Below are 144,179 nucleotides of genomic sequence, written 5' to 3'. Positions count from 1 at the left end.
TGTAGGGGCCCTGTTCTGCATGACTGGGAGTGAAATCCTGAACCCACTGAAGTCACTGGGAGTTTTGTCATTGACTTCAGTGGGGCCAGGATTTCATCCCAGGTATTTGGAGTACAAAAGGAATGCAGGATCAGACACTTCTGGTTTGTCAAAGACCACAATGAAACATTTCCACGTTGTGCAGGTTCCTGTGCATTTCTTGCTCATGTAGTGTCTTGAACTGAAATGTCAGGATGTGGACAAGAAAAGGGTTTATTAACTTCCACATCTCACATTTTGGGTGGTGTGGCTGCTCTCTTACAATTTCCTTCCTGCACAAGTAACGATCACTACTTTTAGACTAATGTGCAGGCTAGAAAAACACTTACGCTTAGAAACAATTTGCAGCTTCTAAAATACCACCACAACCTCCGGGTTAAAAAACTTACCTGGTAATAGAGTACTCTGTAAATTAAGTAGAACAATGACAGATTTTGTGGATCTAACTAGCACACTGCAGATTACTAGGAAGCAGCCACAAATAGTCCACAACTATCTCAGCTCAAAAGCCAAGGACAAGCAATCAGAAAGATCAGTCATCAGTTATTTGAGAAGAGCTTACAGAGCCTCACACCATTTGAAAAAAGCCTATAGAGTACTAGCACAATTGGCTTCGCTGTCCATGACTGGGGCTCTTAGGTGCCATCACAATGAAAAATAAATAGTAGTAATAATTAATATTTAAGTGCCATGTTTCTAGATAGCTTGGTATGGATATTATAATTTATCTAAGACTTAAGATTATTAAAACACTCATACAAAACCAGTATTTGTTTCCTTTTAATATTTTACATTTCAGCTTGGTTGTAGACATTCAGAGGTAACACTTCCTTTTAATATTATTAGCTTCATCATTACACAGGGAGAGAGGGATAGGTCCTACAGTTTGTGTATCCAATTAAGCCATTTATATACAGTATCCTCTATGATTCCAAATACATCAGAGACACCTGTATAAGCTGCTTTGTCACATAGTAAAAAGAATGTGCCCAAGGCTACTATTTAAGTAGAACTAGCCTAACAGGCTTGTACTTCCTATGAATAAAATAAGCTTGCCCAAAATACAACCAAAAGGAACAAATGCATCTTATGTTGACCCCCACCTTCTCCCTCTTATGAAGGTTGAGGACAATGCTTGGTCTTCTGCAGAATTTTATTTTTAGTCAACTAAAGCAACCAACAAATTGTATGAATGTACTCATAAAAGTTGGTGTACAACCAAAGATTTTGGCTCTCACCATTTTATTTTATGAAAATAAGATGGAGCCTTGGGCTCCTGACAAGCTGCTAATGTCACTCGCAGTGTCTTTTGGACATCGTATGGAAGTAATCTAGGTACCTCACAACCCAAACTTGCTCCATTGACATCAACAGGTGTCTTGCCATGCACTTCAACTGGAGCAGGATTGAGCATGTATTTGCAAACAATGTAAACTAGATACTAAAATATCATCAGAGCTGAAAATTATCTTAGAACTTGAGAGAGCCTAAAGATCTCCCCCCACCCCAGATTGTGTAATAGCAGCAAGCCAAAGCCCATAGCCCTTATTCAGACCTTAAATGTAAAGCTTGCACTGAAGGCAATGGGCCTGATTCTCATCACACTCACTTTATAACTCCACTGACTTCTTCATTAGGCTTAATTATGTTTTCATTTCCACTGGGGTAAATTGGGATTAACCCCACTGAGGTTGCACTGGAGTAAACAAGAAGAATCCAGCTCTGTAAGTCTTTTAGTGTCATTGCTTTATGGTAATAATTATAAAGCAACTGCAGTAACTGTACTAGAAAGGGCATGCAAAATTTGTGTTTACATCGAATCGAGTTCAGATTCTGATACTATTACTCAAGCTGAATTGCACATTTGAAAACAATCCAACTACTCATGGGGCAAGGTACTATTCAACCCAAGTAAGGATATCAGAATCTGGATCTTGAGGAAAAAACTGAAATTCAGGCCATGTCTTCACTACAAAAGTAGGCGGATGCAAGTTATGTTGGCATAAAGCAGACACAGTATATTGCTCATGCATGTGCATACTTAGATCCTTGCAACGGCACAGCTCATGAGGTGTCCTTGTGTCAATTCACAGTGAGGTGCAGGGATAGATGTCCCATTGTGCGAGTCACCATTGTCCTGTGCACTGAAATTTGGGCAATGCATAGTAGAATGGAAACAAGCAGCACTGTCATAAACAGATAGTTAAGGGTTAATGTCTCTTCTACCTGTAAAGGGTTAAGAAGCTCAGTAAACCTGGCTGACACCTGACCAGAGGACCAATAAGGGGACAAGATACTTTCCAATCCTTGGTGGGGGGAAGTCTTTGTTTGTGCTCTTTGTTTCAGGGTTGTTTTTCGCTCTTGGGGACCTAAGAGGGACCCAGAACGTCAATCACCAACGGCTCTCCAAATCTTTCTGAATCAGTCTCCTCCATCGTTTCAAACTTGTAAGTACAGGCCAGGAGGCAAGGGCGTGTTAGTCTTATTTTGTTTTCTCGAAACTTGTAAATGTCCCCATACCATTTTGCTGAGAAGATTTAACCTTGTTTGCTGTAACTTTGAAACTACCAGGCTAGAGGGGATTCCTCGCGGCTATATGAATGCTGATTACCCCGTAAAGTATTTTCCATCCTGATTTTTAACAGAAGATGATTTTTACCTTCTTGTCTTCTCCTATAATTAAACCAGCTTAGTCTTTGGTAACACACCCAACCGACGGTCTTGCCCTGTTTTCAAAACAATTACCACACGGCGAAGTTGGATGGCCCGTACTACTCTAGGAATAAGTGAAAGGTGTGAAAGGGGAGGAATGGTTAAATATTCTCATTAGTGTTTAGACCAAGGGGTTGGATCAGTGTTCACCAGGAACTTGATGAAAAAGCCTCTCAAGGCTGCCCAGGGAGGGGAAGGTTTTGGGGGGACAGGAAGTGTTCCAGACACTGAAATTTCTGGATGATGGCAGTGTTACCAGATCTAAGCTAGTAATTAAGCTTAGAAGTGTCCATGCAGGTCCTCACATCTGTGCCCTAAAGTTCAGAGTGGGGGAGGAACCTTGACAAGCACAATGACGACTGGGAGCTAGGGGTCAAGTTCCCAGCATGCAACTTTTGCCATCTCATACTAGCATTCAAATCATATCCCATAATTTTTATGCCTTTTTTAAATATCTCACAAACCCATGTGGTACTATTCAGCGTCAGCATCTCTGACAGAAGCATGGAGTCCACACAGCTCTGTACTATGGTCATGACTGTTGCAAATACAGGACACACGAGTCTCCAGTATTATCAGAGCTGCAAGAAGAAGTGAAACAGGGGACCTTATGATTTCTTCAAGAACAGATTTCTGAGTAGCATAGCAAAATATAATTCAAGGATGTTGGTGTCATTCACAGAAAAACTTCAGATGGTGGAGTGCTGCTTCTGGGCAAGAAACAAGCACTGACTGGTGGGATTGCATCATGACGAGCAGTAGCTGCAGAATTTTCAGATACACAAAGCTATGTTCCTGGATCTGTGTGCACTGGCCAGTCCTCCAGCTCATGGACACCAGAATGATAGTTGTGTTGACTGCTGAGATGCAAGTGGTGATCACATTCTGGAAGCTTGCAACACTGGAGTGCTATTGGTCAGTCTGAAATCATTTTGGATTTGGAAAATCCATGGTTGGGGCTGTTGTCATGTTTCTTGGGTCATTAATTGTGTCTTGATACACAAAACCACGGCTCTTGTCAATGTGCAAGTTACAGTGGATGGATTTGCAACAGTGGGGTTCCCAAACTGCAGTGAGGTGACAAATGTCATGCACATCTTTAGTTTGGCACCAGACAAACCTTGCAACAAAGTACATTAGCAGCACAGGCTATTGTTCTATTGTTTATGTAAGCTGTGGCAGATCACCTGTGCACTGGTCTGGAAAGATACATGATTCTTACACCTTTAAGAACACAGGACTGTTCAGAAAGCTGCTACCAGGGCCATTCTTTCCTGACTGGTCAATTACCATTAGTGATGTTGAAATGCCACTAGTGATCCAGGGAGACCGATCCAACCTGTTGCTTTACACCGGCCACCTCAACAGACCAAGAAAAGATTCAATTACATGCTCAGCAGGTGCAAAATGACTGTTCAATGTACTTATGGATTGGTTCTCGTGAGAAAAATATCCCAGTGGTTATAGCTGCCTGCTGTGTCCTATGTAATATCTGTGAGGCCAAGGAGGAAAAGTTGTTGCCAGGTAGTGGGGGAGTGGCTGTCTGCTGAGTTTGACAAGCCAAACAAAAAGGCCATTAGAAAAGCTCAATGTGGGGCGGTGACCTGAGGTGCCTAGGGCCAGGGCCAATGAGGGAGGGGTGGGGAAGGAGGGCCGTTTTGCCTGGTCCTCAAGCTCAAAGGGGGCCTCAAATTTAGGCACTTGTTAATTCTTTGGAATTTGATAAGTTTTGCAACTTGTTTTTATACACATCCCTATCAGACCAAAATGTGACATGCTGTTTCAGCTTAGAGCTGCAAATTTAAGCAAATAAGAGATGTGATTTGGTAAAAGATGTAATTTTTTTTGTTAACTGATGATATAGATTTTGTCATTACAGAGTTAAAAATATATCAGTTCTGATGGCACAAGCTTAGACTGTGATGAATTGTCCTCTCTGATCAGCTGATTATATAAACAAACCACTACTAGTGGCTGACACTGGATCAAGTGTGTGTTGAAAAGTAGAGAATTGTTACATTTTATTGTCTTTATAGTTTTACATCTAGTTGACTAAGGAATTATTTATGTGTGAAAATTTCTCATTATCTTCATATCCTAGCTAAAAGAGGTGACTGGTAGGTTGGTTGAGCCCTAGCTTGGTAGCTTGGCCATCATCATAGGCTTTTGTAGTCTATAGGTCCAGATTCAAGGTGAAAATCTGTGAGGACAGTCTTGTACAGTGAGCTTCATGCGGATACACATTTGAAATTTTTGCACATTATCTCTCTGTCTGTATCCATGTCTGTGTTACTATATATATGCCATCCCTTTGTCTTCAGCTCAGCCTGTTATATTATACCTTGCGTGCTTGAGTTTTGATTCAATGATAAGGATAATAATCTGTCTGACTGTTTTCTTTTGTGGTCTTAATTAGTATTTCTTCATTTTAGGTCTTTTCAGCATTTGTGTACATGTTTACAGTAGAAGATTTCAAGTGTAGATAAACTACTTATTTACAGCAGAATATTTCAAGTGTGAATAGGCTACATATTGACCAGAGAGATCACTATGAAGAGGAGATTTGAAAGTGGTGCAAGCAACAGATGGTGAAAACAAGTGAGTGAAGCAGTAGCTAAGAGCTCAAAGCCACTAACTTCATTTCTCAAACCACTGGAAAACACGCCTTACCCAACTAACAATGCTACAGATAATGAAAACTCCGCAACTGCAACAAGTGATATTTCAATGCCAATACCTGAACATGAGGACAGTCATCAATAAGGAGATGTGCCAACAGTAACAGATGCAGCAGAAGATCCTTGTACGATCAAGAAACTCAACAGCAACAGGAAGATGTAGATCTTATGCAGCAAGAGCAATTCATGAATACTACAAGGTTGACTGTGGAATTATTGACAAGCAATGCTGCCCAAGTGCAATCTTTTCTTCAGGTTAGTTGTTTTGAAATTCTAAGTAACATTCCATGAGATGCTGATAATCATGCTTTCCCTACTTGTCTGCTGACAAAAACTCTTCCAAATGGTGAGACCTGCACAAGAGATTGTTTTTCCGTACTCCAGCATAACCAATCTCTGTACTGTGCACCCTGCTTCATTTTGAACAAAAGTGCTGCAAATGCATCAGTTCTCTCTGATCAATCAGGATGGAGCATCCACAGAGGTTGGAGGAAGTTGAAAGGCCGAACACCATCACATGAGAGTTCAGTGTCTCACAAAGAAAACTATGTTGCATGGAAATCAGCCAGTAGAGCAGCATCAGCTGAAAGTTCAGTTTTACACAGGGTCCTGGCTGCTGACCCCGCACCCGCCACTAGCTGTGGCCCCAGCCTCGGCCCCCTTACCCGTGTCTGGGTCCCCCCTTCCCAGAGACATAGCCTTGCTCCCGGCCCCAGCTCTGAGGGAAGGGGAGTGGACAGGGGCAAGGAAGCTGGCTTTCATCACTCCCATTATTAAAAATTATTTTCCAGCATCACTGCAAAAAGGTTGAGAAACACTGCCAGAGGATTAGTAGGGTTGACGTAGGTCATGCAATGTCTACACTCACTCTGCATCAACCTCAGTACATCAACCAGGACTCGAGGCTGTCCAGGGAGGTCCTGTTACTGCATCACCAGAATGGGGCACTTATGTCAGTGGGAGACAAATTTTAGTGTAGACACATGCATGAATTGGTTGATGCAAGGCGGCTGTCATCAACCTAACTTTGTAGTGTAGGCCAGGCCTCAGGATAATGTTTTAAAACAACCCCATAGGTGGAGCTAGACATCTCACAAGTAACATGTTTGTAGCAGGATGGTTTAGGATGTGAGTAGCTGGATGGCTAAAAACCTTAATATGACAATGATAAGCCAGCAGTGTATTTAAATATTGGATGATGTTTGTAGGTCCATACCTGGTGCTTAACAAAGACTTTTATTTTAATTACAGGTGTTAAAATATTATTTTATTATTTGTATTGCAATAGCACCTAGGAGCTCTAGTCATGGAGCAGGACCCCATTGTGCGAGGTGCTCTAGAAACACAGAACCAAATGAAGGTCCCTTTGCAGGGCCGTCTTCAGCTTTTTTACCACCCCAAGCGGTGAAGCAGGGAAATAAAAAAAAAAAAAAGCTGGTCAGCAGCACTTCAGCGGCAGCTCATTCATGCTGGTCCAGTCTTCAGCAGTGAGTCCTTCACTCCCTCTCTTCCTCTTCAGTGGCACTTCAGCGGCAGCTCAAAGAAGAAGAGAGGGACTGAGGGACCCGCAGTTGCCAAAGACCCGGATGTGCCGCCTCTTTCCATTGGCCGCCCCAAGCACCTGTTTCCTTCGCTGGTGCCTGGAGCCAGCCCTGTCCCTGTGCCAAAGAGCTGTCAGTGAAAGAAACTATTAGGAAAGCAAACGTTTCTAAGTCAGTTTTTGAATGGGCCGCTGAAAGTTTGATATAAAAATCTGACATATAATTACAAAATTATTTGTAGTTCTGGGGAATTACTCTTTTAAAGAATTTATTTAAACTCCCTTTACTGTCATATCTAGGTCTCTAAAACACATGCCATTTAGTTAGCTTTTTGAAAAGTTTTGACTCGCCATGTGAAATAAAAATATTAAACACAATGATACAACCCATTCTCATTTAAAGTTTCAGAATGCCTAGGTAAAACTGTGAGATACCTTGAAAAGCACAGGCTGAATTTTCCATGATAGCAGTCCAGGCCATCCTCATAGGTACATATCGGAAAAGAGAGGCCTGGCTTTTCATTATCTTGATTTCAACAAAACTGTATTCCCTGCAACATACCTAATGCACATTCTCATTGCCATGTTGCAGGTCACTCAGAACACTGATGCTGGACTAAAAGAAAATAATTGATGAGGAAGTGAGAAGTTGGCGGGGGTGTGGATGGGAGGGGATGATGGTAAATCAGTAACATTGTTCCCATTAACTTAGTATGAAGGAATTGTTTTGTGGCAAGTCTAGAAAGATGTTTTAAGTCAACTGGGCAGGGCAAGGTGTGCTGAAGGGTAGTTCTTCTATTCTTATTACAGGATGGAAGTGACAATTAAATATCCATTTTCAGTTGTATGGAAAAGATTTTGTGTTTTCAGCCTCCAGGCTTGTATTATACAATATATAAAAATAATCTTAAATGTAGTGCCTTTAAATCCCTAAGGATCCCAAGATATTTTACAAACTTCAGCTAATACATATAGGGATAATTTTATCCTTCACTAAAATACAATGAGCTCTGGAGTGAAACATATCTATTGCAACTATTTAACAAGAGAATGTTTTAGGATAGGAGAAGAATTCTATATCCAGTTAGAACTATAAGGACAATTGAAGCAGGCAGGATATAATCCCCTAAATTTGAATTCATCTAGGGCACCTGATTTATATACTTACTCTTCTGAAAAGCCAAGGGAATTTAATGACTACAAATGATTAGTGACTTAAGGACCCAAAGCATTTTATCTCATCCGAAAGTCTTTTGATTCAATTTAAGAAAATGAACTTCAGATTTTGAATTATGTTTTCAGTTCTGATCCTTGAAAATTCAGAGAGATAGATGTATCACGGCCATAAAATAGTATTATTTCTTTATTACAATTATTTCTATTGAAATAGTTTTCCAACAGTTTGTGGAAAATAGGACTTTATACCTATGGATCCTTCAGTCACAGCTCCTAAGCAAGAGACCAACTCATCTGGAACTAACGTCTGCTCTTGAACATTTTCAGTGGATGGTGGACTTTTCCACTGGTTTTCCAAAAGTGTATTAGGTTCCTCATCTGTTGTACTGAAAGTGTTGCTCTGTCCACTTCTGTTGTTTAAAATGAGGTTAATCTTCTCAAGTAAAAATGTATTGCTCCCAGTTCCTTCAGCATTCCACAAGAAAGTAATAGGACTTGTATAATCTTTTAAGAAAACATTTGTATCTTGGCTTGAGAGGTACGTGTTTGGATCCAGTGCTTGGGACTGTGCTTTGTAGGTATTACTTGATATGTTTCCCAGTGGGCTTCGGTTGGAAACCTGGGGCTTGTAGCCATTGTTCTGCTCAGTGACTAGAGCGCTGACAAACAATGAGTTTTGGGAGATGGCCATATGCTCAGTGGCCACTTTTCTGGTTCCCTTTTTGGTGTCTGTGGTCTTGCACTCCTCCTGCAGTGATGTCTCTAGTACTTCCGTAACAACTGGATCATCATTATCCAAGAACAACTGGTTGGGATTGCAACTCATTAACTCGCTTTTTTCCTGAAAAAATAAAAATAAAATTAACAAATAGACAATATTTTGTAAATGGTAGAAGTATCACTGCTGTTTCCTAAGAAAGAGACTGGAGTGCAGATTCAAAATCCTACTCATTTCACCTATCCTTCCTGTTCTCCCTTTTGGTCTCTTTGTTAGCATGTTACACCATCATTTAACCACCTTCTGCAAAGGAAACTAGAGGGGAGGAGGAAAGGGAACAGGTGAGTGTGCCTGAATATTTTTCAACACACTTCAGGGCCAGTCCTGATTGTAGCACTATTGTTTAATACTTAGGCTGCAGTAGAGTCTCCAGATCTCAACCAGGTCGGACCCGATGGTGCTAGGCACTGTACATGCACACACAGATGACGATGGTTCCTGCCCCCAAAAAGCTTGCAATCTGATTTCCAGAGCCACTCCAGAATGTCACTGTGCTTGCTGTGGAATCATGGTGAGCCATGACCCATAACCACAGCATAACTTGTTCCAGATAGGTTCATAGATTCCAAAGCCAGAAGGGATTATTGTCATAAGCTAATCTGACCACCTATTAACACAGACCATAGTACTTGCCTGAATTAATTCCTGTTTGAACCAGAGCATATCTGTCAGAGAGAGAAGATTTCTCTCACTTTGGGCTGCATTTATTTGTCATGATTTTTTGCATGTGGAGTTAAATTTGATCTGTATAGAAAAATGAAAAGAACTGCAATGTTGTTTTGAGTAGTTACCTGGAGTGACTTTACCACACTGCTGTTTTCCACATTAGGAAAATCTTCAGTCAGCCACTTTGGTGTCAATGATGCAAGTGCTGTGCTAACTCTTACATAAAATAAAATAAGGAAAAAGTTAGTGTATTATATTAGTCACATAACAGGGTAAAATTGCCTCTGGACAGAGTGGCAATATGAGACTTATGCAAAACTTATGTCTCACTTCAGTGGCATATAGGCCTTGCATTTTTCCTGTGCCCAAGGGTGACATTTACCCTAGGAGTATTAAAGGCTCATTTTACTTACAGGAATGTGATATAAATATGGCGTGCTGTGAATTCTCAGAATTTCTTTGAAAATTGAATCCCATTTTTACTGTAAAAATAGTGTTGAAACCTCCTGGCAGATTTCCCTTTATTTCAATTTAAGTGCCCAATTGAGCTCCCTTTTCTCAGATCGAGTTCCCATAGAAGTCAGAGAAAGGTAAAAGCTGAACAGGGCTCTTTAGGAACATGAAAGTAGCTTGGTAGATGCACACAAGTGAGTCCTGAAAGCCTTCCATATGTAGAATTCCTAGGGAAACCATGGAGAGCACCATTTGCAGATTACTTGTGGGATTGAGCCCAGAGTATATAGCTTGAATCCTACACATTTCTAATATTATGAATCAGTTCAATGCTAACAGACTGACTGAGCCTGAAGGATGGGGTAGGTTGAGTCTGGCTTCACCCCTGGGAAGGGGACAGGCGCTGGAAATTGCATAATACTTACTCTGGTCTTACGCTAGATGGCTACTACTGAGGATGTAGTATCCTCAGATTCAGCCTTTGCAGCTGTGTAGCCTGCAAGGCCGATGGTGCTTTCATGAATCAGAAACAACAGAAGCCATTTTAGTTTGGCCCAAGCCCTAGTGCAAAATGTATAAGTTTAAATTTACAATGTTGCCAGCTGTCAAACTGGAAAAAACAGCATATGTTAAGAGGAAGAGGATGCATATATTTCCTGATCTGTTGAGATTGGCTCAGGCACATGGTCAGAAAAACTGTGGTATTGAAACTTGACTTTCTTACAATCAAAGCTGCTCTGTTACCTACACAAAAGAAAATTACTTATAAGAAACTTTAAGTGAGCCAAACTTCCATTGATCTTAGTGTGTGGTAGTGTTCCTGAGGGAGTCGGGAGTCTCTGGTTTCAATTAAATGCTTTTATTTATCAGGTGCATCAATGGCAGAATAGATGAAACCTGATTCTGATTCTGTGTCTGGTTCAGAGAACCAGATTTAGTTGGGGATTGGTCCTGCTTTGAGCAGGGGGTTGGACTAGATGACTTCCTGTGGTCTTCTTCCAAACCTGATATTCTATGAACCCCTTAACACCATCTGTCCTTATATTTCTCTTAAGCCTCCTTTGTGTTAGTGCCATCCTTTGCAGGTTAACTCCATATGCAGGTTAATCCACATTAGGAAAATCTTCAATCAGCCATTTTGGTGTCTATGCCACAGGAGTCTGCTTGCCCAAGAACCACAGCATTTCATTCAAGTTTCCTGTACAGGTGTTTTTGATGCAGCAGTGGATGAATTCCTAGATATCAATATCTCACTGAAGCACAAGATTCAAATATCGAAGTAATTCACAAATAACATGCCAGTTGTTTTGTGAAGTCCATGGTTCAGAAGGAAGGAGCAGGGAATACAATACATTTGATACTGTATCATTGGTAAAATGGATGTCAGGAAGTCTTTGTAAAATATTTTAACTGTTCTGACTGATTTTTCTTTCTGCTGCCCCTCTCCTATGATCTCTTCCTGTTTCTAAATATACTAATGTGGGATTTTGATAGGCAAGTTCTATTTAAGCATAATTTAAATAGAACAGAATGTTGGAAATCATCAATAAAGGGATAGATAAGACAGAAAATATCATATTGCCTCTCTATTAATCCATGGTATGCCCACACCTTGAATACTGCATGCAGATGTGGTTGCCCCATCTCAGAAAAGATATACTGGAATTGGAAAAGGTTCAGAAAAGGGCAACAAAAATGATTAGGGGTATAGAACAGCTTCCATATGAGGAGAGATTAAAAAGACTGGGACTTTTAGCTTGGAAAACAGGCAACTAAGGGGGAATATGATACAGGTCTATAAAATCCTTATTTACTTTCTCTATACCACTCATGAAGTGTTGTTATTTACTCCTTCTCATAATACAAGAACAAGGGGCCACCAAATGAAATTAATAGGTAGCAGGTTTTAAACAAACACAAGAAAGTATTTTTTCACGCAACGCACTGTCAGCCTCTGGAACTCCTTGCCAAAGGGTGTTGTGAAGGCCAATACTATAACGAGGTTCAAAAGGGAGCTAGATAGATTTATGAAAGATAGGTCCATCAATGCCTATTAGCCAGGATGGGCAGGAATAGCGTCCCTAGCCTCTGTTTTCCAGAAGCTGGGATTGGGTGACAGGGCATGGATCACTTGATGATAACCTGTCTGTTCATTCCTTTTGGGGCACCTGCCATTGGCCACTGTCAGATGACAGGATACTGGGCTCGATGGGCCTTTGGTCTGACCCAGTATGGCTGCTATTATGTTATTTCATTTATGCCTTAGCAATAAAGTTTTAAAAGATCAAATATATGCCAACATAGACTAAACTTAATTTGGGTTTAGATTAAGCTTTTTTTGTTTTTTTTCTCATCTGTCTATACTATGAAATACCCCTTGTTCTCTAAATATGGGCTTTACAAAGGAATGGTCATATTATTTTGTGTTGTGATTATCTACCGTATTGTGTTTTAAAAAATAAAAATAAATCTGGACATCTTTTGGCAACATATTATTATGAATGGGAAAAGTTGCCCTGGATAACAGGGGGCTGTACAAAACTGGATCAATTTCTATAATTCTAGGGTTTTCAGAGAAAGAGCCATATTCTGGAGACTGGGGGTGGAGGGTGCGGGAAGGAAAAGAAAGCAGTACCTTTTTCTAAGTGCTTTTTTAAATATCAAAGTTAAGAAAACAATTGATAGTATGATCGCACCAGTGCCTATTCCCCAAAAAACGTCTCCATCATTATCTGAAAAGGGAGGGAAAAAGAGAGAATTAATCAAATAGCTTATATCTTAGGGAAGTTTTTTTTTTCTAGGTCCCAAACCTGAAAACATGTATACACGTGTGTGAGTAGACCCATTGAACTCAATGGGATTATTAACATGCATAAAGTTTATTAATGTGCATTAGGGTTTGTAGGATTGGGGTATTAGTTTGTAAACCAGCGGCCTGGTGAGAGGACAAACATTTTTCCAAAAATGAAGCTTAGAAAGGCTGAAGAAATCTTTCTTACTTTAAGAAATGTTGCGGGGCCTGTTGCTCAGCTGACATATATCAGCATTGCTCCACTAAAGTCAATGGAGCGATGCTGATTTACACCAGTTGAAAATCTGGGGTGAAATATGCAAAATAGAATATTTTGTGCTTGATTCAGCCCATTTGTTTAAAAATGATAAAGCAAGGGAGATGAATGGGCACTGTTGTCCTAATTGTACATTCCTTGTGCACCCCAAGAAATCACTGTCTTCAGTGAGTGTAGGACCAGGGGCTAGAGGAGCAGCACGCTTTACACTGCATACTTCTGTACATTTGCTGCTGTGATCTGGCTGTGAGAAGCTAGCTGTGGAAGGGAGTTTCCAGGCAAGCACTTCTGAGAAATACGGCCATTGTGTTTAACCATTAGCTACATATAAGAGCAAATGTGTACACTGCTTTTAAATTGATCTTTTGTTTGGTTTTGGTTGCCTAACTCTGAACAAGCAACACAGAAGTACCATTATTGATGACAAGAAACCAGAAAAGTAACTGAGGTTAGTGTTACATGAGAAATGAACAAGCCTTTGGCTCAAATTGTGGAGTCAAAAGAGCTTAGCCAACATGCCTATCTGTATGATCAAGACATGCTATCTTATTTTTTGTCTTAGTCTCTCATATCCTAGCTGTTGTCACATACATTTAATTTTAAGGGTCTTAACAAAACAAAAAGACCTAAAGCATAATTGTTGCAATAGCACAGTATATACAATCTACACTTCTACCCCGATATAATGTGACCCGATATAACATGAATTCAGATATATCGCGGTAAAGTAGTGCTCCAGGGGAGTGGGGCTGAGCACTCTGGCGGATCAAAGCAAGTTTGATATAATGCGGTTTCACCTATAATGCAGTAAGATTTTTTGGCTCCCAAGGACAGTGTTATATCAGGGTAGAGGTGTATTAGTATTATGCCCTAGACTAACCAACATGTGTTGTTTGCTTTATAGGGATGCAGCATTCCTAAACTGGTGAAAAGGTGTGTTTTTGGCTGGGCCATGTCTCCAGAAACAAACCAAGTGTTACTAACTTTTAACTTCTCTGTTATCACATCACTAAACTGCCCTCCCCTCTCACAGTCTCCGGTAGCACATAGTAAAGCAGAAACCACCCACTTCTGGTCAAGTAGAAACTCTTGCTTACCAAGTCTGAAATATTATCTTCTTACCATAGGAAATCTCCCCTGTAGCTGTGGCGATGATTACAGGACCAGTATCAATGCTTGTGGTTGGGAACCTTTTCACTGAAATAATTTAATGAGGGAGAGAAAACAGTGTTGTAGTGACAACCTTACAGAATATGCTTCCTTTAAAAATTGGGTATGAAGTGCCTAAATCTGTTCCAAATGGCATTTAGGCACCCAAGATGCTTAGGCGGTTTTTGAACATTTTGCCCATGTCTTTACTGAGGGGAAAAAAATAGAGCTGTTTCACTCAAGCCCCAAGGCAGCTGTTGGCACCTATTTGCCTTGGTGTCCAAGCAATTCAGTATGGATTTTTGTAGACCTGTCTGGAATTTAGACACAAGTGCAGAATGCCCATACTTACCCTTTTTAGCTCCGCTGCTCCTAACTGGGTGGATGCTTGAGATTTCTCTTGCCAGTGCTGACTGCCAGTAGAGCAGTTGCCAAGCATCCTTGTCTAATGAGCCTCTTTGTATAATTTTTAAACGGTAAAAGAGAAAAATCCCTATGCCACTCTGCTGTGAGTGGTTCCCAACAGAGAGATTTCATTAGCTTTTCTCCAAAGAGTGTGGATTTTGATGGCCAAGACCACAGACCAGTATGACAAACTGTAACACATTTAAAAATAACCCTATTTACAGCCCCGGAGACCCATATCTATATCTATCAATATATCTATATCTATCTATATATCTATTTTAGGTCTCCATAATCTGGACTCCCAGGAGATGGAGAACTCTCCACCCACTCAATCATTTCTCCCTGCAACCTAAATGTCCGAAAAGAAGAATGTGAAGACTTGCCTGAATTTCTGTTGAATTCCTTTTGATACCATTCATTTTGGCTGGCTGGATGCAGAGCGATGGCCAGGGATTGTGAGTAGCTTCCATGAAGGGAAGCACATTTATACTGAACAAAGTTAGTAGCTTGTTTTCTTGTTTCACTGTTGCAATTTCCTTAGTATCTCTATTTTCCTCAGCCAATAGGAGGTATCTTTGATTTCACGGAAAACTTCTTTCTTTAATTTTCGAAGTTCCACTCTATGCTTCTGACTATGTTTTTAAAAGTTACATTCAAACTCTGTGCCTCTAGACCTGGCAGTTCAGGCAAGCAAATCCAACACTGATACTTTATTTTGAAGGACTTTTTAAAGCTAACAATGAAGAGTTTATGTATACAATTTACTGATTTTTTTTTTTAAGGGATAAAGGTTCAAAACTCTACATCTTATATTATCGTACAACAAGACAATATCATTACACTAAGTCTTATAATAAAATGTTGTAAAAAGTAGAGATGAATGACACTGAGCTTTGAGCCATTGCTGTAGAGTAATGCAATATTTTTTTTATAAAGGAAAAATATATTGTAGGTTTACACATGAATATGTACTGGATTTCGAGAACTGCTAATGATAAACATCATTCCAAGATGTATTGAATTCCGAACATCTGTTTGATTCTCAGGATATGAAATACCATTTTAAATACTGATTGAATACAAATGAGTCATCACTGTGGACACTTACAGTCCATGCACCGTATAATTTACTTGGTTCTTTGGTTCCTCTGTTGTTCTAGGCACCACTACAATATAGTTAGTAATAATAATAGTGACCGTATCTAGCGCAAAATCAATTTTGCCATGTCATTAAGAACCGTAATTCTTTAAGTGGAGATCTTTAGATCTGTGCTCTATTTGGGTTAATGACATGACTTTCACCTGCTGTAATTTGTTGGCCTATGTGAAAAGTCCATTATATGAAGTTAAATTTTGTCAGGATGACTTGCTATTGTATGATGATTTTCACAATATATCATTTGTTAACACTGAAGAATTATGAGGAGGGAGGAAGTTGTGGGTGTGAAATGAGAAATGTATTGATCCATATATTAAAATATATTTAGCCAATATTGGTGAGTTGAGACAGAATTACTATATTCTACATGGAATGCTGCCATCATGTGGCTGAGGTGGAAATTGCAAATTATAACAATATACCTGCACCATGGATGTTACTTAGAGCTAGTTGAATCTGTTATTGCAAATAGTTTATCTGGTAACTTTGGCCCTTTGTTCTGTTCATGACCCGGTCCTGATTTCTAAGAATATATTTGTTTTTTGCAAGCATTCATCAGAGTTTATGCAAACTGATTTTCACAAAGTATTTCTTTCAGCTATGTCTTTGACTACTTGTGATTCCTGGTATGTGTGATTGGTCATCAAAGGCATATGGCATTGTTTTTGTTCCCTGATTGGATGACTAACTACTCTTAAACTTGGGAATAATGAATGAATTATAGGAATAGCAAATAATGCGGTCTGGAATGGATTTTCACAGCTTGATACATGTTACGGCCAGAAGGGACCATTATGGGCATCTAGTCTGACCTCCGGCCGTAGAATTTCACCCAGTAATTCCCTAATCAGGCCCATTAACTCACTGTTTCAGATGAGCTCAGGTGAAACATTTGGGATTCACAAACATTTTCATGAATAAACCAGTGGTTGTCCACATATTTTCAAACAACAAATAATGGGACTCGACACACACAAACTCTTACAGCAAGTGAGGAGAAATGAGTATTCTATTCTGTTGAGTATGCCAGTATGAGAACCAGTATAGAACAGAACAGAATACTTATAACGGTTTATTCAAACTCCACACTGATAAGGAAAGGGTTAAGCTGTTGCTCTGAGCCCAAGAGGCCCTACCCTGCCATACCAGCAAAGCATTCATGGCTTGGAGGAGGAGCTCAAAAGGGGAACAGGCCAGCTCAGAAGGAAGGTAGACAGTGGAGATGAACTGATCTACTTGGAGCTCCTGGGAAGGAGCACTACAAGAGATCCTGAGGCTCTGGTTGAGGAGACTTTGCTAAACCCATAGTGGAGAGCCTTGCCACACTCAGGAGGTCTGAGACTTTATCTTTGATTTCAGTTATTTGATGTTTATTGCTTTACCTGTTGGGAAGCAGGGAACTGGTAAGGAAGCAATCCAGGAGTCAGCAATATGGCACTTTCAGGCACAGAACTTAGCTGCCTACCTTTTGGGTTCTGGATCTGAACTCAGAGGAGAGGGCAGGCTTGGGTTTCCCTTCCATCCCCAAGAGGTGGATAGAAGAGTGTGACCTGGCCAGAGCTTGAAAGGGGCAGACCATCTCATGGCTGAAGCCACTATTACCAGTGGAAGTGCAAAAGAAGTGATCCTGCTATGCCTGAGCCCGATCACAAAGGGGCAACTCTGGTGTGCATCCACCTGCACAGTATTCCTCCTCTCTTCATAAAAATACTCACAAATCACCTTTTCTGCTATTCAACTGGCTCTAGTGCCAATAGTTAACATTTCCTTTTTAAAATGTCTTGTCTAACCAAGACGTTGACAAAAAAGGAAGACTGCCAAACTCAGAGACTGTACCTGATTTCTTCTTTGTCTCTGGACCCTCTCCACAACTGTTTATATGAGATGAAATGTATGTGTCACAATATCACTGCTGTGTCAACTGTTGAATTATTTCATACAATTGTCTTGGTATGAGTTTCAGATCTGACCTGACATTCAGGCTGACATTGTAGTTTATAATCAAAGGTGGGAATGTGACTAATTCATAAAAGAAGAAGAAAAATTATTCACTTGTTTTTGCCCCAGTGTGACTCACATCTATATTACCTATTTTCCCAGTGGATTTGAAATAGTTTTTACGTATTTATGAGCTTCCTAAATCAAGTGTTAACAGAGATAAACTCATTTAGCTAAGTGCTTTAGAGTAATTACAAAAAGTCTCTTGGATAACTGGGGTTGTGGATAACATATATCATTTACCCCAGTCATTTATATATGTAATATGTTATTTCTCCCTAATATATATAATATATGTCACCCATGCCTTTGTCACCTTGGATTACTCTACAAGGGAACACAGACTTAAATATTCAATAGCTGCAGCATGTGCAGAATTCATCAGCCCAGTTATTAAGTTGTATTTCTCATGACTAGCACACATTTGATTTCACATATGTGGCTTAAAATCACAATATAAATGTTGATATGTTCTAGCTCAACCAGAAGATATGGGCTTGATGCAGGAATTATCAGATGATAGTCTATGGCCTGTGTAATGCAGAAGATCATACAACATACTGGATAGTCCTTTCTGGCCTTAAATCCTCTGAATATATTAACTCAGCTGTACCAATAACACTGTATACCAGGGGTCGGCAACCTTTCAGAAGTGTTGTGCCGAGTCTTCATTTATTCACTCTAATTTAAGGTTTCGCGTGCCAGTAACACATTTTAACGTTTTTGGAAGGTCTCTTTCTATAAGTCTCTATAGTATATAACTAAACTATTGTATGTAAAGTAAATAATGTTTTTAAAATGTTTAAGAAGCTTCATTTAAAATTAAATTAAAATGCAGAGCCTCCTGGACTGGTGGCTAGGACCCGGGCAGTGTGAGTGCCACTGAAAATCAGCTCTCGTGCCGCCTTCGGCACATGTGCCATAGGTTGCTTATCTCTACTCTATACTTAGATCCTGTAGTGTCTTCAGCAGTGCAGCAAACATCACCCTAAGCTATGTGTTGTTGAGAGTTCAAGATTTAGTGTCTTGCTTATACTGATCCTTTTTTTCCCCCCTCACAAGGAGTAGATGGAATATCTGTAGCCTGGTTAGTTTCTATGGGAACCCTGTCTGCTGATCTAGTAACTAAATCACCACACTGGAGACAATCAATTTGTCTTTGAGGAAGGACAACACTGAAGACAGTGATCAAATAACTTTGAGTATATACTCAAGGTCATGCCTCCTTGGTGGAAAACATTGGCAGGACTGCCCCTGAGAAAAATCCTGGCCAGAAACCTAGCCAGTTTGTCTGAAGGACAATGTATGTAGAACTTCAGGTAGCTCATCTGGAAATCTCTTCAGAGCAGCATGAGAAATGATTTTGTGGTTTTATGGAAAAAGCACATATGTTGTCCCAGTCTCCAGTTATGGGTACAGGAGCTTTTCTTTACTGAAGAAAACAGCCCGTAGAATTCTGATGGCCTCCAAAAGTGTGTCTCTATTGATCCAGAACAAAAGATCAGGTTTGGGCTTTGTGTACATTACACATTGCATGAGTCCAGGCCAGGAGAAAACAGGACCCTTTCCCTTTGATTTGGGTGTGAAAGTATGTGGAGTAGCTGTAGGAGAGGGAAACACTTGTGTTCTCCCATATTGTTCTGAAGATCCCTGATTGGCTGTTGGCTTGTCCCAGGGTATCATTTCAGCTGGTGGTCTGGCCAAGGGTCAGTTGCACAGAACATCTCAATTAACTTTATGCTTCTGGCTCCCAAGCAGAACAGAGGCCAAAACAATGCTAGAGGCCACTCAATTATCCTACAAGGGAGGCAGGGAGGACATTCAGAATACTGGAGGTTATGCAAAGCTTTCTCTTTTTTTCTATATTTAGACCACATAGGGCCTGGCTCTGGACCTACATAGCTGCTTCTCCAGGGGAGGTTAGTAACAGGTCACAGCTTCGCCATTTTCTCCCCATAAAAATGATGGTGTTTCCCCACACTGCAAGGGCTTTAATTGTCAAATGTGCCCCCAAAAGAAGAAAATTTTGTCCTCTTACATTACAAAGTGAAAATTCTCCCCATGACCAAATCTGCAGATTCTCATGAAAATTCACAAACACATCAGTATTTGTACCATTTTGAAAAGTGAAAATTGATTCCCTTCAGCATCAGCTTTAATTATATTGTGTCCCATCAGCTGCAAACTACATTATACCCACACAAAGGCAAAGTGCAACTATTGGCAAGGTCTGTGCTAGTGGTGTTCTGGTATCCAAACCCCACCCCTTCCCCTGCCTTCTGTTAAACTCCTTCTCAAGTTCTGCTTTTCTCTATAGTTCAAGGAAGGTGGGAGAAAATTGATACGTTTAGTCATAGTTTATAAAATCAAGTAGTTCTACAAAATTGCCAAATCATGGAAAGACCTGGGGGAAGACTGTTTTCCATAAAATTAACACTGAAATGTTACTTCCATCTCAGCACGCAGTGACTTTACCACAAGAGTACACTTACCTAAATCCTCCAGATAAAGTTGGCCAGGACATGGCTTGCTTATTCCATCTTGATACACTGCATATACTGAAATGTTCATGTGAACTCCTGCTGTGAGGTCTCCTGAAATGAATGTTAGTTTTATTTAAAATTTCTGTGCAAGTTAAAGTTAAAACCGCAGAAAATTCTAATGGGATATTTAAAGAAAAAGTGAAAAGAGGCCTGGTCTCACTATATGGGAACAGGAAGGACTAGAAATGCTTGAATTCTACTCCCATCATTCAGACTGACTGTCCAGCTTTGTCAGGTATTTTGGGGGGCGGGGAAGGGTGTTGGTGGAAAACTTAATTTTTTTGCAGTAAAAATTCAACTACTGAATGATACATTCTGGGCCCTCCTTTTGGAGCGGGGAAGCAGTGCATCATGGGTGTCCTTGGCACTGTGCATCATGGGAAGATGTAGTCTGGGTGGGAAGCCTAGTCCATAGAGGACAATAGAGACTTGAGGCAACTGAACAACACTTCCCATGAGGCACTGCCTGCAGCAGCATGGCCAAACCTAAATATTTGGGGTTTGGCTGAAATATTTCCATTTTGGGGCTTTTAAAATTAACGTATTTATATATTAATTTTTGACAAAAAATTCAAATTTTCTTGGAAACTTCTCTCTACTTCCTTATCTCTAATGGAAGAGCACTCATTAACATTGCAGTGAAGATTAATTAGTTAATGTCTGTAAAGTCCTTTGAAGATGAAAAGCCCTGTAGATATTTGACACCCCAGTGACTTGTGGTTTTAAAAAATGCTAGAAAGAGAAGTATATTATTAAAACTTTCAGAAGGAAATTTCAGTTGAATACAGATTGAATATAGCTAACTTATGTAGGACAGGTCTGTTCTGATACATAACACTGGAGACAATTGTGTTGTGAGAGAATTTGGGTATCAAACTTTTCACGTTTCAGTAATAAAAACTACAGACCCAAACTTCGTGAACGTGCATTGCTGCCAATTTAGCAAAATTAATGCATATGTGCATATGTGCCATAGCAAATTTTATAATCTCTGTGGTGACATATGGTTTATCAGATGGAGGAATTAATTGTGTGTCAATTACAGTGAGGCTTTGTTTTCTGCACTGTACATTCACTGTAAAGACCATATTCATTAACAGTTTATGGAAGGGATTTTAGTTTCATATTCATTTACATGTCTTACTTGTAATGTAACATGCTATCCAATGAGAAGGTGACTACAAAGGATGTGTTAACTTTTTATTATACAGTTGTATTTATTACGATGAAAGCAGCTACCAGTTTTCACTTGAATTTGGTTTCTCACATTTTCCTCATAATATATCAGTACAGAATCTTTTTTCCAACTAATATGGTTAACTGGAGATTCATCCTAGGCTAAATTGCTACACTGCTCAGGAAAACAGATCCCATTATATACAATTCAGCAAGCCTATGCCGACTGATTTTACAGGAGTAAAATGCCAATGATCACATGGAAAAGTGGGGACCAGGAACACTTTGTTGATGAGATCTGCAGTCAACATCATGGAGAGACAAGGTGGGTGAGGGTAATATCTTTTATTGGACCAACAGAAGTTGATGATGGTAAAAGAAACAAGCTTTTGAGCTACATCGGGCTCTTCTGATGTTTGTCTCTTTCACCAATAGAAGTTAGTCCAATAAAAGACATTAGTTTGCCCACCGTGTCTCTCTCGCATATCCTGGGATCAAGATGACTACAACAATGCTGCATTCAGCGTAATGGGACACATGCCACAATCCTTATTAGCTGGATGCTTGACCTCAGTGGGAATTTTGCCTGAGTAAAGCCTGCAGGTTTTGTCCCCTACAATTGTTCAGAAACAATAACTGCAGAAGACAGTTGCTGCCTCACATATTACTACCTCCTCTCCTGCCCTTTCACTCTTTATAGACATATTTCCATATGTACCACTCTTCCCAGCCCACATATGACTACACTACTTCCCGCAATCTAGCCAAGTTTCATGTCTTCTCCCTCTTTGTGACTTGGTCTCTCCTTTCACAGAGCATCCTACATTTCAAACAGCCTCCCCATTAATTTCCACATTTCCTGCCCCAACCTCTTTCAGACCATATAACTCCTCCCTCCTGCCTATCTGCTACAAACATCCACCTGCTCTCCTTTGTCATATTTGTACTGTTAAAAGTACCAGAGACCTGGGGCTCAATTTAAATTCACAGTTCCTGTGTTTTCTTTTGTTGTATTTTGAGCTACAAGGCCTTGTGTACATCTATAGCACTATACAGAAAGTAAATAGCAAAAAGATTGTTACCATATCTTACCCTCTATATATGTAAATGTATCCTGGCTGGGGACTTTCTTCCATAAAAAATAGTATTGCTGATTATGCTGAGCTGCAGAAATCCATTCAACTATGAACCACAGAACTGATCTTCCAGTGTATTTAGGCAGCTTCCATTTGACAGAGATTCTTCTGTGGTCATCATGGCTAATCTGCATGTTGGTGGGGGATAGAAAATCTGCAAACAGAGGTAGGAGGAGTGATATGACTAAGGTGGGCCGGATCCTTCCAGTCATAGGAAGGCCCATTAAATGGCCTATTCTGCACAGGAAAACTCTCTATGCTCTGAAATAATTTAAGAAATGATCTTGAAATGAAAGGAAGAGATTTTACAAAGACATGGAGCATTTTATATATTAAAGGCCCATTGTTGAGTTTATCGCACCTTTTCTCTCCCTGAAAATCTGTACCTGTTGCTTTTTACAAGAAACACCTCTGATTCTTCTAATAGAGAGACTCAAGAACAATCTGATTTTTCCACTTTATTTACCTAATCCACTTTCTATTTAGTCATTTTCACTATATAACCCTTGCAGTGTCTGTGGAACTTTCCCCTGTTGCTGAGTGCAAGAAACATTTTAGAAAACAGGAAAATGTGGTTGTGGAAAACCACAGTCATTGGCCTGGGAAATCTGAGACAGATTTAGACCCTGAAACTACTTCTAATTCCTTGTTGTTGTTTGTTGTTTTAAATGACGAGATGTAAAGGTGAAACTGTACCTTTATTGGAAATGAAAGGGGTTATTCTCAGTAAGGTCCTGTGTACATAGGGAAATTGCCCACAAGCAGCACAGTTGTGTCAGCTGGTGCCAGCCAATGCAGACAGCCTAAAACTTATTTTTAAACCTATTGTTGAACATGGTCAGAGGAACATTTGAAATATATGGCTGCTTATTGTCTCCATGGAGAGCTGGAGAGCACTAAATTAATTTATAAGAAGAAGTGGGTAGGAGCAGAATTTCTGGAGGGTTTTCTCCACTTTAAAGCAATAAACAGAAGACTTTTTTTTCGAGTTCTGACAAAACCAGATTTAGTTAAAGTGAATGTTAAAGATTTCAGTTAAAGTGAAAGTGCATAATCTTACCGTTAACATTACTGTGCTCTTGGGTCACTGTTATACTGGCTGGCATGGAACTCCCCTTGGAATTATATGCAGTCACATGGACGGTACGCATTGCTGGGGAAACGAGAACTTTGCACTGGGTGTCTGATGTGTTACATAAGTTAACCATTTCTCCCCGGCTTTCATGGAACACCGTGTAACGCAGAATTTTTCCTCTGGCATCTTTTGGAGTGAGAGGCTGAAAACAATGGAAAAACAAATGCCCTTATAGAACAGTGTGTTGTTTGCTACCATTGGGAAACACATTCCTAAGTTCACCATCCCCACGCATAGTGCTCCGCATGAAATTGTAACTATGTGCCAAGAGTATTGTTAATTGACAGAGGATTTCAAAGAACTGGAGTGAGACTCATCAACTTAGCATGCAGAATACTCTGGAACAATTTCTTCTAAAGGAATAGGCACAAACAAATTTTGCCTTAAGTTTATACAGGCATGTCATCGTCTTTGTCCTCTTTCTTCTCTCAAACTGGCTGGTTACTGCTTGTACAAGAAAAACATCACTTCTTCTTGTAGCTTTGAACTCCCATATAGCCAGGATGTGGAACACTCCCAGATGAGCCCTAATTTTGTTTGGCACTAGAGCCACAAAACTAAAATATTTTCCCTCCCCTCCTTCCTGAGTCCATAACTGTGCAGGTGGGCAACCCTCACCTCCCTTATGGGGTATCAGGATCCAGGAGTGTCTCTCTCTCCCTTCCTCTCCCCCACCATATGGGCTTAAGAGAAAGATGCAAAGACCAGCAAGCCAGAGAGGCAGAAGCAGCCAAAGCAAGGACCTTAGTCCTTTTTGGAGAACTTTCTACCTTTTTGACAGGAATTTCTCTGCCCTTTGGTGACTGGCTGCTTACTCCAACCATCACCCTCTCCCTCCTTCATAGGGTATGTCTACACTGCACCCCAACCTCCTGCCCCAGCCCAAAGTCTGCACCCAAACTCCCTCCCAGAGCCTGTACCCCTCACCTCCTCCCACAGCCCAAACTCCTTCCCAGAGCCTGCACCCCTCACCCCAACTCCCTGCCCCAGCCCAGAGCCCTCACCTAGCACCCAAGCTCCCTCCCTGAGCCTGCACCCCTCCCCCCCACACTCTCCAAATCCCTGCCCCAGCCCAGAGCCTGCATCTCAAACCCCCTCCTGCACCAAAACACCCTCCCACAGCTGTAGGCAGGTGTGTGTGAGAGAGGGGGAGCAGGAGACTTGGACCTGTTCTGGGCACCACCAAAGATTATACAAACCTGCCGCCCCTGACAGCTGGCCCAGGCTGGCTGCCTTGGGCTTGGGCTGTTTCATTGCAGTGTCGGCGTCTGGGCTCAGGATGGGGCCTGGGCTCTAGGACCCTGTGGGTCTACACGGTAGTGAAACAGCCCCGCAGCCCAAGCTAGCTGGCAGTGTAGAGGTACCAAGAGTCTCTTCATCCCAGCTTCACCCCTCTTACCTTCTCCTCCCTCTTCCTGTTTGTCAATGTCCCCTCTTCCTTCTGCTTCGCTGATATCCTAACCCTCCTCCCCCAGAAAAGCAGTGGCACTAACATGCTGTTTTCTGCCATCACACTGTTCTTGCTGATGATGTATGCTGCCCCTACTCCACCCTGTGTCTCTTTTGTCTGTTTAGATTGTAAGCTATTCAGGGCAGGGGCGGGGTTTTTTTTGTTTTGTGTCCATACAGCACCTAGGGCAACAGGGTCCTGGCCTATGGCTTGGGCTCCTAGATGCTACAGTAATACAGATAATAATAATAAACGGTATTTTAGAATCCCATGTGGCTTGAGAAACAAAATGGCATTACCTTTATCAAGACCGTCACTTCTCGGCTACCGTTCATGTATACTGGACCCATAACCCTCCACACATCCAGGATTTTAGAAGGTGCTGCAATCAAAAGAAGTACAGTAGCTGAATGGGTGATTTCTGGTATTAATAGTTAAATGAACAGGGTAATGGCCATGATTTGGTATATGACTTAGTTCAGTATTAAAATCAAATGGCGTCAGCAAGTATTTTCACAGCACCTCTTTGGGGGCATTCTGAGACACAGGCTCTGGCAGATACATTTCTGTAAACTTTCTAATAATAATTAAGAACTGAGCTGCCTTTAGTTTTGCTCCTTAAGACCGCAGGGAAAGAGTTGATGATGCCTGCCTGGTCTCAGAAACCTGCTAGTACATAGCTCTGCCACTAGACAAAGGGAAAGAACCCAACTCAGTAGAGTTATTTATTATAACTATTCTTATATTATGAATACTTGATTAGTTTCTTAATCCCTTCATAAGATGAGCCTTTTGTGGTTTGGTTTTATTGTTCAGCACTTATAGATGCTTTGTGATGGGCCACCTATCAATGGATGATTCATGGAGTTTAAGGCCAGAGGGACCATTAGATCTGTATCACAAGCCATGTTTCACCTATTTACCATTGCATTGAGATAACTTGCCTGATAACTTGTGTTTGGCTAACTCCTATCTTTGAGAAAGGCATCCAGTCATGATCTCCGAAGACACCAAGAGATGGGGAATTCCATTGGTAGTTTGTTTGAGTGAGTAATCACTGTCATTGTTAAAAATCTGTGCCTAATTTCTAATTTGTTTGACTTCAGTTTCCCACCATTGGTTCTTGTTTTGCCTTTCCCTACTAAGTTAAAGTATTGTCTCCTCATTAAAGAATGTTGTCATCACAAACTACTTGTAGGCTGTAATCAAGTCACTTCTCACTCTTTTTGACAAGCTAAACAGTTTGAGATTATCCAGACCTTGCATCATTTCTGTGGCTGTCTTCTGTATCCTCTCCAGTTTTTCAATATACTGGTTAAAATGTGGACACCAGAACTGTACACAATATTCCAGTATTAGACTCACCAATGCCATATACAGAGGTAAAATTGCCTCCTTATTCTTACTCATACTTACAGATTCAGGGATCACATTAGCCCTTTTTGCCATGTTATTGCACTGGGAGCTCATGTTCAGTTGTTTTGTCCCCTAAATCCTTCTCCGAGTCATTGCTTTAGGATACAGCCCCCTATTCGGTTGGTGTGGCCTGCATTCCTTGTTCCTAGATGTGTATTTTAACTTTGCATTTGACTACCTTAAAATGCATTTTATTTGAATGGGCCTGTGATGGGGTGTTTACCCCACATAGGACTGGAAGGCTTTCAGGTGGCCAGACAGGCCAATTAATTCCACGGATTCCACCTGGAGGAGGAGCCAGGGAGCAGGGGATTGACTGGGAACAGATGCTGGGCAGGAATAGGTGGGACTTCCATAAAGCCATACAGCAGAAGGGGGACTGGAGGGAAGAAGTCTCCAGTTCCTCCCTGGGAGAATGAAGGTGTGTCTGGGGCTAGAGATAAGTAGCATAGTTACTCCCTGGAAGAGGGCTGTGGCATGGCAAGCCCAGAGCAAGGGGAGAGCCAGAGAGGCAGGCAAGGCTCAGGGGAAAGAGCAGTGAGGTATGGGGTAGGTCAAACCTTGGCTGCTGATGAGAAGGCCCCTCAGCCAGAACCTGGAGTAGAGGGTGGACCCGGGTCCCCGTACCAGCCACTGACAAAGTGGAACCAGTGGGGCAGTGAGCAGGAAGACTGCCTGAGCCTATTTGCCAAGAGAGACTTTAATAGTCTGGAAGGTGGGAACATGTTTGGTGACCCAGCTGGAGGGCCAAGTCACAAAGAGGAGGCTAGTATCAGAGGGGTAGTCGTGTTAGTCTGCATCCACCACAACAATGAGAAGTCCGGTGGCACCTTAAAGCAGGGCTTTGGAGCGGAGCCCAGAGCTGGAGCATGAGCAGCTCCAGAGCAGTGGAGCTGCAAGCTTTTGCCTGGTGCTGGAGCACAGCTCCAAAGCCCTGCCTTAAAGACTAACAGATTTATTTGGGCATAAAACTACAATACTCACCTGGGGAAGTGAGGAAACAGATTGACAGAGCGACTACAGGACAGGCCCAACAAGGAAAATAACAGAATAACCACTGGCCATCACGTAAAGCCCCAAGCTAAAACCTCTCCAGCACATCATCAACGATCTACAATCTATCCTGGAAAACGATCCCTCACTCTCACAGATCTGGGGAGACAGGCCAGTCCTTGCTTAGGCAGCCCCCGAACCTGAAGCAAATACTCACCAGCAACTACACCACACCACAGAAACACTAACCCAAGAGCCAATCCCTGTAACAAACCCCGTTGCCTACTCTGTCCCCATATTTACTCCAGCGACACCATCATAGGACCCAACCACATCAGCCGCACCATCAGGGGTCATTCACCTGCACATCTACTAATGTGATATACGCCATCATATGCCAGCAATGCCCCTCTGCCATGTACTTTGGCCAAACCGGAGTCTCCACATAAAAGAATAAATGGAAACAAATCAGACATCAGGAATGATAATATACAAAAGCCAGTAGGAGAACACTTCAATCTCCCTGGACATTCAATAACAGATTTAAAAGTAGCCATCCTTCAACAAAAAAACTTCAAAAATAGACTTCAAAGAGAAACTGCAGAGCTACAATTCATCTGCAAACTTAACACCATTAATCTGGGCTTGAATAGGGACTGGGAGTGGCTGACTCACTACAAAAGCAATTTTCCCTCTCTTGGTATTGACACCTCTCATCAGTTATTGGGAGTGAACCACATCCACCCTAACTGAATTGGCCGCCTTATCACTGGTTCTCCACTTGTAAGGTAACTCCCTCCTCTTCATGTGCCAGTACATCTATGCCTGTATCTGTAATTTTCACTCCATGCATCTGAAGAAGTGGTTTTTTTACCCACAAAAGCTTATGCCCAAATGAAGCTGTTAGTCGTCAAAGAGGAGGCTGCAGTTCCTGGAGCGAGAGAGATCACAGGGTGAGACAGGGTGGGTGAAGACACCATCAGAGGAGGGTGCAAATTGGTTGAGCTAATCCCCAGGATGACCATGAGGAGGTGCCACTAGCTATGAGTGGACTTCGTCACAGGACCCAGCTTACCAAGAAATCGAGATTGCTCTATATTACTGCTCCTCCCCATTGACTGCTCCTCCTCATTGACTGCTCCACCAATCTTTGTGTCATCTACAAATTTTCTCACAGGGATTTTATATTTACTTCCTGATCATTGTGAAAATGTTAAAAAGCATCACATCTAGTATCTGCAGAACCCCACTAGAAACATTCCCATTCAATGATAATTCCCATTAACTACTACTTTTTGAGATCTATCAGCCAGCTCTTAATTCTTTTGTGCTCTATTTATATAATACAGCGCTAACTTTTTAGTCAGACTGTCGTGCAGTACTATGTCAAATGCCCCACAAGAGTCTAAATACACCTCTATCTTGATATAATGCTGTCCTTGGGAGCCAAAAAATCTTACCGCGTTATAGGTGAAACCGCATTATATCGAACTTGATTTGATCCGCTGGAGCGCACAGCCCTGCCCCCCCAGAGTGCTGCTTTACTGTGTTATATCCGAATTCATGTTATATCGGGTAGAGGTGTATATTACATCTATGCAGTTATCTTTATCAACTAAACTTGTAATCTCATCAAAGAATGAAGTCAGGTTTGTTTGACAAGTCCTGTTTTACATAAAACTATGTCGACTTGCATTATTTATATTTCTATCCTTTAGTTTTATTAATTGAATTCTGTATCAGTTTCTCCTTTATTTGTTCTGGCTTACTGGCCTATAGGCACCCAGCTCATCCTGCTTGCCCTTTTTGAGTATTGGCACATTAGCATTCTTTCAGTCTTCTGCAATTTCTCTAGTATGCCAAGATTTATTAAAAATGAATATCAGTGGGATAGAGATCTCTTCAGCCTGCTCTTTTAGGACTCTTGGCACAAGAAATCCTGGCCTGCTGATTTTAAAATGTTGATCCCTAGTAGATGTTGTCTAACATCCTCCTTGGTTATTAATGGATTGGATGGTACTTCACCATCCTTATGCAATATAAGAACATCCTCCTCCTTCTTTCCAAATACAGAATAGAAATGTTTTACCCACTTCTGCCTTTTCTGCATCATTATTAATATTTTTACCATCTCCATCTAGCAATGGGCCTGCTACGATTCCTTTTTATTCCTAATATACTTAAAAAACTCCTTTATTCTTAGCCGTGCCAGCCATGGATTTTTCCCTGATGTCTTAGGTTTCCTTTATCTATTTTCTGCACTTCTTGACCCCTAATTTATATCAATTGCTATCTGTTTCACTCTTTCCCCGTTTAGTATATGTTGCATTTTTATTTCTAGCTGCTGCCTTCACTTTGCCACTGAATCAGGTTTGACTGTGAAATCATGGCTTCTTGACCCTCTGTTACAAGGTGGTCTGTCCTCTTTAAGAGATATTGGGAAAGCAAAATGCTGTTCCAGGAGTTCTGGATCAGACGTTGGTTAAGAGGAAGTAGTCCCAGGGTAATAGTTAGACTTGGGGAAACCCAGGTTCCTGTCTCTTTAAGACCTCAGGGCTAAGAGCCTGGTGCTGTATGTTGCCACAAGCATTCCCCCTCTCCCAGCCAGCCAGCACAAAGTCTGAGAAAACGGGTGCATATAAGCTGCCTCTTCACTCATAACAAGAGGAGGAATAGAGAGCAGGGAGGATGTGGGGGCACCAGGAGAGACTCTTGAAAGGGAAGACTGCTTGTCTGCTGCCTGGTGGGGTGACCTGGCCTGCAACCTACAGAGGAAGACTGCACCCCAGTGAGATGCCTTGGAGAAAGAACTGTTGTTGTGAAGGTTTTGTTTTGAGTTTTGCTTCTTGAAAGCCTTTGATGTCAGCCTGGGTGGAACTAGTGGAGGGCAACATATAGGGACCAGGAGAAGCACAGCACAAGCCTTAGAAAGGGGGCTATGGAATCCCTTTGTCAAGAGGAAAGGGTGTGGGCCTGCAGGGCCACTGGAAACTATGTAAAGAATCAATAAATTAGAACTCTGAAGGTCTGAAATATTTTGGACTGTGGAAAGTTGCCAGGAGACCCAGGAGGGAGCTGGGTGAGGAGTCTGCCATGCTCTGAGGGGAGTGCTCTAGAGATGGTGATCGAGCCACACCCTAAAATTCTTGTTAAAGAATTTCTAATCTCTATTCACATTTTCCCCCAATCCATTCTGCTAATCATTTCCCACAGCTTTGGGAAACTATTGCTTTTGAAGCAGCAAGGATATATATTAGTGGTTGGGATTGTCCTCTGTTTGCCCATATTGAATGTAATCATGTAATTATTTCTGGTCCCTAGGCAATCACCAGCTTCCCTTCTACTGAGCCAGTGATTAATACAGCTGTATCCACCAGAATGAGGTCCAAAATACTTACCTCATAGATTCTAAGGCCAGAAAGGACCATTGTGATAATCAAGTCTGACTTCCTGCATAATACAGCCCATAGCACTTCCTGAATTATGGTGGGTGCAATCCTTTCGTGTTAGAAAACTATCACCTATAAGTTTAAAAAACTCTAATGACTGACGACTGGCTGCATGAGACCTCCATCATACACCTCCCAAATTGAAGTCCTCCATAACAAGTGTTTTTTTCCACACATTACAGAAAGGTGCATAAGTAGTAATTCCTGTTCGTCTCTGGTTTGATTTGGTGCACTGTAATAGATCCTCCTCCTGAGGTTTGTTAGTCAACACTAGAGATGGTTGGGAACTTTCTGTCTGAATGATTTTCCAACAGAAAATATCTTTCTGTAGCACCGAAAGACCCCGGTCGTCAGGCAGGATTGAATGTGGGACCTCTGGAGCTAAATGCATGAGTCTCTACTGCATGAGCTAAAAGCCATATGGCACTTAGCTAAGGCTGTCGAGCAGACTCATTAATCTCTAAGTGGCTTCAGTGCTGCTAGATGAGACAGTATGCCACACCCAGGAGGTGTGTGGGTTACGTTTGCAAAATCAAATTTTTCTGTGGGAAAACTTCAATTTTGCTAAAAATTTTCTATTTTTCCACCAGGAAGATCAAATTGATGGTACCCCAGCAGCCTCCCTAGAAGGTATAGAGGGTAAATTATAAAAGCCTTTCGGGTGAGCAACGAGCAAGGCAAAAAAATTCATTTTGGTTCTCCCAAACTGGAAGGATTTGGAACTTCTGTCTCATAAAAAATTTCAAAGTTTTTACTTTTTGTCCCAAACTGGGATGGAATTTATTCTGAAACTTTGAAGTCTTCTGCAGAACATAAGTTCTGTTTCTGGCCAGCTCTGGTTAGCACATTGATCCACGTGCAGTCAAGATGCTGTGGTTCCAAGGTATTGATAACTCTAAAACAGGCAATGGTGTCTTTTATGGAGAATGCCACCCTGAACGGGTTATAACCATGGCTTGTTTGGGGTTAGTTTTTTGTTTTGTTTTTTTCTAACATTCTAATCATGTGGATTATCCCACCAGACTTCAGTAATGCCAATTGTATCCATTTTCTTCTCATCATTGAGAACTTCTAATTCCTCTTGCTTGTTACCCAGGGCCCTAGCATTGGTCCATAAGCAACTGAAAAACGTTTTCAATGGAATAAGTGTGTGTTTGAGGTGGTGGGTGGACAGGAAGGGTATTTTTCAGCATTTACATACATTCCCCGCCTGGGGGGAGGGCTTTGTATTAAATTCTTTCAACTCCCCTTCGCAGAGGCACCATTCTCAATGGGAAATGGCTTTCTCACAACCACCAGACACCTCACAGACTATCCCGTTTCCCCTTTGAGAGAGAAGGTTGTGAGGCTGTAATGTTCCAGCAGCCTCTGCTTTCTCCTGAGCTCCCCCTCCACTTTGGCCACATCAGGTATCTTGTGAAGTTCTTGTTTAAAAACAAACCAACCCTGTGACTGCGTTATTAAAACAGAATCTCGAATGCCCTAATCAACAGGGGTAGAGGCTGAGCAGCCATCACATCTAAGGGTGACCAGACAGCAAGTGTGAAAAATCGGGACAGGCATGGGGGATAATAGGAGCCTATATAAGAAAAAGACCCAAAAATCGGGATTGTCCCTATAAAATCAGGACATCTGGTCACTCTAATCACATCAGGGTCTGGGGCTCGAATCAGGACTGTTCAAGGAATATCTGAGGAGTCTGCTCCTATAACAGCCTGTGATAAATCACCTCTAGATGGAAGCAGAAATCAACCAGCAAGCTTTCTGTCTACTGACAATGTCATACCCAGAATTAGCCAGCAGAGGGGACCAGCAAAACATTACCGTGAGACCACTTCTTGCCTAGATGTGCTGTTAACTCTATTTGGCCATCAATTTGCGGGGCATTTGCTTATGTAGGTATTAAACGCTAATCCTTTTCTGTATCTATAGGAGACTAGAGCCCTGAGTATGTAGTCTCCATGATTCAGTCAGGCTGGGGGAAAAATTAATTTGACTGGCCTTATAATTGCCAAAGTGGTGGTACAATGGTGCGTCTGCCCAAAAGGCATATAGTACCTGGCACAATAATACCGAGAGCTTTTCCTCTGGAAAACACTTTGCAAACAGTCATTAAGGCTGCTGACGTGAGAAGTGACTGGAGTGTACGTGTTTGTTTGCAGGATTGGGGAGTTAACTTGTAATTCTGTTCAGAATCAAGTGGCACTCTGCATGACAGCAGAGCACATAGAAAGACTGAATAATCCAACTGTACATTAAGAATTGGATCAAATTAATTATGCTGTTGATATACCAGGAAATAGTCCTCTGCTCTACTTTCAAAGATGAGGCACGCTGCAAATAGATAAGTAACATAATGCCTTTATGACAAGTGAGTCCACCATGGTTCATATATCCGCCCTGGATGAAAGTATTCATGGTATCTTTGAAAACCTATATCCACTAATGAGATGCTAATCCAAGCCTGATCCAAAGCCTAATGAAGTAAATGGAAAGGTTCCCTTTGACTGCAGTGGCTTTGGATGGTGCTGCTGTATCGTTCCTGCATGTGCCACTGCTGGGAGGCAGTGATCTAAAGAAAGGTGTCACAGTGCATTGGCCAGGGCTGATGCCAGCTGCATTAGAGAAAAGGCAGAATGGGTACAGCAATTATTTTATTAGCTCAGTTTAAAACATGAGGCAGTAACTAGCATTGAAACTCTGTGCTCATATCAATGCCTTTCATGTGAAGACCATTATATACATTAAGGCTCATAATGACCCTATGAGGTAGATAAGTATTGTACCCATCTAGTAGGTGTGTACACTGAGGTGCAGAGAGATTTAGTCATTGTCAAAGCCAGGAACACAATCGTGATGTCCTGACTCCAAATCTCCTACTTTAACCATTAGATACGCTGTCTCCTTTGACTGATGTTGTTCGTAGTGCTGTGGTAGCCATGTTGGCTCCAGGATATTAGAGACAAAGTGAATGAGGTAATATCTTGTATTGGAGAAAGAGGCAAGTTTTTGAGTTACAAATGACCTGAAGAAGAGCTCTGTGTAGCCCAAAAGTTTGTCTCTTTCACCAACAGAAGTTGGCCCAATACAAGATATTGCCTCACTCACCTTGTGTCTCCTTTGACTCAGTCATTTAAAAAACGGCACTAACTATTCTGATGACATCTACCCTGATTGGTTAAACATCACCAAAAGGTGAAAGCCCAAACATTACCAAAAGTCAATCTCCTCTTTGCAGATGCACTTGTATTTGTATTTTTGTGTGTGTGTTTGAATCCCAGGTGCAAACCTGGGTACCTGCCTCTCTAGTTACCTAACTGCAGCTGTCAAAAGAGAGGTTGGACCTCAGGCCGTCTTAAAAAACGTACCCTTTATGCTGTCAAGTGGGAAATGATGTGTCCCATGCCATCACAAATATCTTTAGAGTGGGCCTTTATTCCCCTATAGCCTGCCAACCAGGAGGAATGGGAAGTGTTTGTAGCAAGAGAGATTGTCACACAGGGAATGGCTGAAGTGACTATTTTTTACATTTAGTCTGATTAGAAAATCAAATGCTACATTCCTGTTTTACTTGGTAAGGGACAAATGTTGGTCAATTTGTTGGATTAACATGGAAGAAGATATAAGGAGCATTCTTGATCACCACCATAGCGCAGAGGCAGGATTTCTCATCAGTGATTAAGAGCACTAAGAGGTGGGCCCAGCTAACGTTCCCATTTCTTGCACCCTGGCCCAAAGGAGCTCTGATGAGCCGGCAGGGGTTAGGCATGGCTGGACTTCCAGCTGGCATGCGCTGACCAGGGAATTCTGAACATAAGAACGGCCATACTGGATCAGTCCAAAGGTCCATCTAAGCCAGTATCCTGTATTCTAATAGTGGCCACTGCTAGGTGCCCCAGAGGGAATGAACAGAACAGGTAATCATCAAGTGATCCATCCCTTCACCCATTCCCAGCTTCTGGCAAACAGAGGCTACGGACACCATCCTGGCTAACAGCCATTGATGGACCTATTCTCCATGAATGTATCTAGTTCTTTTATTTATATATATACCCAATAAGGTACTGCTCCAATAAGGTACACTTGACCGTATACTGATCCCACATGTTCCAATACCAGGGTAACTAGAAGCCTGCACCACTCCACTCCCTTTGACAATTGCCCCAAACAAGGGGGTGATCTCATTCAAAACTTCAAAAAAAATAAGAAAAAGTCATGCATGACTGCAGGAGATGGAGCAATCCCCTTGTAAGCCTGGGTATGAACTCACCTGCTTCTGGGGTTGTGTAAGTAAAGGGGGCAGTCCATCCACTCCAATAGCTTTTGGCACGAATTAATTGGCATCTCACTTGAAACTCATACTCTGTGTTCGACTCCAGGCTGTACTCTGTGTGTGGCCCTCTTGTCACATTTATGTCCCATTCTTTCATCTAAAATTGACAAACAATATAACTTTTCAAGCTGTACTAACTAGCCTCGTGAAATTAGACATCCTTTCAACAACATGTACTGGAACTATTAACGATGCTACAACAATCCGTGCCCAGTGCCCTAGCCCTGAGGGAGTAGGCACCAGCCTCCCCCGAGCTCCTAGGAGTGCAGGATCAGTGTGGGCACTGCACCATGCCTTAGCCTAGAGCTGTGTTCATGGCCAGCTCCTCATGCCAATGTGAAGGGGGGTGTAGCCAGGGCCCTGCCTCCTCCTTATCTGTACTGGCTGGGTTTGCACCTCTGGAGGTGTCAGGAGGAAGCAGTGCTCCCCCAAATGGAAGGATTGGGATTGTGTCCTGTCCCTCTGGGAGGGTGTAAGGGGTGGAGGAAATTGTCCACATACACCCTGGCCCTTTTGCACAGTCAGTCGGGGCAGGGCACAATTGAGTCCTTAGGAGCTGATCTTAAATCGACCTACAAAAGCAGCCTCCTCTCTTAGGGATTTTCTACATGGGACATTATACCAGTATGATGGTGTGAATTTAATCCGCAATAGTTATAGTGGTATAACTCCCCTGGTGGACACTCTTGTTCTAGTATGAGTGGCTTTTCTAGCTCAGTTTGTCACTTTGGAAGTGATTTAAATTAAACTGTAGCACTGGGAAATATCTTGAATATTACGTTTTCTTTTGCGTAGCATAGGGTTTATCTAAAGAATTCTGCAAGTAACAGCGGTAAATTATTTTGAGTTACAAAGCACTGCAAGTCTGCACGTGACAGTGAGTGGGTGTTACTGAATAGCTCAATTGGAGCCTCTCCCTTCCAAATCACCTGTTTGAATCCAGCTTAAGTCACAAATGCCCTAAAGTTGTTAGTAATCTATGTGAAGTGACTAGGTGGTCTCAATCCAGGTATGAGTGGACAAGTCCACCGCACAAAACCAACATCACTAATTGACTCCTGGTAGGAGTTTCAGTGGAAAAGCTTAGAGTAACCCTCAGAGGAGGTGTCTCCAGGTTAGGTTTGATGCACACAGATAGAATATGAAGCTTGCTACTGCTGTACCTGTCTGAATAAACAGAAGACTTCAGTCTCCAGAATTAGTAGCCTTGCACCTTTCACAAAAATTTAGTTAATTTTAAAATGTTTTAAAAACCAGGGCCGTCCAGGGGGGGAGGTGAGCAATTGGCTTTGCCTCGGGCCCCCTGAATCCTCTGGGTGGCCCTGTTAAAAACAACCCCCCAAATACCCTTGTTGTTATGGTGCTATTATGTCTGTAGGGAGTATATGCAATCGCTTGCAAATCCTTGCTTCATAGACATTCTCCTCTCCTTACTTGAATACAGCAAATGACTGCATGAAAAACCAGATACCAGTGAACTGGTATCAACAACCTAGCCCAGCAATCTTTCACACAGGGCCCAATCCTGCTCCCATTGAAGGTAGTGGGAGTTTTGCCATTGACGTCAATGGGAACAGCAGCAGGCCCATGTTATGTAGTCGAGAAAGGGTTGCCTCACATGCCAAGTTTGGTCTGCCAGTGCTCTGTATCTCTCTTCACAATAAACATTCTCCATGGATGTTTGCTTTTTCCAGTGGAGTATGGTTCTCGGTGCTGAACTGTCTGTAGTTTCAACATTGGTGATAACAGGTGTGGCTGGTATCACTAGAAGAGAGACATAAGAAAGGTGAATCTATTCTGAGCCCATGAAGAAAATGGTGCTAGTCTATCACTGTTAGGCTCTGCTATAATGATTTTTTAATATACTTTACTACAGAAGACATATGTTCTCACCTGAGAAAAATATATCTTGATTTTTCAGTTTAACCTGTTAAAAAGCCCCATCAAAGAACAATAACTGGACAATTTCACTGTCAGTTAACGATAACTTCCCATTAATCAGTTTTATACTTTCATTAACATACGCTGGGAATTTAATATTGGAACAAATAGACGGGCAGTATGAGACTTGCTGTAATTGAAACGTATTACCAAATCACAGGCTCTGTGAGCCTCAGTATCAAATCCAGCACATCACAAAAAACTAAGGAGAGAGCATAGTGACCAGTGAAAGATTATTGATGGAAAATACTACAGCCCAATTTGAGAAGAACAAATAAGAGAGGGCCGTAAGACAGTGTATCGAAATGTACATCAGCAGCTGTTTCCCTAATGTTAAACAGTACTCAATGTGTAATTTATCACCAATGTTCTCAGAAAACTTCAGTACTGCACATCCATCTAGATGTAGATTTTATCACTTTCACTAGGGTTTTTTTTTAGTTCATATTACAACCTGCCTTCAAAGCCATTAGTGAATTACCATATATTACCTAAATCCTCAAGATTAACGTGCAGATGATCCGAATGTGCTGTGCCTAGGTCATTTTTGGCTTGGACCCAAATAGAATACAGTTTGCCTCCTTGTAATTTGCTCAATGAAATATTGATTGCTGCAGTCGAAGGAAATGCTTTCTCCTCACCTGTCTGTAAACTAAAAAAGCAAAAAGCACTAGAGTAAATTCTGGGCCCTATTCAAGTCAATGGGAATTTTGTCATTGACTTCAATAAAGCAAGGACAGAAACAGCACAAATGCTAGTTTAAACCAATATAATTTAAAAACAAAAATCCCTGAGAATGGGGATGGTAGGGCCACCACATTGTTACAACAGTTTTGTCAGTCTTATCTCCTCAGGGCTGGCTCCAGGGGTTTTGCCGCCCCAAGCAGCCCCCCCCCCCCCCAAAAGCCACGATCGTGATCGCGATCTGTGGCAATTCAGTGTGAGGTCCTTCACTCGGAGCGGGAGTGAGGGACCCTCCGCCGAATTGCCACCAAATACCTGAAAGTGCTGCCCCACTCAGGAGTTGCCCCCCCCAAGCACCTGCTTGATAAGCTGGTGCCTGGAGCCGGCCCTGTATCTCCTGCAGCAAATGCAGCCCAGCAACTCATTTAAGATTAGTGGTATGATAATAAGTTGATCCTCCTGCACTGTGGCAGTCTCCTACATCCCCGAACAATCCACAATTGGTCATCCAGACCTCATAAGATGACTGCTGGGCTAGTGATGCCACCTCTTTCCTTAGCAATGTATACCATTGCCAAATTGATACTGATGTAGTAACAGCTTTTCTTACTACTCCATTGCCTCATAATCCCATTATTTCTCATTTTGCCATCCATGTCCAGAATTCTAAACAAAAAGAAAGATGGTGATCTCTCATTCACTGGATTTTTTTTGTGACTTATTGTACAGACAGTGTTGTTTTTTCTGAATAAAATAGAATCTGGTGTATTCCATTTTTGTGGATCTACTTAGAAAGGTCCAAATTGACAGGTGAGAACTAAGCTATGAGGAAGAATTCTGCAGTAAACACTGCAGTGTTTCAGCATTTATTTAAATTGTTCCTTTACTATCTCAAGACATTGTGGTAGATTATAGCATCTCAGGACCTCTTCAAGAGCTGGTTAAACAACTTGATACTACCTCTGGACATTGGGTCCTTGCTGGCAAATAGAAACATACATGCCATACATTTGAGGATAGGAGGTTTACTCTGTATTTCCTTTCCTTTCCACCCCCTCCCTTCTGTTTCTGACTTGCCTATTTCTCACTTTCCAATACACTGTTTTTTGTATTAATCTGCAGGAAGTCAGTTTTCTCTCTGCTGTTAAGTTTCATAAGTATGTGTACGCTATTGGAAGAGGATGGCACTTCAGAGAGCTGGGTTCAATTCCTGGCTCTGCCACAAACTTCCTGGGTGACCTAAAGCAAGTTACTTAACCTCTCTGTGCTTCATCTGTAAAATGGGGATATTATTTTCCTATTCATCCTTCATCTTGTCTGTTTAGATTGTAAGGTCTCTGGGACAGGAAACCATCTCTTGCAATGTTCTTGTCTACACTATAATTGGAGGTGTAATTGCAGCTCTGGTGCTCATATCTGCACTGTATCTTTACTCTAGCTAGCACAGATAATAAGAGCAGTGAAGACACAGTGGCATAGACTCCAGAGCCGGCAGTACAAGCCTGCCTGGAACTCTTGGTATGTACTAATGTTGCTAGCCTGCAATGCTGACTGTGCCACTGTGTCTTCACTGCTCTTATTATCTGTGCTAGCTAGAGTAAAGATACAGTGCAGATATGTGCACCAGAGCTGCAATTACCCCTCCAATTGCAGTGTAGCTATACGTGTTTGTACAGTTCCTAGCAGAATGGGGCCCTGATCTTGTAGGGAAGCCTGTGCTACAGAAAATTAGTGCTGTCTAGCACCTCCCAACAGAACATGTGGCCGTTTTTCCCCACTGTACTACTCCAGTTTATAGAAGGATAAATCCAAGGAGTTCTACGAGCATGAGCTAGATTGGCATAGAAGTAATGTACCACATGGATGGCTCAGGAACATCGAGTAGAAAGCTGGCTTTTGTCTTACATTCTCGGTTTAGGTTTGACTGAAAACACATCTGCAACTACTAGCTAAATAGCCAGGGCTGGCCTTACCATGAGCAGGGCCGGCTCCAGGCCACAGTGTGCCAAGCATGTGCTTGGGGCGGCACACCGCGGGGGGTGCTTTGCTGGTTGCTGGGAGGGCAGCAGGCAGCTCCGGTGGAGCTGCCGCAGATGTGGCTGTCGGCGGTCCGCTGGTCCTGCGACTCTGGTGGACGTCCTGGAGACACGCCTGCGGCAGCTCCACCGGAGCCGCGGGACCAGCTGACCGTCCACAGAAAAGCCTGCGGGAGGTTCACCAGAGCAGCAGAACCGGCGAGCGGCAGAGTGCCCCCTGCGGCGTGCCGCCGTGCTTGGGGCGGCGAAATTGCTAGAGCCAGCCCTGACCATGAGGCGAACTGAGGCGGCTGCTTCAGGTGCCAGACTTGGGGGGAGGGAGGGCATTAAGACACAGAGTGTAGAAAATTGTCTGCTGCTGGTGCATATGTATTCTCTCTGCTCTAGATGCACAGAGATGGTGGAGTGCTGTGCTGGAGGAAGGAGGGCACAAGAGACATAACAGGCAGGCAGGAGAAAAGGTGAGAGGGAATAACAGAAAGTAGCAGGAGCTGCAGGGAGAGAGAGAGGAAGAGGAGCTTCTTATGTACCTCTCTAGCTCCCCCAGCATCCTGGACTGATTAACACCAGCTTCTCAGGGAGCTTCCTGTTTCCTGCTTCTTCCCTGAACCCACTTGAGGAGAACAGGCAGTCGACAGAAGTAGTAGGAGCCAGTTAGGCCCTTAAGACGCTGATATCTTCCCTCACTCAGGCCCTGCTACCAGCCTGCTTATTTGTCCCCTTCAATTAAGTGTTGAGAGCCACTATAGCTGGCACAGAACAGCAGTCATGAGTGAAAGAAGAAAACGCCCCTCTGGGGCAGCATTCAGAAAAAGAAAGCAAGCAAAGGAAGCTTTTCTATCTAAGCAGGAAGAAGCTCTCCTGAGATACATAGACATAGCACTGATTCGACAAGTAATTACAACACTGAGTGGAAAGCTAGGTCTTAAAAGATTTAAATCCTAAACACCACCTCATTTGCGTTAAGTGAGAGCTAGCCATATCCACTTGGTAGTTTACCGGAAGAGATCTGTAAGATGGTGTTCTAGAAAGTGTAAGTAGGACACTCTGTCTTTCCAGTCATCAAAACTAGAGCATTTGTATAATTGTGCTTGGCTTGTGGCTGCTGTTACTCTGACCACACAGTCATACTGGTACTTTGGGTTACAAGAGCTCACCAGTCTTAACCATTACCCCCAATTAACCTAGTTTGTTCTGCTGTTTTCTTTCCATACCATTAGCACCTTTACCACAAAGCACACGAGCAAGTGAGAGAATCAGTGAGAGCACAGAATATCAGGGTTGGAAGGGACCTCAGGAGGTCACGTAGTCCAACCCCCTGCTCAAAGCAGGACCAATCCCCAGACAGATTTTTGCCCCAGATTCCTAAATAGCCCCCTCAAGGATTGAGCTCACAACCCTGAGTTTAGCAGGCCCATGGTCAAACCACTGAGCTATCCCTCCCCTCATCAGTGTGTAAGGTAGTGGTTCCCAAACTGGGGTTCGTAAACCACTGAGCTATCCCCACCCCAGAGCTTCTTAGTCTTAGTCCTTTCAAATGCTCAGAGCCACATTCTAAGCCATGCATAGAGCCCTCTACTTCAATTGTTCTTGGTTTTCAATTAAACACAGCAAGAAGCTGTCCTGGCAGGACTTACCTCTTCAGGTAGAGAATGTAATTAGTACTTATGTAAGTGTATTTCCCTGCATCCCAAGCACAAGTCAGGTGGTCTGAATGTTCATAAATGACACAAGTTAAATTGGTTGGACTGTCCGGTGGATCTACAAAGACAGAGTATATGCAAATATACGTCAGTTCAGTAGTTAATGGACAGCTCATCCAATGAGTGGACATTCAGATATTTGAAATGTCCTATAGAACTTAAACCCAATGGTCTATATCTTTGAACAGAAGTTACAAATACATGCTGCATTTTACCCATAATTATTTGATACAAGAATCAGATGATTGTGTTATTTTGTGGCTTTCCACAGTGGGGTTTTAGCTGAGATTTTAAAGTACTCCACTAGTATTAATTAAATTAATCTTCCACTGGGCTGGGATGCTGGAACTTATTGTCCCAGGGATGGAGCTTGCAGGCTGCAGGCAGGGCATTCCTGGCACCTCTGCAATTCACTCTGCCAGAAACTCATTTAAAACATGAACCTCACCACATTAGAAAATTTTACTTAGATGCCTCCAGTTGCCCAAGCTAATAATAAAATGTCCACCTGAACTATGAAATCCAGGGCCTTAGCTGACAGTCCAGAGATCCTTCGCTCAGTCTTAAAGCTACAGGGAAATGTAGTGTGTTTGTTCTTCTAATTTAGAATGTTAATGAGCCAATTTAAGCCATGTCAGTGTGTGGCAAGATACCATGTGGATGGGCATCTTGGCATTTATTTGTTACAAAGATTTATCACCTCTGTGGGGCAGATCAGTGTTATTTTACAGATGGGTACAGTGAGAAAAGTAGGCTGTCAAATGCTCACGGGCAGTGGCCAAGGATCTGAAAGCAAAAACTGCCCAAACTGTATTAATCCCAGGCCAGATGTGGGACTTCCAGCACAGTTAAGCACACTGGTGGTAAATCTGGCTGTACTGCTATCTTACGGCAGCTCTCCTGTCAGCAGAAGTGTTCATGTGGCTGCAGCAGTGAGAAGCTCTGGAGTCGGGGGAGGGATTTAATGTTACACAGAACAGTGTTAAAACTTTTGCAGCCATGTCTGCATAAAATGCACAGATTTTGAAAGGAAACCATCTGATTCCCAACTCCTTCTGCACTCTGGCTGCCCCATCTTTCTCCTTTCAACTCCACATGTCAAGGTATCCATGCTAGTGATTGTGTAGAAGGAGGCAAACTATGGCACATCAGTTTGCCTCTCTGTGCTTCAGTTTTCCTATGCGTAAAATGGGGATAATGGTAGTGACCACCTAGTAAAGTAAAGCGCTTTGAAATCTACCCCTGAAGACTGCTGTATAAGCATTAGGTGGTGTTATAGCCTGTAATGATGCACACAGTCACTTCTATTACTTGACTCAGGGAGTTCAATATCTCCTTGCCATTTGGGCAAGCACATGACAGTGATAGGAGAAGGATAGTTTCAGTGTCACATCCAGATACAGTAACTCCTTGCTTAACATTGTAGTTATGTTCCTGAAAAATGTGACTTTAAACCAAATGATGTTAAGCGAATCCAATTTCCCCATAAGAATTAATGTAAATGGGGGGTTAAGTTTCAAGGAAATTTTTTTCACCAGACAAAAAACTATATATTATATAGATACACACACAGTATACATTTTAAACAAACAATTTAATACTGTTCACAGCTATGATGATTATGAAGCTTGGCTGAGGTGGTAGAGTCAGAGGTTGGGATAGTTTCCAGGGAATGCCTTGCTGCTAAATGATGAACTAGCACTTGGCTGAGCCCTCAAAGGTTAACACATTATTGTTAATGTAGCCTCTCACAAAGGCAGCATGAACACAAGGGAGGGGAGACAGCATAACAGACAGAGGCAGACACAAACCTTGTGTGTGGGAGAGAGATGCACACTTTCCCTTTAAGTAGGCTGACCCACTCTTAAGTGCATTGTCTTTTTAAGTGGATCAGGAAGTTGAGGCAGCAGCTGCTGCCCCAAGCTCTCTCTGTCTCTCTCTGTGGGTGTCCCCTCCCTGCTCTATATGGAGAAGGGGTAAGCGGGATGCAGGAGCAGGGAGGAGGGGGCCCCCTTTTCCCTGTGCACAGCAAGCAGAAGTCTCTTGGAGCTGCTCCAAGGCACAGGGCAGGAGTAGCACATGATAGTTGGGGGAGGGACAGCTGAACTCTAGGCAACTGGTAGCCTGCTGGGCGGCTGCAGCACAAGGAACTTTGAGAAGCAGGGAGCTGATGGGGGGCTATCGGTCCACCCTGGTTACAAGCCCCCACCAGCCAGCTGCAATGGTCTGCTCTTCCTGCAAGCAGTGGTCAAAGCAGGCAGCTGCCAAACAACATTAGAAGGGAACATTGCACAACTTTAAACGAGCATGTTCCCTAATTGCTCAGCAACATAACAACGAAACAACGTGAACAGGGATGACTTGCTTAAATTGAGGTAACGTTGCTAAATTCGACCTTAAGTCGTAGGGCAAACCAGGCCTAAGTGAGGAGTTACTGTACCTGTATGCAGCCACATGACAGAACATGCACTGAAGTTGCTACTAATGATGTATATCAGCTGACTCCAGTTACTACATAACTTGCTGGTTAACTGCAATATAGGTTTAATTACTAATAAGACCCCAAACCTTTTATTGTTAAATAAATAAAATAAAAAATGGAAGTTTCACTTTTCAACTGGAAAAAATATCAACACTGCTTTCGTGTGGTTTTTTTTTTTAGGTGCGGCATCTAGAAATATTAAAAGATTTAATCCTGTAAATCCGAAAATAGTATTTTTGGGGCTGCAGGCTAACACTATCTAGGAAGGAATAACAGTTTATACCATCTTAAATCGGATGAAGTAGAATTAGTGGAAAAACCATCATACATACAGCAAATTACTTACATCCTGCAGAAAATTGTGTTCCACATACTACCATATTTGCAGCTCTGCTGGGACACTTGGCATAACATAGGACAGTGGAATATGGTTTTCTGAAATCATGAATCTGAAGTTGCACTGTAGTTTTGTTTATTGTTGTTAATAATTTGTCTTCTATATGAGTATCATTTAGCATCATGTATAACTTTGCCATTTGACAGTTTACCGTAGAATGGCAATTTATAGAAATGTTCAAACCCATCTGAATGACTGGAGCTGGTTCTATCCACACGTATCCAGAGCAGTGAATGTTTATGACTCCTGTGAAAGCATAAATTGATTAAAATAGGGCTCTGATTGCTTATTTAAGTAGAAGAAGCTAATGTTTCAGTTATGCAGCATATTTGGCTGCACTTCTTTTTGACAAGTCAAATGATTCTAGTGGATGCTGCTTAAAACCAGACCTTAATGAACAAGGTCGGACCTAAATCCAACAATTGTCCCTGGTTTCTGCACTGCTCTAGAGTAGCATCCTGGAACTTCTATACCCACTTCAGATGTAGTTTAAACAATGGAGACATCTACTGATTTTAGTTATGAACGTCCCTTGTAAAGCACTTTGAGATCTACTGATGAAAAACATTATATAGGAGCTAGGTGTTGCTTTTGTTAAAATGAATAAGGCAATCAGTATAATATCCCTTGTATTATTTATTTAGATACTAAATGTAATCTGTTTTACCCTGCACTTGCAGTTTCAGTTTGCCACGGATTTTCGCATTGAGGCTGTGTGAGAAATACACAGACTGGCCATAGCGGGTCAGACCAAAGGTCCATCTAGTCCAGTATCCTATCTTCCAACAGTGGCCAATGCCAGGTGCCTCAGAGGGAATGAACAGAACAGGTAATCATCAAGTGAACCATCCTCTGTTGCCCATTCCTAGTTTCTGGCAAACAGAGGTTAGGGCTAATAGCCATTGATGGACCTATCCATGAATTTATCTAGTTCTTTTTCTGAACCCTGTTATAGTCTTGGACTTCACAACATCCTCTGGCAGAGTTCTATATGTTGACTGTGCATTGTGTGAAGAATACTTCCTTTTGCTAGTTTCAATCAAAAGGATCAGCAAAAGGACCAGTGAAATAGTTTAGGATGAAAATTTACAATCTTATGACAATTTGTCATTAGCACCTGTTTGGGATTAATGGGTATTATTTCAGGCTGGGTATTACTCGGCATTCATGTTTAGTTGAATGTGCACTAGATTGCCATCACACTATCGGAGCAGAAATGGAGTAAGGGGGAAGGTCTGAAATCCTGTCGCCATTGAAGTCCATGGGTGTTTTGCCACTGAAGTCAGTGCAGCCAGGATTTTACATGTGGGTGCATGTACACACACAAAACTATTGATAGCTAATGAGAGCTGAGAGTTTAGATCACAATGTCATGCTAAAGGGAAGATTTTGGAGGCCGTGGAATCCTGGAGTACAGAAGCCCTGCCTTCCATCCCCTCTAAAACAAAGATACTGAATGGAGTAAGGGCAGTGCTGGTACTGTGTATGTGCTCTATCATACATCCTGTACTACACTGACTGCTTCATTGTGGGCATGAAGCCAAGGTTCCATCTGTGTGGGAGGGGGGGGAACACAGTGACTCACTACACAGTGTTCTCCCTTCTGCACAGCTCTCGCTGGTACAGGTCATGGTGCAGACATTAAGGGGGTGCCTCATCCCCAATGCCCCCACATTCTTCTGTGAGGGCACATAGAACCTGGCCCTATGAAATGTCAGCGGTATGCAGTAACAACTCAGATAGGAATCACCTGATGTCACAGATTTCAGATTGTGCTTTCACAATTTCACAATTTCAGATTGTGCTTTAATAATGACTAGAGGGAGATAACCTTTTACAAACGGATCTGAGCTAAAGCAAAGGTAAGTGGATTAAGGCAGCTTCACGATAGAAGCACAAGGGCCCCTGATGATCAGATTACAGCTCTGCACCAGAGATGACAAATTTAGCTTCTGAGCTATATCAGACGTGATCTGTTCTTCCTGGAAAGGCGTGGCTGCATTGAACCTCTGATTTCTAAGATATGCAATAAAACGAGGCATATCTATATGTCTATAGGCATCAAACAACTAATAGAAAGCCCCAAAATAGCTTATATGTTCATCTTATCTCAACTACATTCACTTTATGCTTGGCTGTTCATCAGCTCTGTGTGCCATTATGTTAGCTGAAATGTATTGATTTCTCTAAGACACAAAGTTATACTAACAATTGTTCCTGAATTCAGCACTAAGAAGTGGTGAGATGGAAGACAGACTATACCTCTGTAAATCCAGCCGAAGAGTATATGGAGCGCCACTGCCACTTTAAATCTAACCATGACCTGATTGATTCGTAGCTGATGTCAGTGGACAAGCATGGCCTCTGAAAAAATGAAATTAACATTAGACCTTTCTCACAATACACAATGCAATGTTGAGACCAGGTTCTAAGACAAAACAAAACTAATAACATGAGAGGCCAGTATCAGAACCTCAAATACACATATGTCATTGGTCCTGCTTGTTCCTGGATCTTTACACTGCTATAGCTCTGGTCCTATCTCACTTCCAGACGTACAGAAGGGCCTAAGGCTAGTTTCCAGATCCACAGCAGCAAAAATTGAAAATGTTTGCCACAGTAGGCTGAATCTTTAGATGCTGCTAAATACAGTGGACCAAACTCATGGCTGGTGCAATTCCACTGAAGTTAATAGAGGTGTGAATTTGGCGAGGCGTTGCTTAGAGCTGGGCAGAGGAGGCAATATTCAGAGAGCTGAGTTCCAGGGCTAGGGTTTGCTAGAGAGGAAAGTATCCAGAAGCTATAATGTGGAATCTTAGATCTTTAACGGTGATTACCTAGAGTAGAGATGGCCTGATTTTCAGAAGTGTGGACCACCCACAGCTCCTGTTTTTATCTGGCTCCTTTCTGTCAGTTAGAGAAAAGGAAAATGACTTGCCCTAAGGTGGAGCACTTGGTTAATTTGCTTACTGGTTATGACTTTCTTTCTCATTTTTCTATTTCTTTTCTTTCTTCTGCTTTGTTTTGAAGATTGACTTTGACTTCTGAAGAAAGATGTACATCTACCAGAAATTCACTTGAGTACTTTCTACTTAGTACTTTCCTGTGACACTTTCTGGCACGTTCTGATGGTGAAGGGGATTTTTACCCTCAGTAATCTTCAGACACTCACATTCCCTTTGGTAGGGAGACAGTGATTTTTACCCCTCCTACTCCTGTGCAGGTGCCATCAGATGCTAGAAGATTTAGATTAAGTCTCTAAAGCGCCTAGTAATTTTGTGTGTTTCTTGGAACCCAACTTGAAACACCTATAAAGTGGCCAAAGGGTGGGTACTCAGCACGTTCTCCAAATCTGGCCCCTTCAAGGTAGTCTCAAAGCTAAGCACCCAAATTCACTAGTCACTTTGGAAAATCTTGGCCTTAAGCTTCACTGCAACCTGACTGCTCTGGATCAGTTTTCTCCAGACTGTGGGCATGCATCCCGAGGGAAGCGCAGAGGAACATTCAGGGGGTTGCAGTGGGAACTGGGCCAGCCCCTATGGGGGGTAGGAAGGGAGCGCCCCCTCATCTCTGATCTGCTCCCAGTCTGCTCTTCAGCACTCCAGCCCCACTCCCAATCAAGGTCCCGTGGATGTCGGGTCCCAGCCCCATCCACGGCCTGGCCCCGGCCTTGGACCCCCGGCCTTGGACCCCGGTTGCAGCTCCCACTTCTGGCCCTGCCCCACTCGTGGTTCTGCTCCCAGCCGTGGGACCAGCCCTGGCCTTAGCTCCCAATCCTGGACCTGGCTCCCAGCGTGTGTGTGGGTGTATGCGCACGCAGAGACAGATTACATTACGGATAAGGGGAGCATGACATAAAAAGTTTGGGGACCACTGCTCTAGATACATCTCTTCCAGCATTTGCAGGGGACTTGAATTTTGAGTCTTGTAAAGATCTAGAGGTTTGATGTCCAGTCACATGGAAGAAGAAATAGACTGGGTCTGGAAATATATCAGTCTTCTGGAGAGGCAATTCACTATGTACCCACATTCTCTTTTGAATTCATGACACGCATGGATTTTGGATAAACTTATTTTCTTGGTAAAGTCATACAGAGACATCACTTCCTTGTAGGCTGCTGGTATACACCACTTTAAGAGCTTGAATCTGAACTTGCTTAGAAACAAAAGGAACAGGTGCAAAAATGTGCTGCATCCCTCTGTGCCCTAAGGGCAGCAGAGCTTACACCAGGTGCTGCTATCTGGCATGGCAGAAATGGGACTGGATATGGCTCTGAGCTGGGTGTGTTATTCCAGTTATTCAGTAAACTCAGCACCATCCAGGTGATGTGAAATTTCAGAATGGCAGGATCCCAGGCTCCATCCTCATTAAGCCCTTCTCTCTTTATCCACAGCAACTCCTCGCCCACTGCTATTTCCTATCTCCTCTCTTTGGACCCTAATTGGAAGGCTGATCAATGGCCTGCAAGCCCTCCCCTCATATTCATTCCAGGTCTTCAAGGACAAGGTTACTTCCCCTTTACTGTGCATCTAAAAGGCATGCTGAGTAGAGGCCTCCTTATCCCCCCTTTTCAGGGGGTTGTCTGGTAAGACAGCTGTCCCCCCAATCCTGGGAAGGTCTTTTAAGGATGGAGGGTGTTTGGAAGCCTCTCTTCCCTTTATCAGGCAGCAATGTGTCAGAAAACTTCTGCATTCATGGCTCCTGGCTGTAGAGTGACTCTGGGAGTCGTCAGCAGCAGGAGTAGATTGCTTCCTACCCCATTTGGATGATGGAAATGGGTGGCTTCCAGCTCCCTGGAAGACTTTTCGTAGGATGGCAAGAAACAGAGCTACCAGAATACCCTCCTCCCTCCCACCCCCTCACTCCAAGCACAGAAAACGGGGCTAACTGCTGTTACTTTGAAGGCTCCCAGCAGGGAGGGAAGGGGACAGTCCCCCAAAGTCAAGACAAGAAGGAAGGGGAATGGAGCTCTTCCATAGAAGATTTCAGATATATGGGGAGTCCAGCAGCCTGTTAGGCAGTGATAGCTGTGTCCCGGGAATAGACTGGAGGGTGAGGGTGGACATACCCCCAAAGCTTTTTGCAAGCCTGGGTTGTAATCATTTTCACACAGCTCTAGTTTTCATGTGTGCTTATATAACCCCCACACTTCCTGGGTGTGGTGTTCTGTCCCACCCAGTGGCACTACGACCACTTAGAGAGAGAACTGAAATGAATCTGCTGTACAGCCTTAGCTAACAACTAGTTGGCTTTTAGCTCATGCAGTAGAGACTCATGCACTAAGCTCCAGAAGTCTCCGGTTTGATCCTGCCGACGACCGGGGTCTGTTGGTGTTATATTTTCGTGAAGCACATTCAGTCTTAAACCCAAAGATGAATCTGGGTTCACATTCATGCATTTATTTGACTGTCGTGTGCATTGTTGTGTCTGTCTAAATCAACACAGGCTTGCAAGTCATTTCTTGTCTAGACACACTAGTCTCTATTCTATAGTTCTGATGTGGATCCATTCAACGCACTGAGAGGAACCAGTCCATCATTGTGTACCACTATGGACTACCATTTAAAAACTAACTATTTAAAAAAACTAAATGTTAGCTAAATTACAATAATTCTCAAATTAACTAATGGGTAAAGGGAGAGGATTAAAGGGTCAAAAAGACCAATGGATGGAGCATGGTTCTGAGACCACACCACTTAATGGCAGTAGGAAAAGGACTTAAGGAGATTTAGTCTTGCATCAAACATCTGGAAGCATGCGTTGGAATAAAAATGGCCACAAATATCACAACCTTCCAGCTAGTAGCAAGCTCATGGAATCAAGGTGCATCTTCCCACATGAGCAGATCTGCAGAGGAAATATACTTGGAAAGCTCCAGTTACAGATGAATAATCTTCTTTATTGGAAGCAGTGCTGGAGACTTCAATAGGACTATTCACAGGCATAAAATTATGCAAGGAGTAGTCAATTATTTTTTGTCAAGGCCCAAATTATTTTTTGGTCAAGGTATAGCCAAGGTCCAGACTCCAAAGAAACATTTTTCACACCACAATAATGATGATAGGAAATAAAAAGATTTCACGGTCCGTTCAATAGCATCTGGCAGTCCAGATGTGGCCTACGGTCCACCTATTGGCTACCTCATCCAATGGGAGCTGTAATTGTTTTCCTAGGTCTCTTCCATCTCTAATTGGTTGGTTTTACTTTCCCCTAACTTGTGCAGGATTAATCACTCTGGTATTTTTCTCTAGGGTGTCATCCAGTCTAGTTTTAAAAGTCCCAAGCAATGGGTTTTCTACTTTTCCCTTTGGGAGACTAGTTTATCACTCTCAGGAAGTCTTCTGTAATACCCAGTCTCAATTTTCCCTTGCTGAACTTGATCCCTTTACACCTAGTTTTAATCTCTCCATACCAGCCTGTCTTTGGCCATTTTCTCTGTTATGACCCCGCAGCCCTCCAGAGAATGCCAGAAATCCGCATGATATTTCTCAGTGCTGGACTTTTACATTGAGATGAGACCCAAGTTAGATGTAACATGGGTAAAATTAGAGAATTCTCGACTGATGATGCCTCTGAAGGGGCTAGACTATCACATATCTGGAGCTGGCGAAACTTGGCACAGTCATGCTTATTTTTGATGGGCATATAAGAGTGACTGATATGCAGGGCTGAAACCTCTTCTTGGGATACCACATCCATTTTGGTGGCTATCTGCATATACATATTAGCTACCCAAGCACAACTTTGAGGCGCATGAAAGTATGCTGATGCAGCCGGCTCTCGGAGGGGAGTCAGCGGTGTTTCTATTTTGTGAGGCTAGGCATTTGCGGATCTCAGTTCAAAACTGAGCTCTAGGAGATACAGGATTGGCACTAAATAAAGATCAATGATAGCTCCACCCTTCTGTTTAAACTGGTACTTAAGGCTATGGAAAAATTATCAAACGTAGATACTGCCAACTAATTTTTTTAAATAATCCCAATGATCTGAAAAAAGAATATTTCCATTGGAAATGGTAATTCTTCAAATGCTATATTTAGTGATCTAGAATACATTTCAAAAGGCTTTAGACTATATCTAGAATGTCTAATGCATAACAAGTACCCTGGTATTTCTCCTTGTACTGCCTTTGCCATTGTGTCCTAAGACTTTCCTCTGTATTGGAGATGGCAAAGATACTTGGTAATCCCGTTCATTAACTTTCATACTCTCTCTCCTTATCTGATCTGGTACAAGAATTTTAACACCCTACCAACATCCTGCTACGCTCCTGCAAGTTAAAAGAAACAAATAAAAAACATGCATGCTTTGAAAAGGATCTTCTTTAAGAAGAACTTTTTAGCCTTCAGCTGTAACATTTAGATCAGGATTTCAAACACCACCTGATTTGGGAGTTATTCAAATTTACGGTTTTATTCCAATTCACAGGGGCCACTTGCAAACTTTGGAATCAGATACAGGCTTGGAATTTGAACATCCTGATAATTTAGAAGAATCTGGCGCTGGAGATTCGATCCCATGTCTACTAAGAACTCTGACTACTAAAAACCTCTTAGGCCCAGATTTGTAAAGGCATTAGGTGTTGTGGTGCTCAGCACTGCAACACCTAACTGACTTAGGCACCTAAGTCTCATTTTCAAAAGTGATTTAGGTACTTAAGACCCTAAATCCCATTGGCTATCAATTGGATGTTGGCTCCTAAGTGTCTGAATCCCTTTTGAAAATGAGACTTAGGCTCCTAAGTCAGTTAGTTACTGCACTGCTGAGTGCTCCAATGCCTAAATACTTTAGTACACTAGCAGTGCATTGTAACTTACAGCAGAGGTTCTCAACCTTTTCCTTTCTGAGGCCCCCCCAACATACTATAAAAATTCCACAGCCCACCTGTGCCACAAAAACTGTTTTCTGCATAGAAAAGCCAGGGCTGGCATTAGGGGGTAGCAGGCAGGGCAATTGCCTGGGGCCCCATTCCACAGGAGCCCTCGTGAAATTAAATGGCTCAGGCTTCTGCTTCAGCCCCGGGTGGTGAGGCTCAAGGCCCTGGGCATCAGCCCTGCATGGCAGGGCTTAGGCTTTCTGCCCTAACACTGGTCCTGCTTGGTGGATCCCCTGAAACTTGCTGTTCGTAGCCCCTCAGGGGACCCCTGACCTCTGGTTGAGAACCACTAATTTACAACAAATAATCTGGACAAAGTAGTTGTACCGTCTCTGCGACACATGCTGTGCAGTATGTTTACAGAAAGCATGAACAAGAAAGCAGTAAAATACCCAAGCCTGCTGCTAACAGCTTCAGATATATTAAAAAAAAAGTTTTGAGGAGTTTGGTTATTTTTTACCTTGCCATCCATCAGACCATTGTTCCACTTCTGTAGTCAGCTCCTTGATTTCTCTACTCACTGCTACTTCACAGTATTTTTAAGAGGCTGGGACTAATTCAGAGTTCACTGCTATAACAGAAGCTATTAGCAAAACCCTGACCTACATTACTGATCACTCAAGAATAGCTTATTGTTTCCAGTTTGATAAGTATCTTTGACTCTGAGTCATTCTGTGGGAAAACCCACCACCCCTTAAAGAAACAACCTCATTTTTTTCTGTCATGGTTTTTTGGAAAAGTTTATTTTTAAACTATAATTATTCAATGTTTTTAAAAAACAAACCATCTTTCTCAATTTTTTAATGTTTGTCAGTTATACATAAAAGAAATCTGATACATTTCATACTTCACTGTTTGATAGCAGTGAGTTAGGCTTAATTTAGCTGTTAAGAAAAATATTTTTCTGATAATATATACATCAACCTATTACAAAAATCTTTTCCCCCCAGAATGCTCCAGTTTTCAGTTGCATCAAATTTAGTTACATTCTATCTCTGCCCCTCTTTCCAGGCAATTTATGTGTGAAATGAACAGAAATGTTCCTAATATTTACCTTCCAGCATTCCACCAGTCACATCCCTCCATCCCAAACTGCTGCCTTTCCCACTTATCTCCTAAATTGCATTTATTACAGAATTTCCCCGTCTGGTTGAATGTTTTAAGAAGCAGATTCCAGGAAGTCTAATATTATATCCCAATGCTGTGGTTAAGAGTAGATTCTTACCACAACTTTAAAATATGGGCACCTAATGTGGGCACCAAACCCGCTTTCAGGTGTTCATATGGATAGTTGGATACACAAATGCCATTTTTACTATTAAAACATGAGATTCTGACCATCCCATTTGACAAGTGAGTTCATAGTATTGCCTGTAACTTCTGGCCCTGTCATTTAGGTCAGTATAGAACAGTGAACTCAGTACTGTGACAAGCACCTTCATTGCTCTACTACAGGGAGAAGCACTTCACCCCAGGAAGCCCAATTTTAATTGGGCTCTAATCTGGTGAAGTGCAGGGGGTGAGAGAAGTGGTGCCAGGTGGAAGAGTGCAGCAAAGCCCACCCACAACTCCTACTTCAGTCTATGGGCTACAGTCCATTCACACCACAGAGGCAGCCACCAATGGATTTGTTACAAGGTACAGAGTTCTACAAGGAATGCTGCAGGCAAAGAATAATTGTATGATGAGAAGATCCCTTTTGAATGAAGAAGGCAATAAGGGATTTCCCTGAAAGGTGAGACTTTCTCCAGAAAGTTACCCACATGGAGGAAAAAGCGTTTCTGCTGAGGCCTGTTTTACACGTTGTTCTCTAGAAGAAATGAAGTAGTCCCTTAGAAGAGATCTCTTGCCCCCTGTAGCTTTCCAGTAGATGCCCTATCTCTTAAAGTAGGGGAAGGAGAAATCAGGAGAAAACATGGTCTCTAAAGCAATGGTACATTGTAATCTGATACATTGCTTGTTGTATGTGGCTTTAACGCAAAAAGAGTACTTGAAGGGTGATATGAGTGTTTAGAGGGTCCCATTAACGTAGATTATTTCTCTGCAGATTTTCTTCAAAACTTTAGCTAGTCTGGATAAATACAATCCTGCTCCAGAAGAACCTTTATGGATTCTAGGAGGCATTGACCTATACAAGGCAGTTCTCTAAAAACCCTTTGTAGAGGTGCTCCTTTTAGGAGAAAGGCTGCTGGCTAGGATCCCACTAAATCACAAGTGAGGTCTGAGAAGGCCATCTGTCCCCAGCGGGGTAGAGTTGAGGCAGGGTGACTGGCAACAAAAGCTACAGGGAGGAATCTAGGTCTGTGAGGCAGGATTTTTACTGGAGATTTGAGTTCCACATTAGCTGGGTCTCCAGACAGTAGGCAATTGCTGCCAACATCTGAGAACAAGCGAAACCTGAGCTGAACCCTCTGGGATTGCGGGGAGAGAGAACCTAGACTTGACACAAGCCTGAGGATTGGGGTGAGATGTTTGAGGATTATATTAGCATAATATATTCTCACTCAGTGACAGATTTTTCTCCATTATAAAACACTTCTAAAGAGGCGGCTTCTTTTCTCACAAGTTTAAGAGTTAACCTCAGTAGCAGTGTTAACCTCATTAAGCACTGTAACCACAGGAAACATTTACCACATTCTGCTAGGGTGGTATCATTTTATATTTGCAACAGTTTAAACAGAAATAAAGCTTACAGAAAAGAGTTTTCCCCTCAGGCAGGGTACTGGATTTATGGAGCGCCACCCACACCAGTACTTCTTATTGCCTTTACACCGACCAATAATTTTCATGAAAGTGAGGGTCAGGAAGTGAAAGTGGCCAGTTTTAGGGTCTGAGCCTCATCTAATGTTACTTACCATTGACTTCAGTGGAGCCAGGCCACTTTACACCAGCTGGGGATCTGGTCACTAGTCTTTCAAAAAGAAATATTTTAGTTTAATGTTCATGAATTACGTTTAGGGGATCCCAGACTGACCAACTCCTTATCTTCCTTTGTTGCTGGCCAAACTCACTACCTGCCCACATGGTCTCCTACTCATCATGCGGGCGTAGAGCCATTTTCTCACCAATGACTCTCCCTTTAAAGACAATTAAAGCAGCAGAACTACATTTTAACACATGCGGCATAATCCATTCATTCTTATCCCTATGGCCTATGTCACAGGTCAGAGCTTGCAGCAGAGTCAGTCACCGGGCAACCCTACAAGCACAGCTGGCCTGCAGCAGGCTACCTGATTGACTGCACCATCTGACTGGTCAGGAAGGGCAGCTGGCTGGCTTTAAGCCCAGCAGTAGCTGGCTGGTTGCACAATGTGTATCATGCCTGTCCCTGCTCCTGCTCGCTTCACTCCCCTATTGGCACCTGTCTCTCCAGTGCTGATCCTCGACTCTGCATCTGACCTATGACTCTGGTTACCCTCTGGCTCTGGCATTTGCTTTCTGGCCCTCCAGCACTGGTCCAGGGCTTGTTCCTGAACTCTGCCCACCCTGGACCCACCTGTAATTGATAGCGTGAACTCTCACTTTAACTACTAGACCAGCCAGCCCATGGCCTGGTCTCTAACAGCCTAGTGCCTTACTACGCAAGTAGTCTCACTGAAATCAAACTACTGGCAGAGTAAGGTACTACCAGCATGCGTAAGGGAGGCAAATTAGGTCCTGCAATAAACACTAATAATTAAAAAAGTAATCGTCATGAATCAGTTGTAAAAAAGTGATTTAATCACACCAAGAAGAATCCTGCACTTGCATACAACTCCCATTTGATTTCAAAGATGCAGTAGTTGCATGCTGATAGCCAAGTATAGAATTTGTCCCAGAGTTTTAAACTTTATACAGAAGAGCAGACTTCTGACATAAATGTAATAGCAAGTATGTGGTTTGCATCTCTGCTTAAACAGAGAACACATTGGTTTTGAGAGCGCTTAATTATGCATTTGAGAAAAGGTCTTTTTTGTATAGGTTACTCCTTGGGGGCTTGGAGAGTGTGACCTGTCTACCAACTTTTTCCTCTTTTCTTTTTATGTAATACAGGAACAGCCCAAGCTGCAAAATTCACAGCTGTATAAGCGCCCTAAATCGGGATGCTTGGATCCGGTATTTTGGTTCTGATCTTTCTTCAGTAGTTGTAGTCAGTATATTTTTCATGTTGAAGCTCCTACTTCAAACAAGCTGCTGCCACTTTGGCCTTAGGAAGCACATTTCACTTTTCTTTCCTTTCTTCCTTATTCCATTTTATGGCTCAGTGGCAGCAACTGTTCTGCGTGTCTCACTTGCTGGACCCATACGTAGTATTTGACTGCATCCAGGCTTTGATCCTGCCCCACTGAGGTTAGCTATTGGCTTCACTGGAAGCTATTCCAGATCCCTAGATAAGCCAAATAATTGTATTTTAAAAATGACTACAAATGTTTAGTTTAGAGAAACAAGGAACGGTAGGGCCAAATCGTTTTTCTTATTTCCTACTCAGGGGTGTGGTTCCCACTATTTAGACACAGAGGTTCTTCGACATATTTAGGGGATACCATGATCAAGACTATGCAAAATAATCACAATCATTATCCAAACCTATTTTATTATTAAAGAAAGAAAACCTTAAACAAATCACACAACTAGGGTGACCAGACATCAAGTGTGAAAAATCAGGACGGGGTGGGGGGTAATAGGACCCTATATAAGAAAAAGCCCCAAAAATCGGGACTGTCCCTATAAAATCGGGACATCTGGTCACCCTACACACTACAGATAAACTGGCGGCTTCCGTTACAATCTTTGCTGTATGTCTCTCAGTGGAGAGCTTAAACAGATACTTCACCCTTGAGGGAACCACCTCTGGAGGGAGGAGGAGGTTCTTTTCTGTGGGAAAGTTAAGATCAAAGTGTATTGCTTCCTAAAATTATTGTGACTCCATTCCTTATTCTATCCTTCGGTAACTAAGAATATTTATAGATGGCAAAAAGAATTTTGTTTCAGGGCAGGTGGACCTGCTGGTTATTAATAACTAGCCAGCCAATTTATAGTTGGCAAAGTAAGCAATCTCAACTACGTGCTATGAAACTAAAGAAAAAGTTTAAAGCAGTTACTTAGAAGAAACCATTTGAGGAGCTATCTTAAAACAGGCCATTTATGAATATTCAGAATCTTAAATCCCATTTTTTCTCCATTTATTAATGTTTAGCCCCTGTCTCCTGTCCAGGAGGTACATGGTCCAACTGCTTGGTGACTGACAGGAGAAACTTCCTTTCACCTATCTTTGTTGAAGGTTTGGGGAGGTTTTCCTTGGGTTGGTTTCTTCTTGAGTTCTCTCTGTTGTCTTGTCTGTCCATGGCAGCTTGCATGTACAGCTGGACAGGAGGAGTTGATGAGTGCTTGCTGTTTTAAGAAGGCTAGCAGAGCAGGTATATATGAGAGGGTTTGATGCTGGCAGATCAGTTGCCAACTCATGCCAAGGCCACTGAGTCTCACAAAAGACTGACAAACGCATAGCTGGAAACCTGGCTGGCTGGCCTGTGTGTTAGTATTGCTGAATAGATATTAGGGTTATAAGAATGTGTTTAGACTGACTGGAATACTTGTAGGAAGCTGCATGTGTTAATCCTACTTAAAATATCTGTATCCCAGGTTGTTAGAAGGTAAAGTTATAACATTTGCTCAGTAATTATAAAAATATTTGCTAAGACTGTAAACCCTCACAGTCAGGGGAGAAGCATTGCCAAGTTACCAAATACTAATCACCACAAAAGGCATTATCTCCTCCCCAACAAAAGAGAGCCTATAGACACCAGACAAGCCATGGATGATCAAGTGCAAATTTGTTCCATCACTTAGAAAATGAAGACCTGTGAATGTCTGGCAGGAGATGAATCAGGATGTCAGGCATTTTACATTTTATTCTGCTACTCATGGATCTTATTCCAGGATAGATATAATTTTTGTTTCTTGCCCCTTGGCTAATTTAGTCAAAGAAAGCTCATCTGGGAGTTGTACATTAGTCTGATCATGCCCCTGAATATACTGGATTAAAAGCAGAGCTGTCAAGCGATTTAAAAAATTAATCGCCATATTAAAAATATTAATTGTGATTAATCACACTGCTAAACAATAATAGAATACTATGTATTTAAAGATTTTTGGATGTTTTCTACATTTTCAAATATACTGATTTCAATTACAACATAGAATATTTAGGGTACAGTGCTCACTTTATATTTATTTTTTATTACAAGTATTTGCGCTGTAAAAAAACTAAAGAATTGTTATTTTTCAATTCACTTAATACAAGTACTATAGTGCAATCTCTTTATCATGAAAGTGCAACCTACAAATGTAGAATTATGTACAAAAAAAACCCTGCATTCAAAAATAGCACAATGTAAAATTTTAGAGCCTGTATGTCCACTCAGTCCTAATTCAGCCAATCGCTCAGATAAACAAGTTTGGTTACAATTTGCAGAAGATAATGCTGCCCACTTCTTGTTTACAGTATCACTTGAAAGTGAGAACAGAGTTTCACATGGCACTGGTGTAGCTGTCGCCGCAAGATATTTACATGCCAGATGCACTGAAGATTCATATGTCCCTTCATGCTTCAACCACCATTTCAGAGGACATGTGTCCATGCTGATGACTAGTTCTGTTCGATGGCAATCCAAAGCAGAGCGGACTGATGCATGTTCATTTTCATCATCTGTGTCAGATCCCACCAGCAGAAGTTTATTTTCTTTTTTGGTCGTTCAGGTTCTGTAGTTTCCGCATCTGAGTGTTGCTCTTTTAAGTTTTCTAAAAGCATGCTGCACATCTTGTCTCTCTCAGATTTTGGATGGTACTTCAGATTCTTAAACCTTGGGTCAAGTGCTGTATCTATTTTTAGAAATCTCATTGGTGCCTTCTTTGCATTTTGTCAAACCTGCTGTGAAAGTGTTCTTAAAATAAACATGTGCTGGGTCATCATCCCAGACTGCTATGACATGAAATGTATGGCAGAATGCAGGTAAAACAGAAGAGAAGACATACAGTTCTCCCCCAAGGAGACATAATTAATGTGTTATTTTTTTAACAAGCATCATCAGCATGGATGCATGTCCTCTGGAATGGTGGCTGAAGAATGAAGGGGTATACGAATGTTTAGCATATCAGGCACATAAAGACCTTGCAATGCTGTCTACAAAAGTGCCATGCAAACACCTGTTCTCAATTTCAGGTGACATTGTAAACAAGAAGTGGGCAGGATTATCTCCTGTAAATTTTAACCAAACTTGTTTGTCTGAGCGATTGGCTGAAGTAGAATTGAGTGGACTTATAGGCTCTAAAGTTTTACATTGTTCTATTTTTTGAATGCAAGTTTTTTTGGTACATAATTCTACATTAGTAAGTTAAATGTTCCTGATCAAGAGATTGCACTACAGTACATATACTAGGTGAATTGAAAAATATCATTTCTCTTGTTTTTTTCAGGCACATATTTGTAATAAAAATAAATATAAAGTGAGCACTGTGCACTTTGTGTTCTGTGTTGTCATTGAAATCAATATATTTGAAAATGTAGAAAACATCCACAAATATTTAATAAATTTTAATTGGTATTCTGTTGTTTAACAGTGCGATTAATAGCAGTTAATTTTTTTGAGTTAGTCGTGTGAGTTAACTGCGATTAATTGACAGCTCTAATGAAAAGATTGGAACTCAGTGGAAAAACAAAGGGTTTGGTGGTTGAATAGAGCTTCGTTGTATAACCCCTTTGGAATTAAAGTGTTGGAAGAAAATTTTCAGAAATAGATGAAAATGGTAAGGAAGGGATCAGGTGTTCTCTGGGATGCCAGAAAGGCAGTAATGAGGAGGATCCTTGTAAATAAAGACTCATACCTCAATAAGATGAGAGCACTGGAAGAAGAAAGTTTGATTAAGGAACTTTCTGTTTTAGAAGATAGACTTAAATCAACAGGATCTAAAAGTGTATAAGAAAATAATTGTGATGAGGGAAGATTAACCTGTTACAAATGAAAGGGTGAGCAAATACTTAAATATATTAAGGGCTATACAGCTGATAGGCTTTTAGCCAGAGTTAAAGAAACAAGAAAAGTCAGCCATCCCTCTGATTAAAAATAAAAAGGGGGATTTAGTAACCAGTATCAAACAGATCTCTGAAATATGTGCTAACTTTTTCCATACTTTGTACACTTCTGAACATCCAAATCTTGAATTTATAAATAGATATTTGAGAAGTGTGAAAGTCAGCTTTCAGAGGATGATGTGGCAGCTCTTGATAGGGTAATTGCTTCAAAGGAAGTTGAATTTATCATGAAGAGTTTAAAATCCAACCCTCCCCCCCCCCACCCCCAAGTTCTAATGTATTTTTGGGAGAGAATATTATAGAGCTCTAAAATAAGAAGTGTTCCCTATTTTAACTGAATTCCTTAACAGTATACAGCTGGGGAACAAGATTCCAGGTAACTAGATATAAATAGTTCACATATCAAGTTGGGTTGTGCAGGGATCTGTCCTGGGTCTGGTTCTATTCAATGTCCTCATAAATGATCAGATAATGGCATAGAGAGTACTTATAAAGTTTGCAGATTATACCAATCTGGGAGGGGTGACAAGTGCTTTGGAGTACAGGATTAGGACTCAAAATGATGATGACAAACTGGAGCAATGGTCTGAAATAAATAGGATGAAATTCAGTAAAGACGAGCAAAGAACTACACTTAGAAAGCAATAATCAATTGCACAAATACAAAATAGGAAATGACTGTGTAGGAAGGAGTACTGAAGAAAAGAATCTGGTGGTTATAGTGGATCACAGACTAAGTGAGTCATGAATGTTATACTGTTTCAAAAAAAGGGAACATCATTATGGGCAGTATTATAAGCAAGACACGAGAAGTAATTCTTCTACTATATTCAGCACTGATAAGACCTCAACTGGAGTACTGTGTCCAATTCTGGGCACCACAATCTTGATTGAAAAAGATCTCTATAAGAAAACAACCCAGATGAAAAGATGGGGAGAGGGGTTTAGACAAAGACATTGAACTAGTTGAGTTGGGTCTTTATGTGGGAAAGGGGATATACATCTTCAATTTATGTAGCTCGTAAAGAATTTTTTTATAAATAACTGGAGTCAAATGACATCTGTACAATAAAGTTCTATCATATTTTTGCTACTAAGGAGATGCTCTGTTGGAGGAGTTTCAGGGGAAGGGGAACATACTTGTTCATGTAGTGGCTGTGTCCAGGAATTAGATGGTTGGGGCAGAAATGGTTAGAGATTCATTTTATGACAAAATGCCAGCTTCGTAGAGATCTCCTGATCTCCTTTCTTAATCCACCAGTAAAAGGATCTACATTTTAAACAGCATGACAAATAATTTTTTTTATTGTTATTTGCAAGACTTTGTATGGCATGTTATTGGAAAGTGGGATTTCTCCTGTGGACTGTGGTATAGTAAAATGTGGACTGTCCAAAACTTCTTTATCACAAGTAGGTACACAAAAGCAGCACGAAAAAGAGGATAGGTATTTAGAAATGTGTTCATTTTTTTTAGTGAACTCAGAGGAGTAGGGCTCCCCAGCTAGCAAGCCAGAATCTTTAGCCAGGTTCTTTGAATATTAACTTGATCCTTAATAAGTAATGTACAATGTTAATATTTTATTTTAACTTTGTCTTAAAAGTTTCAAAATAAAAGCTTCTAGTTATCAGAACAGTCTTTTAACATTAAATAACTTTTTGAAAGTCTTTAGCGTAAGCTGTTGATTCTACATGACAGTTTTTGAAAAGATTTTTCTTGTCATCTTGAGTTGGTGAGGGTTTGTTTGTGAATAGCCCGTAATTAATTGCCTATTAATATAAATATTCTTTATTTAAATGGCTACTTACACTAGTTTAGCCAGGTCATCAGATTTCATGTTGGTACCTAAACTGTTACCACTTACAGAGCAATGACATTAGGAGCTTTGCATTTAGCTAGCATATTTGCAGGTCAGCACTTCTCAAAAGTTTTTGCCGTTTCAACATTTAAGAAATAAATAAAAGTTGAAAATATCTCTGAAGAACACTGGCAGCTTTTCTTGCAAGATGGTGAAGATCAGTAAAGCCCGCTTTGATAACACACCCTACATTCTTTTCACAATCACACCTCTTCCTAAAACATGAATATTTTAACATTGTTTATCTGCTTGATGAGTGCATGTCCTTGGGAGACAGAAGCAGAAACCTTCTGGGATTTCTTTGATTAGCTTTCACATCTTGTAATATAACTAGCTAAATATATGTATTGTTATATTTCCAAGTATCCTAGCTACAATGTAATTGTAGCTATAGCTTATCATTTAACGAAGAGCCAAAGACATTTGTAAGGACCTAATCAAATAAGAGATAGTAATTGTATTAACACCATTTTTGCATCAATATGTTGTCTCTCTCCCCTACAGGATGATCTGGTAACTTTGGGAAAAATTTCTCTTAAAGTCAATGTAAGCAGGATTGAGCCCCATTGTTTCGCATAAGGAATACTGAATTCATATTTCCCCTTATGTATATTAATTACACAGATTAGAAATGGGCCCAGATCTGAACAGCTCCCAGACTTTGGGATAATTTAGTTATGAGTTAGATGTCAGTTTTGTAGCTCACACCTATCTCTAGTATTTACTTTAAAAATCTCATGACATTAGATCAGTGAAAAATTGTGAGAGTGACGTTTAAAACGACATAATGCTTACCTGACTTTAGATTTTGTTACAAACTTGAACAAGTTCATTGACAACTTTGCTAAAGTGTGTGAATCATTTGAGCAAACTTGGTGTAATGTGACAATGGGAAGGGATCACAGAAAAAGTCACTTTCTTCTGGCAAACAAGGAACTTTACTAGAATAAGGTTCTAAACCTAAAGCTTCTCTGCTTCAACCATTTCTACCCAGAACCTCCTCCAACCCCTTCAGCCTGACTTCCTGCTACGTATTTAAAGAGATGAGACACATGCTCACAACTAGGTTGATGTTTTGTGTTGAAATGGTGCAAAGTTCATGTTTGTTTGTTACTTGAAACCTTGTGAAACATAAGGGTTTGTGCCTGGAGATTGAGCTTTCATTTAAACTTGAAATCTGGGGCAGGGACAGGACAGGAGTGACCCAAACTGGACTGCAAATTGATTTAAATGTTTGCACAAACCCCTGCAGAGCAAATTGCTGAAGCTGACAAGGATATTAAAGCTCAACATTCTAATAAAACTAACCCATTGCCTCCAAAATAGCCCTTACCTTCAAGACTATTCTCCCATGGATGTGAGGGATGGCATGACCTACAAAGTCTCAGAGAAACAAAATGTGTTCCCAACGTGTGGCCTCCAGCGAGGCAATTGACCTCTCTCAGTCTCGGTTTCCTAATCTGTAAAATGGAGAAATAGCGTTTACCTGCTCTATGAGGATGTTGTGAGGCCTATCTAAATAAATGTAAAGGTGGGAAAAGAACTCCTAGCCCCCGGTCTCTGGATCCCTGGAGCTCATCAGCAACTTGTTCAAAATTCTGAAGTACAAAAAACGTTCATGCTAAGATGGTTTTATTGGTTTTCCCCCCCAAATTTCCAGAGAGCTTAAACTGTTTTACACAAACATTAATTTAAGAAAGAAAAAGGTTTTGTTTTGGGTTTTTTTTACAATTTCACAGAAGTTTCATGAATGTGGACACTTTCGTGATGAATATTTCACCCAGCTCTAGTAATATGTATTGTTTTGTGATGAAGAAAAATGTAGTTTCATTTTTCCTTATGAGAGAGAAAATTTTCCAGTTCATAAGTGTAAGTTTAACTGTAAGCTAAATAAGGCCGGAGTCCTATATAAAAAATAGCATGGCATCAGGTACTTAAAGACTGTATCACAAAGCATATGCACAAGGGGAGCTGAAAAAGCAGGGAGGGAGAGAAGTTATTTAAATTAAGGGCCAATGTGGTCACAAGAACAAACGGATATAGACTGAACATAAACAAGTTTAGGCTTGGAAATTAAGACAAAGGTTTCTAATCCAGAGGAGAGAAGTTCTGGAACAGACTCCCAAAGGAAGGAATGGGGAGTGGTGGTGGTGAGGGGGAAGATCTATCTTGATTCAAGTCTGAGCTTGATAAATTTTTGAAGGGGATGTAATGATGAGATTTCCTATGATGGCATATGTCCCATCTGTGACTGTTATTAACAATTGCTCTGCTTGCTACCCCCTAATGCCAGCCCTGTGTGATTTTGAGTTACCATGGCAACGCATCTATGAGGCTATCTAATCATGTCATGTTTTTTGGTGCATGCATCTGTGCATATGTGTGTTTTCCACACGCTTTCACTGGTGAAGACTTTGTGGCTAAGTGTCATGATGGTTAGTGTTGCTGATTTTAACCTATCACTAAAGAGCTAAAAAGACAATGCACGTACTGAATGGAGTGGGGAAAAAATTACAACTGGATTACAAAGGCATTTTGTAAATTGTGTAAAAAAATAATTCAGCATCAGGCACAGCGGTGAATTGGATGTGAAGCATCATGCCAGTGAGAAACAAGTTGTGCAAAGCTGCCAAATTGCCAAACAGAATATCCTGGTCTCAAACTTCTTCAGCAAGCCCAATGAAACATCGGAGACCCATGTTGTTGTATTGGTCCGGTGACTGTGAATTGAAGCTTGCAGCTGGTATCCAGATTCAATGATTGCAAACTTTTTTTTGTTGTGGCTGTAGAAAAGCCAAAGCCCTGATTAAAGATGTACTATCGCCGCTGTTAACTGAATTTGCTGATATTCTTCACAGTCAAGACAGACCGTACTTCTCAATCATCATGGATGCATCAGACAAAGGTAATGTAGAACCTTTCCCTTGTCCCTGAGATATTGGACACCTGAACTAGGAATACAAGATAAACTGTTAGACTTTTATGAAGAAAGCGTGGAAAATTCAGGTCAATAACCAACAAACTCTCCTTCAAAAACTTGTAATTCACAAACTCGACTTAGCTTAAGTCTCTTCCTTTTGCGCTGACAATCCAAATGTTAATTATGGCAGGCAGGAGCGATGGAAGCTCTCTAAAAGTGTGTGTGTTGGGGGGGGCACCACTGGCACCTGAACCATGGGCCTACCCCTGTGCCGCCCTTTCCACCCAAGACCTTACACTCCACTTGTTCCTCTCCACCTCATTTCGTCCCCCACCTTGCTTGCCCTTAAGGCTGTGTGATGGGGCAAGGCCAGATGGCTACAGTAAAGTAGTAAGGAACAGGTATGTTAGCCCCAGGCTAACCAAATCCCTAGTACCATGGTAACCAAATGGCAGTTGTGCCAGTGTACCACCAGAGCCACCCTGAGCCAATAAGATCTTTCTAGAAGCCGTGGAGATAGCTACATTGAGACCACCTGAAGCCACTCAAGGGCTGGCTGGAACTAGTTAAAGCCTCCCATAGTCAGTGAGTTTGGATGTGAGGACGGCTGGAGCACGAGTGCAGGGAGCTGAGGCCTGAGACTGAGCGAAGACGAGGATGACCGAGAGAGAAGAGGAGCGGTGTGCTCGGAGGATGAGGAAGTACAGCATTACAGACACAGGAGGAAGGTCCGTGGGAGAATAAGAAGGGTTTGGAGGAGCCTGGGGAAGTAGCCTGGGAGTTGTAGTTGTCATGCAGCTGTACAGGCACTAAGACACTGTGATCCACAGGGCCCTGGGCGGAAGCCAGAGTAGAGGGCTGCCTGGTTCCCCCAAACCTCCCACCCTGATCAGACCAGGAGGAGTTGACCCAGACGTGGGGTCCACCAGAGGAAGATCACTGAGGGACAAATCCGCCAATAGCGCAGGACCCACCAAGGTAAGAGGAAACTTGTCACACGACAAAATATGGGGCCAGGGTGCCCGGCTCCCTACAACTCCTCGGTCCCAGTGCACTTGATGTAGCAGAAATCTATATACTAGAACCTGAAAAGAAAATGAAAATATTACCTGCAACTGCCCAGCCCACATCATGCATAATGCAGTGGGACTAAACAGTGGACAAGAGTCATGGTAATTCAGACATTTGATCACTTCCAGCAGTCTACAAAGTGCTGTCGAAGGACATGTCTGAGTTTATGGACACTGAGTAAGCGCGGCTCATGTCAGTCCCACCACATGGTTGAGTCTTTCCGCTCTGTGAACAGACGTTTCGCACTTGGCAAGCAGTCAAGAGCTGCCTTGTTTCTCTGGACAGAGACAACTGTCCACGGAGTTTGGGCCTGTGTTTGCGAAGTTGAGTCAGGAAGCCAGGCAAGGAGCCCAGCAGTGCTGAGGTTCACCTTTATTTTCTATAAAATGTACTTAAAGTGTTCAGCAATGATCTGCCTGGAAAAGGCTAGTGTGACTCCGTCTGCAGTGTATGCCATAATAAATGGACGGGGAACAGGACGGAGCTCAGGACAAAGGGAGCTTTCTGGCAGCAGCTGCTGTCTCAATTTGCTAATCTACTTTAAAAGGAAATGTACTTAGGGTGGGGTCAGCGTACTTAAAGGAGCAATGTGAGTCTCTCCTCCACACACAGGGTGTGTGTCTCTGTCTCTCTCTGCCATGCTGTCTCCCCTTCCTCCATTCGTGCAGCCTTGTAGCATATGAGGCTACATTAACAACAATGTGTTAACCCTTGAGGGCTCAGCAGAGTGCTAGTTCATCATTAAGCAGTAAGGCATTCCCCGGGAAATATCCCACCCTCTTCCACCCTCTGACTTCTCCACCTCAACCAAGCTTCACAATCATCATTGCTGGGTACAGTATTAAACTGTTTGTTTAAAACTTTAAATACAGTCTTTTGTCTGGCAAAAAAAATTTCCCTGGAACCTAACTCCCTCATTTACATTAATTCTAATGGGGAAATTGGATTTGCTAAACATCATTTTTTTTAAAGTAGTATTTTTCAGGAACATAACTACAACATTAAGCGAGGAGTTATTGTAGTATAAATGGTGGATTCTCTGTCAATTGAAGTATTTAAACCTAGATTTGAGGACTTCAGTAACTTAGCCAGAAGTTATGGGTCTATTACAGGAGTGGATGAGTGAGGTTCTGTGGCCTGTGATGTGCAGAAGGTCAGACTAGCTGATCATGATGGCCCCTTCTTGTCTTAAAGTCTATGAATTAAGGTTGCACAGGCATTTTCTAATGTTTGAGTGCTTGCTTTTGGCTTTCTGCTAGCATAGTGGTGGTGGCAGTTTTGGTTTTTGTGTGTACTGTAATAGAGAAAAACATTGTAACAAAGTGAGTTATGTATGGTTATCACTACCCTCTGCTGGATGGAATCAAACTGGTCAAATATCACAGCCTGGCCTTCTCTCGTGCACAAAAATAATAGCAATTCTCCATTAGCTCAAGGAGTCAGGGTTCTTATAGCAAAAGGATTTGCATTATAGCGTTGGTGTGTATAATGTTCTGAGCAACCATAGCATTGTGACATCTGTATGGTTCTAGGTGGCCATGGAGTTGCTGGAATACTTAACATCCCTGTGAGGAAGGCAAGTGTGAGGGTTAAGTAGTCAGCAGTATAGCACTTCACAATTTCAAAATTCTTTTAAAAACATTATATTTAGTTTAGTTAATGCACTGTGGTGGTAAAATGATGCAAAGGATTCTAGAATGGGTTACCTAGGGAGGTGATAGAATCTCCATCTTTAGAGCTATTTAAAGTCCGGCTAGACCGCACCCTGGCTGGGATTATTTAGGGAAAATGGTCCTGCCTTTAGCAGGGGGTTGGACTAGATGACCTCGTGAGGTCCCTTCCAACCTTTTGATTCTATGATTCTATGATTCTATGATATGGAGATTACAGGAGAGTCTTTACAGGGGCTGCTCTCTGAACACAGTCAGGAGAAGCCTCTACTTCTGTAGTGCTGAGAATACGTAAGTGAGGAGCTGGGTGTGTGTGTGTGAAGAAGTTGCCTTAAGTGCAGTTCCTCTTCAGCATGGACAGGAGCAAATACTGTTAGAACCACATATAGGTTTTCCAGGTGTCTGGATTTTAACTGGAACACCCAGTCAAACAGGGACCCTGATGGCTCTGATCAGCACTGCTGACCGGGCTGTCAAAAGTCTATGGGGTGTGGGGCCAGCAGGCTACCTACCTGGCTCTGAGTGGCTCCAGAAGCAGTGACAAGTTTCTCAGCTCCTCAGTGGAGGGGTGGCCACAGGGTCTCCACGCACTGCCCCCGCCCTGAGCGCCGGCTCAGCAGCTCGCACTGTCTGGGAACTGTGACTAATAGGAGCTGTGGGGGCAGTGCCTGCAGGTGGGGGCAGTGTGCAGAGCCACCTGGCTGCTTCTCTGGCTGGGAGCTGAGGGACATGTGGCCGCTTCCTGGGAGTCCCATGAGGTAAGTTCTGCCCGGTGCCCGCACCTGCTCCCAACCCCCTGCTCTAGCCCCGGGCCCCGTCTCATAGCCAAACTCCCTCAAGGAACCCGCACCCCGAACCCGCTCCCTATGCCCCAACTCTCTGCCACAGCTGTAATAGACCTCCTCCTGCACTCCAAACCCCTCATCCCCAGCACCACCCCAGATCCCGTATCCCCAGCCAAGAGCCTTCCCACACTCAACCCCCTACCCCAGGCTCGAGCCTGCTCCCCCAGCACAGTGAAAATGAGCGAATGAATGAGGGTGGGGGAGAGCAAGCAACAGACGGAGGGGGAAAGGAGTGAGTGGAGGTGGGGCTTCAGGGAAGGAGTGGGGCAAGGGCGGGGCCAGAATCTTTGGTTTTTTGCAATTAAAAAGTGGGGAACCCTAACCACATAGCTTTTTAAGCATAGTTCTTACATGGTTTCACTTTGAACACACTGGCTGACCAAACTGTGTTATGGTTTTCTCTCTACCCCATGAATGCAACCATGTTGAGAGATCTGTAATGAGTCCTCCAACATGGCTGTATTTGTAGGGTAAATAGGCCGCTGTAAAACAGGCTGGATCCATGTTTAAACTAAACTTAACTCAAGTCTTTACTATGTTTTAAATGTAATCTTTTAACAGGGTTTGAGCCCCTATCTGGATCAGGCCATAATTTTTCCTCTCCAGCCTCATAGCTTGGCAGCAAGTCACATAGGAAAGGACACACTTTTTCTCTCTGTTAGACAAGTGCAAATCTTGGCTTTCCAGGCAGTTCCTCTAGATTTACACTAGCATAAACCAGGGCAGAATCAGGTCCTGCAAGCACTGCTCAGCCACTTCTCCAGGAGGCAGATTAACCCATTTTCCAGGCTGGGTGGGGTTGTGCATGACTGCACGCCCTGGGGGAAAAGCTCCAGTTCAAATGATTGAACCTGGGAACAGAATATATAGGCATGGTGGTGGCTGACGGTAACCAACACACAATAAGAAAGCCAAGCCCAGTGAGCCGGGGAAGCTATTGCTGAGCAACACTGTAACAAAAGGACGTGGCAGAATTACTGCAGGATCCTATCCCTGGGGAAAGAGGTGAAGGGGCCGTATGACTGAACTGCATCTTCCAACCATGTACTCACTATCTGTCTGGAGCAGACCACAGGAGCTCAGAGCAGCCTTGCAGATGGGTTAGGGTGCCCTGGAGATCTCTTCTGGTAAGTGCCACAGCAAGAGAGGAGAACTACAGGGAAGGTAGAAGAAATGGAGGGCAACCCAGTCAGGATCCTAGAGGCCCTTAGAAGAGGCAAGAATTGGTGAAGAGGCAACAGCAGTGGAGTTAGACAAAAGGAGAAGCAGCAGGACTCAGGTGTCGAGGAAGGGAAAGCCATATTTGTGGGGAAACAGTGTGCATGGCAGCAGGTTTGGGGGCATGATGAGGAGACAAGAAGGGAGAAGCAGCAGTGGATTACAGCAGGAGCAGTGGTGCTGGAGCTGTGGGTTCTGGGGGTGCTGCCACATCCCCTAGCTTGAAGTAGTAACAACAAACACCAACTACGTGGTTTCTATCATCAGCACCCCCACTATAAAAATTGTTCCAGCACCTCTGAACAGTAAAGGGAGAAACTGGGAAAGGAAGAACAGGAGAGGCAAGGAGGAGCAGTAACTCAGTTTTCCCCATCTGTAAAAGGGGATAAATACCTGCCTTCCTAGGTATGTTGTAAAGCATCCTCAAGATTTGTGAGGGGTATGGAGTTTCTGGATAGAAGATGCCAGGTGTAATTGCCCTATGTCCATTGAAAAGGATTAGCCTGGTCTACACTATGGTAATGTCCCAGGGCTGACAGTGAGCGTAGTTTGACAAACAGACTTTAATTGCAAATGCAGACAAAGACAAACATTGTTCAGCAGCCGTTCCGAATAGACCAGCTGTCTGCACATGCAGTTTACACCTTGCTTAGCACCAGTTACGCTGCATTCATTGTCAACACCCACTGTCAGCCCCAAAACCATTTTGTTTAGAGCTCCAGGCTCTAGAGTAACAGGATACAGAGGTGCATTCCTGTCTAGGTGTACATGTGATCTCACTGTGCTACTGGCCAGGCTGTTGTTTGGAAGATGTGTGGTTAACTGCAAATACAGTCAGTTTTTGAAAACAATGAATCGGGAATTTTAGTCACTATGGTTGCCTCTAATTCCTCCAGACAATTCTGGTTTTACAATCACACTTCCCAGTTTAAAAATAAGTTTTACTCTACTCTTTTCCTGTATAAAAGACTCACGCAGACAGGAGAAACCAACTTTCTGGCTGACTGTACAGGGGAGTCAACGAATTGGGTTACAGAAGTGCACAAAATAAACTGAAAAAGCAGAACAATCACTTTATTTTCTCTAACCTCTTTTAGATCTAGTAATCTAAGGTTAGATTTTTACTGGATTGAGTAAAACCCCAAAACTCATGTTTTTAAATTGTGCTGCCCCTTTAAATATATATGTATCATACCATATCTATTTCTACTATAGCTTAAAGTATATTATCTCATTGTCTCAACTGGAGATGTAGATGAACACGCAGTTGACTTTTATAAGCTGTTGTAGATACACACAATGGTTTCCATGGGCTTTGGATGTGTTTGGTACAGTGCGCTCTCTCTCTCTCTCTCCCTGAATGGCAGGAGTTTTTTGTATAACACAAAATGTAACTTTTCAACAGCTGCCAGTCACATTTCAGGCTGAAGCTGCATCAGGGAATATATCTGTGCTACTTCAGTCTCACACCCCCTTCAGGAAAGTACTTAAGAACATGCTTACCTTGCAATGAAGTTCAAGGGGACTTAACTACATGCTTGGCAAAGCTCAGGCCATGTGAGCTGACAAGCTATTGCTTCCCTTAGAAGAGGAATTGCTTCATCCTACTGGAACAATGGCTCCTGAATCTCATTGTTTTAAAACTTGTGCGTGGGAATCTTTTTGTTAACAAACTGATTTATCACATTTCTCTTCATACTAAAGAGAAGGGACCAAATTTTGCCATCTAGAAACACTCCATACTCTGTGGCTGTTTTTGCTGTTGAAAGGTGGATTGCTAAGTGTTCAAAAACTCGTAGCAACATAAGGGCCAATTTCCAGACATGCTGAGCACGACCAACTCCAAATGAAGACAATAGGAGCTGAGGGTGCTCAGCCCATTTGAAAATGAGGCCACATTGTGCTATCAGTCAATTTGGCCTAGCAATTAGTGCATTGAGAAGCCTGGAGGCCTGTGGTCTAATCCCTGTTCTACCAGTGCTTCTGTGTGTAGCCTGGGGCAACTCATCTAACCTTTCTATCTTGGTTCCCCCATTGGTAATATGATGACAATACTAACTTCTCTGACTTTGAGGATTAATCTTTGTAAAGTGCTTTAAGCATGTAAATTGTTATATAATAGCTAAATAATATTTTCTTATTATTACCATCCAGGCCTCCTGTAAATTCTACAATAAGACAAGGAGCATCTTCCCTCCCTTCCCCCTTCTTTCCCCACGCCCCCATAAACAATCCCTCCTTTCTCCCATCCCTGCTAACATGAAGTTTATCACCATGGAAGCCTCATTCAGTTTGCATCTCACTGAACTTGGGCTTCACTGCTGCAGCATGTTGTAGTGAAGTACAAGGTGGTTACACAGCAAGAGAGTGAAAGCCTGGATGAAGCCTTCAGAGGACACTTGCTAACTTCATTGCACAGGGGACCTGTGGAAATCCTGCAGCTGAGAGATCTGCAGCTGGACCCATCATACTTCACCATCCGGGCTATTGTGAGTCTCTGCACTTTTCCTTTCCATCAGCTCAGCCATGCTGTAATTTTATGTCACCTAGTGCAGGAACCAGTTTATTTTGGCAAAGCAGGGATCACAGCAGGATGAGCTTTCAGGAGAATTCAAAGCATAAATAAATCCCACATGGAAGTCAGGAAGGAGCCTAACCCACCCCATCCCCTCCACAGACAGCAAACATTGCACTGCACAATTAGACAGGGGTAGGAGGAGGCTTTTTGCCTATTTTGGGAGCATCTCGTATTGGATACTCTCAGATGCAGGAGACTGGGCTAAATAGGCCTGAATCAAATCCAATATGGCAAATACTGTGTTCTTATGTAGAAAATGATCTGCAAAGAAGAAAATGTTGTTTGTGCCCTTTTTCTTATTGCTTTTTGACGCATGAAGAAGACCTGGTTTAAAATGGTTTGTTTTTCTGCTCATATTTTTACATTCCACGTTCAGACATTGTCTACTCTGTCTTTCCTGGAAGACCCTATGGACAACTAGAGAAGCTAGTAGGATTATGATATCACCAAAACCGGTAGAGTGAAACCTTAGCAATTGAGACTGTCAGACTGTTTAGAAGTCAGGTTCTGGTTTTTGTTAACACACATATCACAATCCCCTGAGAAACAGTTGGGAGAAAAGACCTCATTGTTAAAAAAATCAACATGTCTTCCCTTTAATTGAAAGGCTAAGAGATCCAAGTCCTACAGCACTCTGGGCCTCCAAGGAGACTTCCAGCAAAAACAGCATAGATCAGATTATATCTCCAGTGTTTCTGAAAATAGCAAATAGGAAATAATTTTGGAGGGAAGAATACCCCTTTCTGTCCCTCTGCATACATCATGACATTATTAAAAGGGAAAGGTTCCCCAACTCCCTTTTCAGGTCACCTTTAATGTCTTTGGCTATTTACCACATTCTCCCCAGCAGATTTCACACTGGAAATCCAATCAGGAGCTAATACAGCTTGGCAGTTAATTCCTGAGTACCTTCTGTGACTGCCTCTGGGGAGGTATCCAATGGCAGCATTAAGGAAGAGGGTAGAAGGGCAGCTATGCCACGGTCATAGATCTCTGTGCCCCGAAATCTATGGTTGATCTCATAAAATACAGGAAGGGCCAACCCCTGCCTCTGTTCCTCATCCACTTTTATGGATTGAGAAGGAAACTCCTAACGTCTCCCCAGGTTTTTCCTGCTATGGGATAACATGACCTTTAACAAAGTGATGGGATGGTGTTGTGATCCATGGATTTTTTTCCATGACATTACCACAAAGTTACTGGTGCTCCACAAAGCGTTTTTCAAAGTTTGTAGCATGAAAGCATCAATTTTTCTAAAATCATTATTTCATTATAATAATTATTTATTTTATTATATTTTATTTTAGGAATTTAATTAAAGAAAAATGACCCAGAGACTCTTAGGAAAACTTTACTCTCTGGAACAATATTCATGCAAAAGACTGGCCAAACATGCAAAGGTTGAAGTAAGTATGGAGCAAATCAAAATCATATCAAATAGACGCACCCGTTGTCAGCTTTGAAAGAACTCTTTCTTGAGTTATGCCAGCACCTACACACTATTGTGACTTGCACCATATAATAAATATCTAAGGTAGATGGATGAGATAGATGGGAGAGGGAGAGACTGATTTAAGTCTGACTGATGATTACTCCAGGCAACAAAGGAATACTGATAAAGTGAGCAGGTCATCTGGCAGTAGAGTAACCAGATGTCCCGATTTTATAGAGACAGTCCCGATTTTGGGGTCTTTTTCTTATGTAGGGTCCTATTACCCCCCCTCCCCCATCCCCTGTCCCGATTTTTCAAACTTGCTGTCTGGTCACCCGAGCTGGCAGCTGAGAAAAGAACATTAGAAGTGCGAAAGGGAGTACCAGGCATTTGACACCCCCTGCTGGGGGCCCTGTCTTTGGTGTACACTGCCCAAAGAAATTTAGTCCTCCACAAGTGGCCTAGAGAGGCCCCCCAGGATCATCTGCTGGCAGAATCAATGAAAATTGATCCTCCAGCAGCTAAAAGATTCGAGAGCAGGCGGAAGCCAATCAGAGCCAGCAGGCATGATCTTTTAAAGCTGCGGGCTCAGTGTTTTTGTGCATCTCAGTGAGAAGTGAGCATTTTGAAAAGAACCCCTACCCCCGCTAGTATAACGTCAGGTGCACCCCACGCCAATGGCCGATTTTCTGACCATGTGACCTTGGGAGGTCAATCATGTGCCTCTGAGTCCACATGCATTTTATTAAAAAAAAAAAAAAAAATTATTTGGATTTGGATTTGCAGAGTAATTGTTGCCAAAGAGAAATAGCCCAGACTCTCCACATGCCAGGCAAACCCTCCGCTCCAAAATCCTCCCTCACTTGCCATGGGCACCAGCCCCCCATTCTTGCCCATGGCAGCTGTGCAGGTCTCCAGTCTCCCTGTGTGAACGGAACTGTGCGAGGCTTGGGCCACAACCAAGATGGGTGTGTCACAGGCAGCTGCGTGGTGTGGCTGTGATTGGAAACGGGCTGAGGGCTACGTGACATGTGGGTGGCTGCCTAAAAACAGCCAAACAGTGTGAAAATCCTCACAGCACCCAATGCTTGGGGTCACCTCCACAATCTAGGGTGTGATGCTGCCATGAACACTTTAAGGATGAGAACACTTGGCAGGTGCTAAATTTTGATGCATGAATAATATAACAGTAGTTGTTTGTTTGTTTTTTAAAGAGTAATGAAATCTCTATTATAAAGCAGCAGTGGGTTGGACTTGTTTTTAGAAGTTAACTTTTGCTTATTTTTCTGACCTGACCTGCCAAGTTCCAGGGGCCCAGGTCTGGGTGAACAAGTGAAAGATTGTTTTATATTACAGAATTTAAAGCCCAGGTGGCCAGCTTGAGTTAAATATCAATTTACTGCTGTACAATTAAGGCATGCTTGCCTTGCGAGAGGCCCCGCTGGCTCAGATAGGCCTTGACAAAAAGCCAATAGAGCATCTGACCACAGAGCACCTGTAAATGCACCTACCACAATGCCAGTGTATGCAGACCAACTCCCCCACCCTTTCCTCATGTACCCTGGGCCGACTCTAGGCACCAGCGCAGCAAGCAGGTGCTTGGGGCTGCCAATGGAAAGGGGTGGCACATCCGAGTCTTCAGCGCGAATTCGCTGGCGGGTCCCTCAGTCCCTCTCAGAGGGAAGGACTGGCCGCCAAATTGCCACCGAAGAATGAAGCAGCGCAGTAGAGCAGCCACCAAAGTGCCGCTGATCATAGCTTTTTTTTTTTTCCCTTTTCGCCACTTGGGGTGGCAAAAAAGCTGGAGCCAGCCCTTCATGTACCTCCTTCCCCCACCAAATTGTCTGGTTTTAGAATACGTTCTTTAAAAAATCATAGGTTGTCAGAATTCTAGCAAGCTAATTTCTTGGGAAAATCTTCTGTAGTAAAAGTCAGGGTAACTAGCATCACAGTAGTACTTAACTAAGCTGTCTCAACTACTGCATCGCACTGCTGTTAAAGTAAAAAGACATTTTAAAGTGCATTTAAACTCTGAGTGATTATGTAAAATGGTAGTTTCTTATTAACAGCTCTGCTCCCGATGTGTGTCTTCCAAGACAAAGATAAGTTAATAAAATAAACAAGATTGTATTGCTTTGACTCATGTTGGCTTTAAATTCAGATGCTTAATTGTAGAAAGAGATAATAGCTGGTGGTTCACATAATAGAAATAAGTATATTGCAGTCCTGACCAATTAAGGCCACGTACACTTGTGTTGCAGAGCCCAGGGCTTGGGAAATTGCAGTTAAAGCCATTTGTGACAACCCCACTGACATTTGAATTTAAAGAGGATTATGATATACCCAGTGCTAGACCAATAAATATTTCCAGGTCTAAACCTGCACTGCAGTTTTCAGAAGATGAAGAGCTCTTCAGACATCAGCAAATAAGGTGACCCCAAACGAGAATGTTTTGTGTTAATTTTAGTTTGACTCAGAGATGCTATAAATATCGTAAAAGTACCATTACTCTTTGACTTTTACATCAGTTCACTCTCAGTACAATTAAATCAGAGTTGTTAAAACTATCTTGTTTGCGTGATTTACATAAAACTACAGCCATTTTAAATAACAATTCTTAGTGTCAAAGGTATTATTGTTAGGAAAGGCCTTGCAATGGGGGGATTCTGTGCTGTTTCCTACAGCGAAATGATTCCTCACCATAAAACAGGAAGCTGTGTAAACAGTAACTCACTTGACTGAATGCTAGAAATTTTCCTATCCCAAAAGAAAAAGCTGGAAAAGTACAGGCAGTTCATTTGCCACCTGAGCAGGGGTGAAAGTAAGCGGTACGGGCCGGTACAGCATACCAGTAAAAAGTGGCCGCCGGTACAGGCCCGTATTCAGCCGATGTTAAAGCGCTGCCGCAGCAGCACTTTAAGCAGGGTCCTTAAAGCGCTGCCGTGGCAGTGCTTTAATGTCATTGCCCCTTTTGCCTCCCCTCTGGGCTGCTGATGGGGGGCAGGGAGGGGCAAAAGGAGCAGCTGCCCCAGGGCCGGTGATTTAAAAGGGCCTGGAGCGCCAGCCCTCACTACCACGGCAGCGGCCAGAGCTCCGGGCCCTTTAAATCACCACTGGAGCCTCAGGGAGTGCACATGGGCTGGCTCGGGGCGCTGAGGCCCCACCTCTTCCAGGGGCCGGAGCCAGCCCCAGTACTGGTACGTGTTAAATGTTACTTTTACCCCTGCACCTGAGGATGCAATCTTCCTGTGATCTCCAAAGTGATTACATACCAGGGTTTGATGTGCTATATAAAGTGTGTGTCCATGAGTAACTGGAAGTCAAATCCTAGTGAGGAAAATAGAAAGGAGCATAAATTCTGGCAAATCAAGAGCAAAAGTATATGACAGGCCAAGAACGAATTTGAAGATCAACTAGCTAAGGACACAGACTAACAGCAAACATTTTTTAAGGGCATCAGAAGCAGGAAGATTGCCAACTGGTCAGTGGGACTACTGGATGATCAAGGTGCTAAAGGAACACTCAAGGAATACAAGGCCATTGCAGAGAAGCTAAATGAATTCTTTGTATTGGTCTTCACTACAAAGGATATGGAAGAGATTCCCCCACTTGAGCCATTCTTTTTAGATGATAAATCTGAGGAACTGACCCAGATTAAGGTGTTAGTAGAGGAGGTTTTAGAACAAAATGATAAATTTACCAGTAATAAGTCACCAGGACCAGATGATATTGTTCTGAAGGAACTCAAATATGAAATTGCAGAACTACTAACTGTGGTATGTAATCCATCACTTAAATCAACCGCTGAACCAGATAACTGGATAGTAGCTAATGTACATCTATTTTTTAAAAGGGTCCATGGGTGATCCTGGCAATTACAGGCTTTGGGAAGCCTGACTTCAGCATCAAGCAAAGTGGTTGAAACTATATTAAAGAACAGAATTATCAGACACACAAATAAAAATGATATGTTTGGGAAGGATCAACACAGCTTTTTGTAAAGGGAAATCATGCCTCACCAATCTATTAGAATTCTTTGTGGGGGTCAACAAGCATGTAGATAAGGGTGATCCAGTTGATATAGTGTATTTGGACTTTCAGAAAGCCTTTCACAAGGTCCCTCACCAAAGGCTCTTAAGCAAACTCAGTAGTCATGAGGTAAGAAACAAGGCCCTCTCCTGGATCATAAATGGCTTAAAAGATACAAAAAAGGGTAGAAAGTCAGTTTCACATGATGGAGAGCTAGATACTGGAGTAAATACTGGGACCTGTGCCATGATAAATATTCATAAATGATCTTGAAAAAGAGGTGAACAGTGAGGTGGCAAAATTTGCAGCCAATACAAAATTACTCATCGTTTAGTCCAAAGCTGACTGCAAAGAGTTACAAACTCTCACTAAACTGGGTGATTGGTTGACAAAATGGCAGATGAAATTCAATATTGACAAATGCAAAGTATTGTAATGCACATTGGAAAACATAATCTCAGCTATACATACAAAGTGATGGGGTCTAAATTAGCTGTTAACACTCAAGAAAGATCTTGGAGTTGTCATGGATAGCTGTCTGAAAACATCTGTTCAATGTGCAATGGCAGTCCAAAAAAAAAAGCTAACGAAGTTAGTAACAATCAGTAAAGGGATAGATAATAAAACAGAAAAATAATTCCGCTATATAAAATGCATGGTACACCCAATTTGAATGCTCTGCTTGCATTTTTTGCTGCCTCATCTCAACAAAAAAATGTGCAGAGAGGGCAACAAAAACGATTAGAGGTATGGAATGGATTCCACACAAGGAGTGATTAAAAAGACTAAGACTGTACAGGTTAGCAAAGAGATGAATAAGAGAGGATATAATAGACAGGGCCAGCTTTCGGCTGATTCCCCCGAATTGGGCCCCACACCCTAAAGAAGAGTCACCTAACTTAGGTGCATTTTTAATTTTTACTCACCCGGTGGCACTCCGGGTCTTCAGCGGCACTTCGGCAGCGGGTCCTTCAGTGCCGCGGAAGACCTGGAGCGAAGACCCGGAGCATGGCCAGGTGAGTCATCCCTGCCAAGGCCCTGTCGAAACTATTCTAATCAGGCCCTGCACTTCCTAAAGCCGGTCCTGATAAGAGGTCTATAAAGACATCAGTGGTGTGGAGAAAGTGAATAGAGAAGTGTTTTTTACCCCTTCACATAACAAAAGAACTGGGGATGAAATTACTAGGCAGCAGGTTTTAAAACAAACAAAAGGAAGTACTTCACACAACCTGTGGAACTCATTGCCAAGGGATCTTGTGAAGGCCAAAACTATAACTAGGTTCAAAAAAGAATTAGAGAAATGAATGGAAGATAGGGCCATCAATGGCTATTAGCCAAGATGGTCTGGGATGCAACCCCACATTTGGATGTCCTTAAATATCTGACTGCCAGAAGCTGGAACTAGACAAGTGAAGGACCACTTGACATTGCTTTGTTCTGTTCATTCCCTCTGAAGCATCTGGCACTGACTACTGTCAGAGACAGGATACTGGGCTAGATGGCCCATTGATCTGACCCAGTATAGCCATTCAGATATTCTTATGTACCTATTCCTTGCTACTCGGCAGAGAGGGATAGCGCAAAATTAGTACTTTGAACACTCTCAAGTTTGGAGGCATTGTACCTCTGAACACTGCTCCTGCCACAGGAATATAATATTAAATAAAATAATCTGACCTCCATTCCAGTTCTAAGCACCATTCACAAAGGTTCATTTAATGGCAATTCTCTTCCAGATTCAAGACTTATGGGGCAGCTGCTGCAGTTTGTATAGTGCCTATTACAATAGGGAGCTCGAAAGCAGCCAGACTGTGTTAGACTGCCAGCCACTCCACGGAAGCAATTTCAAAAGTACTAGGGCCTATACTGGGCACCTTCTGTTCCCATTAAATTCAGTCATAGTTCAGTCATCTTTCAGGATTAACCCTCTTCGTAAATACACAAAACACTAAATGATAGGGCCCAACCTAACATTTTGTATCTAGAGCTACCACTAATAAGTGCTAAATTTTGTTATTACCATTATTTCTCATCACTTGTGGGGGGGGGGGGAGGCAACTTTATTTGCAATATAGCCAAAGTATTGCTGTAATTCTGTTACTTTCCAGTTGGGTTGAGAGATGTGGTTGCAACTGCTGGTGCTGTTCCAGTTCTGGTCCTGGGACTGGAGGTGCTGTGGCTGTTCAGCTGTTGGCATGGGATCCGGGCCACTACCTCTGTCTGGGTCTCTGTAACACCGACGGTTCCCTGTGGACGGCTCAGGAACAGGAATGGGTCTGAAGATGCTGGTTTGGCTGCGTGTAACATTCCACTCTCTTGGCCGCTTCACTGGTTGGCAAGTCTTCCCATCCATGGGGAAAATATTGTCATAGACTGCAAAAGTCCACATTCCGACCAGCCTTTGTAGTGGACAGGTAGTTCAGCTGTGAGCAAGTCTACAGCTTGTGACATGAAGGGGTAATGGTCACTTGGCTTTGGTTGATGAGTTTGGGATCCACGAGGATTGGTGGATAGCTGCACTTGTGCCCCCGTGTTCTCCACGCGGTAACCTTCTTTCCGCCACTCTCAAATTTTCCCTTCGCTCCAGGAGATTTGAGAGGCATCTGGGCCTGGGATCTTTGGTGTGATGTTGGTGTAATGACTTGCACCCGGCTGGGGTCTTTGGGCAGTTGGCCTTTATATGTCCCAGTTCATGACACTTATAGCATCTTCCAGCTGACGGGTCACTGGGTTGCGGTGAGTTACTGGAGACGGTGAGGTGGAAGGATAGGGTGTCTGTGGCTTCCTTGGGTTGTAGGGGGTTTGGTTGCCTTGGTTGTAGGGTTTATTGTCGGTGTGCCCCTGGGTTCATTCCCTTTACAGTAGCTTTTCTGTTTTCTGCACTTCCATCCATTTGGCTCCAATCTCCGCCTCGGTGAGATTTTTGGGTTTTCATCTTGGATGTACCGTGTTATGTCTCAGGAACACCATCCAAGAACTGCTCCATTTTTCATGAGGAGGTGCAGTTCGTCAATGGATTGAACTTGGTCCGATATCCAGGCGTCATAGCTTCCCAACGTAAGGCGTGTTGGGAAATGACCCATCTGGTTCCACTTTTGGGTTCTGAACCACCGACGAGCATGACGGGGTTATCCCATTCTGTATCTGCTCGGTTAAACAGTTTATATCGTTCATGGTCCTTTGGCATTTCAGCCGCACCCTCGTAAGGTCCATTGAGGTGTGACTCAGCTCTACCATGTACTGGCTTCAGGATGCTGTACCAATGCAGGCTCTTCAAAATTTTCTAAGAAGGTTCAGTGTCATCACCTCCTTGTAGTTGGGAATTTCTGTCGCGTGACAACACTGTCGATGGGGTTAGGATTGCTGCGTCTCATGCTCTAGCTGTCTAATGCTAGGCCTGTTTGTAGCCTCCTCTGTTTTTCCATCTTCGTTGGAAGGCTGCATCTTTGGCTGCTTCTCTCCTTTGTAGCCTTTCCATCTCTGTTTGTGCGTGCCTCGTCTCGGCCATCTGTGTCCGTAGTAATTCTATTTGTTTGTCATCGCTTCACTGTGCTGCTTCTGGCTTTCGTAAGACCTTGTGCTTGGGGTGCCTCTGTGGTTATGTCTGAACTGCTGGCTCTCTGTTGTCTCCTGGAGTCTGCCTAGCAACTCTTTGTTTAACTCTCTGCTAGCTAACTTTTGACATGCAGTCAAACAGTTTATTACATGTGTGTGTTTGCTGGGTATTTAACTCTCAATGGAGCTATTGTTAAAAAAGACCTTACCACTTAATAGCTCCTTGCTTAATGCAAGCTACAAAGCACGAAAAATTTCTCTCATTTTCTAAAACCACACCTTTCTCTCTGCTAAAAGCAAAGAAAGAAAATAATATTATAGTCTGGATCTTACTTTACCCGTCAGCTGCACTCATATCATAAACCTCTCAAATCTGGACCTTAGCGTCCAAAATCTGGGTGCTTGCATGAACCTCCAAGCTTAATACCAGCTTGGATTTATCTCGCTGCCACCAGACAGGAATTACGCGCTGCCTCGCTCTGGTCTCCCCACCATTCCCTGGAGGACCCCAAGACCCAGAAGCTCTGAGTCTTACAGGCAAGGAAATACTCCACTTCCCTTCCCCTCCCTCTTCCACCCAGACTTTCCTCTCTGGGCTAACCTGAGAGTAATTGATACAATCTCTTTACATCACAATACCAAGAAGCATATCTCCTCTATTCCCCAGAGAACAATCCCAAATACAAGGAAACAGAAATGTTCTATCTCCTTTCCCCCTCCCACCAATTCCCTGTGCTGCAGAGCTTACCTCCGTAGATCTAACACAAAGAGAATTCCCTCCCCTTGTCCTAGCCTACCAGAGAGAAAAACTCAAACAAGTCTTAAAAAAAAACTTTATATATATAAAAAAGAAAAAGACATCAAAATTTCTCTGTATCAAGATGACAATAATACAGGATCAATTGCTTAAAGAGAAAAAATGATATAAACAGTCTGATTCAAAAAAGATCTCAATTTGAAACATTCCAGCAAGTTACACAATGTAAATACACCCAAAACAAATAAAAGCCTATATTGTTTTTCTATCTGTACTTACAAGTTGGAACGAAGTTTAGAAGATAGAAAGAACTTCTCATAGCTGAGAGACAGACAAAAGACAACAGACCCAAGACAAAGAAGACCCACAAATTCCCTCCCTTAAGCTTTTAAAAAATCCGGTTTCCTGATTGGTCCTCTTGTCAGGTGTTTGGTTCCCTTTGTTAACCCTTTACAGGTAAAAGAAACATTAACCCTTAGCTATCTATTTATGACAAGAGCTACCACTAATAAGTGCTAAATTTTGTTATTACCATTATTTCTCATCACTTGTGGGGGGGGGGCAACCTTTATTTTGCAATATTAGCCAAAGTATTGCTGTAGAATTCTGTTACCTTTTCCAGCCTGTTTAACTTTTTTTAGTCAGATGTTGATTGTGCATGTCTATAAAATGTACAGCTTTGATCTTAGTCCTAGCAGGCTTAAATCTGTGACCCCAAGACTGGCGGCTAGAAAGAGTCACTCTGGCAAACCAACCGCAAGGCCATTTAGTGCTCCAGATACCTTGCAAGCTAAAGCATGTCATCAGAAAGGTACTTCTTTATGTAACATAGGGTTACTGCTGATTCTGACATACACGGTCTTCAACTTGTTTAGCCATTTTGTAAAACATTGTATGCAAAGGATTGAGATTCGATGTCACATTTCAAAAAGCATGACTTTAGCACTATTGCACCGTCTGCACTAAACTATGTCTTCGCTGCCAAAAGGTATGTTTTTACATCGCGTAAGTTAGTTAATTTGATGGAAAAAATGCATTTTTCTAGAAAAAGAAAAATGGTTGCAAGAAACAATTAGTTTGGATGCATTGAGCTTACAAGCCCTTACACCTACATGTAACATCCATCTAAATGTAAGTGATGACTGTAAATGTGGGAGAAGGTCTTCAGCTCAGATATGGCTGAACCAGTACATTGTGGAAAGGAAACCACAAATGTTGCAGCTGCACTGCTTCAAGTAGTTCTCATAACTCAGGGATTCTCAAACCGGGGTTCGGGACCCCTCAGGAGGTTGTGGGTTATTACATGGGGGGTTGTGAGCTGTCAGCCTCAATCCCAACCCCTGCTTTGCATCTAGCATTAATAATTGTGTTAAATATATTAAAGAGTGTTTTTAATTTATAAGGGGGGGTCGCACTCAGATGCTTGCTATTTGAAAGGGGCCACCAATACAAAAGTTTGAGAACCACTGTCCTAACTCATCCAACAATACAGTTCCCTGTGTTAGGAAAAGTCCCAAAAGCCCTTGCTCCTGGAGACAGCGCTGAGCATTATAAGATATGTCCTGCGGAATCTCAGAATGTGCTGGTTCAACCACAAATGAAAGGAGTGCTGTATGTTGATGAGTCAGAATAGTTCTGTTTAAAAAATAGTGTTTCCAGGTAAACCTGCTACATCATTGCAAGGACAACCAAGGGAGCAAAACATTACATGCCATCACTGTCCCTTCAGCAGTTTCCTTGCTTGATGTGGCTGCTTATTTTAATGATTAATTCACCTCTAATGTAACCTATTAATTTAAAATACTGCACTATAATAATCTTTTCACATTATTCCTAAATTCAAATGTATCCTTTTTTATAGAGAATCTGCACACGTTAAAGGATTTTATTTCATTAAAACTAAACCAAAAAGTAAAACCTGCTAGTCTTAGACCAAAAGTTCACAGAAGACCAAAGTGGAACACAGAGGTAAATTCCACTCTCATCTTAATCCCAAACTACTAACTAATACTCTCCATTGCTGTCTTAACTCTAGCCAGATTTACACATGCTTTAAAACCGATACTAATTTCTTCTTGAGATGGTTTACATCATCTTTTGGGTATGGAAGAAGGAGGTGTCTGTTTGAGAGGAAATTCCTTTTCTGGTTCTAATCTAGATATCCATGAAAATCACTCACCATAGTGAGGGCCAAATTAGAGATGCTAGTTAATTAGCTCTTTTTTCTGCAAGAAATACAAGATCACAATTTTTTTCTAGTGAAACACATAATTTTTTCAAACTACCTCAACATCTGTTGGTCCATGGCTGTGTCCCCTTTTACAAAAATTAAAACATTTTGTATAATTTAATATAACAAACTTGAGGGTATTTAGAATAAATGCTAAAACAAGATTGTTACAAGGTGAGGCAATCTTGCAGAAAGTTCTGAACTTGATGTACATACAATATAAACGTCAACTGTAAACTCAGGGAAGCGATCAGTGCTGAAAAATGCTTTGCTGGAATGGAACCGGACAAAATGAATGAACATGTGACTATGGGGCTACTTGGCACAGGCATTCCTGGAATAGATGCTTCTCTTGCATGAACACCACATTAATATAACACAGCCTGCATACAGTAAAGGTAAATATCTTAAGGTGGACCAAACAGCCAAAAAATATGCCAATGGAGCAAACGAAAAGTGAAAAAATCAGTCTTCTTCCTACTGAGCACTAAAACAAAATATTTCTTGTAATAAACAATTAGCTTTTATTATTAATCATGTTGCCGAAGGGCCAACCAAGAATGTTGCTGTCTTGTGCTTGGTGCTTAGTAGAAGGTCCTTCCCCTGAGGTGCTTAGACTCTAAATTGACAAGACAGATAGAGTGGGAGGAAAGGGGCAAAACACACAAGCAGGATGTGAACAATGCGATGGCAATAATCAGGGGTGGCTCCAGGCACCAGCATGCCAAGCGCGTGCCTGGAGCAGCAAGCCACAGAGGGGAGCTCTGCCGGTCGCCGCGAGTGCCTTCGTGGCATGCCTGTGGAGGGTCCACTGGTCCCCTGGCTTTGGCAGACCTCCCACAGGCTGCCGCCGAATCCATGGGATGGGGACCTCCTGCAGGCAAGCCTCCGAAGGGAGCCTGCCTGCCGTGCTTGGGGCAGCAAAAAAAGCTAGAGCTGCCCCTGGCAATAATTGTCATATTAATTTCACAGTTTTGGGGAGGTTGGGTTTAGTTACGAGGGGATGAGCTAAATGGAAAGAAAAGGCAAGGAAAGGGGGTGAAGGACAGGGCAGGAGAGAAGGTAAAAGGGGCAGGTGTGGAACTTTGTTTTTGTTGTTCAACATAATTATAATCCTTTGTGGCTGATTGACATAGCCAGATTTTTTTCCTTCCCCTCTGAGCTATAAGAAATAGTGCCTGCTTTCAGAACACTGATACACCCAAGGATTTTCCTTCAGAGTAAAGGCCAGGTTCCAATTTCAGATATGTATCAGCATGTAGTTAAAGAATACGTAACATTTTGCCAATAGCTACAACGCAGTGATATCTAAGCTGCCACACCTTATCCCTATACTTGAAAGAGGAAATAGTTGTAATCCTATGGGTATCTACTGGCAAATACTGTCTTTTTAACAGCTACGTACACAAGCAATATTGTGGATTTTTTTTCTTTTTCATTTAAGTAGCCAGTGTTTGCTCACATATCTGAGCCTAGAACCTGTCTCTAAATATGAAATCTACAAAATCTGTATAAGCGTTCCACATTTTGTGCATACTTACTTTATATTGGGCAGTCAGATTCTGTCATGAGCTTAATATAAATGGTTATGCAATGATCTGGCATAACAGTTCCTGTGTTCTTATTTATAATTCAAGTGACCGGGCTCTTTCATTTTACCACAAATGGTACACTTTCTAATTTTTTTTTTATTCCATCTCTGATTTTTTTACTTTAAATCAGGGGTCAGCAACCTTTCAGAAGTGCTGTGCCAAGTCTTCATTTAGTCACTTTAATTTAAGGTTTTGCATGCCAGTAATACCTTCTAAAAATGTTAAAATGTCTCTTTCTACAATTTTATAATATATAACTAAACTATTGTTGTATGTAAAGTAAATAAGGTTTTTAAAATGTTTAAGAAGTTTCATTTAAAATTAAATTAAAATGCAGAGCCCCGCGGACCAGTGGCCAGGACCTGGGCAGCGTGAGTGCCACTGAAAATCAGCTCACGTGCCGCCTTCGGCATACGTGCCATAGGTTACCTACCCCTGCTTTAAATGCATGATCATTTAAAGTTTCTGACATACTATTTACCATGAAGATAATTTAAAAGTTGTCATGTTAGGGTTATATTTTTAATGGTGGTTCATTACAAATATGATATAATGTTAATGTGTACAAATACTTCCTCATATCCAGGTTGAAAATGTTCTGAAATTGGATGTCCTCTGTCAGCAAGATAGCCAAGCCCATTTACCATCTACTGTTGACCATACGGACACTTCTCATTGGTGCCCTCCTAAAAGTGCCAGTAGTCAGAATGAAGAGTCATTTCTAACAGCTTTGATGGGTAAGAATCAGTGAAATCCTTTTGTATCTACAGTTGAGGAAAATACATGGAGATTTACCAGTAGCATTTAATTGTCTTAGATTTGAATTAGAAGGAAAGTTTTACTTGGAGAAATTAGCAATGACAATTGGGTAAAAGGACACATCCTGCCTAAATGGGCTATTAAATGTGCATAATTCTAACGTGTTCAACATACATTTTTCTTTAATTATTTAATTTATTTTTATGACATCAGTTTAAGAAAAAAAAAGCACATAACTGTAGGAATGTGCAATGTTCCCTAAGATGGGAAATTCTATGTGATCAGCCATACTTCTGCTACCATCTTGAATTCCTTGTTCTGAAGAAGGAATCCTTGTGGCTGAATAGATTATTGCTGCAGCACCATAGTGTCAAAGATGAAGACAACATAAGACACCCTCTCTGCAAAGCTGTAGGCCAGGATCAGGCAGTTTAGCCCACGGATGGGATTTGTTGAAGCTCTCCCATGTGCTTTATAATACCTAATGCCTATACAATTTTCCAACAGCAGCCTGTGAGAAGTAACTTTTATCTCCCTTATTTACACATATTCATATCACATACGAAAACTTACTGTCTTTTCAGGGGATGAGATAGTGCAATACAGTACTTATGGGGAAGCTGGCAAATTCGTTGCTCAACAGCTAGACAGAGACAATAAAATCAGAGTCTGTGTAAATGGCCATTTGCCATTAGATGGTCTGAAAGAAAGGTAATTACTTACAGACTGTAAATATTACTGCAAATCTAAGTTGAATTACTTTCTGAATGACCTACTGTGTGGCATCCCAATAGCCAATGACTGGCCTTACTACCCAGTTAGCTCTCACAAGACAAGTAAAGTCAGGCCGGGGCAGTAGCTGGAGTGGAGAACTTCAAGGAGTGCCTAGAATGATGAAGCAGAAAATGGTACTAGCAATTCAGTGGGTAGCCCTCTTCCCTCTGTATCAATACTGAACCAATGCCCCTGGATGATGCTAAGGAGCCCTGTGCTGCTTAAAGTGCCATTTTTATTGTAAAGCTTAAAAGACAAGTCATGTTGGTCATTAAAGATCCCCATGGCACTTTTGCAAGGACAAAGACATTAACCTGGGAGTCCTGGTCAAATTCTAACTCAAGTAATTGCAGTCTGCTTACTTACATTGCCCCTGCAGGTTCACTGGGTATGGTATTCTTTACCTCTCCTAAGCTGTTGCATAGTGTTGCTGTGCACTGTCGAGCCATTGTTATACCCCATTCAGACCAGGTTGAGCTGATTTTGCTCTGTGTACCAGAGGGGTGGGCAGCCTTTGCTGATTAAAGGGGAAGGCAGAGAAGGAATTAGATTAGGTGAGTCACCTCAGCTGCCCATGTTTAAAGTGAGTTGTCTGCCATACCATTCTCAATGTATCCAAGATGGGAGTTGTTAGCATGAGGGCTCTGCATCTCATGGCTTGAATCAGCATGGGGACAAATGGTCATGCCAGACCTTGCTGGACCTTAGAGGTAATGTCTGAGCCTGTTGCATGACATACAATGTCCCTGAGCCAGGGAAGGGGTCAATGGACCCCCTTAAGCTGTGTCCCCAGGCATCCCAGTGGCATCCCATGATAGGACAATTGTGCAACTTGGGTCGCCAATACAAGCAGGAAAGGACATATGTGTATAAGATAGTTCTGTGTTAACAACAAAGGGCTAGATTTTCAAAAGAGCTCAGCACCTACATTCAGTATCACAGTGGGCACTGCTGGGCACTGAACTCTTTTGAAACTCTGACTGTGTGCTTCCACAAAGCCTATTTCTTTCTCCTTTTTGCAGCCTGATATTTGGCAATTCTCATGATGAGCAAAACCTTCAGGAAAAGCTGTCTGTACTAGAGCTGGAGGTATAATTTCCAGCTCAGGTGGATGTAAGTGTGCAAGCTTTGATCAATGCAGTGCACTGGAAACAGCAGTGTAGCCATAGAGGTGCAGATGGGTGGACAGGCTAAGTTCCAAGGGTCTGGGACAGGATTATACTCAGGGCGGCTAGCCCATCCACTGTGGCTACACTGCTGTTTCTAGCATGCCAGTTCAATCAAAACTAGTATGCGCACGTCCACCCGAGGTGGAAATTACACTTCCAGCATGAAGTGTTGTCATATCCTAAGCTGAATGCCCATACCTGCTTTTAAAACATTGTTGTCGCAACATGTTTCAGGTAACAAGCAGCTATCTGCATCATCACTTGTTTAACTATGGCCTTCTTTATTTTAAGAAATGAAGCTCCCCTGAAAGAAGATGTTTTTAATCTTGAAGAAATAGAAAGGAAGAATAATTTTCGCCTGTCTAAATCTGCTTCAGAAGAAAAGAAAAACCTCATCTCCTTGACTATTGAGGATGAAATGGAAAAACCAAATGCCAAAATAATCAATGTGGGCTCTCCGAAAGCAAGATCTCCCAGGCCGGTGGTGGTAATGTCCTGTTTACTGTCCCTGTTATGTTTGGTAAAGTTTACAATGGGTCTCGTATGCTAGTGCATGCTTCTATTAAAAGAATATTCTATTCTGAAATAAGACCAGACTTCTGAACACTTGAGATTCCTACAATAATAGCTTGCTATTTCATTATCCGTATTTGGAATAATATGCATACAGAGTAACTTCTAGCAGGGATGGAATCCTGACCCCAGTGAAATCAATGGGCATTTTGCCAAGATTCTGCCCTAGATCAGTGGTCCTGAACCAGGGATACACGTATCCCTGAGGATATGTAGAGGTCTTCCAGAGGATACATCAGCTCATCTAGATATTTCCCTAGTTTTACAGCAGGCTGCATAAAAAGCACTAGCAAAGTCAGTACAAACTAAAATGTCATACGACTTGTTTATATTGTTCTATATACTATATGCTGAAATGTAAGTACAATATTTACATTCCAGTTTATTTATTTTATAATTATATGGTAAAAATGAGAAAGTCAGCCATTTTCAGTAATAGTGTGCTGAGACACTTGTATTTCTATGTTTGATTTTATAAGCAAGTAGTTTTTAAGTGAGGTGAAACCTGGGTTACAGAAGACAAATCAGACTCCAGAAAGGGGTACAATAATCTGGAAAGGTTGAGAGCCACTGCCCTACATCATACGTCTAACACCTTAGCTTCTGGCCAGTGTCCTAGCCTCTCAGTTGAAGGCTGTCTGGAGAGAAGGGAGTGAGTGCAATTTTTAGCCCCCGAAGAAGGGGGTAAATTAGGACTCTTGGAAGGAGCCAACTTGATCCCATTTCCTCTGTTCCCATTTCCAGCACACTTGACATGATCTACTGCCAGTTCCTGCTCAGCTTGCAAACCAGCAGGATTTTTGGGATCTGGCGACATGGAGGAACTGGCTTAGAGCTAGCAACAGAGTGAGAAAGTGGTGCAGGCTGCAGATGGTTGGGAGGTGTGGGCAGCAGCACATTCTGGCACCCAACAATGGGTCAGAGGCTTTTTTGATAAATGAAAGGGAGTAGGGCACCTGCTTAGCATGCAGATGGGAAAGGAGATGAGGAATTGGTGATGAATACTGATGTGGTACTAGTCCCTCAGTAAAGAGGAGTAAGGACAAATACACACATTCATAATGTTTTAAGGCTTAAGATTTCATGATTAATTTTAAGACCTAGTCAAATGCAATTTGTGCTCTATGTTGGCAACTGAACACTGCGGTCTGACCAGACTTCTCTAGGGTTGACATTTGGGCTAACTTGTATCAAGCATGTCCTGAATGAACTCTAGCCCTGGAGCCTGAATGCACTTGCTGTGGTATTTTCTGTTTCTGGAGTTATTGGCTATTTTTTTTCAGACCTATGTAAAGATTTCAAAAAACTCTGGAGGTATTTCCTTCCGCTGGGATCTCTGTGTATCTCTTTTCTATTTTTTCTACAGTTTTCTGTATGGTACCTGGATACTCATGCTCTACCTTGGCTAGAAACAAGTGTCAAAAATTTACGATAAATACAGTTTATTAATATGGCACTGCAATGCATCATGTGGATATCAGCACCATGTGACTGTTAGTATGATATCTAGGTGTATTATCTGATCTGATCCTATATATTTCTGCATCTTCAATACATTCTTGGACTTCTTTATGCAAATATCTCAGAAACGATATCAGTAAGAAAGGAGAAAACTAAAGTTCCATTCTTTTTTCTATAGAAAGTGAGTGAAACATACCCCATCATTTATGCTGAAGAAGGATATATGCAAAACTTTATTCTGAAGAAGTGGTTGCATTTACATGGAGATAAAGTGTCTGATGACTCAGAAAAGGAAAATGATGAGGTACAAACAAATCCAAATTCAGTTTTACAAAACAACTGTGATTATGCCCTTGCCTTAGTTGGAAAGGAAGAAAAGAGTATGTTTAACATAGCTGTGAAGGAGAATAAAAAGCTAAAAAGAACATTATCTGGGAAACGGAAAATCAATATTCATATTTTATCTTCAGATGGAAAAAATAGGAGCTTAAAAGATTCACAGAAGGAAAAAACTTTTGTGCAGAAAATAGTTGGTTGCTTTCATGATGTTAAAATACCAATCAGTACGCTTACATCAAAAGACAGGAATGTTTCAACAACAAGGGCTGAATGTAACCCTGATGGCCTTGTTATACTTGGAATGAACCCAATAGCTGCAGCACACCAATCTGCTAAAGTGAATGCAGCAACCATCTCTAAATCTCACGGCTCTTACAGCAAGCCACTAACCACAGTCTCCCAGCTTCATAAAAAAGGAAGGCTGGCTCATTCGTCACAGTTGGATTATATATCCATAACAAAACCTATTAGAATACCTGACTTTCCAAATGTCAATTCACAGTCATTTCACAAAATCTCAATGAAACATGATCATTTGGAAAACAAAAGGATTAGTCTGTCTGGGGTTTGTTTTAAGGAAAAACCTCCACCTAGTCAGAACAATGAAGAAATCACTGAAGTATCCAAACCTGCCAGGTGTTCTCAACCAGCTTCTTGCAAGGAAGAAACATCAGCTGAGATAAAGCTAAATAATAAGGAATATTGCATAGATAGTAGGAAAGGCCAAGAATGGGATAATACTGTGGAATTCTGGAGCACTCGCAGATCTTCACCATCCCTGAAAAATTTACATGCAGTGCCAGACAATAGCCCTGAGCCCCAGAAAAAAGCAATGCTACCTGAACGCCCAGCATCATTACCTGTTAACTTCAATCATCCAATTATTAGTATACCAACTGCGCAATATGATGCCTCAGAATTCAAGATAAAAAAAGTCGAGGCTGAATTTACAAATGACACTGATACTCTAAAGGACACCAGATGCTACAATTAACTGATGGTATGTCTAACAATGGGCTACCAAAGATATGTGGGTTCGGTCAATTTCTGAAATGATGTTAATATATTGAAATTTCAATATATTCTAAAGCCAACACCAGATGTTATGGTGATTTTTTCTCAGAACATCTATTATTCTGTACATGAACTTATGTAAACCATGAGAGGTTTGCCATTACAATGAATTATGATATAGCAATTATAAGGGGATGTGTGTCTCTTAAAAATTAATTGATAGGCCTTTATTCAATGGTTTTATTAGGCAAACATAAAAAGCATTAAACTCCTATTTCAAGCACAGAAGTTATTTCTTTTAAATCCTGAATGACTTTGTGTGTGAACATTTTAATGCATTAAGATATTTATCTTTACTTATAAATACCCAGAGAAAAGGTATTTAGAGTATTATCCACCTTTCTTCCTTAATTTATTGCATAGATTTAAAAAATCTTACAACATCCAGTACTGTGAATTTCACATTGCTTATCATCTATGTTGTATATTTCAAGATTCTAGCCAAAGTCCTCTCTTGCAATGTTAATAAAATTGTATTTAGTGGAATTAGGCTTTTAATATTTAGCAATATTGGATTAGGCTGGAGTTCTCCATAAAATACATTGCAGACAATATGCATAGACTAATGACTACTTCGATTCATTTATTCTCAGCTAATATTAAATCACAGGCACTTAAAAAAAAGAAGAAAAGACTTTCAGCAGGATAGATTGTCTCCATACGGGAAGTGTTTGGAACTGAAATGAATGCAGGAGATTTTCATCATGCTACTTAGAAGATATCTTACCAGCTGACGCTAAATTTACACATTGTGCTCAGACCTGATAGTTTGAACTTCTGAATAGACATGCAATTTCACTCCTATAACTCTGTCAGTAAGCAACACGTAAGAACCCCACACTTCCAATCATTAGGTGCCTAAATGGTGATGCAAGTCCATGGGCTCTTGGCTTTATCTCCTTACATTGCTAGAGTACATGCAACATAGCTGAGCATCTAATTTGGTTTCTGAACTGAGCTAATGTGTTTGTACATGTAAACCCTGTATTTGTAATGTTTTGCCTATAAATGAAATTACTGAGGAACAGATTTGATGTTGGGGTCATTTCATCGTTTTTTTTTTTTAATTTCCTTAATTAAGTTCACACAGCTCCACCCACATGCATGTTGCCGAACTGTGCAACCTTTCTTGTAAAGTGTCAAAATAGCAAAGTTCAAGTTCCCTTTGACCTTGCTGCACCAAAGAGACAACCAAATATTTAGGCTCCAAAATACATCTTTGTCTGCTCAATATCCCTGTTGCCTTTGTATGTATTTTTGAAAAATACGGATTTATTTTTGTAAATGTGGCTGGATCACCATGAATGCCCTGACGGAGACACTCCTCCACTCATGCTGGTAGCTGAAGGCTCTTTTAGATTTAAAATTGTTCAATATATTCTAAAGCCAACACCATGCAAATCCTTCCTCTTGCCCTGTACAAACCATCCACTACCATGTTATATTTCACCCCCAGCTCTCGCTACAACCCCAGCACCTCTCCAGGTTTCTGGTGGCTGGTGAGAGGAAGGCAGCTTGAAAACTGGAGTTAACCATCTGGTGAGTATCTCTTGGGCACTTCTGTCTTAGGCCTGGTCTACAATACGAGTTTAGGTTGAATTTAGCAGCATTAAATTGAATTAACCCTCCACCCATCCACACAACAAAGCTATTTTTGTCGACATAAAGGGCTCTTAAAATCTATTTCTGTACTCTTCCCCGATGACGGGAGTAGCGCTGAAATCGACATTGCCGGTTCGAATTACGGTTAGTGTGGATGCAATTAGATGGTATTGGCCTCCGGGAGCTATCCCATAGTGCACCATTGTGACCGCTCTAGACAGCAATCTGAACTCGGATGCACTTGCCAGGTAGACAGGAAAAGTCCCGTGAACTTTTGAATTTCATTTCCTGTTTGCCCAGCATGGAGAAATGATCAGCACAGGTGACCATGCAGAGCTCAACAGCACAGGTGACCATGCAGTCCCAGAATTGAAAAAGAGCTCCAGCATGGACCATAGGGGAGGCACTGGATCTGATCACTGTATGGGGAGACAAATCCGTGCTATCAGAACTCTGTTCCAAAAGACAGAATGCCAAAACATTTGAAAAAATCTCCAAAGCCATGATGGACAGAGGCCACAACAGGGACTCAACACAGTGCCGCATGAAACTGAAGGAGCTGAGACAAGCTTACCAGAAAGCCAAAGAATCAAACGGATACTCTGGGACAGAACCGCAGATATGCCACTTCTATGCTGAGCTGCAGGCAATTCTAGGGGGGGCCGCCACCAGTGATGAGCTCCCAAAATCCTAAGAAACGGTTCCCTATCGGGTCCTTGGCAGTACTTCGGTGGTGGGTCTTCACTAACTCTGGGTTTTTGGCAGCAGGTCCTTCACCTGGAGTGACTGAAGACCCCACCACCACCACCGTCGAAGTGCCGCCGAAGACCCGGTAGAGAACTGCATGGTGAGTACAGTACAAACTTATCTCCCCCCCACACCCATCCGACCCCAACCCACATCCTGCCCCTGACTGCCCCCCTCAGAACCCGCAAGTTTCTCCTCCCTCTTCTCCCACCAGGGTAGCAGCAGCAGCCTGGGGCTCTGGGGGCTATTTAAAAGGCCAGGGCTCCCCTGCTTCTACCATCTTGGCCCTTTAAATAGCTGCTGGAGCCCTGGGGAAGTGGCAGGGCTCTGGTGGCTATTTAAAGGACCAGGGTGGCAGAGGCAGCTGGAGCCCCGGCCCTTTAAATAGCCCCTGGAGCCCCCCACTATTCCTGGACTCTGGGGGCTATTTAAAGGGCCCACGGTTCCCCTGCTTTTACTGCCCTGGCCCTTTAAATAGCCACCGGAGCCCTGGGGAAGCGGGGGGGCTCTGGCAGCTATATAAAGGACTGGGGAGGCAGAGGCAGCTGGATTCCTGGCCCTTTAAATAGCCCTTGGAGCCCCCCGCTATCGCAGAGCTCCAGCAGACCCTTTAAATTGCCCCCTGGGGAAGCCAGGCCACCCCTTTAGCAACCGGCTCCTAAATTTAACAACTCGCTCCAGCTCACCAATGGCCACCACCACTACCACACCCCTGTCCATGGATTCCGATGATGGGGTACTCTCAGTTGCCATGCCTGAGGATTTTGCAGATGGAGAAGATGAGGAGGAGGAGGAGGTTGAGGGGACCACACAGCACACCATTCTCCCCAACAGCCAGGAACTTTTTCTCACCTTGACTGAAATACCCTCCCAACCCTCCTAAGGCGGTATCCCAGACCATGAAGCCATAGAAGAGACCTCTGGTGAGTTTACTTCTGTAAATATAAAACATGGTTTAAAAGCAAGTGTTTTTTAATTATTAATTTGCCTTGAGGACTTGGGATGCATTTGTGGCCAGTACAGCTACTGGAAAAGTCTGTTAATGTGTCTGGGGATGGAGTGGAAATCCTCCAGGGACATCTCCATGAAGCTCTCCTGGAGGTACTCTTTGCAGAAGGTTTCTGGGGAGAGCAGGCTTATTCCATCCTCCATTGTAGGACACTTTACCATGCCATGCTAGTAGCAAGTAATCTGGTATCATTGCATGACAAAGCCTGGCAGCATATGGTCCCAGTGTTTGCTGGCATTCAAGTAACATCTGTTCTTTATCTCTTTGTTTTATCCTCAGGAGAGTGTTATCGTTTGTGGTAACCTGGTTGAAATACGTGAATTTAAGTAAGGGGACATTCATAGGCGGCTGTTCCTCCTGGGCTGTTTGTCTGTGGCTGAAAAGAAATCCTCGCCACAGTTAGCCAAGCGGTGGGGTGTGTGGGCGTGGAATTGGTGCTGAGCTGTTTGTATTTGGCTAGCAGGGATCTTCCCTGATAGCAGCCACCTGGTGAGGGAAGGATTAAAGTGGTCATCCCAGAGAAAAGGATGGGAGTGTGTGTAAAACACAGAAGATAATGAGCCTGCTCTACATGGCTCAACTAAGGCCTCAATTGGAATACTGGGTCCAGTTCTTTACACCCCGCTTCAGGAAAGATGTGGACAAATGAGAGAGTCCAGAAGAGAGCAAGAAAAATAATACAAGGTGTAAAAAAGTTGACCTAGGAGGAAAGGTTAACAAAAACCGGGCCTGTTTCAGTTTGGGGAAAAAAGGAGTGAGGCAGAACCCCCTAACAGTCTTCACCGTCCTCTTTACAAGAGCCTTTGAGGCATTTGACCAATTGTCCCCCACAACCACTGAAGAGAAGACAAAAATGACTGAGCTTAATCTGCAGCAAGGGAGACCTAGAGAAACCCGGGGCAGGGGCGCTGGCCTTGCAAGGGAATTTGTGGCAGCAGCCTCAGGGCAGGTTTGTAGCAACAGCTCGGACACACCTGTGGGAAACGATTCTAGGTGACTTGGCCCTGCCTCAGCGCGAGGGCTGGACTTAGTGACGGCGCAAAGTACCGGCCCTAGGCCAACCCCGCGCATAGCGCAGCCCCCGCCCCTGCGCTGCCTCCCCTTTCCCCCGAGCGGGCGCAATCGGCCGCAGCGCCACCCCCTTGGGCTCGGTGCCCGGCACCGTCTGACGTGCCCCTGCAGCCATGTCGGCCGCCGCGCGCAGACGCCAGGCAGCCGGGGCGCCGCGAGAAGCCCCCGCTGGCGGAGATGAGGAGCCAGGCATGGCGGCCCCGAGCCTCAGCGTCTGCCTCAAGCTGCTGGCGGCGGCTCTCTACGGGTTCAGCTCCTTCCTCATCGTGGTGGTGAACAAGAGCGTCCTCACCAGCTATGGGTGAGCCGGGCCGGGCCGCGCCGCGCCGCTGGGCTCTGGGCAGAGGTCGGCGCCGTGGGCTGGGGCTGGCTGCACATTAACCCGTGCGGCGGGGCCCGGAGCAGGGCTTCCCCCGCCGGGTCTGGGGGATGCTTCGCACGGGGGAGCTACTCGGTCACAGCACCGAGGGGACAGGGGGCATCAGCTGAAACCCCATGAATAGACCAGTGGGGTGCCCCCGTCTGCCTTCCCCGGCTGCGGGCACGGGGGTGGGGGGTTCGGTTCCCCCCCCCCCGCCTTCCCCGGCTGCAGAGAGTGGGTGTATTTGGGGCCACTGTTTTGATCCTGGCCCCCAGCTTAGCTACACGTTGTAGGGTGAGCAGACAGCAAGTCTAAAAAATCGGGAGGGGTGTGTGTGTGTGGGGGGGGTAATAGGAACCTATATAAGAGAGCCCCCAAATCAGGACTGTCCCTATAAAATCGGGACATCTGGTCACCCTAACAGGCTGTGAGTCTTGCTTGGCACTTGCTGCATGGGGGTGTTGTATGGTTTGGATGAGCTCCCTAGCTAATCGCTGGGGAGTTCCCCAGGTGTGGAGCAGGCTGGGGAGCAGGTTCACTGCCTGTAAGGAAGTGTTCAGAGTCATTGAGAACCTGAGGCAGGGGAGAACAAACCGTTAGCATCCCAAAGCTGTAGGGTCATGGGTGTTGTTTGCTGTTAGCTCAGCTGGTACAGCCAGCTTTTTTTAAGCTTTGGCCAGGAAATGCTTTAAGGCAAATATTCAAAGGCTAGCATTAAGGCTGAGCTAAAGAGCAAACTTTGAAAGGAGGGCAGATTGCATTTTAATGTGGTGTTTCTCTCTCTAGAATGTGATTGACTGAAGGTACAATGTTGACTTCCCTGACTTTTTTGTATTTTATTTTATTTTTTTACTATAGATTTCCCTCCTCACTATGTGTTGGACTAGGCCAGGTTAGTTGGATTCCTGAATATTGCATGTTTCTAGTAATGCATGGGAGGGGTTGTCATGATGGAACAGTGAGTGTTTTGTGCTCCTCTTATAGATGGTGGCCACAGTGACTGTGCTTTGGGTGGGAAAGGCACTCAGGGTGGTGAAGTTTCCAGACTTTGACAGAAATATACCTCGAAAGGTAAAACATTTTTTTCCCTCATAGTGTCTAAAGTAAAATACAGTTCTTACTATCCTTTTAAGGTATAAACACTTCAAATGTACATATTCTTTAAAAAGTTAACTAACATCTAGTGCTGTTAGCTAGACTTGAAAGAGAGAATGCTTTTTATTTAAAAATATACTATTTTAAAATACTTTATTCATCAAATATAACATGGTTTTTGCCTTATTACATTATGCAATTCAGCACAGAATTCTGCTATGTAAAGCAGTTGTTGTACTCTGTATTTATTTTTGTATTCTCATGTACGTACCTTTTCCCAAGTTAATGTTGCCGTTAATTTTAAAGATGGTATCTATGTGCAATCAAAGATGTTCAGTTGATGTTTCACAAATTATTGCTTAAGATAAATGCATTTTTCAGAAGTGTATGTGTGTGTTGTAACTGGTGTTAAAGTAGGCTGCACAAATGTTTTTGCTTGTCTCCATGCTGAGATGGTTCCCTAATTGAAAACTCTTACAGAGTCAATGCTTTACTATATTATCTGATATCTGAATGTGCATGTGAGAACTAAGCATTTCAGGATTGAAGAACTCTGATCATGTAACCACGTTACTAGTTTTCTTAGCTGTCTAATTTTTTATTGAGTGTTGTTCCTCTTGTAATTTTCTAGACATTTCCACTACCTCTTCTATATTTTGGGAACCAAATCACAGGACTGTTCAGCACAAAGAAACTGAAGTACGGATAACTTTTATTATTTAGTGAAGTTATAATGTGTTATGATTGTACATAAAGGTGAAACTGATCTTTAATATCACCATGGGCTTGATTTGTGGCAATGTAGGGGAATGAGGGTTATAACTATTGTCTGGCAAGTAGTAGTCAAGGTCTCTTTCCTGGCCTTTGAATGTGCAAGTTTTTATTTAAAAAAAAAAAAAAAAAAAAGCCATAAATCACAAGATGACACTCTCCTGACTGGCATTTAGTGATCTGTCAGTGTCTCCAGTGAAGCTTATTCCTATGATCTTAGAGTCTCTGTTCTTACACTTGAAAAGCATCTGGGGAGGCAGAAAGAAAGGCGTGGGGAGAGGCTGTACTAAAAGATGGGGGGAAGGAGGGAGAAAATGGTATGACTTAGCTGATTTGAAGAGAGATTATTTTGAGGGAAAATGAGAGAACACCCCACAATCAGCTACACATCTATTCATGGAATGCTTTTTTCATTATAATACAACTTGATTATTTACATTGAACTGTGTGAAGCCTTAAGATATTTAGATACATTTGGTAATGAATGTAATCAACCTTCATTTGTTACTCTGGATTTCATAGATTTGAGCTTGAAAATACCACTACAAAATCAAATTATTGTTAACCTCTGGAAGTAACAGGCACTATATCCAGCTGATAGGTGATGGAGACTTTCTCCTGTGAAAAGTTCTGAACAGGTATAAGTAGTACCTTTTGGCTATCGAATGAATGATTTCCATTCAGGAGGGATGCCATGGAATCCTTACTGTTTTGGTAGTTTTATATAGCTCTGATTTTCATCTTTATCTTGGTTCCTATAAAGTAACTTAGTGTTGATTCAGAGTATCACTGTGGGAACGAGCTTGGGGTGTAACGTGTCTGTGGAGTTTCATAATTTTTACCCCCATGTTTAATCTTTTTTTTTTTTCTTTTGCAGCTTGCCAATGTTCACGGTTCTGAGAAGGTTTTCTATTCTGTTTACAATGTTTGCTGAAGGAATTTTACTCAAGTGAGTTATTTCCAAAAGTATCAATCTTTTATTCATATCCTTTTTAAGATTGTTAAAGTGGTTGCAACATTTTAGTAAGACTTTGCGGGTAGAGGATTTGTGCAGTCAGATTTAGTTGGCCATAAATTGGGCTTTAGAAACATGGGGCAAAGGAGAGAGAGCACTGATAATATATTATTTTATTAGAGTATTATCTTATGCTAAATGGATCCTTCACCCTCATGTTTTTATCAAAGAAAAAAAATCTAATGCATTAAGTGTATATATTTAACTATATCGCTAAGGGAGGAAAATGTTAAGATTCTTACACTAATGCACTTTCTACGCTATGTCTCTATCATATTTGTCACTAGGCTGACTCTGCATGAGGATTATGTCCATTGCCAGATGGTTCACACAGTTAATTCCTTACAATGAGGGTGTACTGTATTTTGGCAATCTTGGATGAGGTCAAGTCTCTAGATTAATTGTCTTGATGTAGTTGGAGTCTTGCACTGTTTACTTACAGTGTAGGCAAGATCATTAATTCTGTGTGTATAGGTAGGTTTGTCAGTCTTCCTACCTTGTAATTCTTTGGGTAGAAGGTTGTTCCAGAGTTACTTACACCACATTGAATGAGGGTCACTCACGCTGTGTATTACTGATGTTTTCCCCCCTCCCTGGTTATGTCACCTATTCACAGGCTAGTCAGTGTTAGTGGCCAGTCACCACAGCATTATGGCATTTTTATGGTCCACAATGACAATAGCTCAAATGAATGTTCAGATTCTCTAATATTGCTGGTTCTGCAACGCCAAGCTGAAATCTTTATAGGGGGCTCAGATAGTACTTACTAAAGTGTTACACCCTATCAGTCCTAATTAAAAAATCATAAGTATTCTGCTCTTCCAGAATTTCTGATGTTGCTTCTAATATGTTGTTTCTTCACCAGGAAGTCAGAAGTGTGACCAGAGCAAATGCTTTTCCCTTAGTACTAGAAATGGCACTGCGATGTAAAAATTGAACTGTGCTTATGAGTGATAGTAAGGTTCTTGTATCTTTTTTTCAGGAAGAAATTTTCTTGGGGCATTCAAATGACAGTGTTTGCAATGATAATTGGTGCATTTGTAGCTGCTAGGTAAGACTTCAAGCTTTTATCCCTTCCACTTTATATTGCACAGCTTTTTACAGTTTATATTATTTGTCTTTTAAATGGCTTGTACAGAGTATACTGGTTAGTTTACAAAGTTAATTAGAATGCATAAACTGTAATAGTTTAACGGTAGCACTTAAATGATGAAATCCTGCCAGCATGCTCTGCAATAGATAGACCAGCTAGGAAATTCTAAACTTAAAAGCATAACTTGTCCTTGTTCAACTTCTGTTTTTTCCACTGTCTGGGATGGTTATGGTAAAGCCTTCATGTAGATCAGGGGTCGGCAACTTCTGGCACACAGCTCGCCAGGGTAAGCACCCTGGCGGGCCGGCCCAGTTTGTTTACCTGCCGTGTCGACAGCTCCCAGTGGCTGCGGTTAACTGTCCCAGGCCAATGGGGGCTGTGGGAAGCGGTGCGGGCTAAGGGATGTGCTGTCCGTGGCTTCCCGCCACCCCCATGGGCCTAGGATGGTGAACCGCAACCAGTGGGAGCCGCGATTGGTTGAACCTGTCGACGCGGCAGGTAAACAAACTGGCCCAGCCCGCCAGGGTGCTTACCCTGGCGAAACATGTACCAGAGGTTGCCAACCCCTGATGTAGATAATGGGAGTGAGGCCTGGTCTGCACTCGAAGTTCTGCTGATTTGGTTAGGGGTGTGACTTATTATACCAGTAAAAGCCCTAATGTGGATGCAGTTATATTGATATTAAGGTGTCTTTTACCACTATAACTTATTCCCCTTCTAGCAGATAAATAAAGTATACTGGTACAAGCACCTTTATATCAGTATAAGTGAAAGTGATTGAATTTTCTAGTGTAAACAAGGCTTAAGTTGTCATGTCAAATCTTAGTTTTAAAATATTTTTTGATCCTTTTAAATGAAAATTGCTAAAGTTGTACAAAACATTGAATTTCATTGTCAGGGCAAGGTGAGTGGAAAAAACTCACTACTTCACCTGTGAGAAGAGTAGACTGCTAGTTAATGGCCTAATCTTTGTATGTTTTCATTTAAAAAAAAAAAAAAAAAAAAAGTCCAAAACTGGAGAAAATGGCTTCCAGTCCCAGACTAAAGCCCGCATTCTCAAACACTTAGGCATGCTCTGAACTTCACTATCAGGAGTAGTTCCACTGATTTTAAGCTCATTCTAGTAAAGTTAAGCATGTGTAAACATTTGTGGCATTTATGGGATCGAGGCCTTAGTTTGTACAATTAGTAGTACTGAATGCAGCATTTATTATATTGAGTCTTACCTCAGTGCCTCAAATGCAGAGTCTAGGCTGACAGGTAAGCTCACTGGAAATGCCTTTTCTAAATGGAACTTATAGATAAAATATAACATGGAGGAGTTCTATTAATGTTACACTCTAAGCAATTTAAATTCTTAATTTCCCCCTCCAGTGCTGACTTGGCATTTGATCTAGAAGGATATATTTTTATCCTGATTAACGATGTCTTGACAGCTGCAAATGGTGCATATGTAAAACAGAAACTGGATTCAAAGGTAGGCTGACTTCAGTTTTCACTTTAAGAATAACATTATTGTGTTGCAAAGTAACAGCTAATCTACAACATCACCACTCATAAAATTTTGAACATTATGGGTTAATGAATAGAAAGCTAATTGGTGGAGACTGAAAATGTGAGTGTATTCTGCAGCTGGTAATATGGTGTTTGGATGAATTGTTCATTCCCCCAGGTATTGTGCTCTGTCACTGAACTCATCACATCTTCTCACTGTTATTAAAGTAGAACTTCTGTAGCTCCTTATTTTTGTGTTTTGGCCTGAATTCTGGATCTTAACTTGACACTTCTGTTTTATTTGCAAATACAGTTGCATGTATTTTGATATAAGCTGTAAATTCAGTTTTATCAAACTGTAAGCATAACCAATTCACTGTTGTTGGAGCTATGTTTATTTGTATCTGGGTGAAATAATAGATTTGGCTATTTAGCTATGAAGTCAGGGTCATTTAAAAGAATTAAAAACCTGGTTCTTCACTAGACAGTTAACTGATCACATCCTCCCTCCCACTGCTTTCAAAGGCAGGGAGAGCTGATGTGTCAACCTATTCTACCCCTTTTTTCTGCAGCCAGATCTGAAAATGAACTTCTGTCCTTATTGTTGCAACTGTGTAGTTTTTCAGCACGGGCTCTATAGTGTACTTTGAGGCAATTGGGAGTCCCTGTTCATCTCCTTAGAAACACTGAACGTAAATGTGCTCTATTCAGTTAGGGTCTCAGCAGTATTGCCAAGTTTCTAGTAGTTCAACATCTGAAAAAGAGAAACTGATTGTTTAGGTTACCCTGAAAGTATAAGGATGAGCTTCTCAGATGTTCACAACATACAGTGTGAGGGCTAAGTGTAACTTTTAACTACAAGGTGGAGAACAAACCTTTACATTGCTAGTGAACTCCATTTCTATTAATCTAGCCAGGAAGCTACAAGTGCAAGCCACTATAAATAATTTTGGGGCATCTATTGTCAGTGATATGAAGCATTTTCTTGATTATATTTGTTGTGAATGTTGAGTCTGTTCCTTAAAATGCTTTACTTAGTTGTCATCTTTTCCTTTTGTTTCCTATGATGAAGTTACATGTTTTTGTGTAGCATAGAATATTTTGAGCATAGGAGAAGGCAGCTTGTGTGTGAATAAGGTGGCTTATGTCACCAGTCTGCTGCTATGGGAAATGACAAAACATCATGCAAAATTTTGAGCTAGGTATGCTATAGGTGTATCTGTTCTTCTGCGGGCTGTCCTAGACCATTTTAGCATTATAAACGTATCCTGCAATCTTAAAGTGCTGCAGGGCATAGCTGCAATCTGTTCGACAGTGAAGACACTTCCATTTGATTAATGATAACTATAACCAGGTGTCCAAGCCTGCTGTATGGAAGTCAAACTAGGTAAAATTATTGTCTAATGAACAAAATATGAGAGAATTTTACAAGTCTGGTAAACAGTGCTCCATCAAACCTGCTGGAGGGTACACTCTTCTTCCTGTCTGTGTTTGAGATACCCCATGTCAAAACTCCCCCAACAATGCACCTTGCCTCCTCTCTCAGAAAATTATTATTGAATGCTTTGGCTGCTGGTGTAAACAGGGCCAAACCGTAATGATACTGAAAACTCAACCAGAATGAGGCTCAGTCATGATTCCTGCTTCAGGTGTCCAAGAGAGACAAATGGGTGAGGTAATATCTTTTTATTGTACCAATTTCTGTTGGGGAGAGAGACAGGCTTTTGAGCTACACAGAGCTCTTCTTCAGGTCCAACACAGTTTGGCTCTGTCTACATCCATGGTTGGTTGTGGGGCCCATGGAGATCATTTACTTACAGGGTGCCCAGGCACTGCTCATATTCTGATGAACACCTGGCCTCTCTGTCTTCTCTATGAATTCCAAACCGAATTGCTTTCTCTACCTGAAATGAAACATGGCTGTGTCCCTGAAAGTGTGCATGAGTTTTTAAGACCCGAATATTGATGGTTTGTTAATATTTCAGCAATGCCTTTATGGGTCTCTGAAAGAACATCCAAGCACAGAATTCGCCCAGTGGTTCTAAAAGTATCGTATGCAAGACAGGTTTATTTCATAATATTTAAAATGTCCATGTTTCACTTCTAACTAGCATGAATACCACATTCATTTCACAGATGAGACCTGGTTTTGTGTAGCTTTATGTATAAGATTTTGTGTCTCTGTTTTGTGGAGCCAACTTAAATACGCAACTATTTCCTGTTCCTAGGAGCTGGGAAAGTATGGTCTGCTTTATTACAATGCACTGTTTATGATTCTTCCCACCTTGGCCATAGCCTATTTCACAGGAGATGTGCAAAAGGTAGGACTCTTGTTCCACATTTCAAGTCTTTAGTTGCACAGTAAACATTTCTGTCAAATATGCTTCTCTGTTGCCAGAGAAAATGAGGTTTGGTTTTTTGCTGTTCATCATAACTCAGATGTGAATGCAAAATGACTTTCTATTTCCTGTAACTTATCAACTTGTTTTTATTCGCTTTTTTTACAAAATTTGCCATTTATATGTAAATGTAAAACTATACTATATAGTTTGCCCCCCTGCTCTGTTTATAAATCATATATGGCATATACTGAATTTGGATGTAAGGGATCATTTTTGGAGGGAGGACTGAAGAAACCAGAGTTTCCTATAACTTTAAGTATAAAGAGTTAAGAGAATTAGTGACTGTTGAAAAGAGACACTTTGTTTCTGATGAAATCCATGGAATGGCTTTATACTGATCTTCGTAAGGACTAAGTAATTCCTTTTTCCTAAAGAGGAATGGAATAATTAAAACCAAGTATTAGGAAGAAGTGGAGACTTCGGACTAGGTTTATTGCTGATCAGCTTGTACTAGAAAGATGAAACACTGCAGACTTCTTGGATTTTTTTTCTTTTTGAATTGTAGAGGTAGTTGGTTTTTTATGGTGGATTTTGAAAACTGTAAATATTAATATTTGCTAATATCAACTCACCAGTATATTGTCTGACTGCCTGCAGATCAATGCGTTTAACATCTGTATGCAAATTTAGAACTTACATGCAAGTGTGCTTAATTTGTTCTTTTAGGACTGACAAAAGCATTGATCTTGCACACTACTTAGTAAAATAAATTGATATGTTCCCCCAAAATTGATACTATTTGAGACTTTTACCCATAGATAACTTATACTAAAAAGTGAAATAGTAGAGCAGCTAAATATTGGGGATGGTGGGGGGAATATCCTTTATCATTCACACGAAAGGAATTTATATGGGTAATGCCATTTAATATTAATATCAGTTCAGTGAGTAAATCTCTTACGTATCAGTAGAGAAAACAGACAATCATAGAAAGCAATTACTAGCATTGTTAACGTAATAAAATCACAAGCCACATACATTTACTATACACTATTTTGGGATGTTTGTGATTCTGCATAGACATTTAAATAGGAAGTCTTGTGATCTAAAGCTACATCTACTGGTTGGAATATCTTTTCTGTTTAATTAGAAGTTTAATGTAACTAATAATCATAATGCTGGCAATGGCTTAAATCATGAGTATATGAAAACTGGGTGTGAACAGAAAATATTTCAGTGTGTCCATGCTCCCCACCTCACCCCCACTCCTTTCTGAGATAGGCCAAAAACAACTCAGCTGGAATATATTTGAGGAAAATGTACTCATTTATAAATTGGAGCCAACAAAGATGGAATTGAATGTCAGCTTTGTGCTACTCTGTAGAGTCTGTGTATTCACAGTATGTGTAGAAACTTCCTCATCCCAATTTTTTGAATAAACTTTCTTTTGTTCTCTGAAAAAGATCTTGGCAATGAAGGTGAACAAAGACTTATTCTGTTTAACTTAGTATTAGGAAATTCACCATGTTATGAATCTTTATTTAATAAATGCGTGTGCTTATTTCAATGTTTTTTCTAAAGCATATCATCGTACTAATTTTTTTGCATTCTCTGCTAATCCAAAAATGCATTAGTAATGCAATAATAAAAAGTGTAGCCACAGGAGGAGAGTGGCCGTCAGTTATGTGAATATGCTCAAAAACTGGATTTTTGTGGAGGGTTAACTATCAGACAAAAATTTCACATCCATAGGAAAATGTTTGTAATAAAAATTGATAACATTTTCCCATTATCAAAGCATGTAAATGATTTGTCATAGTTATACGTAGTGTTTCATTAAACCATGTCAAAGGTACTGACATCTTGTTGAATTCCCAGTTACACACCAGGCAGAAATGGCTGTGGGCTGAGTGCAAGCAAAATTTATATCTAAATAATTTCTGGCAATGAAGTGAATAAACCTCAGTGAAGCTGGTAGGTTTAAGTCTCTTTAACTGATCAGTCAGCTGGCTTTTTTTTACATCAGTTTCAAGTATGTACGTGGCCCCCCACTTCAGCCGTCTGAGCGCCTCACAATCTTTCATGTGTTTACTCTCTCAACACCTGTGTGAAATACTGCTATAGTATTCTATACTATTATCCCCATTTTACAGATGGGAAGTGACTTGCGTGAGGTCACACAGGAAGTATGTGGTGGATCAGGGAATTGAACCCAGGGTACTAACCACTGGCCCATCCTTCCACTCTAAAATACTTCAAAGGGGACATTATATGGTAAATTGGGAAATATATCCAGCCAGGGACCTTCTGATACCACACACGCATGGGGGCGAGAACCTGTGTTTTCTCTAGTACTGACTGGGGTGTTTGTGTATATTTATATTTAAAAAATAAATAATGCTTCTGGGATGGAGGCCTGTTGCTTTAAATTGGGCATGTTAGTTTTCAGGCATCTGACATGACTATTGTTAAATATCTGAAGTCATCTAGCCAGTTGTGCGGTTGTCTGTCATCCAGAGAAATAATGATCAATGTCTAGGATCTTAGATTGTGGGGAGGCTTTTAAGCATTACTGCAGTGTTTAATGCTAAACTCTGCTGGATGTTAATATTTGTATGTGTACAGCTGTATGTCTGTAGAGCATTCTTAATTATGGATGCTTTCCCCCTCAAACCTATTGCTGAGTTACAGTATACAAAGGAGGTGTCTGCAGTTAGGATAGCTTTGAAACGGAATCTATAGTTGGCCTTAGATCTAGTTGCAAAGAAAATGAGATTCTAGAGCAGTTGTCAGCAGGGACATGTAAGACAAACCCCAAGGGAGAGATTCTGCTTTTCTCAGAATACCTTAGAACAGAGGCTGTACGCTCAGTACTATTTCCCTCAACTAGGCAGAAACCAGACTAGAACTAAATTGAGCTTTGGTGAGTGTCAAAGCTATGCTTCCATGGCAAAGTATTAATGAAGAAGTCTGTCATCAGATGGCTACATAATAGAAATCAGGACATGTACTAATGTAAGTGTTCTACTTGAACAAAACCAACTCAGAACAGTATAGTTAAGATAGGCAAAGAAAGCAAGAGACTTTTCCCCATCCTAGGGCTTGTCTTTACTACCAGGGAGATGAACATTGCTGCAATCGATGCAGTGGGTGTCGATTTAGCAGGTCTAGACACGATAAACGGACTGCTGAGCACTCTCCCATCAACTCTGGTACTCCACCATCGTGAGAATCACAGGCGGAGTTGATGGGGGAGCATCAGCCATTGATTTACTGCAGTGAAGACACTGCAGTAAGTAGATGTAAGTATGTCGACTTATTCACGTAGCTGAAGTTGCATAACTGAGATCGATTTCCTCCCCCAGTGTAGACCAGGCCTGAGGTAAGTTGACCGGAGAGAGTCTCCTGTAGATGTAGCATAGTGAAGACACCAGGATAAGTTGACCTAAGCTACATCGACTCCAATTACATTGTTCACGTAGCTAGAGTAGCGTAACTTAGGTCAACTTATCCCCATAGTAAAGAAAAGCCCCTAGATACAACTAAGCAACATTTAAGCAGCCATGTAGGTAAACTCAAAGGACATAGAGCCAAATCTATTAATAATGCACTGCTAAATGTTCTGTGAAGCTTAGTTCATTGTCATGTTAACTCTAGCAATGTGTTATCTCCTAGTATTTTATGGCCTCCAGTCATTCAAGATAACAGCAAGATGCAGTTCCTGTTCACTCCAAGGAGAGCACCTCAGAACTGTTACAGCTGTGAGATTGTTAGCAATATTTAAATCTCCTTCCTGTATTCTAGTAATCTTCCCTTTGAATGACTAGGGTTCCTTAATCAGCTGGACTGATTGCTGTTGGAATGACATGAGGCATATTCTGGACAGCAGGGATACTTAACCCAGTTAGCAATCAGCATTACCCAAAAGAGCCATAGTGGTGTGAATTCATTGTTTCATTCACTAGACTACTTATATGTATATACACACACACACACCCATTTTATCACATCAAAATAAGTTAAGAACTTAGTGGAAGCTGAAAACTTCATTGGTTAATAAAATAGTAGAAGCATCCTGATTGGTTAATCACTTAGATTAATTAAATCAATGTTTTAATATCATGTGTTGCAAAGAGCCTCAGGAGACTTGTGGCTCGTGAGCCTCAGTCCGAGTATCGCTGCTCTACAGCATGAAATTTGCCTACTGGCTCAGGAAGTGAAGCACCAGGAATTATTTCCTTTTCTCTTCCCTCCCATGTTCCTCCTCACTCGCTCCCTAAGCACACCTGTGTTTCTCACTCCTCCAACTTTCTGCTGGTCCCACTGTTGGTTGTTTAGTAGTCTTTGTCTGTTTCATTAAGGTATCTTCTGCTTTTTTTTCATGGTTCAGCGTTGGCCAAGTGTTTGAAGGTGGCACAGGTATTAATGGAGCTAAAAATAACAGCAAACAAAGAGTCCCATATTAAGTTAAAGTCTGTGCTGCTTGGATTTTTCTGTAAACTAATGTTCACAGCACCTTTCATTGCAAAGAATGGTACAGGCGCCAAATTGCACACCTACTTCTAATATGAAAGCATCATAGTTTACTTTATTAACCTCTCTACTTTTATTGTAGAACACAATAAAAACTGTATTTTGTCTTCAGTATTTTCTACCTTGCAATAGGTGGCTACATGGAACAAATAGATTTTTGTGGCATTAGTGTATTGTTCGGTTTGGAGGGATTAATTTTTATTGGTAAATGTCAATTTCAGAGTACACATACAAACTGATGAAAAAATATTTCCATTGATGAGCATTGACGTTTAGATAGGAAAAGTAAGAAAAATATTGCTTGAGAATTTTTAGAGTTTGAATTAAGCATATTTACTTTATATTTTCATATGTGGTGACACTTTGTGTTTTAATGTTTATAAAGCTTTAACATTCTGAGTCTGTCTACTGTCATTAAATAATTGTCGGCCCCCCCATAATTTCCTACAACTGTGAACATTTAAATAGATGAAAATAGGGAAAAAATGCTTAACACATAATTTTGACTGATATTTATTTTAAGCTTTTTTTATTTATTATCCATTGAAATTAGTTTAAAAAAAAAAAATCTAATTCTGCCAAGTCTAATTATTGTCTAGCACAGGTGTGTTTAAAAGCATGTATGCATTTATAATCTGGCACGCACACACTTGGACTGCGTGTGTGTTCATAGATGTAGTATATGTGTTACAGTAATCTTCAGGTATAAAGTGAAATAGACATTATACCCCTCTGAGACAAATAACTCATTCTCAAAGCCATTCATAATACTACAACTGGGGTTTGATTAGCCAGTTGGCAGCATCTGCTGTGGATTAGCATTAGTAACTGTTTGCCTGTTCTAAATGTAAATCATTTTAGAAGTTGATAGACCTCAAATCCCAATAGCAGTATTAGCAACTGCGTTTGAATAATAAGTTGTTACTCTCCCAGGATATGTCTACGCTGTAGTTAAACACCTGTAGCTGATCTATGTCAGCTGACTTGGGCTTACTGGGTGGCTTTGTAGGTGTAAAAGAGCTGTGTGGATGCTCAGGCTGGAATCCAGCCTCTGGGACCCCATGAAGGGGAGCATGAATGTCTACACAGCTATTTTTAGCCGATGAGCCTGAGTCAGCTGACAGCTAACCACAGCCCTGCTATGGATCTTTTATTACAGGGTAGAGGTACGCTTGACACCAGTAAAGAAGTGAAACTTTGTTAATTTTTACAAAAACTTTTTAAAACAGCGGTTCTCAAATTGTAGTTTGGGACCCCAAAGTTTGTCATGCCCCATTTTAATGGGGTCACCAGGGCTGGCTTAGACTTGCTGCAGCCTAACCCGAACCCACCACCCGAGTCCAAAGCTGAAGCCTGAGGGCTTCAGCCCTGGGCATCGAGGCTCAGGTTACAGGCTCCCTGCCTGGGACTGAAGTCCTTTGGCTTTGGTCCATCCTGCACAAGGGTGGTGAAGCTCGGGCTTTGCCCTCCCCCGTGCTCAGGCTTCGATCCCCACTCCTGGGGTCGTGTAGTAATTTTTTTTATTAGAAGGGGGTTGCAGTGCAATGAAGTTTGAGGACCTCTGTTCTAAAACAGCATTCAAAATACTGTTTCTGATAGTTTATTCAATCACACACTTTAAAATTGCCTTTGTATGTGTTAGATTTTAATATCCAAGGTGATCTGACCTGTAGTTGAGCTGCTCTTTTGGCTTCAGAACCCCTGAACTACTTTGCAAAGAACTTTGACACAGCTGGAGAACTAAAAGGCTAAAACACAATTCTGTGGAACAATTAATTGTGCATGAAGCTTTGTATCATTTAAAAAAAAATGCAAAATCTGCATTAAAACAAGGTTGCAGTTTAGAGAATTACGAGTTAATTTTTTTAATTATTTTTATTTAAACAGGTTTTGTTAAACACCTTGACTTTTACAAGTGGCACCAGTTTTATAGACAAGCCAACAGGTGCTTAGCGCCGTCAGTGCTAGACTTATTTTTTTTTAAAAAAATCTATTTTTATTGCTCACATTGTTGGAGCTGCATCTGTGGTAGCAATCATTTCTAAACTGCACACTAACCCCACTTCCACTATTTCACAAACATCCCCTACATTCACTATTTATGCTGAATATTGCTGTAAATGGATGACAGAAACAAACTATGTGTCTGCAATTGTGAGAAGCTAAGGCTGGATACTACTGCCTGCCTCCTTTTTCCTGTGTAGACTCATTGGGGAGGGGAAAGAGAAGAGTGAGAGTCCAACAGCGTCTATCCTCTGCTGGTATCTTGAATATTTCACAGATCTGACATCAAGAACAAATTATGCCAAACCAACGTAATTTCTTCCTTTGGCAGGATTACTGGCCTAGTGGATAGGGAGGAAGCTATAGATGTGATATCTCGATTTTAGTAAGGCTTTTGACACAGTCCCACATGACATTCTCAAAGCAAAGTAGGGAAATGAGGCCTGAATGAATTTACTGTAGGGTGCATGCACAACAGGTTGAAAGACCATGCTCATAGAGTAGTTATAAATGGTTTGATGTGATGCCCTGCAGTTTATCTAGTGGAGTCTCGTAGGGGACAGTCGTAGGTCTAGTACTGTGAATTTTATTAATGGCTTGGATAATGGAGTAGAGAGTGTGCTAAATGAAATTTGCAGATGACACCAAGCTGGGAGGCCTTGTAAGCACTTTGGAGGACAGGATTAGAATTCATAATCTTGACAAATTGGAGAGTTGGTCTGAATCCAACAAGATGAAATTAAGTGAAGATAAGTGCAAAGCATTTCACTTACGAAGGAAATATGAAATGTACAACTACAAAATGGGGAATAACTGACTAGGTGATAGTGCTGCTGAAAAGAATTTGGGGGTTATAGTGGATCACAAATTAAGAATCAAATTGTAAAGCAGCTGTGTGTATATATATAAAAAAAAAGCTGCTATTCTGGAGTGTATTAACAGGCATGTCATATGTAAGACATGAGACGTAATTGTCCAATTCTGGTTGGTACTGGTGAGACCTCAGCTGGAATACAGTGTCCAGTTCTGGGCACCACACTTTAGGAAAGATATGCACGAATTGGAGAGTCCAGAGGAGAGCAATAAAAATGATATAAGTGTTAGAAAACTTGACCTGTGAGGAAAGATAGAAAAAATAGATATGTTTAGTCTTGATAGAAGGCAGACCGGGGGTTGGGGACCTGATAAGTCTTGAAATATGTTAAGATCAGCTATAAAGAGGACCAGTCAATTGTTCTCCACGTCCACAGAAAATAGGACAAAAAGTATTTGGCTTAATCTGCAGCATGGGAGATTTATGTTAGATGCTAGGAAATACTTTCTAACTATATAGGTGGGTTAACTCTTGAATGGGCTTTCAAGGAAGGGTGTTCAATCAGCATCCTTGGAGGTTTTCAAAAACACCTTTCAGGGATGGTCTAAATGAGACAGGATGGGTGAGGTAATATCTTTTACTGGACCAACTTCTGTTGGTGAGAGTGTCAAGCTGTCGATCGTACACAGAGCTTCTCTTCAGGTCTGGGCTGACTGACCTGAAGAAGAGCTATGTGTAAGCTCGACATCTTTTCTTTCACCAACTGAAGTTGGTCCAGTAAAAGATACTACCTCACCCGCCTTGTCTCTCTAATATCCTGTGACCAACACAGCTACAACTACACTGCATACAGGGATGGTCTAAGTTTACTTGGTCTTGCCACAGTAGAGAGGGTCCCTCTCAAGGTCCCTTTTAGCCTTATGTTCCTCCCGTGATTCTAGAATCTGGATTCACACTAAGTTGCTGTACTCAAAGGCTGTAATAGCATTGGTGAATGACCTCCTTATGGCCATGATCCTTTAGTGCTCGCTTCTGGTTTTCACATTAACTGCAGTAAAATGTTAAAGGTTTAAAGTCTACTTTGGAACATTTTTTCATTTTTAAGATTGGATTTGTTTGTTTCAGGCAATGGAATATAAAGGCTGGGCAGATACACTCTTCGTTATACAGTTTACACTCTCATGTGTAATGGGGTAAGGATTTACTTTAATTTTAGTGGTATTTCCTCCAAGTAATATCTACTGTACCCTCACCAATAGATACTAAGGAAGTGCCTTACTATGAGGGCCTGCTCTGTAGTCAATAGGCACATAAAACTCCCGTTAATGTTAATTGTGGAGAGAATAATCTTTGCAGAGAAGTTCTGCTGTTAACGTACTAATCAGTAGAAAGTCCATTTTCAGTGATGGCAGAAAACAGTTTGGAGAAAGATTATTCCTTAAAAGGCTGTCTCATGAGTTAGAAATTTAGATGCTACTGTAGATTCTGATTTTTTGGAGAGACTGCATACCCGTAATGTGTTTTTATTTTCTTAAATCTAGCTATTTTTATGAGCAATGGCATATTTTTTACTATTTCCTTTTACTCAAACTAGTAGAGTCTTATGAACTCTCACTTTGCTAATCTGCAAACTTGATTCCACGAACTCCAGTGGTCTTGGCCCGCTTCTTAGTAAGACTTAAACAATGGAATGTGGTAATGAAGTCATTACTAAGGTTTCATTACTTCTTTAAAATATAGTTTGTGACACTTACAAACATAACTTCTTATAAATAAAAATAAATAATGCCTGTCAAACTAAACTACCTGTAGAATTTGTGCCATAGTATACTTAGGTTTTCTGATCTATTTGTTCACTCACTAATTTCCAAAATTTAGTGATCACAAAAGGGTTGCCCTCTTAATGCGAGTTAGTGAGGTCCTCCTGTACAATGCAGTATAGTATATAGTGTACATGATGGTGTGGGGACACTATTGCTGTGTATTTTGACAGATAACATTACTCCATAGTGAATTATACAGGTCTCTTAAAGCAAGTAGTTCTGGAAACTGTAGTATGAGCAGGGCGTGAGATGGCTTTTTAGTATAACAAATGCACCCTCAAATGATGAAAAGCTGAATGTTGTGTTTTTTTTTTTTTTTCTGCTGCAGGTTTATTTTGATGTACTCCACAGTTCTTTGCACTCAGTATAATTCTGCTCTTACAACTACAATAGTTGGCTGTATTAAGGTAAATTGCATAAATCTCTTTATTAAGTTTCCATTTCCTGTGTTACAACAGTGCCTGTATGATGCTTACAAAAGCAGCATAAATGTTTATATTCTCAAAGGCTTTTGTATGATTGGAAGGGGTATAGAGAGCTAAGTAGGAATTCTTAGTAACTTGCAGGATAAAATTAGTCTAGAGAAACCAAGAACAGTAAGCCAAATCTTCATGATTGTCTCTCTCGGTGCCAATTCAAGGATGTGACCTCTCATTTACTCACCTGTGGTTCTTACTATGTGTTGTGGGGGACCATAACTAAAGCCTAGCAAAATATTCACACTTATGAATTATGAATAACATTAATAAAAAAGGAAAGAAATCCGTGAGCTATAACCACTGGCTATTTCAGTCACAATCTCGTCTGTACTTCTCTCTTATGGAGAGATTACACCATCGAGAATGAGTCTGGGCTTCTGGGGATGTTGTTCCCTAGATAAATTAAGACCAAAGTGTATTATTCTGCAATTCAGTAATGAGTTCTATCTCAGTGGAGCATAGATAACTATCATAGTTTGTACCTGGGTAAAGGAATTTCATTTAAGGGTTGGTGAATCCTGTTTGGTTATCATTCCTAACCTAAACAATTTACAAATGGGCAGAGGTAAGTGGTCTTAGCTAAATCCTATGAATCTGGAGAAAATATGTAACTTGTTTACTTAAAAGAAGTCATTCAGAAATGACTAATTTAAAATAGTAATGTTTAACACACCAAAGCACTTTAAGGAGAGGTTATGAGGCTGGCAATTTACTGAAATTTAAGCATAGGAATCATAGAAATGCAGGATTGGAAGGGACCTTGATAGGTCATCTAGTTCAATCCCCTGCACTGAGGCAGGACTAAGGTGTTATCTGCACCATTGCTGACAGGTGTTTGTCTAACTTGTTCTTAAAAACCTCCAGTGATGGAGATTCCACATCCTTCCTAGATAATTTATTCCAGTGCTTAATTACCCTGACAGTTAGTAAGTTTTTCCTAATGTCTAACTTGAGTTTATCTTGCTGCAATTTAAGCCCATTACTACTTGTCTTGTCCTCACTGGTTAAGGAAAACTATTTATCACCCTCCTCTTTATAACAACCTTTTACGTCCATGAAGGCTATGTTCCGCTCAGTTTTCTCTTCTCCAGACTAAATAACCCCCCCCCCCTTTTTTTAATGTTTCTTTATAGATCATGTTTTCTAGACCTGTAATCATTTTTGTTGCTCATTTTTACATTCAAATTAAATTCCACTACTTCAGTTTATCAAGGTTAGCTTATGTCGGCTCTCCAGGAGTGCATAGCCTAAACAAACTGCCATTTAGCAGGTTTAAGCTGTTAGTACTTTACTTACAATAGCATTTCAATAGTCCAGTAAGATCTTTACGAGAATAATTTATAGCTAATTTGTTGGCAGTGCTTTTGCAAACTTCTTGTCAAACAGTGTTAAAAGTCTTGGTGAAGTTATCAGGTTGCAGAAGCAATGCTAGACTGGAGGGTTGCTTCCTTTTTCATGCTGTTTTTTGGCGGGTTTGTCATCTCAGCTATCTTGTCGCTGCTGCAGTTTGTTTGCAGAGCTGTTGATTTGAAGGTATGAGGTGAACAGGCTGAGCTGAGAACTGAAGTATCCAGTGTCCAAGTCTGTTTTCTTTCTGTAGTCTGATGGAAGATGGAAGACTCACCTCTTTCAGGGGCTTGGCTGGATTCAAATATCAGCTCCTGTCACCTTTCACTTGCTCAGTGTCTTCATGGGATGGGCCTGGCAACATATTCCACTTGTGAATATGCCATCTACTAATGCATGTGTAGTGGGGTTGTAATTCTTCAACTTTGTGGTTATTACTTTTATCTTTGTGGTGGGAAATTCTCAAAGTGTCTTTTAAAGTTTTTAATACCTTTCTTTTATTCAGTTAACTTTCTGAGAGATCCCTTTAATTCCATGAGGGCTTAATAGAAGTTGAAATAGTTTCAAATGAGTCCAAACACGGCTGTTTTCACGATTCCTAAAGAGAGTCTTTCAAATTAAATGGTAACCAGATAAATTAATTTTTTCCTTTAACTATACATGCAGAGGTGATTCTTTAATAAGGAGTAAACATGCCAGATAGCTAGCTAGTTCCTCAGTAAATACAGATATTTTATACTCCAATAACTTTTTATATTAACCAGAAGTAGCAAGGTCTCTTGATTCTATATTAGTAGATAAAAACATCTTACTATTCACATATCAGGAAGTTTTGCTTCCGATGCTTACATTTAGAGACACGCATTTGCAAATGAACATAAAAAAGAAGCCTATGCTATCTTAACCCTTTAAGAATTTTCACCTTTAAATGGAAAGTAACCAATAACTTGTATAAAATGTTTTCCCAACTACACATTTCCCTTAAAGTTAAGTCTGGAGATTTCAGTGCATTACACTGACAACTTGGCATTGCTGTAGGTCTCTTCTGTTTGATTTCGGACTTGCATTGTGTGTTTTCCTTATGGTGTAGGTATAGGGCAGCCATGTGCATATACTACAGTGCTGTGGCCAGTAGTGTGTGAAACCAATCTGCTCCTGAATGCCAGTGCTATAGGCGTTGGAACCATGTACTTTTTGTACTGGAATAACATATGTAGATCATGGTATCCCAGGAAAACGCACAGACTTGAACAAACACACGCATGAACTCCCTGCTTCTCCTTTCATGCACTCCCCCCTAATTCACTTCTGCAATCATAATACTTTGCTTATGTTTATGCAATTGGAAACCAACCGTAATGCTGTATGATATAACTGAAATTATGAAATTACTGTGTTTAGGATTGCAGTGAATTATAAATTGGAATTAGAAAGACCTTTCAGATCCTCTAATTCATAGGTTGAATCATTCAGTCTACATAAATAGATTGACATTATTAGTTTCACTTGTTCTTTCTGGCATATCAGCACCTCTAAGACATTCTGCAGGTCAGATTCTGTCCTCATTTAAATCTGTGCAACCTCACTGTATCTAATAAGTTAGCACAGGTGTAATTGAAGATAGGATGTGGTCCTGAAATTAGTTAAACTATTCCATTGCTTTGTGAGCCACCATAGAATCCAGCTCACCCTTCTAGTGTCTTGGCTTGGCATGGTTAAGAGGTCAGAGGATAGACAAGGAATACATAGAGAGAAAAGATACAGAGGCTTCTATGTGGTATCCTTTTCCAGAGCAGAACTTCCCTTTAGGGCTGATGGTCTCCAGGAGGCCTCCCATGTCTGTCTGGGCTCCTTTCCGTTCATTGATACGAGTTTTCAATAGTGATCTGTAGCTGCCAGCGTCTGTATATGGATCTCTGCTGGATAAATTCTTGAATATCTTTTGCCTCATGCACTGGGATTAAGCTCCTGTGGAGCCCTACTGTAGAAGCCCTGTGGATGGTTGTGTGGTTGAAAGCTGAGTATATTGAACTAGGGCATGACTGGAGATGTAAATGAAGCCTTTAACAAAACCAGTGATGCCTGAGGAAAAATGGGAAACCAATAAAAACATATCAGAACTAAAAAGCTGCTGTTGAAGCCGTTAGGCCTAGAATTAGGGCTGCCAGCTGTATGTGTAGTTTTGGAAATACATAACTTTTTAAGGGTAAGGATTTTTGTACATGTCTGCATCTGCCTACTTGCAGATAAGGAAGGGAAGAAGAGCGAGAGAACAGCTGGCTTTCTGAAGAATTCAGTGCTCTAGGTATGTTGTTGTAAGGTTGTCTAGCAGAAGCGTTTTCTCCCCTGTGTTGCAGCCTTTGTTTTGCTGGGTGGGATGGAACATTTTTGGGGCTCAGTAGGGCAATATGAAGAAAAAACAGTAAGAAAGGAAAAACAATTAAAGCCTGAATATTTTAATATTTCCAGTAGCCCTGATATGGTAACTTTCAAGTCAGTATTATAAATACAGATGTCAGTGTCTTTCACACAGTTATCTCTTCTGACTCTCTTCTATTTGTTTCAACATCCTGTTTATGCCAGTGGAATATACATAAACAGCTGTTTTACACTTTTGCTTAGAATTTTTAATCTTTTTTTCCTCCTTTCCAGAATATATTAATAACCTATATCGGAATGTTTTTTGGAGGAGACTATATTTTCACATGGACTAACTTCATTGGGTTAAATATCAGGTAAGAAAACCGAAAACTTGTCTTGAATGTATGTAATGCTCTTCAGAATAACTTGTAAATTGAGCAACTTGCTATTGAATTCCTGAAAGAAGTATTGAACCATCCAAATAGGATCAGTTTCCAAAATAGAACTGCACTTTTTTGAATTCTGGTGGGAGGAATCCACTACAAAGCTATTAAGTAGGAAGTAGTTAAGTCTTGATCCCGAAAACAGTTATGGATGTGAGTCGTCCTATTGATATCAAGCGATTTATGTGCATAAAATTAAGTATGTGCCTAATTGCTTGCAGGATCATGCTCTTGTCATAGCTTTTAGTTAAGATTTTTTTTTGTATCACCAGCTTAATGTTCCATCATTTTTGGTAACAGATTTGTCTGGAGGTAAAGGAAGAGGAAAATGCAGGGTTTTAAGGGGATAAAACCTTTCGTAGAAGTATGTGTGCGTGTGTGTGTATTCAGGATGACTGCTATGGATGTATCTTTTATAAAAATAAAAGCATATTTTCTTCCTGGCATCTTATTTTTACATGAAATGCTGGTTGCTATTCTAAACACATGTAGGAGGGTGAACTTTAGGCTGTGTGAAGTAATACCAGGTCACCCTCAAGCTGTTTCAAGGATTTGTATACATTTGAAACTTAAAAAGCAAATTATTTGCTATGCTAATTACTAAGGTATGTTGTAAGTTTCAAAGAGGAATTGATAAATCATAAATCCAGAAGTGAGGCGCCTGAAGCCAATTGCTCAATTGGTAACATCATTAAACAGAGGAGAAAAACAAAATGACTGAAGTTCCTGCTGCTGGATGCAAGGTCATCAGTCAAAATCAGCGCTGGCCATAATCTTGTTTTGGATGAAGCGTTTGTCTTTTCTAGTGATGCAAGCAAGGCTATGGATCAGGGCTGCCTCCAGCCCGGCCCTAGCGCAGCTAGTCCTCCAGCCACAAGCCCAGACAAACTCCAGAATGCTCCAGCAAAAAGGAGAGGACACAGAGTAGCAGTCCTGTTTGTACCCTAGCTCTGATTCAGAAACATTCCACCCCAGAAACCAAATCTTTCAGGTGCAGCCATAGGATCTGGGAGGTGAAGGACAAGAGGAATCTAGGACTCATAGTCATGTACTGCCCTCCAGATGGAAAGCCAGTCAACTTCTGGAAGGAACTAACAGAGCTACTGCCAAGCATGGTACTCCAGATTCCTTGTCCAGCTCGACATAGGTTAGATCCAACCTTCAGTGTACGTGTAAATATTGGAGGCATCACCAACGTACCACTCTCCTGGTCTAATCACCACTTCATCCAGGTCTTATGGGACTACACCACTGCAATAAAGGAGGCAAAAGCAAGCCTTCTCCTTCTCCTGCACAGAGCTGTTTTAACTTGGGTACAGGCTAGTCAAACCTGATTGCATAGCTTAGACACCAGACCCAAGTATTGACTGCTGAGAGGAGCTGTTGACTTTGGTGAGATCAACAGAATACATAAGAAGCTAATGGACAAAGAACTCTACCCTAACTAGACTGTATTATCTGCCCCACAACCCTGACTGAGTCTGGCCTGATCACACATGCTGAAGCTTAAAAAGCCCTATAAAATATTAGAGCCAGAACTTGTGAAATGGATCCATGCCCCTTCTGGCTGGTAAAAGCCAATGAAGAATTATGCATACTACTAATGGATGCAGTCAGAGCCTCCTGCAGAGAAGAAAAGCCACCTACCAAACTCGTTGAGGGGGAAAAGGAACAGTTCACCCAATCCTCAAGAAAACATCCCTTGACCCTGAAGATCTCTCCAGTTGCACTCCTTTCTCCAACCTCCCATTCCATGGCAAAATAATTGAGAAATCAGCAATCGCCATGCTCCAGCATGTGAATCAGCCATCATAGTGGATACCTGACAAATAGGGCACAGAGCAGTGGCAGTGCTGGTGGCATTAAAATATGACACCTCGTGGCCATGGACACGGGCAAGATCTCTGTGCTCACATTACTGGCTCTCTCTGCAGCCTTTGACACAGTGGACAACAAGATACAGCTACATGACGCAGCATGAGTAGATGGCCCACCGCTACAATGGCTCCAATTCTTCCTCTCTGTCACTGCTTAGCCTTTCTGGAGGGCTTTATCTCTGGGGTCCTATAGGGATTCATACTGTCCGCACTTCTCTCCAATAACTATGTGAGACCATTTTGTGGGGAGAGAGGGGAGATGCTGGGGGCCTAGCTGTCAACTAAACTGAAATACATCATTCTCAACGGATGAAAGCACCAACACTACTAAAATGTCAGAGTACCTACAAGAAATAAGCAGTTGGATGTGGAGCAGCTGAGTCAAGCTGGACCCTGGCAAGATCGAAGTGGTGATAGTTGGAATGGGGGGAAATGCTCTGAGCTGAGTGGTTGTCTTCTCCCGTCTTTGATGGTACACAGCCCCCATTCATCAAAGTGCTGCGAAGCCTCTGGACTCTCTTGGACTCCAAAGCTTGGGTGACAGGTAGCATCAATATCTAAACATTCTTTTTACCTCGAGCTACCTAAAAAGGTGTTGTCCCTTCCCCCTAGACAAGGCCCTGACTGCCAGGATCCATGCATTAGTAATCTCCCAGTGGGGTTCCTATGATTTGCTGAAGCTGAATGTAAAGCTGAATGTGAAAGTGATGCGTGGGCACCAGCTGCTCTGTGAGCATATTAGGCCCATGCTCAAATCCCTCCACTGCCTCCTAATTAGTTTCCAATGCCAGTTTAAACCTTTGGTGTTAAATTTTCAAAAGCCAAATTTCAGTTGGCTGCACTCCTCTGGGACAGTGCAGATCACAAAGCCTGTGACCTAGGAGGTGAGAGCTGGGGATATAGTGTTCTCTATCGAGGAGATACCGCTCTGGAACAAAAAGAATGAGGAGTATGTGTGGCACCTTAGACTAACACATTTATTTGAGCATAAGCTTTCATGGGCTAAAACCCACTTCATCAGATGCATGCAGTGGAAAATATAGGAGGAAGACACACAAACACCATGAAAAAATAGGGGTTGCCATACCAACTATGAGTCTTTTAGAGAGGTCAAGTGAATCCAGAATCTGACCATCTTTAGGAAATACTCTAAAACCTTCCTTCGCTAAAGCCGTTTCACCATAAGAATGACACAACACTGATGTCCCCCTTCCACCCAATAAACCCCTACTAACTAAAAGAGGAAATTTAATAAATTGAAAAACCCTGCCCCACACAGTGTGTTTGCCCCAGAAGGGAGAAGTGCCAGAGACTCAATTAAGTGCATTGGGGACTTTGCTACTGCTATTAATTTGTTTTTACATGGAAGATGCTCAGATACTACAGTGATGAGCAGCAGTACTAAACCCTAAAATAGACGGACATATGAATGAAATGACAATCTGCAGTTAACCATAATTTTCTTTAATCCTGATAGTTTATCGATCATCTTACTTCACAGCATAAGCAAATCATCAGCTGGAGTAATGAATAGATTGTCCCTCCTTGACATATTGTGGCATTTATGAGGTTTTATACCTTTCTCAGAAGCATCCTGTCCTAGCTACTGTATGAGGATAGGTAACTGGACTACTTGATTCGTTAATCATCATCTGCTACAGCAAACACAATGTAATTGTGTAAAGTTCATGTGTTGAGATTGCATAAGGGAAAATAACTTAACAAAGTTAATTTAAAAAAACCAAAACCCAGAGCCTTACCTTTTCAACTGATAAATACCTAAAACAAACAAACCCCTTCCCTAGTCTCCAATTCTACCAACTTAAATGGTTATCTTCAAAAGCCCTTTTAAAAAAACACATACCTCCTTGGTTCTCTTTTGAAAACATTCAGAAATGCATCTACGCCCAGTCAGAATGCACTGCTCGTTCTAGGTACCACTGGGAACATCAGGGGTTGTTTGGTATTCAGTGCACATAAACTGAAAGTTGATACAATCCAGACCTACATTTGACTGATCTAAAAGGCATCCTTGGTTTGTTTGGGGTTTTTTAAAGTGTGTGTTTTTTTGTTTTTTTTTTAATGCTCTGGCTGAATATTTACAGCTCAAATTATATAAAGTCTCCAAATAGTGCCACTGGTTTCATTTAAAAACAAACTATTTTAAGGTGGAGAGGTTGTGCTGCTAACATATGCCTGTAAATTTGGACTATTCTCTGTTTCCACCTTTTTAGTTAAAAATTTTAAATTTGTAACTAAAGGTAGTAAGAGAGAATGAAGTTACTTAAGCTTTTTAATGTACTTGGGCATACAGTATTTTATGGTCTGACATAGGTCAAGAGGTACCCTAAATAAATAAAATGATCTCAAAAGAAACTCTGTTTTTAGCTCTGCATAGAACACACACATTCCTTTTTCCTTTATGATGATCTGAATGGTAACTTCACAACAGTGAAGCATGTGATAATAAAATTAAAGTCTCTAGATATTTAGTGGTTGGAGAAAATGGATTATAAATCAGATTGAACAAAATACGAAGTGTACGGAGAGGAGAGGATTGATTTTCAAGGGGGTAGGGAGAGAATCAGCTAGCTAAATCAACCACCTTGCTCAGACTCCTCATTTTACCAATTTAACTTCCTTTTGTAGCCTATATAAAATGGGGGGGGGGGGGGAGGGCGCAGCAGAGTATAATCAAAAATTTGTTTTTCTGTGGCTGGTCAGTTATTTATAGGCCCACCCCAACTCCTGTACCACCAGGCCTAGTGTTTGGTACATCTGCATAATGAGATCCATGAATATTTTGGTATAATAGTAGGAATGAATCAAAATTCAGAATAATCTCTGTCCTGGAGTCTAGATGACAGTGTTAATTAGTAAACTGGAGAAGGAATGCACGTTTAAAATACATTTAGAGTATGTAGAATGGTACTTATGTGGTATTTTACATGGAGTTCTAATATTAATATGCATCATTTCTCTCTTTTACCTAAAAATGTGTTTTGTAGTATTGCTGGAAGCCTGGTGTATTCTTACATCACTTTTACAGAAGAGCAATTGAACAAGCAGTCTGAAGCTACTATCAAGATGGATATTAAAGGAAAAAGCTCAGTATGACCAGGGGATTACTTATAAGAAGTAACTTGTTCAACGCTCACTGGCAGTGTACAGTAAAAATATTACAATGTGGGTGTCTGTTATGGAATAATGCTGGTACTCTGCATTTGCACAATCTAAATACGCTGCCTTTTTAAAATTTTTATTAAAAAGAGATTTATAATTGACTGCACATTAAACATACAGCTGGTTAATTTAATCTAGACTATGAGGCATAAATTTTTTGTAATTTATTATGATCAAATCTGGTGGTAGAACCGTGCATGGATGATGTAAACACTGATTTTTACAAGAGTACTGTTAATATTCTTAGATACAGTTTTGTTTTCTTGCAAGAAAACTTGTCCTAACCTATCAGTTACGGTTTAGCTTGCATCTAGGTTGTCTTGCAGGTAAGCATATCAATGGGCAATAATAAATATGTGTAATTCACTTTTAAGATGAATGATTGACTCAGCTCCATCCCCTTCATGCTGTCTAAAAGGGCCAGGGTGATGTCCAGGGTCTCAAAAAGCCCTGCCTCCCTTTCAGGGCAGAATTCCTCAGTTCAGGCACATCGGGCTGCCTTCGGAGGAAGCCCTCACAAACCCTGGTGTGGGGGCATGCCAGTTGTGAGGATGGGCGGGTTGGTATTGTGAGTAGAAGTGGTGCTGTTGCGTGGAGCCTTGTGGAGATTCTGGGTAGTGCTGCAGCCCAGAAGGGCCCTGTGGGAAAGTACTGTAGCTTAGATAAGCCCCCAGGGGTGGAACAGGGGAGAACTCACCTGTCCCTGAAGCAGTTGAGCAAAAATATGATTTAAAGCCAGCATAGGTCCCTCTGTGCTGGGCTGCAAGTTTTGTGCTGTGCCTCATGGAGAGGCAACATGGAATCTCACCCCTTAGCTCAGAAAACGCAAGTTAACATTAGTTTATTTTATTTTCAAGAAGGAAGCTACTGAAGCAGGGTAACATTTATAGACTTTCACTAACTATAAGACAACTGTAGGCCATGCATAGATCATAAAAAGATACATAATTTGGGCAATTTTTATTTATTGTCAATATTAAGCTTTCAGAGGAACAAGAAAAAGGGAAAGAGAAGAGTTTTCTCTAGAGCTAGAATATATACAGAAATGAAGGGAGACTGAAATGTAACTCCTTTTTTTTTTTTGTTTACTAAGGAAAGGAATGGCTCTGCAACCTTGCTTATGCAAGTGCAGATCATTCAGCAGATGTATCAATTCTGCAATACATTCTTATTTCAGTCAGTCATCCGGTTTTAAGTTTTTGGTCAAAACATTAGCTTGAATAGTCAATGATTTTAGTAGATGTTTAATTGTTTTCATTAACTTTTAAGCCTGTGCTCATCCTGCTCAGATTCTGCATGCCTCACAACAGCTTAGTACCTCTTCTTGTAAAGCTGATGTAGGATGGTGAAATTCGTGAATAGGTGGTGGGATGATGGTACATCACCTTCCAATTTCACATAATATATTGGAGAACTCAGCAGGGAAGCACTGAATTAAAATAAGACCTATCCTGCAGTCATACATGAGTAACTTTACTTACATTAGTAATCCCACTGGACAACTTAATAAGTAAAGGTACTCACGTGCATAAGGTTTTGCAGGGTAAGGCCTCGCACTCGTTCAAAATCAAGTGAAAATCTGTGTCTAAAAGATTTTTTAAATGAATTAGTGTTTTTGATTCCCTTCCAATCCCAGTACCAAGTGTGCCCCATTATTCTGAAACAATGGTAAAAGAATAAATTGGAAATATGTTATCTTTTTAGTTTAGTAAATTAACAGTTAATCCATGTATAACATTTTGTGCAGCTACACGTTGACAGGTCACCTAGAATGGATATTTGTTACCTCATAGTAGAGAAATACCTTTACTCTTCTAGATGATGTCACGGTAATTCATTAATTGGTGCATTTAATTTGTACCATTATATGATTGATACAGTTCTGATGTTTTAACTCTATCCAAATTTTATGCTCTGTTCAGTTTATTTTTGGACGCAGTAAAATTTCTTTTACATTGTGAGCTGTTTTTAATGGAGAAATATTTTTAAAATGTCTAGCTGTATTGATTTTTTTAAAAAAATTGATGCAATATTTCTGTCTGTCTTCTTCCCTTTGAATCTTTCTTTGGTTAAAATTGTACACTTATCATTTTCCCACAATTTGTTCCTACTCCTACCCTTCACTTATAAGAAGAGACTTTCACAGGCAATTAATCTAATTGCAATTGGAAGGATATTTGGTGGAAAACTAAGTGACATGGTGTTGAAAGAAACATTGCATTTCAGAATATTTTTTAGATAATTGAGATGGGCATTTCTGTAACACTTTCTGTAGAAACGTTTAATCAGCATACTGTGTATTACAGTATGTGTTTACTGTGTTTCTTTGGCAGTTTGCATTGTTAGTCTAGCCCTCCATTTTAGAATCCTTAAAGGTAGCCTGCTTATCTAGTTCTTGTTTTAATTGAGCTAAATGGAAAAATTATGTATGACATCCATATACCGCAGGAAAAGGATGGAGGAGCATTCAACACAAATGACTCAAACTTACCTGATATGTTCCTGCTTTTGCTAACTTCCTAAAATCACGCAGCCAGCTCCTGCTCTACTGTGATTCCTCACTATGATCCATGATGTGATGACATGGCTACTAGTGTCAGCCAAAGGGGCTATCCTGTCAAGTGCCATTTCAGTGTGGTGCGGTTTTGTAAAGTCACTTCTTTGACCCTGATGGTTCAATAGACTTTGCAAAAACACTACCCCCTTACGTCAGTAGTTTGAAAACAGTCCCGTACTGTTGTAGGCCAGCTCCAGGTTAGCAGTGGCAGCACAGAAGACATTAATTGAGGAAAGTAAACTTTAGATTATTTTTTGTGCTGAATGTCTCTTGCTGTGTCTTATGGAATATTTTAGCTCATATACAAAATAAAGGCCTTGCAGGAAATCTTAACACACTCCAAAAAAAAATTAATAATAGGCTAGGGAACCAAATTTTCTCTCTAATTTTAGCTTGTCGTGATCCCCATTCTTTTTATAAAATTTGGATCTTTATTTAAATATTGAAATCTCAACTTTACATGTGATAAATGTGCCTGTTTTTAAATGTCAAGGTCAGCAACTCTGTCAAAAGAGGGTTTTCAACTCCGCTTATTCTGCTATAAACGTCAAAATAGGCTCCCAAATTCTTTTTTTTCTTATTTCTCCTTGTCCTCTCACCCTCTGATGTGGGAATCTGGAACAAATAGCATCATAATGCCACCAACTGGAAGCAAGAATGCAAAGAATTGCTAGATCCTGCCCCTGGACATAAAAGCCTCAGCACTGTCCCATCAGTTTGCCTTTCCTCCTCTGGAAGCCTGGAGTCCTTGCTTCAGCTCTTCTGCCATCTCTTTTCCCTTTTTCTCTTTTGTGGGGATTTTAAAGAAAAAATGGGACAGAATTGAGGGGTGGGGAGTAAGAGAGAAGTAGGAAGCCAACAGCAGTTTCTCCGATGGAGAGTTGAAGGCAGAGCAAGTTGCTGTTCGTTTAAGCACCACCCTTCAAGGGGGTTGCATCTAGGGCCAACTATTCATAAAGGCCGCCACTCAGGGATGGTATGCCCAGTCTGCACCCGACCTCTAAAGTGGGAGTGGCAGCTCCCCTCCCCAGCCCTTGGTAGGCATCCCTCCTCTGAAGGGTCTTTGGGGACCTCCCTCCCAAATGTATTTCTGGTGTTGCAAACTCTGGCTTAGGAGAGAGGGACCAAGATCTTGGCTGTGATCTGCTCCTGGACTTAGATCAAGCCTCCAAGCCCCTTGGTTGAGCCTAATTCTGATGCTGATACCAGTGTCCCCTGACTGGAGACTCTCTCAGTCTCTGAATTCTCAGTTTGGAAACCCCCAAAGATACTGTTTTCAAGCATACTTGGTTCTTCGCAGAAAAGGGGGTTCTCTTTCCCTTCCACTTGGCCATCCTGGACCTTGCATCCAAGGAATGGAACTGGGTGGACTTGTGCGCCCAAGACTCTCGCCCTAAAGCTAGATGTTACCCTGTTTCACCTGAGGAACCGGACGAAGTATTAGCTATTCCTAGGGTGGATGCATAGGCCTTATGTCTCACGTCTAAATTGTTCTCTCATGGAGTATATGTCCACCCTATGGACAAGACTTGGGGTGGACTTGGGCCTTAGTACAGCTTACAAGCTCGCAGTAGTGATTTTGCATATTGCAACTCATTTTGCTTTGGGGCCTAAGCTCTGTAGGTGGACCTCAGAAGCATTTCTCCTCTGCTTTTCCCCTGACACCAGAACTACGAGCTTTCTTCACTGTCTCCTGGTCTATAGAAGCCGCTTTCATTTTGTCTAAAGCTGCCTGCATGCGAAGTTTCCACTGTGAATCAGACACACATTTGGCTTTGGGAGTGGAATGCAGATGAGGGAGTAAAGTCAAAGCTGGCCAGACGCCCCTTTTAAAGGGCTTAATCTCTTTGACCGTCTACATGCTGCTACCATGAGGCCTGTAGATTCTTCTAAGACCCACCCCCATCCTTGGGGAACGTGCCCCCCTTTATCCCTTGCTGAAAGCCTATGCTCAGGTGTTGGCAGGGATCCTCTTTGGTATCCTATGACAGGTCAGCCCTTGGTTCTGTGGGATTCAGGTCTTTCGTGGGCCCAGGAGGCTGCTGTTTAAACACTTCTTTCCGCTGCTTTCCCAAAGCAGCCGGTTGCACTCAGGCCAGGTCCATCCCCATAGCTCATCAGCCCTGCCATTGTTGGAAGTCATTTGCTGATATTTGTGAAAATGTGAGCCGCCTCCACCTGAGATGCCTGATAACCTTACTCAAGTCCCTTCAGCCTCATGTCTACTAGAGTCTCAGGACCTCTTGCCTCATGTGGCCTAGATCACCCAGGAGAAATCTTTTTCCCACCTGGGAACTTCCCCATCTGGATACAGTCCTGAGTTCCTCACTAGGAAAGTCTTTCATTCCCCTGGACAGACTCTGCTCTTTTGAGCACTCTGTCATCAGTCGGAGCCTGCTTTGATTGTTGAGTCATGTTGCAGTCTGTGTGTATCTCCTGGGTGGGGCTCCACCTTTACTCTCTCCAGTCCTCCTTCCTATCCAGATGGGATTCCCTGTCCTTCCTTGGAGAATAACCCTCTTCATTCCTCCCTGGAATCACGTGCAACACCTGCAGCTGTTTGTGTGGCTCTCCTTTCTGTTCACCCTGCCCCCATTTGTATTGTCACTGATGCAAATCTCTTGGGTTTAGAGGGGGCTCACACCTGGGCATTTTGTTAACTTCGAGCCTCTGTTAGCTGGAGGAACACACATTGAGTATAAATCTTGAACTGCAGGCTGTACGTTTGGATCTCATAGCTTTGGAGTCCTTAATTCTCAATCCCCATATCCTCGTTCACTGGAACAACTGCATAACAGTGGAGTATGTCAGCCACTGGGGGGACCTGCAGGACCTCGCTCCTGGTGGAGGCATCCCATCTGGATAAACCTGGTCTGCTTTCCTTGAGGGCCCTTTATCTGGAGGGCAACAGTACCCTTGCTCGGCCACAGCCATTTGGCTCCAGGAGAATGGAGCCTCCCCCAAGTTTTCAAGGCCATTTGTCAGAAGTTGGCACCATAGCCAAGTTTATCTGTTTCTGTTTCCAGACCCCGGGCTCTCCTATATGATGCATTTACATGGAGCTGGAGTGTCAAGAGCTGGGTTACTGCTTCTTGAAAAGCTGCTGAGAAAAATCAGGCAGGACAAGGCAGCTGTGATTTTTGGTAACTCTGTGGCACCCACGGTTTTTGGTTCTGATGAGTCTTGGATGATCTTTTCAGCCTGGTTCAAGTTCAGGAACGTCACCATGTTTTGAAGCAACCAAAACAGCTTGTTTTGGATTTTCTCAAGAAAAGTCAATGTTTTTACGTGTGCATACCTCAGCCATCCACTGTCTGTCCCCGATTTGTGTGTCATAAGAGGAGAGAAAGAGTAAGAGGTACCATGAGAGAAAACTGCCAATTTTTGGGGCATGGTCATCTTCTATTCTAAGTTCGACTCTTCTCCCCTCTTGGAGGATGTGCTGCTGCTATCTGTATATTGTCCTCTTTTAACTCTTTTACAATCTCTTTTATTCTCTGCCCACCCCCTTTCACCTTTGCTGTGGAAGTATCTCTAACTGAAGGGGCTGGGTGAGGCTGAGGTTGTTATGCCCAGGGTTGATGGGGGTGCCTGGAGTTTTTTGTTTGCTTCCTGTAGGTGACACTATAATGCTATTTGTCCATAATTCCGGTATCATAGGATGGGAGAAGAGACTGTGGTAAACAAATTACAAGGTATGTAGTTTTCCCTTCTGTTGTGAAAACTGACAATATAGAAACTGAGAATTCTGCTGTTATGACATTATTTGTTATACCACACGATACTGAAAGAATTATTTTGAGTTTGGAGCTGAATGGGTAAATTTTTTTTTATTTGCACCTTTGCATATTTAGGTGAAGAGTCCCCATTTTAATTGGTGTGATCTGGGGTCATGAATGGATTTAGTTCTTTGTATATGCTGAATGGGCATAAATGTGGGGTCTGCTAATTCACTGCTGTTCTGTACACTCTTCCCCCATCATAAATGTTGCTCATCATTCTTCACAATGAGTTGTTAACTGGCACAGGCTAGTTGAACTAGTTGATTGTATTGTAAAATTGAAAAGATTCATCCTGGATCTTTGTATGTCTGGGAATCTGTAATGTAAGAGCCTTAATTATGATCAAATCTGGAGAAGCTGCTTCTGCAGAGTAACGTTGTCAACTATACACAGTATGCAAAAGGTTGTGAGACACTTCCCTTTCTTCCACTTCCTTGATAGTCTTGTTTGTTTGTTACTGGATCATGTACTTCTAATTATAAATTGTTTTCCTTTTAAACATGTAGATTTTAAATTTGGTAGAATGAAATTGTACCTGTTTGATAGATCTTCTCCATTCCTAATTAGCATGCAGGATGGTCTGCTTGTGAGGGGGGGAATTAGATAACTGTAAACCTAAATTAAACATCATGGAAGTGATTTTTTTAAAAAAAAAACTTGAAAAATATTCCAATATTTTAATTTCATACTTTCTTTATTCAGCTGATGGACCAGCTCAGAAATTACTTCTTCTAAAACCCTTTATATCTAACGACCATGGGAGAGATCCAAACGCCTCTCTGGCCCTTCTGTGCTGAGTTATAGGGCCATAAAATCCCCAGTTCCAGTTGTTAGAGGAATCCTCCAGGGCAGGCACGGAGGAAGATAGTCATAAGGCTGCTTTTTGGGGACCCTTTCACAAGTCCTGGTATAGGTGGTATGCCAATGGTAGGTGTGGTGTATGTAGGGATTTGTCAGGCAGAGACAGCAGGATCATAAAGATTGCAGCAGATGCTGTGGTCCGTGGGCAGCCCTGAGAGATTACTGTAATTTAGTCAAGCTTCCAGGGGTGTCTAAACTACACCAGGGGCCTGTCTAGCATAGGGAGGGAGCAAAGGTGGTTGATAGCCATCATAGTGCCCCTTCTCCCTGGGCTGAGAATTCTGTGCTGCTGCTCTTAGAGGAGTTTTTTTAGCCAAGACAATGACTTCTCATCAGAAGCTTAAAAACTGGAATATTTTCAAGTCACTTATTTGTCATTTGCTGTACAGAGGCATTTGGGTCAGGATGTTTGTTACTGAGAACTTTTACCATTCTTTTACTTTTAAATCTACTGGTTAGATTTATTGTCCTGTAAAATATTCTTAAAGCTTATTTTGCTTGTAAATGTGCACCTTTTAGTGCCAATGGCAAGACAGTATTGTATACACTGGGAAGGTGAACAAAATTGATACAATAGTATATTTTCTACGCTGTTAATCTTACTATAAATATTTTTCTACATAGATTCTATTTACAAAGTGACCATTTTAGTGTTAAAAGGGTAACCTTTTTCATTTGAATGTACTGCAGGCTTTATATCTGTAAGTCAGGTGACAGCAAAAGGAATTTTATGTGCCTCTGTATTTTTGTACGGGCTTTAAATAAATACTTTTTTCCTGAAAGACACTGACAATTCGTTTTATTCTAATTGATCTAGTATTTTTAAGATTGCCAGCTGAGTTGCTGAAGTTCAGCATGAAGGAGAAGGTGTCATGCATGTTAATACATTGTGGGTCTCTGTGCCCTCTAGTGGCTGAACCACAGAAGAGATTGAGTTAGCTAAGCCTTATAGAATATCTGGGTTGGAAGGGACCTCAGGAGATCATCTAGTCCTGGGGTCTCAAGCACATGGCCCGCTGAGCTCCCTGCCCTATTACTTCCTTTTGCCACCAAACTTCCCTCACCCCTGCCCCCCCAAGTTATTTTATGTGGCAGCTAAGCTCCCCACATGCTGCTCCCCAATGTTTAGGGCTGAGTGTCTCCCCTGGCCCTGCCTGCCACCCCCACACACCTCCCCCTGAGTGTCCCCTGGGCTCACTTGCTGTGCTCCCACTGGCATCACCTACTGCTGCAGGGTCTTAGTGTCCTACTCACTAGGGCTAGGGCAGTCTGCCCTTCTGCTGAGCCTCTCCAATGCCCCAAATCCTCAGCCCTCTCTCCTGCACCCCCTCCTATCCCCAAACTCCATCCCAGAGTGTGCACCTCAGACCCTCTTCCCCCATCCAAACTCCCTCCCAGAGCCTTAAGCAGGTGGGGGCAGATTCTGGGCACCACCACAATTTCTACAAACCTGCAAGAGGCAGAGCAGGGGTGGAGTGGCAGGCTTTACTGAGTGTATATATGTTATTAAAACCACTGGGGGGAGGAGGGACGGGGCCTCATGGAAGGGGCAGGGCGTCAGTGATGCAGCCCTCCGGCCAACACACTAGTCCTCATGGTCATTTGAGTTTGAGACCTCTGATCTAGTCCCACCCCCTGCTCGAAGCAAGCCCAATCCCCAGACAGATTTTTGCCCCAGATTCCTGGGTGGCCCCCTCAAGGATTGAACTCTTAACCCTGGGTTTAGCAGGCTAATGCTCAAACCACTGAGCTATCCCTCCTCTCTACTAGTGGTTCCTAAACTTTAACAACCTGTGAACCCCTTTCACTAAAATGTCAAGTCTCGTGAACCCCCTCCTGAAAATGAATATTTCCAGAGATTTTCTCCTTTCCTGAGTATAAATTATAAAAGCAGTGATCTTGGAAATAAAAAATTTGTGTTTGACATGCTTATTACACACTATTATTAATTATTTATTAAAGTATTTTTATTACATTATGAAAATGGCAACACTCTTCTAAGATCTCACTTTTGTAGCTTGTATCACTTTGAATAAGCCTGTTATAAGACAAGGCTCCTATGTTTCATCAAGAAGTATCAGATGTGAAACAGCATGATCGTACACCTCTACATAACGCTGTCCTTGGGAGCCAAAAAAATCTTATCATGTTATAGGTGAAACTGTGTTATACTGAACTTGCTTTGATCCACTGGAGTGCACAGCCCAGACCCGCCCCGCCCCAGAGCACTGCTTTACTGTGTTATGTCCAAATCTGTGTTGTATTGGGTGGTGGTATATCGAGGTAGCAATGTATTTAAGAAGCCAACTCAAAGAGTTCCTCCTACACAAGCATTCAGGTCTTGAGCAGTCCAGGCAAACAATGCACTTTTATAACAAAGCTGAAACTTGTTCTTTATAATAATTTAGAAAACAATACTAGCTCGCTATTTAATTTTTAAAACAGCGAAACATACCCACCTCCCTCTCCATTTCTTATAAGGAGTCTTGAAGTTTAAATCTGCTCAGTGTGATAGATTGCTTTTTTGGATCTGCTTAGCTCTTGCAAGTCCAGCTCTGTCCACCACTAGAGAAATGTTTTCCTGAGAACCCCCTGTAACATTTCGCAGCCCCCCAGGGGTTCACAAGCCCCTGTTTGGGAACCACTGCCTTACACACTAATGAGGGGAGGGATAGCTCAGTGGTTTGAGCCTGCTAAACTCAGGGTTGTGAGCTCAATCCTTGAGGGAGCTATTTAGGAATCTGGGGCAAAAATTGGTCTGGGGAGTGGTCCTGCTTTGAGCAGGGGGTTGGATTAGATGACTTCCTGATGTCCCTTCCAACCCTGATATTCTGTGATTCTATGACTTGATCCTCTAGCTCAAGCAGTAGATGCTAATGCTTTTTAGTAGGGAGGTCCTGGGTTTAAATCTCAATTTATGAGGTTTCTGTAGGATTATATAGTGTCATGTAGTTTAGATTATAATGCTGTACTTTCCCCGCTGCTGCTGACAGCCCAGTTCATGCTGTCTCACTACCAGAAGAGGACAGCAGATGTTACTGATGGAGTGAAAAAGGCTCTGTCAGCTGTTCAGTTACTACTGCAGCCCAATAATCTTTGAGAGAAGAAGACAAATCCCTAAATCCAGACAGCTGCTTACCAGAAGCAGTCACTTGCCTCAGCTATACTGAATGATTATTTAAGTTCTCTGCTCGTCTTCTAAAGTTCATACAATAGCTTTTATAGAATACTTTCAGTTACAAAGACAACTTACTTCAAACACCTGTGTAGTGCAATGTGCACACAACAGACCTACAATGACAAAGCTGACCTAATGCAACTGAAACAGCAGGTGCGAATTATATGGGGAGAATTTTATTACCTCAATGGAAGGGGGCCAGGACACTGAAGTTAACACCTCTACTCTTGCAAAATAATGTGGGAAAGCTAGTGCTAAAGTGGTTACAATCACTATTTTTTTCATCACATTTGAAAGACCACAGCGCGGTGTCTCCCCACGGGGGTCACTGGTTCATTGCTTCAGAGAAAAGCTTCACTTAAGGAATTGCTAGCACCCCCACAGCAGTCTCGTTTTCTTGGAGCCTGTTGCTATATGCCTGATCTTGCTTCACTTAGAGATCTGACATGATCAGTGCACCACTGGGACTCAGACCTTGGTTCTGTCTCACCTGTATCACTGACCTGCTCCATGAGGTAGGACAAGTCCCTTGACACTATTGTGCCTCTATTTTCCATCTTGCACTTTGTCCAACTTACTGATTTAGAGTGTGAAATATTTGCAGTAGGATCTCTCTTAAAATGTGTTTGAACAGAGCTTAGCACCATGAAGCCCTGTTCTTGGAGGGGGTCCCTAGTGCTACTCTAGTATGAATAATAAATATCCATGTCGATTTTTAAATATGTATATATATATTTTTTTAAAAACAACCTTGGGTCACTAAGAAGCCAGATACTGGTGCTCAATCTCTATTCAGTGTCTGGGACATGCTGCTAATGTGGAAAACAGATTCTGGGAATTTTTGGGTGTAGACTCAGCATCAGTGGCTACTGGTAAATCACGAACTACTGTGAGGTGATCTGTGTCTAATATACATCTGCTTTTCACATATTTCACATCATCAATTTCCAGATAAAATGTGAAATGTGCTCTATAAATAGTGACTGTAGTGCTTGTAAAAGGCTCTGTTTACTTTCTTATGGACAGCAATAACTGTAAGCTTCCCAAAATGCTTAGCAAATCTGCCTCAGGCCTGATCTAGAGTGATGCTTCTTGATTTCAAAAGGGAGATGAGTTTTCCTGTCCTTTCAGTACATAGGCTCTGTTAACTAAAGGGGTATTTGTGATGGAGTTTAATAGGACGTGATCTCCCCACTTCAAAGTGTACTCTGACCACTGTGCCATTTTCTATAGGCAGCTAAACAGCCATTTGTTACTCAGCTACCCCAGCTTCAAGCAGCTGCTAGAGCTTATCTGTACCTGTATTTTTGCCTTGACTTATTTTGGGCTAGCAACAGACATAATGGAATTGGAAGGATAAGAAATTCAACTGTCATTTTCTTTATCAATTTTTTTCATACTGTGTACCCACTTTCAGACATTTGCAGTGGATTAGATTCACTAAGGTCAAGGTTGGCAAACTCAAGCTGTGAAAGGAGAAAAAAAAACACTTTGATTTAGGGGTGCCAGGTGTCTGGTTTTTGATTGGGATGCCTGGTCAAAAAAGGACCCTAGTGGCTCTGTTCAGCATTCCTGACGAGGCTGTTAAAAGTCCAGTCGGTGGTGCAGCAGCACAAGGCACCCTCCTTGCCTTCTGTGCGGCTCCCCAGGAACAGCAGCAAATCCCTCCTCTGGCTTCTATGCGGAGGGGCAGCCAAAGGGCTCTCCATACTGCACCCACGGCAAGCACGAGCTCTGCAGCTGCTACTGGCCATGGTTCATGGCCAATGGGATCTGCGAGGGTGGTGCCTGCAGCTGGGGCAGCGTGCAGAGGAACCAGAGGGGGGGAACATTTCGGGAATATTTCACTGCTTCTGGGAGCTGCTTGAGGTAAGCACTGCCCACAGCTTGCACCCAGACGCTGTCCCACGCCCCAACCTCCTGCATCAGCTGTGATCCCCCTCTAACCTCTCACTCCCAGCCCGGAGCACCCTCCTGCACCACAAATCCCTCATCTCTGTCTCAACACCTTGGGCCATTGGGCTGCCTGCAGCTATTAGGTGGTGCCCGTGCTGCAGCAGCCATAAAAGGCCCCAGCACTGCGCCTGCTGCTAGCTCAGGGCAGGAGCCGGCTGAGGAACCGGGAACGGCGCAGGCCAGAATCACCCTCACCCCATGCCTGAGAAATGTGGCACACTCAAATGCCCCCCCATCCATGCCAAACCCCAGAAACACCACCCAGCCCCCTGCAAACACTGCCAACCCCTTGTCATACCGCCTCTCCCGCAGCAAGCACAGCCTAGCCACCCCCCACACAAACTGCTGCCCGCACCAGCCCTGCATCACCCTCACCCCATGCCTGAGAAATGTGGCACACTCAAATGCCCCCCCATCCATGCCAAACCCCAGAAACACCACCCAGCCCCCTGCAAACACATAAGACATATAATACACATGGCCTCAGCCCCATTAAGAGGAAGATGAAAAAAAAATAAACACCAATGGAAATGAACATTTTAGAAGTGTGAAAAGTAAACAAATCCAAGGAGGAGACGGTTACACAATTAGAACATGTTTTAGTGACAGGTCCAGAAGAATCATTCTGTTTATTCGTTATGGTTTTTTTTTTTTTTTTTTTTGTGTTTTTTTTTTTTTTTACTTTTTGTCTTGTTTTATTTTTTTTTTTTGTTTTTTTTTTTTTTTATATTTTTTTATTCTTTATATTTTTTTTTTTTTTTTTTTTTTTATTTCTTTTTTTTTTTTTTTTTTTTATTTTTTTTGATGTTTTTTTATTTCATATTTATTTTTTTTTTTTTCTTTTTTTTTTGTTCTGTTTTTTATTTTTATTCTTTTTTTTTGGTTCTGTTTTTCAAGAAATGTGGCACACTCAAATGCCCCCCCATCCATGCCAAACCCCAGAAACACCACCCAGCCCCCTGCAAACACTGCCAACCCCTTGTCATACCGCCCAACCCCCAGCAAGCACAGCCTAGCCCCCCCCGCCACAATCTTCTGAGCTCTGCAGCCACTGCCCACCCATAGCACCACTCAGCCCCCACAAAACACCTAATTTTCCCTGAGCCCTGCAAACACTCCCAGCCTGTCCTGTAATACCACCCAACTCCCCCTAGCATTCCTTGAACCCCAAAACACCACACCTCTGAAACACCCCCACCCCCCAGGATCCGCCAAGCCCCACAAACACCTTCCCCCTCGAACAGTGCCCAGCACCTCTGTAATATCATGCTGTCCCCCCAGTTCCTTCCAGACACCTCAGCCCCAATTCATATGCCCCACTGACATCCAGCCCACAGGATGCCCCCCCGCCACCCTCAGCTTCCCCCAGACAGACATGCCTCCCACCCTCTGCCCCTCACAACCTAGTTTCCTCAGGCTGTGCCCCCCGCCCCCCACCAGCTGAGTCACTCCCAAACCAACTCTCATTTCAGACATCGGCCAGAACACTCCCCCTTCTCCCACAACCAAACTGCCCCTGTCCCCGACTGACCAGTTTGTGCTCTAGATCCTCCGCCAAGAGTGGGCTTCACAAGAGAGCTGCACACTCAGCATTGCAGCATCTACGGCTGAGACACCTGCCTGTCCATGGCATGGGCAGCCCTGGGCGCATAAGCTAGGTCAGCCTCACAGATGCTGAGCTACGCTCATCTCGCCCAGTATACTAGGGGTTAGTGCGCTCATGCAGCATATTGGCAGTGTAGATTTAATGCTCTGGTCTACACAATGTGGCTCAGCAACTGGGATTTGGGGGAGCTGCCCTCCCCCCCCCCCGCCCAACCCCACGGTCAGTGCCCCAGGCATAAGCACACTGGGGGGGGGGGGGGGGGTCAGTCTGATTTGTTGACGCTGCTGCATTTTGTATAAAATGTTTAAACAGCCATTGGGCCAGAAACAGTGCCAGTGGCTAGACCAGTGGCCAAGCCAGGTACCTAGGAGGCAGCAGCCCCTGCTTCAGCTACTGGCGCCAGTGCCATTTTGTGTTGTATGCCCAATGGAAGTGTGTCAATAAGAGGGCATGACTAAGAACTCTTCCCCTCCAACATACCCTAGCGCCCTCACATGGCAGCAAAGCCTTGCTCCACATCAACCACCATATGACTCTGAAACCAAGCATCCCATGGGCTCAGTGCACCCCCTCTGGGCTAGTGGGTATAAGACGTGGCACCTGAAATCATTTGGGGCCCTAAGTAGGTCTATCTCCCACCAAAAAAAAAGAAAAACCACTCTGTGTGTGTGTGTGTGTGTGTGCGTGCGTGCGCGCGCTTAGTCAGCTTATGCCTAGCACCAGCAAGCCAATGGTCCCAGGGTGCTGCTTGGTGATGCTTAGCATTGCTGTCGGCTGTGCAAACTGCAAGCTGTGGAGGACGTTGTGTGGGCAATAAAAGAGCTACGGCAAGGCCAGCTCAGGGCAATTGACATGCTTACAGCTGTATGTAGCCATTCGTGCTTGAGCTTGGTACTGTGCCTCCCAGTGGCTGGCAGACTTGGTGCCGCAGGTCTGTTGTGTTTTTCTGCCAGTGTAGCCATAAGTTCTGCTCCCGCCTGACCGGGCAGTGCCAGCTTAGCGCAGATGAGAGACCCAGTAGCCCCAGCCTCCCTGGGGCACTGCCCCAGTTGAGTCTCGTCTCTAAGTGCTGGGCCCCATTAGCTCTTTCACTGATTTCAGCAGTGCCTGGCTTCCCCCGACTGGCCAAGCTTCGGGGTGGGGGGGGAGGGGGACCGAGACCACTCAGAGCTTGTCAAAGGGTGGGCCAGCTCCCCATGCCCCTCCTGAGTTCAGTGCCGCTCAGCACATGGATGGGCAGAATTGCTGTCTTGAGCAATAGCTGTGGGCAAACCTAAGGCCAGCTGGCCCCTGGCTCAGTGGAGGGAAGCTGAGGCCTTGCCGAGGCAGTCAGATGTGGGGAGGGCAGGCTTGGGGGGGTGTAAGCTGTGCATCGCCAGGCACATGCCATTGACAATGTGTGTGGTGAGAGCTGGGGCATTTCTTGGGGGGGGGGGAAGGGGGCAGCTGGCCACTCCCTTGACCCTGCGGCAGCCGGCATGGTATTGAGGCCTTATGGCTGTCGCAGAGCAGGTGCCACTTGGTGGTTTGCAGCCAATGTGATAATAGCAGGGGTGGGTGGAGAAGCAAGGCAGGGGCAGCCTTCCGGCCCCCCCCCCCCTCCCGTCCCCCTCCCCCCGCTATGTGATGGCCCAAACAGCCTTGTGCTGGTTCATCTGTGGGGCAGGTTCAGGCACCAGCACTTTGGGCTCCAGGCATTCCCTCCCCCGCCACACACACAGAGTGGGCATGGGCCTCCTGACTCATTTGGGGGTAGGATGGGAGGGCTGCCCCATAGGTTGGGACGTACTTAGCGTTGCCTCCTAAGGTACAAAACCCCAGGATAGTCTTGTGCACATAATTCTGGCCATGTGTACCAAGCCCCCCACCGCAGCCGCTATGGGCTCCCTGAGCCCAGGAGCCAGCCTAGGACACATAGCGTGCCTAACACCACTCCACTGTCCCGTGCATACCCCTGGTAGGGGGGAAATCCCCTGTCACAGTCCACCCTCACCCCAGCCATGGAGCTATCTGGGCCAGCAGGGCTGGACCAGGTGTCACCCTCCTCTTGAAGATACCATGGTGCTGTCTGGGGAAGGGTACACATGCACACAATGGCCTCTCTGACAGGTGTGTTTGAGATAGGCAGCTAGACTCCCTTGAAACCAAGGGGAGGAGGTTTAGATCTAGTGTTAGAGGTGGGGCTGAGCAGGACAGCAGTACCTGGAGCTGGCTGGGATGGGGGAATCAGATGCTGGAGGGCCATGAAGCGTAGTGGTGGAGGGTAGCATGCAAGCTGACACAGCAGCACAGGTTGGTTGACTTGCTTGAGCAACCAGCAGAATGGGGAAAAGCTGCTAGTGCAGTGGGAATTTCTCTGCAGATTCAATGAAAGGTTCTGAAAACGCCTGAAGTTGGCAAGTCAGGCAGCAGCCAGTCACCTGAGGAATAGACAGCCCTAGAGCACAGGGATGCCCATGCAGAATGAGGGGCTACACCCTATGTGTGTACACACAGACTCAGAGGCTATGTAAATATCGAATAACAGGGATAGCTGTGGGACCATGTATGAGGGTGGAGCACAAGTGAGGCAGGGTGTAGGATTGGATGTGAAGCATCACAAATGCATGCAGCCAATAGAAGTAGTATAAAACAGCCACAATGCATGGTTAAATTTGTTAAATTTCTGCAGGCAGCATAAGAATGGCCATGCTGGGTGAGACCAAAGATTCAGCTAGCCCCGTATCCTGTCTTCCACCAGTGACCAGGGCCAGGTGCCCCAGAGAGAATGAACAGAACAGGGAATCCTCAAGTGATCCATCCACTGTCACCCATTCCCAGCTTCTGGCAAACAGAGGCTAGGTTGCTGTAGCCTTATCAGTTCCCGAATGATGGAGGTGGGACGTGAGTTAATATCTTTTACTGGACCAGCTGCTGGTGATGACAGACAAGCCTTCAAGCTTACACAGAGCTTTTCTTCATCTGTCTCTCTCATCAGCTGCAGTTGGTCCAATAAATGATATTACCTTGTCGATCTTGCTAAACTTTTGCCAGTTTGAAACAGTGCTAGGGAGGCGAAAGAGCACAATCCTTTGCTGTGGATGATTTTTCATGTTAAGTTGGGTCTTAGGGGCACTTCCCAGTTTTATGTATATTCCAAGTGATTGATTGCTGCCTGCGTGCCTGCCTTCCCTCCCTGCCAACTTAGGAGAAAATAACATTTACTGCATGACTATAAACCTAGCCCTGAGGTGCTCTCCCCCACCCCCATCAGCTTCTGCTCGCTTACAGAAATCTCTTTGGCCATATTTTGTTACCCATTGTGCAGACGGCGGAGAGGGTGAAACTAGGTGAGTGAGGGAAGTGCAGGAGAGAGAAAGAAGGGATGGGCATGAGGCTGTCCTGGTACAAGAGGAAGGGAACTTGGGCTGAGAAGGCCAGGGCTTTGAAGCAGCATAGGGTGAGAGTAGGAGCATAGGTTCTTGTTCCACTGGAGAGTGTAGCCACTTCCCCTTAACTCACACGCTAACTTAGCTCATTAAACGTGGCTTGCATGTCACCTTCTGCAAAGTGAAACTGCTCCTAGCAGGCTAAGGGTAAAGACTATACTAGGACAGCATGCAGTATGGTCCTTTCATGGCCCAGGTCATTTACTGAATATGAAGTTTTAAATGTGAGCTGCTGCAGGGCTGTATCCAGCTCCACAGTCAGTTTGACCGGTAGAAGAATAACTACCTACAGGCCTAGCTGAACAGACTGGTAACAGAAAAGAGGAAGAAACTGGGTTAAATTAACGCAAACACTGAAAAAATGTTTTGTCACACACACTAAGAGCCTGGAGAGTACAGCACACTGAATAAGACAGACGTGGGAGCATTAGCACCCCATTGCAAAAGTAGGCAGGAGGCAACAGAAAATGTGACAGATGTAGCAATGAGGAAACACCTGTTGGAAGCTAAAGAAAAAGATTAAACGAGTCTGCTGAAGTGCAACATTTAGGGTAAATATTGGGAAAAAGCAAACAGGTTTTTATGAGTTGAATCAAAGGTGTTGTATATACTAAACAGTTTGGTCAATAAAACTGCACCCTGCAAGATTCCTCCCACCGATTTAACTCTCTTGCTCTGCTGACATAATAAAACCACCTCAATGAGCCACACAGAGCTTTTTGCAATGAAGGTAAAGTGATGCAGTGTCAGTGTAGACGCTGCGCTTGCTTATGTCATCCTAAGTGGCCTTCAGGAGGTGTCCCACAATTCTGACCATGACTACTCAGGCTAGCAGTTTTCCCTACAGGTAGGAATACAAGCATGAGCTCCTCCCCCTTTGAAGCACTGAGAAATTTTGAAATGCCACTTTGTGTTTGCTCAGCATGGAGAGTTCACAGCAGTGCTGAAGACATGCACTTTTACAAGGAGCTGCACGCCATCCTCGGTGGCGACCTCACCTCTGCTGCCAAGAGTCCCGTGGATACCTTGGGAGGATTGGAGGCAGTAGCCAGCGGAGTCAATCCCAAGGATGAAGTGGTGGATAAGGAGATAGAGTTGGAGGAGGAGGTGGGACAGGCAACAGGGTCATCCAGTGGCATGGGGATCCAGGACCTCTTTTTAACTCCCAAGAGGTTTAGCCAGTCCCAGTACTCTAGCTCTGGTGCACTGGAAGCAGGAGAGGGGAGCTCTGGTAAGTACTTATTTTGCTTGGATACTAGTACACCATAACATAGGTGTCCTTTATTTTGTTACATGGGACACACGGGAGGAGAAGAGATAGAAATTAACACTAGGTACTGTTTGCATCTGCTTCTCATGGCTGTGTAGCTACCTGGTGGGGACTTTGCAGAAAAGTTGGTTAATACACACTATGGATCTCCCAGGAATTACCCCTAGAGCTCTCTAGGAAATGTTCCTGCAGTTCCTCTCCTGAGGTTCCTTAGGAGAACTGCTTTGTTTCTTCCTGTTGTAGGAAACTTTGCCACATCAATCAGCGATTACTTCTGCAGGAACTAAAGCAGTACACAGGCAAGCAGCATACGGAGCCAGTCGGAAGCCACACGCATGTGGCAGATCCACCCTTCAGTACTGCGATAACAACTTTCCCCACCTGTGGAAAATGGTCCCAGTATTCAGAATAGTGGCCCTAGGCACTTCTTGTGATCCCGTTCTGAAACCACCCAGACCCTTTGTCTCATCTTGCACCTTCCTCCGGGCCACACTCCCCATGGTTAGTGCTCTAGCCGGGCTACGTGCTTGCCAAGGAAAAGTGAGGTGTATGTAACTTGTATGATTTAAGACTGAGTGCACTCACAGTACTGACACTGTATTGTGTCTTTTGCTTCTGCAGATGAGGGCCAGCTCCTGCACACCAGGGGAGCGCCTCCAGGTCGGATAAGGAAGTGAACGAGGAGTGAGGAGGACGTGTTCCAAGAAGTACTGCAATTGTCTGATCATGCAGATACTGAACACAGTGTGAAGAGAGAAATTAAAAACTCAGAATGGACACTCGGGAAAGGAGACGGGCAGAAGCGGGTAATAGAGGGGCAAGAGCAAATGATAAAGTTTATGAAGGACCAGAGATGCTCAGGGCCCGGACTGTGCTGCAGTTGGAACAACGGGTTCTGTTTATAACCCTCATCACAAGGCTGGAGAGTGGTGCAGGATTCATGCTTTCAGGCAGAGACAGCAGGTACATAGTTTAGAGGCAGTTGAAAATGCCACAAAATGTAGTCAGAAGCTCATGGAATGATGAGACTGAGAAAACTGCATCATGGGTCAGTGAGCCCACCTCTCAGTGTATTGCAATCCATTCCCAGAACACCTAGAAGCAGAGGATGGTGATTTGCTGTGGGATAGCTACCCATGGTGCACTGCTCTGTCAGGGCTCAAGCACCCTGGACATGCTCCACTGACACAAGGAGTGTTGTGTGAATATGCACAAGCAATGTAATTACAGTGGTTTATAATCAAGGATGTAACTTAAATTGACTTAACTCTGTAGCGTAGACATGGCCTAAGATTTTTGCAATGTATGGTATATACTTCTGTAACAGCCCAGCTGTAAATATAGTAATTAAGGAACTCTGCTAGTCAATACACAAACTACGTTTAAAACTGGTGTTCGACCTGAGGCTTATGTTTCTCTAAAGAACAAAACTGAGACTATGTTTTAAAATGCTCTTTTTTCAGCACAGCTCTTAAGGAAAAAACATCAGTAGAGATTGAAATAATTTTACTGGCATAGCTGATGGGTCAGAA

General features: G+C 42.3%; 3 protein-coding genes across 5 annotated transcripts; 2 read left to right on the top strand and 1 right to left on the bottom strand.

Moving 5' to 3' along the window:
* Nucleotides 1-8,320: 8,320 nt before the first annotated feature.
* IL23R (interleukin 23 receptor) lies at nt 8,321-53,089 on the bottom strand. Its single transcript, XM_075067693.1, is given in 16 exon segments — nt 8,321-8,986; nt 9,715-9,805; nt 12,678-12,774; nt 14,233-14,307; nt 20,317-20,418; nt 22,636-22,833; nt 23,740-23,956; nt 25,564-25,646; nt 35,393-35,552; nt 37,074-37,219; nt 37,888-38,048; nt 41,754-41,877; nt 44,648-44,944; nt 46,961-47,021; nt 47,023-47,062; nt 53,036-53,089. Coding segments are annotated over 16 exon segments (2,499 nt in total). The 5' UTR covers nt 53,044-53,089; the 3' UTR covers nt 8,321-8,347.
* A 16,879-nt stretch (nt 53,090-69,968) lies between these two features.
* C7H1orf141 (chromosome 7 C1orf141 homolog) lies at nt 69,969-93,557 on the top strand. 2 transcript variants are annotated; one of them, XM_032771963.2, is made up of 11 exons: nt 69,969-70,132; nt 72,378-72,712; nt 74,109-74,207; nt 76,495-76,664; nt 83,264-83,385; nt 84,436-84,542; nt 86,983-87,133; nt 87,740-87,866; nt 89,390-89,585; nt 91,311-91,436; nt 93,156-93,557. In XM_032771963.2, exons 3-11 carry the CDS (start codon nt 74,127-74,129, stop codon nt 93,192-93,194), a joined length of 1,119 nt encoding a protein of 372 aa, XP_032627854.1. In that variant the 5' UTR covers nt 69,969-70,132; nt 72,378-72,712; nt 74,109-74,126; the 3' UTR covers nt 93,195-93,557. The 2 variants fall into 2 exon arrangements, with proteins under 2 accessions (XP_032627854.1, XP_032627853.2); XM_032771962.2 differs by lacking the exon at nt 93,156-93,557 and having other exon boundaries at nt 91,311-92,499.
* Nucleotides 93,558-97,072: 3,515 nt separating this feature from the next.
* On the top strand, nt 97,073-131,991 carry SLC35D1 (solute carrier family 35 member D1). 2 transcript variants are annotated; one of them, XM_032771914.2, is made up of 12 exons: nt 97,073-97,275; nt 98,194-98,227; nt 98,320-98,406; nt 99,062-99,129; nt 100,079-100,150; nt 101,199-101,267; nt 102,684-102,786; nt 105,032-105,124; nt 113,622-113,689; nt 114,648-114,726; nt 118,798-118,880; nt 123,835-131,991. In XM_032771914.2, exons 1-12 carry the CDS (start codon nt 97,088-97,090, stop codon nt 123,941-123,943), a joined length of 1,053 nt encoding a protein of 350 aa, XP_032627805.1. In that variant the 5' UTR covers nt 97,073-97,087; the 3' UTR covers nt 123,944-131,991. The 2 variants fall into 2 exon arrangements, with proteins under 2 accessions (XP_032627805.1, XP_074923793.1); XM_075067692.1 differs by lacking the exons at nt 113,622-113,689; nt 114,648-114,726.
* Nucleotides 131,992-144,179: the final 12,188 nt, after the last annotated feature.

Source organism: Chelonoidis abingdonii, chromosome 7 (assembly GCF_003597395.2).
Source record: "Chelonoidis abingdonii isolate Lonesome George chromosome 7, CheloAbing_2.0, whole genome shotgun sequence".
NCBI classification, from domain to species: domain Eukaryota; kingdom Metazoa; phylum Chordata; order Testudines; family Testudinidae; genus Chelonoidis; species Chelonoidis abingdonii.
This window is presented reverse-complemented; position numbering and strand designations above follow the sequence as displayed.

Excerpts from the sequence above, each read along its gene's own strand:
- C7H1orf141 (XM_032771962.2), top strand. The coding sequence starts at position 74,127 with ATGACCCAGAGACTCTTAGGAAAACTTTACTCTCTGGAACAATATTCA. Across the intron at positions 83,386-84,435 it reads TAAAGCATGTCATCAGAAAG|AGAATCTGCACACGTTAAAG; the intron begins GTACTTCTTTAT and ends CCTTTTTTATAG. Across the intron at positions 87,867-89,389 it reads TTAGATGGTCTGAAAGAAAG|AAATGAAGCTCCCCTGAAAG; the intron begins GTAATTACTTAC and ends CTTTATTTTAAG.
- SLC35D1 (XM_032771914.2), top strand. The coding sequence starts at position 97,088 with ATGTCGGCCGCCGCGCGCAGACGCCAGGCAGCCGGGGCGCCGCGAGAA. Across the intron at positions 97,276-98,193 it reads AGCGTCCTCACCAGCTATGG|ATTTCCCTCCTCACTATGTG; the intron begins GTGAGCCGGGCC and ends TTTTTACTATAG. Across the intron at positions 101,268-102,683 it reads GGTGCATTTGTAGCTGCTAG|TGCTGACTTGGCATTTGATC; the intron begins GTAAGACTTCAA and ends TTCCCCCTCCAG.